This window comes from Acomys russatus, chromosome 28, assembly GCF_903995435.1.
Source record: "Acomys russatus chromosome 28, mAcoRus1.1, whole genome shotgun sequence".
NCBI classification, from domain to species: Eukaryota; Metazoa; Chordata; class Mammalia; order Rodentia; family Muridae; genus Acomys; species Acomys russatus.
In genome coordinates, this window is record NC_067164.1 from 41,431,638 (window position 1) to 41,575,816 (window position 144,179).

The 144,179-nt window shown below is 43.7% G+C and overlaps 2 protein-coding genes across 4 annotated transcripts; one reads left to right on the top strand and one right to left on the bottom strand.

Annotated features, from left to right (window-relative positions):
• Nucleotides 1-10,479: 10,479 nt before the first annotated feature.
• Nucleotides 10,480-91,389, bottom strand: Hfm1 (helicase for meiosis 1). Of its 3 annotated transcripts, none has more exons than XM_051170520.1 (38): nucleotides 91,319-91,389; nucleotides 90,084-90,196; nucleotides 88,488-88,788; nucleotides 79,546-79,733; nucleotides 79,252-79,299; nucleotides 73,101-73,171; nucleotides 72,466-72,598; nucleotides 71,536-71,687; nucleotides 70,730-70,807; nucleotides 70,365-70,520; nucleotides 66,073-66,273; nucleotides 65,903-65,991; nucleotides 63,537-63,580; nucleotides 63,241-63,342; nucleotides 62,726-62,871; nucleotides 60,871-60,965; nucleotides 60,095-60,228; nucleotides 56,756-56,803; nucleotides 52,288-52,368; nucleotides 45,817-45,908; nucleotides 42,476-42,582; nucleotides 42,345-42,392; nucleotides 40,617-40,714; nucleotides 40,404-40,535; nucleotides 35,402-35,487; nucleotides 34,802-34,885; nucleotides 34,558-34,715; nucleotides 32,973-33,076; nucleotides 32,300-32,446; nucleotides 26,322-26,402; nucleotides 25,505-25,620; nucleotides 23,666-23,745; nucleotides 22,540-22,646; nucleotides 17,135-17,368; nucleotides 15,821-15,911; nucleotides 12,319-12,430; nucleotides 12,062-12,213; nucleotides 10,480-10,549 (listed from the first exon to the last, which is right to left on the bottom strand). In XM_051170520.1, exons 1-38 carry the CDS (start codon nucleotides 91,387-91,389, stop codon nucleotides 10,480-10,482), a joined length of 4,350 nt encoding a protein of 1,449 aa, XP_051026477.1. The 3 variants fall into 3 exon arrangements, with proteins under 3 accessions (XP_051026477.1, XP_051026478.1, XP_051026475.1); XM_051170521.1 differs by having other exon boundaries at nucleotides 17,135-17,245; nucleotides 79,546-79,802; XM_051170518.1 differs by having other exon boundaries at nucleotides 79,546-79,802.
• A 33,198-nt stretch (nucleotides 91,390-124,587) lies between these two features.
• Cdc7 (cell division cycle 7) lies at nucleotides 124,588-139,879 on the top strand. The gene is made up of 11 exons (XM_051170483.1): nucleotides 124,588-124,705; nucleotides 128,809-128,892; nucleotides 129,129-129,264; nucleotides 130,198-130,291; nucleotides 130,375-130,517; nucleotides 131,281-131,530; nucleotides 131,994-132,089; nucleotides 132,860-133,035; nucleotides 134,411-134,493; nucleotides 136,593-136,742; nucleotides 139,491-139,879. The coding sequence occupies exons 1-11, from the start codon at nucleotides 124,609-124,611 to the stop codon at nucleotides 139,877-139,879; spliced, it is 1,698 nt and encodes a 565-aa protein (XP_051026440.1). The 5' UTR covers nucleotides 124,588-124,608.
• The last annotated feature ends 4,300 nt before the right edge of the window (nucleotides 139,880-144,179 follow it).

Sequence of the window (144,179 nt, forward strand, 5' to 3'; positions counted from 1 at the left end):
CCTGCGACTCTGAAGTCTTTGCTGGATCCTAAGAAGCAAAATTTTCAAAAGACAAAGTTAATTTGAAAATCAAAGGTGGTGACATGAGCTCCTGATAGTGTCCTTGCTATATGTGAAAAATGAAATGAATATCACTTAAAATAATAAACGTGACATTATAATGCAAACAAAAAAAATAAAGAAACTTCCCAAAGAATAGAAAATGGTTGATAGACAGTGTAGGAAAATGAACAGAGGAAGTAATAAAACCAATAGGGAAAACCTCAAAGTTTATATACTGAAAGTTCATAATTTTAAATATAAGAATCTAATAACAACTGCTAATCCTTTTCTTTTTAAAGTTTAATTTAAGGATAAGGTAGAGGTTCAGGAGTAACTTTATCCAGTCATACTTTTATAACATAGCTGTCAGACAGTAAAGATTTGTCTTTAATCTTGAAACTTTTCTTCAAGACAGTATCATATGCCTAGATGGTGGAAACTGGCCTGAGAGTGGGGCGGATGGTGAGGGAGGCTTCCATACCACTAAGTAGTGTGAGTGCCCACGTCCACGGGCATCCAGAATGACAGAAAAAGAGGATCCTAGCAAACTAGTAGAGTCTCCGAATGGGCAGGGAACAGGGCAGTGGCTGCTTTCCCCATCTTCATGGAAGCCCCCGTGGGTGACGGCAGGACCGGCACCTCCCACTAGTGACAGTGGGATGATGGGTTGTCCAGAGCTCATGTTGATTGTCTGTTGGTCCAAAGGCTGTATAAAAAAGCTTGCTGCTGCTCAATAAAGATAGATCTGCGCCTCAGTGCTGGTCTCTGGAGTCTGTTCTGGATTGGTGACTCCATCGCCCTCACCCCCTGTTGGATCCTGGTTCCCACACTAGATAAGAGGTCTAAAAGTAGGAGGTGACTATATATTGTGAGGAAAAGGTGGTATAGGAGTTCTATGTGAAAGCACATGTTACTGAAGTCATGTGATGGCAGAAAACGTCAGAAAGACACTTTCCTTTTTTTCCTGCTTAGACAGCAGGCATGGCATAGGTCTTGGTAGATGACCCCACCTTGCCCTGCTAAGGAACGTTTTGCTCATCTCACTTGCAAGGTGACAAGATGCCTCCATGGGTAAATGCACTTGCCACACAAGGCTGGCGACCTCCGTTGAGCCTGGCACCCCCGTGGTGGGAGGGGAGAACTGACTCCTGCACGGTGTTTTCTGGCCTGCACAGGTGCTACAGCTTCCCCACACCAATGACGCCATCAATACTACTAACATACGAGGTTCATTATACTTTAAATGCCATTTCAAGTCCACATCCCACTAGATGCTGGGAAACAATCTCAGCCAACCCAAGGCTCCCCAGCCCGTGCCGGTTACGCCCTCCAAGACATAATCCAGGTAGTTAGAATGTTGAAATTCTAACATGGGGAATCCTGAAGACCAAAATTCCTCTGGAAAAAAAAATGGACATGAGGGTAGAAAGCTGAATCCCAGGGGTGAGACTGACCATCTCTATAACGAGAAAAACGTCATCGCTGCTGTTCTATCAGCTGAGAAAACTCCACGACTTTAGGGAAACCCCAGAGAAGGGTGTTATTGTGTGGCCCCAAGTACGCCACATCTGCGGTCTGTGTTTCAGTACATACAGAACGAGTTCTTCCCAGCCAGACACAGCCATATGTAGATGTGTGGCACGGATGAGACGCGCAGGAAGGAAGTCCCATTTGGCGCCTATGGAATCTTTACAGGATTTCAAAGCAGAGAGGCACAGAGGAAGAGAATGTGAGTCCTGCAGGAGGTCACACTCTGATGAAGGAAAGCAGAAACGTTAAAGCCCCAAAGAACGGCTGAACCTTAAAGTTGACCAGCTCTTAACAGCTCCATAGCCTGTTCTTGTAAGATGCTTTTTGTTTGCTTTGAGACAAGGTCTCTCTATGTAGCTCTGGCTGTGCTGGACTCACTCTGTAGCCCAGGTTGGCTTCAAACCCACCTGCCTCTGCCTCCTAAGTGCTGGGATTAAAGATGTGCAACACCACACCCAGCTACACACTTTTTCATATATCAGATTTTCTTTCTTTCTTTCTTTCTTTCTTTCTCTTTTCTAAAATCTGTTCCCACTATTTTGTCAGCATTCATTTTTATAATTTGCTGTGCTGTGTACTTCACTTTTACCTCATTTCTTATCCTGGAGGGATACTGTGAAAATACTTTTGGAGTTTTAATTCACTTTCTTTCTAAGTTTGAAACCACAAAAACATGTTATCCCAACAATGATGGTTTTGTGTGTAAACACTGTATGCATACATAAAAATGTAAAAAAACTTAATAAATTATGGCATGATTTTTATTATTTATTTATTTATTTATTTATTTTTGGTGCACTTGTGAGAGAGAAAATTTCCCCAGACTTTGGCTCATGTGCAATCGAGACCCATCAGTTTGATAAATTTTATTGGGTACTTAAGCTGCCAGTTATGGTATTTCAGAAGGTCACATACATTTTTTTCCAAGACAGGCTTCCTCTGTGTATTCTTGGCTGTCCTGGACTTGCTTTGTAGACCAGGCTGGCCTGGAACTCAGAGCGATCCACTTGTCTCTGCCTCCTGAGTGCTGGGATCACAAGTGTGCACCACAGTGCCCAGACATAAAAGCTTTTTATAAAAGCTGAGTACACACAATTACCAAATGTATTGACATGCATATGTATTTCACTTTTTGTCCAATTTCTTTATGAATACAATGAATGTGCTCCTAACGGTTACATTTGTATAGTTATCACAAATGCATCAGAGTATTTATACTTGGAAAAACCAAAACTACTGCTATTTCATTGTGTAAAGTTGTATCTTGTCATGTCTCTCAGACGAGTCCTCTTCAAAATGTCAGTCCTTAAATATGTCACTTATATAACTTCAAATTATTTTCTCCACAATTTCATTTTGAGGACTTTGATATTTCTGGATTTTAGACTTTTGAGATTTTGGTCTTTGGGTTTCAATATGCAGGACTGTGGCATTTAGGTATCATTTTGGAATTATGGCTTGAACTGCGCCCCACACTGAGATTTCTGAAATACTCCAGAGCTACCACCTGTTATCGCCTGGCTGTGTCCACTGAACACCTAAGGGACCAGAGACAAGGATGCTCTTCCAAGGAAGGGAAATACAAAGTAGTTTGTTTTTAATGAAAAAAGGGTTACTATAACAGTAGGGTTAAATGGGGGAGGGGAGATTAAAAAAGAATATGGGGAGGGAAAACTAATGCCAAAAGACACTTGAAAACCATATGGAAACATTACCATAGAAGCTTCCTAAAATATATGCATATATAAAAAGAATCTATGTGGGTCACCATATAATGAGGGGGACAGTGCACTGACCGTGTATCTTTGTCATCGAGCAAAACTCTAGTGTCAGGAATGGGTTACATATTGTTGGCAAAAGGTTTTCCATGGATCCTTGTGAACACCACAGTGCCAAAGCTGTCAGCTTCTCTCTAAAACCTGACGCTAAGGCCCACTGCTGAACAAGACCGAACTAGAAGCTTCACCCCAGCTGCAAGTGTTCAAGGTCCTGTAAGGTGATCACGAATGTCACAATATCCTGCAAGCCACAGCAGTGACCTGCCTTGAGGTAAATAGGTGCAATGCTGGTGCACATTTTATGGGGGTAACCAGGCAGTGTCTGATTGGATTTAGGGCTCACTTCACGAGACGTCAGTGTCATGCCTGACACTGCTGAAGTGGCCAAGGACCTGAGACTTGACAGGTTACTCTGCTAAAGAAACAGCAACAAAATGACTCCTAATGATGTTCGGCTATGCTCACGCTGTCTCACTCAGCCATCATCAGAGGAACTTCTTGCAGTAGACTGGAACTAACACAGTAGACCCAGAACTGGATGGTGTACAGAGATGGAGAGATTTTGGAACACTCAGTCCTAAAATGGATTTTAAAAAAATCAGAACCCTCCACTCAAGGTACAGGGATTTGTGCAGGAGGCAGAAGTATTGTGAGAGTTAGAGGTAACGGTGGATGTTTCCAAGGAAACAGTGACTTCTAGATACATGACTGACTGCACATGCAAACTCACAGAGATGTGGCAGCATACACAAGACTGGACAGGCTCAAGGCAGACCGGATGTGAACACAGCACAGGGTTCCACTCCTAACCAAGCAGCTTTTGCAATAGGTGTCTGCCTACAAAGAGGAATCTCACAAAGAGTTTTCTCCCCGATTGTCACTGGGAACACCAACTACACTCCAGGGCAGGGCCATGTCCAGGATTGGTTGGCCAACACAAAAAGAACTCCGTGTTTTGGGTTTTATTCTGTTTTCTAAGACTTCTGTTCTGTTTTGTTTCAGCTTTTTTTGTCTTACTTGTCTTTTGCTTGTTTATTTTGTTTTTGTGGGATTGTACTTTAAAAAGAGAAAGTAGGGGAGACATGGAAAATATAAAGTTGGGTGGGGAGGAAGAAGATGAGGTTCTGCGAGTAGTTGAGGGAGCAGGGAAAACATGATAAAATATATGGTATAAAATTTTAAAATAAAAGAGTTCTAATTTCTTTATATACTATTGAAAAGTGGTTGATTAAAAAAAATTTTTTTTAAAGTGGTTGATTCACATAATTTTAGCTCAAACAACTATTACTAATAAATGTATTTCCATGATGTAATGCAAGCCTGCCAATGAGGGCGCCTCACTTGTCTGTGGTCCGCCTGTTTACTGCATGCTAATGCTCCTCCTTTATAATCCATTGCTCAAGGACCACACAGCTTTACTATTTGTAAAAGACAGGCCATGTCTGTGTGGGACCTTCTTAAAAAGTCTGGAAATTATAACTCTTATACAGAATCTAGAACAAAAACCTTCAATCAAAGAAATTTGGTAACAGAATTTGATGGGTATAATTATTGATTTTTTAAAAAATCTCCTAATAACTTCACCTATATATCTTTATACATTTGATCTATTGCCTGTATTATGTATGAGCACTGTAAAATATGACCAGGTCACACGCATCTTTCTAGGACTTTGCAGGAATTCAGCTTGGCAAAACTACAGCCATCTTGGTTATAAATGCCATTTGACCTGCCAGGTGACCCTGGCACCCACTCCAAACCCTGAAACACAAACTAAGTAAGTCATTAAGATCATCGGCCCAGTATGGACTGTTTCTTAACTGATGTTTGACACATTAATGGTTTTTGAGAAAGCCAAACCAAACCAAACTAAAAACAAAAAAACCCAAAGTTTCCAAATTGATCAGTACAGAAGATCATAGAACGAAGGAAACAAAACCCGATGACTTTATTGTATGTGCAGTTTCTAAGGAATCAAAGCCATTTACTGTCATAAAGTGGTAACATCAACTCAGTTATAATTCCTTTTTATTATTAAAACTTATCATTTTGTGTGTTTTGCCAGCACATATGTCTGTGTACCTCTTGAGGCCAGAGAGGCTGTTGGATCCTCTGAAATTGGAGTTACAGATGGCTGTTTGCCACCATGTGAGTGCTGGGCACCACATAGATCCTCTGGAAAAGAAATCAGTGCATTATGGATAAGCCATCTCTCCAGCTCACTAGTTTCTTTTATTAACTTTATTATTATTATTTTTTTAAAAAGATTTATTTATTTATTATTATGTATACAGTGCTCTGCTTGCACGTACTCCTGCAAGCCAGAAGAGGGCGCCATATCACATTACAGATGGTTATGAGCCACCATGTGGTTGCTGGGAATTGAACTCAGGACCTTTGGAAGAGCAGGCGGTGCTCTTAACCACTGAGCCATCTCTCCAGCCCTTATTATTATTATTTTATTTTGTTTTTTGTTTTTGTTTTTCGAGGCTGGCCTAGAACTCACAGCAATCCACCTGCCTCTGCCTCCTGAGTGTTGGGATTAAAGGTGTGCACCACCATGCCCGGCTTAACTTCATATTTTTATACCTGTAACATATGTGTAAATGCAAGCTATGTACATTTTTCTAGATCATTTGTAATGAACAGTATAAGGTTTTTGTTTGTTTGTGTGGTTTTTGTTGAAGTCTGAAATAATCTTTAAGGGATGTATTATGCTAGGGGAAGGTTTTCAGACTGAAACAAAGATGATTCCTCTGGATCATATGCTTTTATTACTCCAGAGCAATCCAGAACCCCTTATTACTCTAGAGCGATCTAGAACCCCTCAAGTTACAAGCGGATGCATGAGAACCACAGCTACAGCAGCGGTGAAGAGTACCAACTCACACAGCAATTAAACAAGAGCTGCACCATTGTAAGTAGGGAAACACGCAGGGCGTGTATAAGTAGGGAACACGCAGGGCGTGTATAAGTAGGGAACACGCAGGGCGTGTAGCCGCACGCTTTAATCCCAGCACGAGAGAGTAGAGGCAGCTGGGTCTTTGAGTCATGCCAGTTTGGTCCACAGAGTGAGTTCTGATACTGCCTTCTTTCCTTTCTTTTGTATATGGGACTTTCTCACACTTTACTATGCATAAAATCTCCAAGAACCTTATTAACACAGAGATTCTGACTCTGACTAAGGCCTGGCCTTCCCATCTCATGGGCCCCTACCTGCAGGAGAGGCGAAGCTCCTGTGACTTGTGCTTGTCCTACTAACTGACCACAGCCTAGGTTCCTAGCTTGATTGTTTTTTTGATGCTGATCCTCACTCTAATTTGCTCTAACTTCTTGACTGGAACTTTTTATATTCCCACAAAAGTAAATGTTCTCAAGTGCAGATGCGACTTAGTGTCTATAGTTCCACAGTGCACACGGCCCCTACAACCTCAGACTAGGGGTCTCAAGGAGTCATTGCTAGTAAGCCTGATGAGGAGGTTTCCTAGAAACAGGCTCATGACAAAGAAGTGATTCTACGAAGGAGTAAATCCTGTCAAAATTTAGAACAGTGAACAATTCAACAGTCATTTGTTTGGTTCTAGAGTAAAAATTCCAGAATTATTTTGTAATTACACTTGATTTATGGTAACAATAACACTTTATATGTTGTGATCATACACCAACTGTTAGTGAGGAACAGATGTAGGTAGTGCCGTGTGTCTGAAAGGACTAGAAAGTATAGGAGGGAGGTCTAGGCACAGCATTTTTAAAGGATAATATCTATCAAAAGAGCTTGTTTCTGAAGTCCTTAAGTAATTCAAAGGAATGTTCCATGATCTCCTCCTACCCCACTGCTTAATAGGCCACCTAAAGTGTTCTTTCAGAAGCAGTGTGTGTGTGTGTGTGTGTGTGTGTGTGTGTGTGTGTGTGAGAGAGAGAGAGAGAGAGAGAGAGAGAGAGAGAGAGAGAGAGAGAGAGAGAGAGAGAGAGAGAGAACATATAGCTGCCACTACCACTTACTGGCACAATCTAGGAATCTATCCTTGAACTGAAAGCCTTTATGCAATGGCTTATTAAGTTCTCAATACACACACCTGTTAGGTGTATACAATTGTGCTAACAATGTAAAAAAAGCAGCTGAGTAACATTTCATATGAGAAAACTTCTGAAAGCATTCAACCCTCAAAAGAGATTTTTTACATTAATTAGTGAATTATGTTTTATAAATATGGGTGTGGGTGTTTCCTCTGCAATGTGTATGTGTGCAGCACATGTGCACAACGCCTGTGGAGGCAGAAGATGGTGTCAGAGTCCCTGGAACAAGAGTTGGAGGCAGCTGTGAGCTGCTGTGTGAGTGCTGGTAGCCAAACCTGGGTCCTCTGGAAGAGCAGCCAGGGCTACTAACCACTGAGCTGCCTCCAGCCCAGAAAAGAGAGTTTATGAAAAGCTCCACCATATGTTCATTCAATAAATAAACAAACCTAATTTGTAAATAGGAGTATTTCAAGATGATTATTCATTTTACAGAAAGAACAGCAGTAGTTGATCTCCTATGAGAGGTCAGTATATGTGGCTGTTTCCTGTTGAAGTTGCATACACTGAACATACAAACAGGTGCACACATGATGAATAGCTATAGCATTGTGAACTTGACTCTGTATGTATTTCTTAAGATGAGAATTTAATGTGTGGGACTTCTCAAATTGACCTGATTATGAGAATCATTGCAGTGCTGATTTAACCTACAGGATTTCGTGATTTCTCCACTGGGGGCACTCACTAGATCTGAGGTAAGGGCCAGGGACTTGGATATTTAATATACTATTCATATTTTATGATAATGCAAATTTGAGAAACACTAGTCTGCTGACTAAAGCTTGACTTTCATTTCAAGACCTTCACAGTTTGGCATTAAGTTACCTTGTAAACCCACACAGCATTTGCCTATGTTAAAAATGTCTGTTAGTTCACAAATCCATACTTTCCTCCTTGGATCTCTGCTCAGATGTGGCCTCTGTCTAGAATGTCATTTCTTACATCCCTCAACAAAGGCTTATTCATTGTTTAAGGGTCAAGTTTTAACTTCTCTCTGAAGGCCACCTTAACTCTGTAGCCAAGACCATATGCCCTGGTTTTTAAACTTTGATTGCAGTGTGGTCCCTGGATCTAGAGCACAGTGTATTTTCGGAATTTGTTGAAAAAGTAAATCACTTTGGAACTCTTCAGACTAAGTGAGAAACTCAGAGTCTGGCACAGAGCAAGCAGTTCTCTATGGACAAGCTGTCTGACTCAGTGCGCTGCTGCAGTGAGGCCCTCCCAGTGACTTGTGCACTGCTGCAGTCAGGCCCTCCCAGTGACTCGTGCACTGCTGCAGTCAGGCCCTCCCAGTGACTCGGTGTGCTGCTGCAGTCAGGCCCTCCCAGTGACTCAGTGCACTGCTGCAGTCAGGCCCTCCCAATGACTCAGTGCACTGCTGCAGTCAGGCCCTCCCAGTGACTTGTGCACTGCTGCAGTCAGGCCCTCCCAGTGACTCAGTGCACTGCTGCAGTCAGGCCCTCCCAGTGACTTGTGCACTGCTGCAGTGAGGCCCTCCCAGTGACTTGTGCACTGCTGCAGTCAGGCCCTCCCAGTGACTTATGCACTGCTGCAGTCAGGCCCTCCCAGTGACTCAGTGCGCTGCTGCAGTGAGGCCCTCCCAGTGACTCGGTGTGCTGCTGCAGTGAGGCCCTCCCAGTGACTTGTGCACTGCTGCAGTGAGGCCCTCCCAGTGACTTGTGCACTGCTGCAGTCAGGCCCTCCCAGTGACTTATGCACTGCTGCAGTCAGGCCCTCCCAGTGACTGGTGCACTGCTGCAGTGAGGCCCTCCCAGTGATTTATGCACTGCTGCAGTCAGGCCCTCCCAGTGACTCGGTGCACTGCTGCAGTCAGGCCCTCCCAGTGACTCAGTGCACTGCTGCAGTGAGCTCTGTATGCTTTGCGTTATTTACTTTGTTGTCCTTTGCAGGTGCTGCATGGCTTACAACCTGGCAGTCTCCCAGACCCATAGCAGCAGCTATTTTCCAACAGTTCACATGACTGTCAGCATTTCTTAGCACAGACAATGTTTAAATTAAGATGGGCATGTTTCTTTTTAAAGATACTGATGCTACTGTGTAGGTAAGAGGCTACAGCATAACACAAACGTAACTTTTATATTCACCAAGAAATCAAAAAGTTAGCAAAGCTTGCTTCACTGTGGACTCACTGTGGTGTGAGGCATGCCTGCACTTACTACAGTTAACACTTCTCATTGTCTCGTCAAGCATGCAGGCTCTGCAAGAGCAGAACGGCAGTCTCCTCCTCTGCAGGACCAGACACTGGACTTTTCACTTCTTGACAGACCACACTGAGCTAAACTGTTACTTCTTTGGTGCCAAAGTCAAAGATAAGCAGATTTTAGAGTCAAGTTCTCACTTACTGGACCTGAAGAACCTGTAAAGGCTGTGCTGTGATGAGCGGAGACACAGGGACACATGCAGGCTGTCCTTGTAGGACACAGACGTTTTAGTTCTGTTCTAAGCTTTTGATGGAAGTGCAGTGCATATTCCTAATAATGTTCACTAGCAAACACATATGATCATTTCACCTGCAAGTTCTTTTCTTCTCTACATTTTTATCTTAGAGACCAACTTTGCCTATTAATATACAGTAAATTAGAAATGAACCTACCCGGGCGTGGTGGCGCACACCTTTAATCTCAGCACTCAGGAGGCAGAGGCAGGCGGATCGCTGTGAGTTTGAGGCCAGCCTGGTCTACAAAGTGAGTCCAGGACAGACAAGGCTACACAGAGAAACCCTGTCTTGAAAAACAACACAAAATATAAAAATGAAATATTAGTTTCTATTAAAATTGGTTTAATAGCAACCTATTTATAATGATAATTTAACTAACAGTTTACTGAAACTAAACCATTCCTCTAGACATTACAATAGAAATAAGAATTTATCAGCCCATATATTTTGTTATAAGAAAGTTGAGAAATGAATCAAATTTAAGGGAAAAATTCTGAACAATTATTATCTTCAAAAATAAAATATTTTAGTTACTATACATATTTATACTTTGCCTATTAACAATATATATGTATATGTTATACATATATATATTTAGAAAATGCCATTAAATATTCCTAGAAGGGCCTTCATTTCTTCAGCTGCATCATCAGGATAATACTTACTGGAGGGAAAAAGCAAACAGGAATTAATTTTTTGTAAACCAGCTTATTTTCAAATACAGAGTAAATAATGTAACATTACAGTACAGTTAAACTTGAGCTTTGCTGTGAGGTTAATATAGCAAACACACTGAGTATAGTAATCTGTCTGTGGGTAAAAACAATAGACTGTAACCTGTAAAGGGTGAGGAACAAATCTCTGAATTATTTCTCTAAATATACTTGGATGTAATGCTGTTTAATAAAGCATGAGCAAGTGTCTAAGCTGGGACTCTCTAAGGAGAGAGAAACTGCTGCAGAGGTTCCTCTTAAGAAGGGCCACCGCTGAGTGGAGAGTGAGATCTGGCTCTCACACGAACTCTGGTGCCCCTTTTCTGACCACGTCCCCTGGACGGGGAGGCCTGGCGGCACTCAGAGGAAGGATAGCAAGTTACCAAGAAGAGACTCGATATTCTAAGAGCATATATAGGGGGAGGAGGTCTCCCTCAATCACAGACATAGGAGAGAGGAGAAGGGGGGAAGCGGGAGGGAGGGAGGGAGGAATGGGAGGAAAGAGGGGATGGGCTAACAATTTAGATGTAATATGAATAAATTAATAAAAAAATTTTTTAAAGAAAGAAAGGAAAAAAAAAAAAAAAAAAAAAAAGAACGGCCAGCAGGGAAGGGGCTAGTTAGTTTATCATGACTGTGACACTGAGCCTGCTGCAGTGTGAATCAGCCGACGGGCTAGACCACAACATGAACTTCTAACAGTTAGCTGATTTCACTTGTATTTCTCCAGAGACATTACAGTTTATACTGTCAATACAACATGCTGCACTCAAATCAGTAAAAGCACCTTTATCAACACAATGTTTCATAATTAATAGCAATAAATGTAAGTGTAAAATTAGTATGCCTAAAGTTATTGGCTTTAACGATCCTTGGTTCTCAGGAGATCTAAAATTTCTGTGCTTTTAGTAAATAAAAGGTTTTGTTCCTGATCTTTAAAACGAACAAAGGAGGCTCTGGAGGAATAGCTCAGTGCTTATGCGCATGTACTGCTCTTCCAGAAGACCTGAGTGCAGTGCCAGCGCCACAGTAGACGGTTCACAACTGCCTGTAAGCCCAGCTCCAGAAGGTCCTGACTCCTGCACTCACATGCAAATACCTATGTAGGCTTTGAATTTTTTCACACCTACTATATTTGGGGTTCTTTAATATTTGTACTTCCCTACCTCCATTCCAGTCCATGTACTCTAGATAGGATGCCTACACACATAGAGAACAGACAGACAGATAGACACACACACACACACACACACAGACAGGCAGACACACACAGAGAGATACACACAGAGACAGACAGACAGACACACACACACAGATACAGAGACACACAGACATACATAGATACATACACCCACAAAGACACAATTAAAAATAAATCTTTCAAATGAACCAAAAATTATGCTGAATTTTCTTGTAAAATTTTTTGTTAGTTAAGTCTTGAAATGTATTTAAAGAGTTCTTACCTAAGATCAATGTCCTTTTTAGAGCCACTGTTTCCAATAAAAATATCAACTTCCTTAAACTTGGGAGACTGTGGTGTTTTCTTAGCACCAGTAAAACACACCCTCTCAATCACGGGAGAGAGAGACAGCTGTCTTCGCTCTTGTAAACTGACCTATATTTAATGTAAAAACGAAACAAAACAAAACAAAACCAGCAATCACTGCGAGTTAAGTATTCAAGCAAAATTTAAAATAAAAACAAAAAGTACATGGCTTACAAGACTTGCATTTGCAGCTTGTTGAGGTAATTCTACCACAGAGGATGGCTCACACTTGGACATGGCACAGTCTGATATATAAACATCTTGCTTCTTGTGTGATGAAACAAAACTAAAAATTAAATCAATTATTTATGAAATATGACAAACAAGAAAGACAAACATCTACATTAATAATTGTTCTGTTAAGAATATTATATTTATTACAAAAGTTGATATTGCTTACTGCACTCATAGAAGAATATGGAAGATTTGAGATAGGTCACTATGTAACTGGCTGCCTTGGAAGTCACTGTATATACAGGTCAGGGTGGCCTCAACTCAGAGATCTCCCTGCCTCTGCCTCCCAAGTGCTGAGACCACATCTGGCTATTTTCTTTCCTTAAGAACAAACCCAATTCACATATTCCAGATTAGAGTCTTTTTTTTTTTTTTTTTTTTTCTGAGACAAGGTTTCACTGTGTAGCCTTGGCTGTCCTGGACTCACTTTGTGGATCAGGTTGGCCTTGAACTCACAGAGATCCGCCTGCCTCTACCTCCTGAGTGCTGGGATTAAAGGCGTGCGCCACTACCACCTGGCCTAGAGTCTTACTTAAGAAATAATCATTCAACAATTTTCTTTAAGATTTCCTATAACCCACAAATCTGTAGATCTTTTCTAAACTCTCACTGCTTAACCGTTAGCCTGTGTGTATTCTGGATTCACAGTTACCACCTTCCTTTACACAACTACATACACGTCTTCATAACTTTTTATTAAATTCATACATTAGAACACAGTTATTATTTGCTACTATGTGCCATATGCTGTGCTAGGAGCTTGATATAAAGTGGCCAACAAGCCATCAGTGAGCTATCATCTAACACAGGGACAGGCCACCTGGCTGATAAAGTGCTTGCCTTGAAGGCACTTGGGGCTGAAGCTTGTGAGAAAATGCTCTGAGTAATGTCATGGAAAATAACAGTGCGGAGACTTATGCCTGTTTTTAAAGATGGCCATCAATCCTTTCTGAGTGAATGACAATTGAGATGCCATTTAAAGGCGGAAATTGATAGCTGTGTAAAGAGGACTGAGCAGTGATAGAGCAGGAAAGTCAGGTACACCGACCAGATCTTCTAAGTTTTGATTAGGAAAGACAGTGCAGGGGGCAGTAGAGCACAGGCAGCTCCCTGCATGCCGTGGCTGCCTCCATGGACCAACTGCTGACAGGGTTTTTCATGGGCTTCTTGTGAGCAGACATTTTAAAAAACATTTAACTTCTAAACTATTCTAATTATTTATAGTTTTTAAAACTCATGGTGCAGAAAACTTTTTTTCTTGTCCTACCTACAGCTTTGTTTCCTTTTGCTGCGTACATCTGTTTATTCTACTTGACTCAGACTTAGAATCAATAAATGAAAAGGGATAAAAGCTGTGGGAGCCAGGTGTGGCCACACATGCCTTTAATCCCAGCACTCGGGAGGCTGAGGCAGGCGGATTGCTGTGAATTCAAGGCCAGCCTGGTCTACAAAGGGAGTCCAGGACAGCCAAGGCTACACAGAGAAACCCTGTCTCGCAAAAAAAAAAAAAAAAAAATCTGTTAATGGCCTAGGCGATCATAGCCCAAAGCATCTTGGGGTGGATGAGCCCCCGCTCAGTGGAGCTGCCCTGACAGGTCTGTGTAAGGGACTTGCTAGTGATGAGAACAGTGGTCTAAGGCCTGACGGCAGGACAATGGAGCCACACGTGAACAATCTGCCTGTGTCTGCAGTTCTGTGGGATCTGTGGTTCTGCCCTACTGATGCTCACACTGATAAGTGATTACCTATGTAAAACCCTGACCACCAAGGAAAGGGCTGTCAGCATTTCTTGTCTTTTGGCCAAAATTCTTCCCCCGTTTTGACTTCTAATCAAGTCCACTTCGGTAAAATCTGTTTGAAATGGAATATTTCTAGGATAATTTTTTTCTTTTCCAAATCTTTGGTTCCTGTACTCTCCATATACCACAAAACAGCAGTGCAGGGCAGAGGGACACTGCCTCTGAAACACTACACTTGTTCTCTGCAGCAATACGTGTTAGTTGATATGAAGGAAGAGTAAAGATATGAAGAACTGAAAAATCACAATGCCTTGATTAAATATCTTAAGGAAAAAAAATCTCCATATATCTAGCTGTTATGAATTCTCTCTCTTCCTCTACTGTCAGACTTCATTATCAAATTGAAAAGATGATCTCTGAGATTGTGTGTGTGTGTGTGTCTGTGTGTGTGTGTGTGGGTGGGTGGGTGTATGTGAGCATGTGTGTGCATGAATGTAGGTTGAAGGACAAATTGTGGAAGTTTTCTCCCTCCTTCCAATGTGTGGAGTCTCAAGGCCACACTCAGGTCATCTGGCTTGGTGGCCTTTACGCAGTCAGCCATCTCACAGGCACATCTCTGAGACAGGTGAAAAATCCAACTCTAACCTTTTCCCCATCACCTCTGCCCACATTAGTGCTTACCTTGTTCTGCCTTTCCTTTTAAATTTTATTGTATGTGCATTGGTGTTTTGCCTGCATGGATGTCTGTGTGAGGGTGTCCGATCTTGGAGTTACAGACAGTTGTGAGCTGCCATGTGGATGCTGGGAATTGAACCTGGGTCCTTTGGAAAAGTAGTCAGTGCTCTTAATCGCTGAGCCGTCCCTCCAGCCCCTGTTCTGTCTGTCTTACTGGTCACAAGACCTCTCATGTGCCTTATGAGTCACTCTATTATTGCTGCAGTAGTTCTCTTATGATTAGATTGAATGTCTGCACCGTCTTTGTGGAGGTGAACCACTGCAGACCCCTAAGCTAATTGTGCTCTACAGAGAGGGCTGTTGCTGTTCTTTGATGGAGGCCAAGTATATTAATTTCTTTGAACTAGATGTCAAAATTTAAAAATTATGAAATACCACACTCCTAAGTCACAATATCTGCCACCACTGAACTTGTATTTCATAGGCAGCAGTAGCTACTGGGCTGAGCAGTGGTTTCCCCCTGCTGACATAGTTCATACTCAGCCTTTGCTCCCTAAATTCTGGAGGCTGTTGAATTTGTGAATCTTGCCCTACTAGATGTAGTACTCATTATGGCATTTAAGGCCCTTACACTCAGATTCAGCAATTTCATCCTTACTTCGATGGCCAGCTGTTTAAAGCCTTATGTCCTTTTGTTTAAAAAAAAAAAAAAAAGACATTTAACTTAGAATGCCTATTCTCCTCTTTCTACTTGTTTGGAAAACCTGAAGTTCCTGGCTTCCACCCCAGACACCATGACTCTGTAGGGCTGGTGTGGGGATAGAACACAGACCCTTAATAAGCACAGCTGGGTGCCTCTGGCATGGTTTGACAGCAGCCCCTCCTGAAAGAGCTGTCTAATGTCAACAAGTCTAAGGTGGCCAACACAGTAACAATTCTCTGACATCTAGTGCCCTGAGCAAATCTCCAACTACAGTCCAAGAGGATAAAAGGTCCCAGGAATTGTAGACTGAAGTTCTGAAGCTTGCCTGTTTGAGATTTCTCTGTGGAATTTGCTGCTTGACTTTTGGAAGGGCAGCTTACTTCTGCTGCGACTTGAACCACAAGTGTCTCCAAGTCCTACGAGAAGAGAGAACATCTGAGGTGAAGGGCTGGTGGCAGCTAATGGAAGCGGTGTATGGGTTCTATGAGGCGTCTCTAAGCAGGGCTGGGTAGGAAGTGGAAGGCAAGGAGGTGGTCGGTGGACAAAGGGCTTTCTGTAAGAGAGAGGGGACTGTGATCAGCTTCCCAAATGCTCACAGAAAGGCTGGGCATGACTTCACTGGCCAGTTGGTAAAGCCATAACAAAAACATAAAATTTAAAAAGTTAAAGGAATGGATGTCCTAATTTGTTTTGATTGCTGTGATAAAACACCATAACCAAGAGTAACTTGGGAGGAAAGGGTGTATTTCAACTTACAGCTTAGCACTGTGAAGGGCAGCCAGGGCAGGGACCTGGGGCTGGGAAGCACAGACCATGGGGAACACTGCTTACTTGGTTGCTTCCCGTGACCAATTCATTTTACTTTTTTTGTTTTGTTTTGTTTTGTTTTCAAGACAGAGTTTCTCTGTGTAGCCTTGGCTGTCCTGGACTCGCTTTGTAGACCAGGTTGGCCTCGAACTCACAGCGATCCGCCTGCCTCTGCCTCCCCAGTGCTGGGATTAAAGGCGTGTGACACCACATCTGGCTTCAGATGCTTATTTTTAAGAACATGGTGTGTGTGTCCTTCACAGAGTGGAGCCTAGTGACTCAGGATGGAGACCAGGACAGTCTGTTTAATGAGGAACAATTTAACAAGCAGTCTGCGTTTAAACAAGACCTTTAACAAGAGATAGGAGGGCTACAGAGATGGCCTAATGACTGAGAGCACTTGCTGCTCCTCCAGAGGACCCTGGTTTGATTCCAAGAACCCACAGGCAGCCATTCCAGAGGATCACACGCCCTCTTCTGGCCTCTATGCATGCATGTGTTACACAGCATATAGGCAAAACACTCATATTGTAAGGTTAAAATAATTAAAAAACAAATTTTAAAAGAGAGATGGAAATGGGATAGGAAAAAATCACCTTATTTCTCATATCATCACCAGGAAACAACCTTGGCTTTTGCCCTCAGAGGGAAAGATGTTCTTTATGGAGGAGGCACTTCTTTTTTTTTTTTTTTTTTTTTTTAGCTTTGTGAAAACTTATAATCTTACTTAAATAAACACATATGAAAAAGTAAAAAATAAAGGTCTCAGGGACCAAAATAAATGTTCAAAGAATTTCTAATGAAATTGCTTTATGCAAACATACAGTTTTACCTGGTACAGCTGTCTGCTCTGCATCAGCTGAAAAGCTCATCACGTCTATTAAGCTTTCATCATCAAAGTCATCCCAAACTTCATCTCCCAGCTCAAAGTTCACATTCAGAACTCCTGAAGACTTGCTTTCATCTGCAGCACTGCGGTTTCCAGGAGCATTAGCATGCCTGCTGAGCGTCACTGTTTCAGGGGTCTTTCCATTTGACGTTGTACAATAGTCCCATCCAGGAAAATCTGTGATGTGTGCACAAGCGTGTAGGTTGCTGAAGCATAAACATTGTTCTGAGCTGTGACAGACATCCTTCCTCTGGTGTGCGGATATATTTGAGCAGCAATTTTCAACAGTGCACATTGAGTGTTGAGCACTGACGGGTATCTTGTTCAGACAATTCTATTTACTGGGTCACATGTCCTAATAGGCTCAATAAATTTAATTTTTATCATCCTTATCATTGAATGTGCGTGTTGTGCATGAGGGTGCATATACCCCAAAGCACTGGTGGAAGGCAGAGCACAACTCTGTGGAGTCAGTTTTCTCCTACTTCCATGTGTATCCTAAGGACTGAACTTAGGTCTCTAGACTTGCCACAAGCTTCTTCAACCACTAAACCATCTTGCCAGCCTCATTTTTTTTTTTTTTTTTTTTTTTTTTTTTCAAGACAAGGTCTCTCTGTGTAGCCTTGATTTTCCTGAACTTGCGTTGTAGACCAAGCTGGCCTCGAACTCAGAGACCCGCCTGCCTTTGCCTCCCAAGTGCTGCGATTAAAGGCGTGGACTGCCACGCCTGGTCAGCCCCATAATTTTAATGAATTTTAGGTCTCACTGTTAATAACTTTGTAGCATCCCACTCTACAATATTTTCCTATACTGAAAACATACAGTAGTTTAGGAAGTTTTTGTTTTTCAGCATTATCATCTTTGTTTTTAACATAGTTTATTTGACTGGAATTTATTTTAAATTATCATAAAATGTTTAGCATAAAATTTATTAGCTTTTTAGCAGTATTTGAAAGATTTCTGAAAAATTTAACAAGAACTTCTTGTAAGGCAGTGTGAGCCTGAAGCAGTATGCCGCTCAGTCCTCTTCACCTGAATAGGCCACCCTCTTCCTACTGCATGTGTCCCTTGTGCCTCCAGCTACAGTTTACATTTATACAGTAGGACTGAAAACAGAATAGTGTTAAATGCCATGGAAATACAGTGAAAAGGACAGCTAGGGTAGAAGAGACTCCTCTAAGATGGAAAACGTGTAAACAGCAGTCGCAGCGCTCCCAGCTTGCTAGAGCTGTGGCCGTGGGGCAGCCAGTTGCTCTATGAAGGAGCAGGGAGTGGCCACAGCAGCCAGGGGCCTTCAGGAGCTCTGGAGCACAGGGCACGAGAAAGACGACCCACTGGAGCTGCACAGCAGACACGTGTCAGACCACGCCAAATCCGTCACCTTAAGATCTTTCTCTTAGCCAGGCACGGTGACACACACCTGCAATCCTGGCACTCAGGAGGCAGAGGCAGGTGAATCTGTGAGTTCAAGGACAGCCTGGTCTACAGAGTGATCCAGGACAGCCAGAACTACAAAAAGAAACTTTTTCTTGAAACAAAACAAAACAAAACAAAAAACCCTTTGTCTTCTCATCAGCAAAAGCCAGGCACTGAAGATGTTCTCCCTGGAGGCTGCACAGTCAGGTGCTGTTGGTCACTGGGAACACTGATGGACTGGGGAGTGAGAGCGTGAAGCAGGGAGTGCAACAAAGCTGATGAGATAAGGAGAGGAAGTGGTGTCTGAGCCTAAGTATCAATATCAACAGGAGCTGAAATGACAAATGTGGGCGTGTTGCACGGTACAAACGCTCAGGGTTTTTAGAATCATCCTTCTTCTGCTCAGAAGACCCTCACACTGATCTGAGAGAGAGAAGGAAGGGAACGCAGCACCAAGAAGAGCAGAGTGCAGATGTGGGTGCTGCTAACCCTGTGGCAGCTACGTGCAGGACGGCGGCCATAGGAGTGGATCTGTACTTAGAAAAGACAGACTGAGACGTCATCAGGAGTTAGCTGGGTGTCTAAGATGTGGCTTAGGAGGCATTGCATACAAGTTCTGCAGGAAAAAGAATAAAGAGAGAGGAGCAGGAAGCGCCATGGAACTGAGCAGCTAAGCCACTAAAGCACCCAAGGAAGAGCAGCCTGAAAGCAGTGAAGAAGAACTGGACTCTGGAAGGAAGCGCGTGTGAACTGCCCTCTCACCACCTTTTAGCTGGATTTTCCAAAGCACGACACAGACATAGAGAGCACAGGGCTCTCTCGCCGTCTCTCTGGCATGCCGAGCTCCCTGTCAGCAGAAGCACCCTTCTTTCCTCTGTCCTGACGGCCACTGCCCATGGTCCCCTGCCTTCCCTGGGGCCACTGCCCATGGTGCCCTGCCTTCCCCGGGGCTACAGCCATAGAGATCTATCCAAGATGAACACGTTACTCAAAATAGACTACTTAGAATGAATTCAGGTCTGTATAGCTACAAGGGAAAACTATCTTTTTCTATTGAGCTTGTTAAACTGAAAAGATGAAAATTTGGGAGGACTTGTTATGTGAAGAAGCCTGTTTAACAAGTGAAGCAATTATCAATACACACAGCTAAAAGATTGAGAGGCCACCAGAGATGTGATGAGATCAGTTGCGTGCCTGGATTTAGCCAAGATTAAAGCCAGCTGCCTACGTGGATGTCCGGTTTATATGGAGACCAGCACTTACCGCTGTGTGCGTAGGCCCCTTTGTGTAGCATCTCAGGTCACCACAGAGCTCACGGGTAGCTAGATGGAAACTAGATGCGGCTGAAGAAGGCGACGGCTTAAGCATGTTTATGTGCTAAGAGGAAAAAGCCAACAGAAAGCAGAGAGCGACCTGGGTGTCAGAGGAAGGACAACAGGCTGGACGGCAGATGGACGGCACAGTGAATTCCAAGCAGACAGGAGCGTTACACAGAGAGACCTTGTCTCAAGAACAAACCAAAACCAAAAAAGTAGACAATGACAATACTGGATGGAGGAGAGGAATAGCTGTCCTTTTAAATTTCCAGAGAAGGCAAGATGAAATAGAATTCAAATTAAGCTTTGAATAAAAAATAATTCTTTGGAGACCAATTGAGGGTTAATGATAGATGCACAATCAGAGAGACACATCAGCTGACTGAGGGGATGAGATAGCAGGGGTCTGGGGAGCTCATGTGCTGTAAGTTCAACACTCAATTTTCTACTGATAACTAGAAGTCATTTCATTTTCTAGAAATGGCATTGGACCGGGAACCAGGAGATATGGAATCTATTTCTGGCTCGACCATTAATTAGGTATGTGATTTTGGGCAAGTCATTTAATCTCTTGGAATCTTGGCTTCCTTTACTGTAAAATGAGAAATTGCACAAAGGTCCCTTCCAAATTAAATTTTATGATTCAAAAATGCTTTCTCATATAATTTCTAATACTTTTTTCTTTCTCTTTTTGTGAAACTGGAACACAGATAATAAAATTGTTATGCTTTTCTTAGAACATTATCAATACTTAACATATGTTTTGACAATAAAGACTAAAATATGAAAATTATAGTAGGCATACTTAATTACCACCATTAATAACACTAGATTTTACTTTATGAGCTTTATAAGCATTATGTCATTCACTCTAAAATCTAAAGTCATCAGGTAAGAGAACTGTGATGAAGGGGTAAGTACACCCTGAGGGTTAAGAGAACGGCAGACCTGGAGAGGCTGTCTCTAGGCCCTGCCAGGGTCGCTGTCACACAAGGCTTAACATGAAGGGAGACAGGGAGGGAGAGGGAGGGAGAAAGACAGAGTGGCTCATTCAGCACAGCAAGAACGCAGATATCACTGAGGTCAAGGCTTTGGCCTCACTGTAGGCTGGAGTCTAGGTAACGACAGGAAGTGGCATGGGAACTGTGAGCGTACAAGGAAGCAGTCAGAGGGAAGCGTGGCTCGTACAGGAAGAGAAGAGGCAGCGCAGCAGCGTAAGGAAGAAACAAGCCAGGGCTGTGGGTTTAACAAACACAAAAAGTAAAAGGCTGAAAATGTTAAACTCCTGTTTTGTAATGATTAGTGGGTAAATTAGCTGACTGCCCAGTAGCATTAGAAACGTGTCTGCTCTCACACTGGGCCTAGTGGTCTCCTGAGGGTGGCACACGCTCCTGTCCAGGATTATCCGTCTAGTTAGTTATGCATCTGTTTGTTTACTTTGACATGCTGGGATCAAGTCTCGGATGCTGCTAGACACGCACTGTACCACTGAGCTGCATATCCGGCTACCTAGGGTCTCAGACTGTGACCACAGGAAGCAGAGCAACAAGAGGATGCCAACGGCAAATGCAAACTGTTTTCAGGCAACTCCAAATCTCGCCATTTCATTTACATTTACAAACAGGCACGTGAGCCAACAGCGCACAGAGCAGGGCTATTTCCCATGTTAGCAGCATGAGCCGTGGCAACAGCACTAATAACACAAGGCTGCAGAGCAGCGCTGAGGAATGTGTGTGTTCTGCTACAGGCTCAGGGACTGGAAGGGCTCTGTGCCTCTCACACTGGCTTACATCCTCGTGCTATCTAGAGACTGTAGGAACGGGAGAGGCACTAATGGTGAATTATTTTGGTACTTCATTTTAATTTTCTTTATACTTATCTATTTACCTGTGCCTAAGTGTGTGTCATGTGCCACGGTGTGTGTGTGGAGGTCAAAGGACACACGCAGAAGTGAAGCCTCTCCTCCCACCAAGTGGGCTCTGGACCTAAGTCACCAGGCTTGGCAATATGCACCAGTGCCCATGAGGCCATCTCACTGGGCCTGAATACTTTCATTCTAAAGATTAGACTAAGACCAAAAGAAGTTAAACAATATCCCAGTGTCACACAAGTGTATCAAACTGCACTCCTTTTAGAGCCCTACAATTACTTACATCCCTGAAGATAGTCATCATTTAATACTTTGTTCATGGAAGAATGTCTAGTTTTTCCAGTTCCTCCTCACATTTAGAGATAGTTCTTTAAATAAAATAGTCAACACTTTGTAGGGAAGATACCTAAAAAAAATCTTTGGCACATAGACAGGCCTGTAACCCCAGCAGCCAGGGCACAGGCAGATCGCTGTGAGTTTGAGGCCAGCCTGGTCTACAAAGCAAGTCCAGGACAGCCAAGGCTACACAGAGGAACCCTGTCTTGAAAAACAAACAAACAAACACCTTGCCACAGAGCAAGACAACTTGAAATAACCTAAGAATTTGAAATTGGTTCTATAACCCAAGAGAAAGCTGTGGCCAGTTAATATTAGTAATCCTTTTAGATGCTGGGTTTTCAATTAAATGGTTTGTTAACCTTCGTAATATCAAACTCCCTGGCAAGTCAGTAGCAATAGCAATTTACCTTTGCCACGACGATATTCATATGGTGCTGGCTGAACTTTTCCATAGGTTTCATGCTGATCCCACTGTTCCAATATTGGCAATCCAGAGGTGCTTAAATATTCTGACCTTTATGAAGATAAAGAAAATAATAAAAAGGAGGATTAATAAATGGCCTCAGAAACTACTTATTCATATAAATAAGAAAGATGGCTTATTTACTTGGTAATTCTGTGGTAAACTGTAATCAGTTTGGGCAGCAAAGGGTAAAGACAAGTGTTTGATGGAAGAGACCAACGTTGAGTCATCTTTACATGCCTCAGTAGACACCCGGCATCATCACACAGTCTTTAAACCTACTGCCAGGCAGGGAACAGAGTGGAGCTCTCTTCAGGTCTGTGAGCTGGGCTTCTGACTGGTCAGCTCCTAGCAGACAGAGCTGACAGCTGAGGGGGATGGAGGGAGGAGCATCACTTTCTCCAGTGAGGCAGCACTGGTAAGCTGTTCATGCTCCAGTAAATAGTCTCCCACCTGTGCTTCTTATTAACTGTCTCCTGCTTATCAACGGGGAACATGAGGTCAAGTTTTAGTAATAAAATTACATAAGCACCATACATTGAGGCACACGTTACAATCTCAGCACTGAGAAGTTAAGACAACAGGGTTATGAGTGTGAGGCAGTCTGGACTAGATGATGAATTCAAGGCCAGCCTGGGCTACGTACCAAGATACTGTCTCAAAACACCAACCAGTGAATAAATGATATAAAATAGCGTAAGATAAAATTATTTTATGAGCCAGGTTGTTATGAAGATCAAAAGATATACTGCACAAGCAAAGTTTCACATTATAAAGTGTCTTTCACATCTAAGGTATTGTTAGCACGGGATGCACAGCTGTAAGAGGGGAGGTTAGACTGTGTAGCCAGCATGGGCTCCGTGTAAAGCACAGGACTTCCTTCCCTTAGAAAGCTGAGAACCAGGGAGAATATAAGGGAAAGAGGAGATCCACGCAAATACTCAAACCCTTGTGACAGTGTTGTGATTTTCATTGAGTGGTCAGTGACTAGCCCTCTTGGATTGGTGGCTCTCTGGAGGACCAGCATTTAAATTAGCACTTTACCTTAGACATTAACATTGCACTTATACCTTGATACACTGGAAAGGGAAGGCCTTGGAGTAAAACCAAATACTTTAAGGTCCACATTTTGATATTTGTTCATCTGTATCTGTTAATTAAAAAAAATGTCATTCCAAGTTCAACTATCACTTTCACAAATAAACCAAATAATAAAATTACTGCTGGTAAATAAAGCCCAAAAATCAATGAATTAAAGGAGTCTTGGACAAGTTCTCAACTCAAGTATTCTTCTCAGGCCCTTCTTAAATATAGACAGTTTTCATGGTGTTTTTTTGTTTGTTTGTTTTAACTTATCCGTCTCTTTTTGGTCTAAAAAGATCTTTTGCCTTCCATGGCTTACACGATCATCTTTCTATGGGTGACTCTCAAGTTTATATTTCTCTTTCAGCTCGCTTTCTCCTCTGGTTTTCAGTTATAGCTAACTGCCTGTAGGACAGCTTTATGTCGATATCTTGCTTTTTGTGGTATTGGAAAAGGAACCCAGAATATAAATAAGAATGCCCCCTTAGGCTCATGCACTTGAAGGCTTGGTCCCCAGCTGGTGGCCAGTGTAGCCTTGCTCTCTCCGTTTCATATTTGCAGTTCAAGATGTGAGCCCTCAGCTTCTGCTCCAGCTGCTATGCCCACTGCCTGCTGCCACACCTCCCACCACCTCTCTGCTGCCACACCTCCCACCACCTCTCTGCTGCCACACCTCCCACCACCTCTGCTGCCACACCTCCCACCACCCTCTCTGCTGCCACACCTCCCACCACCTCTCTGCTGCCACACCTCCCACCACCTCTCTGCCACCACCAAATCCTCCAGACCTTTAAAATTTAGTCCATCGATCTTCACCACTATTTGCAGATTTGTACTCTTTACTCAACTATAAATTCAATGAGGATTGAGACTAAATCTGTCTTACTTGTCAGTATATTTTGGCACACAGACATATCTTAATTCTAATAGGGCAGAAGACGGAGGGGAGGGAGGATGGGAATGGGAGGATACAAATGAGGGGATAACATTCGGGATGTAGTCTGAATAAATTATAATAAATTAAAATTTTAAATTATAAAAAGATGGAAAGAAATAAGAATATGGAAGAAAAGTAGGAATGAAGAACAAAGGGAAAGAAAAAAGAAGGGAAGGAAGGAAAACATAAACTATCACATTTTTAAAAAATATTATTTTGAGACAGGGTCTCTCTCTAGCCCTGGCTGTCCTAGAACTTGCTCTGTAGACCAGGCTGGCCTCAGACTCAGATCCTCCGGCCTCTGCCGCCAGAGTGCTGGGATTAAAGGCGTGTGCCATTATGCCTGGCCTACAAAAATAATTTCTCAGATGCGGTGATCACTTTAAATCTCATGACTCTATTTCCCAGTGTTCCCTTTATTTAGCCTCACTACAATCTTTCATTGTATAAAAGCCCTACCAAGAGGCTTTTCAGGGTATGAGAACTGGGTCTTAAGGAAAGTCTATTTGCGACTAGCCTACCAAGCAAGAGACGCTCACTTCTTCATCACGTGGAAGGACAGCTCTTGTTCATTTACATACTTAAGGGCAAGAACCCAAATGAACTTCAGAACTTCCCACCCAGCTCAAAGCCGAAACAGGGCAAGACTGTCCAGTTCCAACTGATGCTGAGCGAAGCCACGCTCAGACTCTCCTTCTAGTTCCCTGACTTAAATAGTCACCAGACTCAGGGGGGAAGAGCTAGACAGTCACGTTCCAAAAATAGATTTACGGATGGATTATAAATAATTTTGAAAACACTGGATACCTACGTCCCTAAGTCACGCACAGGACAGGTGACCTTTGCACTCCATCAGCTGCAGAACAAGGACAAACACTGTTAAACTAACCTTGAGTCGTTTAGCTGGAGGAAGGGAAGAAACAGCATTTCTGCTTTTTAAGTCAGACAAATATGAAGACATTGCCAACTCCTTAACTTCCGGCTTCTGTGCAACTCCAATCTTACCTATTAAAAGAAATTATATTTTCTTTTCTTGTTGCTTTCTTCACTTCACAATCCCCCTGCCTCAGCCTCCCAAGTACTGTATGACAAGACTTGACCAGGTGGCCAGTGGGATCTTAGATTTTTTTGTAGTATTCTTGTTTATTTTTGTTTTTATTATACTTTATTTACATTACAACCTGACTGTAATCTCCTCACTCTAATCTTCCTGTTCCCTCCCCCCTCCTTCACCCTGTTCCCCTCCCCTAGGTCTCTGCAGGCTTATCCAGAGGAGACCTGATTTTTGATTAAACAAAACAAAAGAAACCTAAATGTTTTCAAAGTGTCATATCTCACGTTTACTTTTTTTCATGTTTTTTTTTCCTCTACCACATAGGAAAACTATTTGGGTAGTTTTAAGTTGAATGATATAAATATTATATGCAGAAAATTAACATATAATTATTATTGACTAAAGATGTTTTTAAAACTCATTTTTTACTTTTAGTTATGCGTGTGTGCACGTGTTCACATGAGTGCAGGCATCCTTGAAGGCCAGAAGAGGGCGTTATGACCCCTGGAACTGAAGTTGTTGTTAACCGTGGGTGCTGGGGACTAAACTCTGGTCCTCTGCAAGAGCGAGCAGTGCATAACCCCTGAGCCACCTCTCCAGCCCACATTCCCCAAAGGCATTTCTAGTTTTAAATAATCTTAACAGCACTCACAGCAGTCATGTCCACATGTATGTTTATTTTTACAATGATGATTGCATTCTCGGTTCCCAGGCTTTTTGCAGGTAGCCATTCCTAAATTAACGTGAAAATGAAATACATGTGTTATTACATCTACTATGATAAGTTTAATACAAACACTTCGAAGCCACTCTTTTTCTTAGGTAGCAGCAAGAACATGACTTTCGTGCTTCCTCCACTGTTAAGCTACACAGCTAAAGGGTGTCCCTAGTGACCGCGGCTGCCCGCTGCTAGCCCTTCCTGCTTCCACGTGGAGCATCTCTGTCTACCCTCCTAAAAGCGCTTTCAGCTTCTCTAATATAAGTTGAACCACACACAGCAGAATATCAATAACAAATTTTATCCTTTCGGAAGCAAGAGTTAAGATAGGGATTTAAGACCTTGTTCTGTACTTAAGGCTGACCATTTTCAAACAAGCAAATCTCACAGCATTTTGATGACATCCTGACTGGTTAGTAGATAGGACATCATACATACTTAGTGACATCATACATACTTAGTGACATCATACATACTTAGTGACATCATACATACTTAGTGACATCATACATACTTAGTGACATCATACATACTTATGAACTACAAACAAATGCTTTAGGAACATAAAATTTGCTTCAAGAATTTAAAGAAAGGAAAGAATACTTCCAGCTTAGTGTCCTAAGCTATAACAATATCCACGTGTATAATTTATTTATCATGTATATATAATGTCTACTATATGTAGGCTTTGTGTTGTTTTTTCTGCAGTACAAGGGATTGAGCCTAGGATTCTGTGCATGCTAAGTAAGCGCTCTAACCACCGAGCTGTGCATTTCCTCAGCCGGCTTTTCCTACAATTTGTTTTGAAAAAGCATCTCACTAAGTCACCTGTGCTGGTCTTGAAGCCATGAGCCTCCTGCCTCAGTTCCCCAAGTAGAACTGCCACCAGGCATGCCAGAGATTTCTTGCTCTTAGTTCTGACTAGCAGCATTGAAGAGGGGAAACTATTTTAATTGGTCTTATAGGATAGTCAGGGTCTGGACAGGGACAAGGTGAAGATACTATAGATAGAGGTCGCTATAGTCCACGAGAGCAAACCACACACTGTGGAAACCTACACTTCTTTGCTTTTGCTAGAACACAAATTTTAAGTGACCTGGAAATATTAAAGAGCTTTGAAGTCTGTTACAAGCTTCCTTGGTCGTTTTATTTTTCAGTGTCACTGTTCAATTTTTCTCAAGCCACAGCCCAGCTAGATGCTTACATTATGTCTGTAGCCACCTGGAATATATGGATGAGGCTTCTCACTGCAAAGGCAGGTATCTGGTCTCTTTGAGGACTGAGCTGGTCAGGATGTTGGGTATAAAATGTCCTCCAAAAGGCTCAGGTGTTGGTCTCTGACTGGTGAGTCAGTCATTGCAGTGCGACTGATGTGTGCAGTTCCTGCCATCCTCAGCGGGCTAATCCATCCATGATGCCATCATGGGTGTGTGTGTTAAGAAGTGGGGTCTAGCTCCATAACTTTGTTGGAGGAACGGCTTTGAAGGACCTATCTTGTTCCTGGCCCCTAGTTGTTTTTCTTTTTAAAAAATGATTTATTTATTTATTATGTATACAGTGTTCTGCCTGTATGTATATGTGCCAAGAGGGCATGAGATCACATTATAGATGGTTGTGAGCCACCATGTGGTTGCTGGGAATTGAACTCAGGACCTCTGGAAGAGCAGCCAGTGCTCTGAACCTCTGAGCCACCTCTCCAGACCCCGTACTTGTTTCTTTCAGTTCCTAGATGCCATCAAGTAAGCAGCTCTATTTGACCACACCGTTACCCCATGGTGTGCTACCTCACTACAGGCCAGACTCTTTGTAGCCAGCCAGCATGGGCTGAAAATACTAAGCGGAAAGAAATCCTTCCTCTGTTGATTCAGGTGTCACAGTAACAAAACGTGTCTAATGTTACTTATCTTGTTGCTGTGACAAAACACCTGACAACTGGAGAGAGAGCTGCACTGCCTTTCAGAGGCCCACGCTCTTCAGTCTACAGAAGCCACGCTGAGTGGCTCACAACTACCTGTAATTCTCACCCCAAGGAGATTCAGAGCCTCTACCTCTGTGAGTACCTGTATTCACATGCACATGCTCACACACGAACACCTACACAAGGGATGGAACTCAGGTCCTCAGACTTGGCAGCAAGCCGTCCTCCCCAGTGAGCTCTCTCCTGACCCTTCTGATTTCCTGAAGCACTGCAATCACGCCTTGCTGGTGCCTTTTCTTCCTAACAGTGTTCTTTTCTGATGGGCAGAGTTAGACCTCATGGGAGGCCTAGACATTTTTTTTCTATTTTTTCTTCTGATTGTTGGTGTTGTTTTCTCATTTTGGAAGTCAGATTCCAGGCTCTGTCTCTTTGTCTATGTTTCCTTGGTTTCTGTTTTGCTTTCATTTAAATTGTACTTTGTCTCCAGGGTGTGCATGCATCAAATCACAGTTCTCTTAGTCTATTCCTGTTCTTTTCGTTTATGGCCTATTATTACATTTTATAGTAGCAATTTGATACTTAATTCCTAGGAGGCTGCTAATAAATTTATTACATGTAGTGGGACTATCTCACTGCATGACTCACATCTTCCTCCTGTATATCCACTGTGCATGGGAGAACTCTAACTCACAGCCCATGCTCAAACTATGGGCTTCATGCACAGGAAACCGGGAGAGCCTGTCTCTGCAGCCAGCTTCCAGAGCCACGCCTTGCAAGCATCCCGCCTCTTGAGCCAGGGTAGCTGTGCTGACTCTCCCCAGAGGGCTCATTTAACTCACGCAGAGAAACAGCCTATTATGGGGAGATGAAAAGAGTAGGAGAAAATGCCTTGTAAACTGTTCTTTCCTCATAAAGCCTCTTAATCCTAGACTTCTCAAAGTTGCATTTTTAAACGCAGCCACAAGATGGCGCACCAAGGCGGTGCATGCACCTGTGCTCTCCTCTGGGCCTGGAAGCTTGACAGGGATTCTGGGGGCTCTCCTGGTATTTCAAGGCAGGTTTCCAAGGTCTTGCCAGGAGTGAGACATGTATGTTCTATCTATTAACAAAGTATTTTAAAAGACATGTTAATCCCTGTTGGCCGGTGGTATAGTCTGTTCTAACGTCCCTGTGCTGTTGCAGTTTGAACGGCCTCTCTGGATGTTAGATACTGAAGCCTCCTGCGTCACCGTGTCAGGACCTATGTGGCCTTTGGTGTTGCTCAGTGCGTAAATGTTTTTACAATGCTTATGCCCTCTTGATGAATAGCTCCCTTTATTAATATGTGGCTAATGTTTTTCTGAGTGGTTTTGACTTGAAGTCAGTATGGAAATCGCTATGCCAGCCTGTTTGTGGCGTCTATTTGCTTGGTAAACAATAGATTCTAAATTTTAGTTGCCTGTTCAGTTATATGAGTTTCTTGGGGACAAGGGATAATTAGATCTTAGGTTTTTTGTTTGTTTTGTTTTGAATTAGCTAGTCCTTATGATGGCTTGGTTATCAATTTGACATACCTGGGAAGAGAAAAATCTCAGTTGAGGAACTGTCTCCATCTGAGTGGGCTGTGGGCGTGTCAGCAGGGACATTTTCTTGACTGACATATAATAGGGCCAGCCCACTGTGGGTCTGGGTATGTAAAAAAAGACATCTGGGTGGGAGTCTGGAAAGGGAGCCAGTAACCAGAGCTCCTCCAAGGCCTGGCTTTAGTTCCTGGTAACCCTCTTCCCTAGAGGATGGCCCGCAACCTGAAAGCCAGCCAGGCTGGTCCTTGCCCCAGCTGCTTTTGGCTGGTGTTCCGTCACAGCAACAGCAGCAAACTAGGGCTGCTGTCTTCCCGTGGGTAAGCAGAGGCTGCTGTCATCCACGGTGCTGATGATGTTTGTTTCTGCTGCGCTTGTTTTGTTTTTGATTCTCTCATTTCTACATTTTTAAAGCATTTCAGATAGTGGAGGGTTTGCTATTACTAACGATTCTATTGATTGCTGTTCTGGTTGGCTGGTTTATTGGTAATTATTTTCTTCCTCTCCTGGGCGTATTGGATGCTTGCTGGTTTGCTGTACTGAATGTGGTCACTCCCTTCCCAGGTCCCTGGGGCTCATCTGTGTTCATATGAAGTGTATTCTTTCCTGTGTTCTAGTGGGTGAAACTGTCTTTCTTATTCCTCTGTATATACTATTCTTTTAAGAATTTGTCTGTATTTCTGGCTTAGTCAGCATGAATTGCCTTAGCTGTGTTTGTCTTGAAATACTCCCAACCCCCGCCCCCCCGGGGCTTTAATAGAGTACTTTGCTGACAATCTTGATGGTTGTTAGCTATTTACTTTCAGACTTGAAATATATTGTTTTATGCTTTCCTGGATCGATGTTTAAGGTTGCCGATGACAGATCTAAATATTATTCTAATTTTTTGCCTGTTTTTCCCCCTACAGCTTTTAGTATTGTTTTTTATTTTTGACAAGATATCTTGACTATGATAAATCATAAGAAGTTTCTTTTCTGGTCAAATATATTTGGGGTTCCAAGTGCTTTCTTTGTTTAAATCTCCACTTCATTCTGTAGTTTTAAATTCTCAGCTATAATTTCAGTAATAGATGTCTTATCTACTTGACATTATTTATCCTGTAGATTCGTAGGTTTGGTCATGTTCATCAATGCCTGCTCCTCGTCCTCTGGCCTGGAGCTTATTCTTCTGCTTGTTCTTGTCTGCAGCAGATGGGTTCTGCTGGGATTTTGTTTGCTTGTTTGGTTTTTTTCCCCTAGATTTTTATTTTTTAGCATCTCAATCTCCTTGCTGATTTTTCCCCTATATTTTAAAAATTTCCTCCATATTATTGATTTTTTCATCTACTTTGGTAACTTTGTTGTCTAAGTGTTAAATTGATTTTAACATTCTTAGTTAGGTCCTGAATTAAATTCTTTGTCTGCTAATTTGAGGCTTTAGTCACTGATTTTTAGCCCCTCTCTCTTTCCTTTCTGGTACTGAGAAGCCACCAGTCTGCAGGGGTATTACAGTGGAACACTATCTCATATTTTAAAGTTTCTTTGTTGTGCTTGGCGTATCTTCTGGAGTTTATGTGTCCTCTTGTTTGCAGAGCCTTGTCCTTGTCTTTTCTATTTTCCTAATGTGACTGTTCCTGGTTGGGTTGTCCTCACTTGGACTTACGTTCCGTGGAACCCTTGACTTGCAGTCCTCCTGTTAGCTCAGTTCTGTCTACCAGGATGTGGCAACAAGCGCCACCAGCTTCCTGTAACTCACTAGCTCCTCCTATTGTGGCACTGTACGAGGACTGCTGAAATGACTAGAGCAAGCCACAAGGACTCAGGAGTGCACTGGTCCACTGAGGTAGCATCCAGACGTACGTAAGTGTGTACCTCGTGGCTGTGAGACAGTAATGGGAACATCACGTCGGCCCAATAACAGGTGGCCTTAATTTTTGTGTGTAAAGTAAAGCTTTAAACATCTTTACCATTTACAAACTTACACTTCTGTTTCAGAATATAAAAGGAGAAAACTGAAACAAGGCATTGGGTACAGAGTAAAAGCTATGAGTTGGCTCCTTAAGGCGGCTAACCAGTACCTGGGAGTTCATTACCCACTTCAGTCTACATCAGTGTGTGCTTAAAGTTCCTCACAGCAAACCGTTGGCTTCCTTCCCTCTGGCCTGCCTTGTCAAGCCTGACTCCCACTACCACTGTTCTCCCAAGACACCGGTCCTACAAGTGCATTGCATCTGAACAGGGACAGTGCACATCAAAACAATCACATAACTTGCTGCCCAACTATCATCCTAACTTGAAAACTCTGAACCACAAGAGAGAACCCCTACTACATATCGTTAGTGCAGTGTGTTGTTATTATCCGAGTGCAGACAGCAACACTGTGAATGAAGCTATCTTGTAGTAACGCTCCTCCCTGGTCATATTAATGTAAAGCAAAAATTAATAGTGCTATTTACCTTCACTGAATCCTGCTGCAGTGGCTCCGTCTGCATATTTAAGACGAGAAACACCTGTTTCTGATTTTCTTTGCACAGCTGTTTGATTTACAAACTTCCTGGGTCCTAAATAAAAGACTGTAAATTTCTGCTGAATATCAAGACCAACTGGAAAGAGAAAAAGATGTATACAAATACTTATTAAAATCATATTAAGTCAGAGGCAGGCAGATCGCTGTGAGTTGGAGGCCAGCCTGGTCCACAAATCGAGTCCAGGACAGGCAAGGCTACACAGACAAACCCTGTCTCGAAAAACAAAAAAAACCAAAAACAAACAAACAAACAAAAAAATTAAGTCTTAACACAAGGATATTTCATATCTCTTATGATTGTAGCACTAGAGCTAAGAAGTACAAAAGATTAAAATATTTTTAAAAGAATAAAATATAATAAATAAAAATATACACATCTATCTTAATAAACATTTTTAACTACTATAATTAAAATTTAACTATCTTAGAAAACAAAGGATTATAATAAACAAACAATTGAATTATGTTATCTAAATATATGAAATTTCCCTCAACATTTATTCATAGTAAGTATATTTTTTGACTCCGCTAGCATAAAGAAAACAATTTTTAAATGCTATCACATTTTTGTATTGATATGTTCATTACTTCAACTAACTTACCATAATCAGAACTAATTAGATTTATGCTGAGATCTTCAGATGTAAGTGCTCTCTTCACATCAATTTTCTTAGCCCAATTTCCACTTTTTAACAAAACGGAATCCCTGAAAACCAGTAATGTGTGATTTAACATGATCCAAACACTAAGTGAAATAATATATTGATTTCAAGGACTAGTTTTTCTTAAGACAGGTTCCTCAATAGTAGTAAACAATTACTGAAAACTACTTTCACCAAATTATGAGGAGGAAGAATAACATGTCAGTGGACATTTTTGTTTGTTTGTCTCCTCACACTTGCCGTGTAACTAAGAACGACCCGGAACCTCACCCTCTTGCGTCCACCTCCCAAGTGCTGAGAGTGTAGGTGCGGACGATCACACATGACAACGGACCTAACTTGACCAAAATTATTTTAGCAACAGTTTATCCTAAGTTGCACAATATTCATTTGAGGCCAGATAGAAATAAATAGTTATTATCAATAAGACAAAAGTTGCTTCTGAATTAATACCACTTAAATGTGGCTGTGCACAAGTTATAATTATTTGTGAGAAACAACTTCAACAATCTTATATTAAATTTTAAATAGTTTGTGTCTACTACTGACATGGACCAACAAAGCCGTTTATTATGGAACTGAATCCATCCTCAGAGTCCCCAGGAACAAGGGTTGTACAATGGTGTGCTGACTGAAGGGGAGCAGTTACTGTGACAAGAACACCCTGTTGCTGCAGCTCCTGTGGCAACCTTGCATGCATCCTCCTGTACCTGACAAGGGAGATTCTGCTTTTAGGGTCTCTGCTGTTCCTACACTTAGCACTGCAGTGACAGTGAGTGCAGGCTCTGGTGTGAGAGTCTTAGGGTCAATCTAGACTTCATTCTCAACTAGGTACTAGCATATGTGACTAAAACCTCTGTCTCAATCCCCCCCACAAAACATGAATTATGACACACCTATCTCATACAAATATTACGTTGTTCAGTATTTGGAGCCTACTAAGCAGTAAAAAGGACCAGTAACCACTGGAACTGTTCTCTTTACAGTTTACTTATGACACTATGAAGGAAAAATAGTAACTAGAAAACCCTGCAGTGAAAACTATAAATAGCTTAGCGGAGAACTAGGCACATGGAGGAGTCTTCCTCACGGCTGACCTGGTTGTCTGTAATGCAGCAATGTGGTAATGCTGGAATGGAGTTACAGTTGCTGTTTATGCATTAATTTGGAGAGAGGGGTTATATTCTGAGTGGAGTAGGTGACTGCATTCACAGAGAAGTAAAGCTATAAATAAAGAAAATCAGCACAACCAGCACAGCCCAGAGCTGTCTGTCCTCCTGTTACACACTCCTCCATGCTGACAGATTTTATAATTTCTTCTTCTAATTCCAAATAGAATGACCTAAAGCAACACACCCTGAGTTAGTATTATCCTTTAACAGACAAAGGAAAAACCTGCCCCACTGTTACATCATGTTACTGTAATTTAATTTGTTATGTGCTGATCTAATTACTGTATCATAGTAAAAATTGCATGTACGATATATTTAAAAATAAAACAAGTAGCTATTTTATAATTACTCACAGAATTTTGTGCTTAAAAACGACTTGATTATCTGCATCACCTATGATTAAGGTAGTATAGTGAGAGTCTGGTGCTGTTCTTTTAGTTTGCAGCTGTTCAAAGTTCCTCAATATAACGGTCACGAGTATTTCTGCCTTGGTATCACTATATCTTGCAATCTTCAAAAAAAGAGTAAGTATAAAATGCTTTAACGTCGTCTTGCTTTACTGTAAAAGTCAAACCACTGCAGAAGGAGAGTTCTCACCTGCTCCACTTCAAGTTCATATTTCGGTAGATGCATCACAGCTTCTTTTATCTGGGTTCCGAACGGCGGGTGTCTGCTTAAAACCTAACGCATTTATACCATTACACTCTTGCCACAAACACTGAAAACTCTTATTGAAATATTTCTCAGAAGTCACAAATGTAATAGGTTTCTCACCCCAAATCTCTGTAATTGAAATACTTACGGCTACAAGAAGAAAATGTGTTTGTGTGTGATGCATATGATCATATGTGTACATTTCTAGTGTCTGTGCACATGTAAGGAGACAGTGTCCTCACGCACGTGGCACCCCCTGGCTCCACTAAAACACATGACCAGCAAGCCCAGACCCTCCTGCTCACCCCTGAGTGCTGGGGTCATGGGTGTGGCTCTGGGTCTAGTTTTTGACATGGGTGCTGAGCTGTGTCCTTGGATCCTCTGGCTGTGACCATGCTTTACTGACTGAGCCCTCAGCCATCTCCACTCCAACGGTTTTAATAGAAGTGAACACACACACACACACACACACACACACACACACACACACACACACTGGGCAAATAGAACCCAGTAGTGTTAGGAACAAGAAATACTACATACCAGCTCAAGTTCTCTTGCGTTTACTTCTTCTATTTTTTTAAAAGAAGTCAGACCTGCATTTACCATGGTATTTGACAATGATATGCCTGTGGAAAGTTAACCAAGGAACAGTTCTTAAGCCGTTTTAAAGACATCTAAACAAGCATTTAACAACTACATTATAAAGCATTTGTAGCTGAGGATGTGGCCTGGTGGCAGAGCACTTACCTATCATAGGTAAGACTAGGACCAATCCCCGGGGCTGCAAACATCGGTTAACAACCCCTTTAAACAGCTCTGTCAAATGTGCAGCAGCTGTGGTCTGCACGCTGCTGTGTGCTGCAGTCACTGTCCCTCACTGTGGCCTGCTAAGACTTGAAAGCAACTGGCAGCACTCTACCTCCCCGGCAGGTGAATGCATGAATGTGGGCTGCCTGGGTGCCCACACAGAGAGCAATCCAGGCGCCTCCCAGCCCTATGCTTCTTGTCTCTCCATGCGCTCTGCCTCACATGAGCGTCCCATCCTTTTGATGCCACCCCACAAGACCCTCCCCAGCGAGAAGCAGATGACTGCCATCCTCTTGAACACCCAGAAAAGCACGATAAACTACTTCTTTCCTTTGAAAGTTCCCAGCTTCCAATGTCTTGTTATAGCAACATAAAACTAGCGAATTAACTTACTTTTAAAATTCAGACTTTTAAAAGAATTTATATGTTTTATAAAAGAAAATCTTCTGGTCTACATAATGACTCAACCAGTAATTTTATTAAATGTGAAGTGTGACACCCCATTTTCCTACATTTTCACCCACTCATGGGAAATTGTCATACTCCTTCTCAAGACACAACCGTCTGAGTGGAGAAGGATGCCTGCAAGCCTGATAACCTCCGTTTGATCCATGGTACCCACGTGGTAGGAGGCAACCAACTCCACCAAGTTGCCCTCTGACTTCCACAAATGCACAGTGGCATGTTGTAAGCACTCACACTCACATGCACACTTAAATAAATGTACTCATTTTTAAAAGACTGCCTCTAGTAGTTACAACTCCTTAATGCTCATTTCTACATATGGAAAACATCAAGAGACAAATCTATTCATACCTGAACTTTTAGCAACGGTGACATGAGACAAGATAGGATAGTCACGCAGCTGTGGCTCTCTGAGCATGTCTGCCTCAATAGTACTGCTTTGTGATTCCCTAGCACTTCTGATGCAGTTAGAATCAAGTGGCAACTTTCTTTCTGTAGTGAATTCTCTTACCCACATTCCTTGACCCGCATAACTGCGTCCATCTAACACCCTGCCCCTCTCTTACTGAGTGCTCTTCGGGCACATTTACCTTTATTTATTTAATTTTGTTCATCTTACTTTTTTGTTTGTGTTCAGAAGCTATACTCTGCAGCGCATGCTCTAGTATGCAAATCCACTTAGGGCACTCTGAGAATTATGTGTGTGGCCCCACACGGGCCGCTCATCCACAGCATGCAGCGCTGACCTGTGACGCCTGGTTCACCACTCTATCCCTTCTTGGGAATCTCTCTTACTTCCTAGCATAAACACCTCCTGAGTCTTCCTTTCTTCCCCTTTATTTTATTTTACTTTATTTTACTTTAAATCACTAGTGAAGTCCGTTTGTATTCCTTTGTGTTTCTCGTGGTCTTGGTATAAACTTGGAGTTTACCTTCTGCTTAGATCCTCCAAGTTTGGTTTTAGACCCACTTGCTCTTTTGTGTTCAGTGGTGCTGAGTGCTGAGTGAACGACTCATAAATCTGGGAAAGGCAGATACAACAGGCACCCAGGCTAACAGTGCTCTAGAAAGGCAAACGGTGGGGCCTCAGCAGAATAAACTTAGGTCACTTAACTGATCTCGAATCTTTCTGCAAGATGTTAATTTCCTATGTGGATTGCAAAGTTAGAATGCTTGTCATTATAGATGACGGAGATGTTGAGCGTGCTAGGCCCTCAGTGTGACAGTTAACCTTCACTGTTTATCTGACTAGATCAAGAATCACCTATGAACAGCTGAGCAACATCCCAGTGGTTGAGAGCAGAGCACTGGGTCTCAATCCCCAGCACCCACCTGGCTGCTCACAGTCCCAGGGGAGCAACACCATCTCCTGCCTCCAGCAGCACTGGATGCATGTGGCACACAGACACACACACAGCCAAACCACCCAAACACACAAAATAAAGAACAAAACAAACACCTAGTAAATGCAGCAGTGAGTGTAATCCAGCGAGGCTCAACTGAAGAGGGAAGATGCTCTCCGAATGCAGGGCTACTGTCACATAGACCAGGGGCCTGCACTGAATGCAAAGGACAAAGCAAGCGAGCCAGACCCCAGCATTCATCTTCCTTGTTTCCTGGCTGCAGACGCTGTGCCTCGCCTGCTGTGATGATGTTTATCCATCCAGCCTGACCACAGTAAAGTCTTCCTTAAGATGCTCTTGTCAGTTATCTGACACAGCAATGGGATAAGTAGCTAAGATACCGAACCTTTCCAATAGGAGTCTCTACTCTATTGTGATCTTACTGTCACCTGCTAATCCCATCATTATCCTGGATCCCAGAACCCTTTGGCCAGCTCTGTTACCCCCACTGACTTTGAATTTCACAGAAATTAAAAAGTAGGATTTGCAGAGCTTGGTGGCTCACACTTTTAAACCCAGCACTGAAGAGGCAGGAGGATCTTTGAGTTTGAGGGCAGCCTGGTCTATGTTATAAGGAACAAGCAAGCCAGATCTTTATAGTAAGACCCTGGAGAGAGAGAGACAGAGACAGACAGAGAGGGGGATGGGTGGGGAGGGGGAGAGGTCAGTTGGAGATCTCTGTGCCTCTGTGTACGCACATGCTGACTGCGGAGCGGGCAGACAGCTGTGTGCATCATCACCTGACTGGTACTTTGTAAACACTCTTCCTCCCTCACCTTTTAGTTAACTTAATAAAGAGCTGATGGCCAACAGCTGGGCATAGAGGAAAGGTGGGACTTCCAGCTAAGAGAGGGTCTCTGTGAGGAACTGGATGTGGGAGGACTCCCCAGTGTGACAGGTGCTGGGACTGAGTGAGAGAGAGGTAAGGGGCCATGTGGCCACGTGGCAGGACATAGGCCAGGATTCATGGGGCTAGAATGGCTGACAACCTGCCCAGCTACAGCACCTAAGTGTTTATAAATGATAAAGGTCTTCATGTCTTTATCCATTGCCGGAGGGTCCAAGAAAGGCTGGCTGCATTGTGGTTAGAGGGACAGCCCAGTGGCTAAGAGCATGCACCTGAGCTTGGTTTCCAGCACCCATGTTGGGCAGCTCGTAACTGCCTCTAACTCCAGCTCCAGGGGATCTGGCATTCTCTTCTGTAATCCGTGGGTACTTGCACCCATTAAAAATATATAAGAACATATTATTTTTAAAAGATTTATTTATTTATTTAATGTATTTGAATGCTCTATTTGCATGTACACCTGCACACCAGAAGAGGGCATCAGATCACATTATAGATGGTTGTGAGGCACCATGTGGGTGCTGGGAATTGAACTCAGGACCTCTGGAAGAGCAGCTAGTGCTCTTAATCTCTGAGCCATCTCTCCAGACCCAGGAAAAATATTATTTTTAAAAAGCCTTCTGACAGTGAATGCTTGCAATCCCAACCCCCAGGAGCCTGAGCCAGGAGGATCACCAGTTCCCCAAACAGCTAGGTCCTGTAGCAGGAGCAGAGCAGGACTCAGGGTTGGGGCTGCCGTCCAGGGGTGAAATACTCAAGAAGCTTGTCTAAGGACCTGGTCTGCGCTTTAGCACAAACAATAAACAAAAACAAACACCCAAACCAACCAACCAAATGGTAATCCCTAAAGATCCATCACATAATTTTCTGTTTGGTTAAGTGTTTTTTGGAGGCGGGGAGGAGGGTTAAAATAAGGTTACTCTGTGTCGCTCTGGCTGTCATGTAACTCACTGTAAAAATCAAGATGGCCTCAAGCTTAGAGATCTGCCTGCCTCTGCCTCCAGGCTAGGATTAGAGGCTTGTGCCACCACGCCCAGCTGCTTGGCTGGTTTTGAGACAAGGTCTCCTGTATCCGTAGTCCATGCTCTCCTCAACTTACTGTATGAGAAAGCTTGCCTTGAGCTTCTGGTCCTTAGGCCTCTGCATCCTGGGTGCCAGGATTATAGGAGTGTACTGCCACACCCAGATTCTATTATACACTTTTTAGTGTTCCCAAGACATACGAAACCACAAAACTAATGAGGCTGTCAACCTTTGGATAATAACTCTTCTTATAACATTACTTATTCAGGAAGAAAGGTCACAGTCTGGTCCAGTTTCTGTGACTGGCAAACTACAGTGTTTTAGGGTGGACCCTTCACTGGGTCCTAACAGAAAGTAATCAGGAACGGCCTTCTGCCTGCAGAGCGCTAAGATGGGTACTAACATCCTGCTATTATTGAAAACAGATATAGTTAAGATACAAATAAATGACACAATTTCCTAGTGTACACAAGGCCTAGGGTCTGATCTTGGTAGTTTTAAATCTTGTCATTAAGGACACAGTAAATTCCAAGTCACAGAAGTAAGAGATAATATCACATAGACATCTAATTATTAAAACAAAGTTCACTGTCAATATGAGAACAAGTTTCAAAATGTAATTTTTAAAATTAGTTTTCTCATCTATTTTTTCATTTGGTTTAATTTTTCAGTCGATCTATAAAAATTGATACTTTTTGCATTTATTTATTCATGTGGAAAACACATGTGAGGCCAGAGGAGTAGGTTTTCTCTTTGCACCATGTGGGTCTGAAGGGCTGAGCCCAGGCCACCGGGCTTGACAGCAAGCACCTCCGCCCACAGTCACCCACCAGCTCTTGTTGGCGGTCATCTAAGCAAGAGCAAACAGAACTCTGGCTTTCAAGTATAAGCACAGTACTTTAAAAAGGTGTAGTTTCTTTAAAAGTCTACAATCATCATAAAATAATATTAATAGTAAAATATAAAAAAATTGCAGCCTGATATCTTGAATACCTACCAATTTTATCCAGCTGTTTAGATATATGTCTAGAGTTTTCCCAGAGTTTACACTTAAAGCATTTAGCTAAAATCACACTGTTTAAAAGCACAGCAAACTTCTTTTCCTGAGCAGCCACAAAATCTGACAACCCTGAAAAAAAAGTTTTCAATATGAAATATAGTATATTAATTTACTGGAAAATGTTGAAAATCCATTAATGACTTAACATACATCTTGCAATTCTTGAGGCATTTCTGAAAATCTTCGTGGTATCTTGTGTCAAAGCAAAGTCTTGTACAGGAATGCATCCTAGCTGAGCCTGAATCAGACTGGGGAAAACACAGCCATTATTTCCCTTTCCAGAGCGCAGCCACACAGGACCTGGCACGATGGCCTCAGCAGTCCTTAGGGTCTCTCTGCCTTCATGTGCACAGTGCTGCGAGAGCCTGTCGTTTCACTACTGTTGCAGGTCACTTCTGACTTCTGGTTCCCAACCGCAAAATACTCAGCTCTTGTTATGTCCTTACCCTTTAATCAAGTCAGTTTCTCTCTGTCTTAGAAATCTCAAAATCTTTAGCAAAGAATCAATGAAGCACTGGATGTGGTGCTTTTAATGCTGTATAAAGGTCCCTGTGAAGCTACCTAGGGACACACAGATGTGGGATATGTGTAAAATCACTGAAGCAAACCACTTTTTAAAAGTAATGTATACATTTAATAACAGCGCTCTATTAGTAAATAGAAAACGTTTGAAATCATGTTTTTCTGTTCGAAGCCATATCATAACCAGCAGCAATAAAGCAGGGTGGGAGAGAGGCAGAGGCAGGGGGATCTCTATGAGTTTGAGGCCAGCCTGGTCTACACAGCAAGTTCTAGGATATCCAAAGAGACTGTCTAAAAATAAAATTTAAACCATAATGCACTATGAGTTAACTTTCCTGTGTTGTCCTTCAGTGGAAAAAAAAAAAAAAAAGGAAATCTCACACCCTCAGGCTAGGTGGCACTTCTGCCATCAAGTAATGGAGGTGCATGGCAGCTAAGTACTGGCTAATTCAGGGTGACTGTATGGACTCATCGGGATGAAGTATTGATTCAGTGAGGGCTAGTTTCAGTATGGCAAACCACATGGTTAATTCTATAGACAATACAAATGGTTATAGAGTTAGTCAGTGTATGGTTCCATGCCATACCCTACAAGTCCAGTGAAGAAAACGCCCAAGTTAAAGAGAGTAACTAGCACCGAAGAGGGAAGACTTGGTAACTAAATGACACATATGTATGTATGTATATATATGTGTGTGTGTGTGTGTGTGTGTGTGTGTGTGTGTGTTAATATGTATGTATAAAACTGTAGTTAATTCTCAGAAATCATAAAGTGTAAACCTATTACACACATATCCACATTAGGGAACTAAAGCACGGAGGCTCAACTAGTACCCGGCCTGAGTGCTTTTCTTTCCTGCTGGCCTCTCCTAGCACTCCATTACTAGTGCATAACACTTATGACTTGTGCTTTAATGGCACCTGTTATTTTCATTCATGCTAACTTGAGAGATCCCAATTAGCATAAACACATTTTCTTCCTATAGCCTACTTTGCCTCAACAGAACATACTGCCGACAAGTGACTTCTTAAATTAAGGTTTTCTTTCTTTACTTCCCTGGCTTTCCCCCCTCTCCTTCCCTCCACAGCAGTGGGCTGCAGGTAGGGCCCTGCACACACTAGGCAAACCCCTCTGAGTTGCATCCCCAGACTCACAGCTTATTGTAAGCAAAGCCTGAAAATTCTTGGAAATTAACTTCAGATATAAATTATGATTCCTTATTTTTCTGAAAACACATTATTCTTAAAACTTAAATTAAAGAAAATCTATTTTAAAACTGAAGAAGCTGGGCATGGTAGCTCACATCAGCAATCCCAGCACACAGGAGACTATGCCAGAAAATAAATTTTCTTTACCAGTTTACTTTCATTTCTCTTGTTTTAATTTTCCCTTCCATTGGAAATCTGTAAATAAAAACACACGGAAAGCTTTTATTATTTAACTACATAAGACGTTAAGTTCGATAAAGTATATGTAATTTCTGTACCTGATAGTTATTCGGTTCGGGTCTTTATTTAGAGTATTCAACGCTCTCTTCTCATTTACCCTGAGCTGCACGTCTAGGAACTCACTGCAGCTGGACATCATTGAAATCTATGAAATTTAAGCATTTGTCAGTTTAACAAATTACATTTTAAATCTTTGAAAGCCTCTTTCTTTGAACCCTGGCTTTATGCATTAGCAGAATGTAAAGCGGCTTCGTCCCTTTACTTCTTTAGGGATTCCTGCACAAACAAACGCTTAGAAATAGCTTCAACACGTGGACACCGTGACACACAGTGTGACCCGCCATCAGAATGAATCACTGACACGGAAACAGTGACCGAGAGAAGTGCATTCTGCCCAGTGCTGAGAGGCACTCAGGCTGCTGCGGCCGCTGCTCATCCTTCTGCCACTTGCAGGTCACCATCCCAGTGACTCAGCAATGGAAAGATGCTTAAATACTAGGAACTGTGAATCTGTAGACTACCTCTGGGAGATGGACCTAAGTATTCTAAATCCTTCACACAATAGACACAGTTATTTGGTGCTGACAATGATGTTTGTTAGTCTTGGTTTCTTCTTAGAGAATAATATTATTTACATGGAAATACAAATCTTTTACTTTAGCAAAGTTTGCACACAACATTCTTTAACAATAACCAGAATTTCACTATAAAGTCTTTAACATAATATTATTGTGGTAACTGATATTTAAAATCAAAGTGTATGGTTTCAAATTGAGACTACGTATCTTCTTTTTATTTTATTTTTGTTTCTGTTTTTTTAATTTTATTTTATTAATTTATTCATATTACATCTCAATGGTTATCCCCTCCCTTGTATCCTCCCATTTAGACTAAGTATCTTCTACCAATCTCGTCTCACTGCAGCTTGGGTCCCTGAAGCTGCTGTGGTCTGTTCACTGCAGAAGCTGCAAAACTGCCCCACAGCTGACTCTTTAGTACAACATATTTATTGGTCCCTTTTTCTCCAGAATCAGTTTTTTTTTTCTCGGCTACCATACTATTATTTTTTATTCACTGTTCTTGTTATGCTTAGGCAGATTTCTTAGAAAAAGAAGGGATGTAGGCACAGGGCACCACATACCACGCTGTCACACAGCTCACTGTCACACAGCTCACTGTCACACAGCTCACTGTCCTACAGCTCACTGTCCTACAGCTCACTGTCCTACAGCTCACTGTCCTACAGCTCACTGTCCTATAGCTCACTGTCACACAGCTCACTGTCACACAGCTCACTGTCCTACAGCTCACTGTCACACAGCTCACTGTCACACAGCTCACTGTCACACAGCTCACTGTCACACAGCTCACTGTCCTATAGCTCACTGTCTTACAGCTCACTGTCCTCTAGCTCACTGTCACACAGCTCACTGTCCTACAGCTCACTGTCCTACAGCTCACTGTCCTACAGCTCACTGTCACACAGCTCACTGTCACACAGCTCACTGTCCTATAGCTCACTGTCCTCTAGCTCACTGTCACACAGCTCACTGTCCTACAGCTCACTGTCCTACAGCTCACTGTCCTACAGCTCACTGTCCTACAGCTCACTGTCCTACAGCTCACTGTCACACAGCTCACTGTCCTATAGCTCACTGTCCTATAGCTCACTGTCCTATAGCTCACTGTCCTACAGCTCACTGTCCTCTAGCTCACTGTCACACAGCTCACTGTCCTATAGCTCACTGTCCTACAGCTCACTGTCCTACAGCTCACTGTCCTATAGCTCACTGTCACACAGCTCACTGTCACACAGCTCACTGTCACACAGCTCACTGTCCTATAGCTCACTGTCCTACAGCTCACTGTCCTATAGCTCACTGTCACACAGCTCACTGTCCTACAGCTCACTGTCACACAGCTCACTGTCCTACAGCTCACTGTCACACAGCTCACTGTCCTACAGCTCACTGTCCTATAGCTCACTGTCCTACAGCTCACTGTCACACAGCTCACTGTCCTACAGCTCACTGTCACACAGCTCACTGTCCTACAGCTCACTGTCACACAGCTCACTGTCCTATAGCTCACTGTCCTACAGCTCACTGTCCTACAGCTCACTGTCCTCTAGCTCACTGTCACACAGCTCACTGTCCTATAGCTCACTGTCCTACAGCTCACTGTCCTACAGCTCACTGTCCTCTAGCTCACTGTCCTCTAGCTCACTGTCACACAGCTCACTGTCCTATAGCTCACTGTCCTCTAGCTCACTGTCCTCTAGCTCACTGTCACACAGCTCACTGTCCTACAGCTCACTGTCACACAGCTCACTGTCCTATAGCTCACTGTCCTACAGCTCACTGTCCTATAGCTCACTGTCACACAGCTCACTGTCACACAGCTCACTGTCACACAGCTCACTGTCCTATAGCTCACTGTCCTACAGCTCACTGTCCTATAGCTCACTGTCACACAGCTCACTGTCCTACAGCTCACTGTCACACAGCTCACTGTCCTACAGCTCACTGTCCTATAGCTCACTGTCACACAGCTCACTGTCCTACAGCTCACTGTCACACAGCTCACTGTCCTATAGCTCACTGTCCTACAGCTCACTGTCCTACAGCTCACTGTCACACAGCTCACTGTCCTACAGCTCACTGTCCTCTAGCTCACTGTCACACAGCTCACTGTCACACAGCTCACTGTCCTACAGCTCACTGTCCTACAGCTCACTGTCCTCTAGCTCACTGTCACACAGCTCACTGTCCTACAGCTCACTGTCCTATAGCTCACTGTCACACAGCTCACTGTCACACAGCTCACTGTCACACAGCTCACTGTCCTACAGCTCACTGTCACACAGCTCACTGTCCTACAGCTCACTGTCCTATAGCTCACTGTCACACAGCTCACTGTCACACAGCTCACTGTCCTACAGCTCACTGTCCTACAGCTCACTGTCCTACAGCTCACTGTCCTCTAGCTCATTGTCCTCTAGCTCACTGTCACAGAGCTCACTGTCCTACAGCTCACTGTCCTATAGCTCACTGTCATTCATTCCTGTCAGGTTTTTTGCTAATATATCATGCTATACTCTCTTGGAATCTTACTCACATATTACATTTACATATTTCTCCTGAAGGAATTGTTATTATCAAGTAAGTTGTAAGATAGTAGCTCTGATAAGAAACACAAACAAAAATATAATGTATTTTTAGAAGTTATATTTTCTATCTCATGATCAGAGGGAGACATGACCACTAAAATAATTTTTGCTTTCTGTTCATTCAATTTTAAGTTATAGGGAATATATAAGCTAGTTGTCTCTCCAATGTCACTTTTATTCTGTAATCATTAACTTCTAATGAAAACTTACTAAATCTGATAAAGTTTCTTTTCCACTGGTTGCATAAAATTTCTTCACTGTCTCAAATGTAATATAATACCAAGCCATTAGTCTCCCGGCCTCTGTTAGAAAAGACAAAAATAAGCACTTTCAACATTAGTGGTGCAACTTGCTTTTTAAGAACTAAGTTTACATGCACACAAGCCCATGTCTCTATTCCACACAGTGCATGCATCTACACAACTATGTAATTACTGTGCCAAATGGGAAAGTAAAAACAAAAATGTCACAAGGCAGCAACTTCTGACAGAATCTATAAACAATAACAATTGCAAAAAAAAAAAAAAAAAGTAAGTTTAATAGCATCTTCTTAACATCTACTTAATGTGCACTGTGTGCTTGTAATGACCCCCAAGCAGAAGACACTCTCCAAGTATAGAACAAACAACCTATGGAGCTTATAGTTGGCTGAAGGTGTAACGCCGGGCAACCCATAAACAAAACCCACTGGCTGGTAGTACTTACCACAAGCTTAAGTAGAGAAGAAATTAATCCTAAGAGAATGGTCAGGGTAGGATGACCGAATAGGAAAAAATGAGTTTAAGGCAAGATTTTATTTTTTGAGACAGGGTTTCTCTGTGCGGCCCTGGCTGTCCTGGACTCCCTTTGTAGACCAGGTTGTCCTCAAACTCACAGCGATCCACCTGCCTCTGCGTTCCCCCCCTCCGCCCCCGCTCCTGCCCCGAGTGCTGGGATTAAAGGTGTGTGCCACCATTCCTGGCTAAGGCAAGATTTTAAAAGTGACAAATGTGACCAAAGGAAACAAAGCCATTATGACCGTGGAGAGAATCGAGATTTACTTACCAGAACAGAAGAGTTAAGAAGACTATCTTCACTTTGGGAAGGATGTGGCTTGATGGCCATTATGAACCCCAGTCTAAAGCTCCACTTACTTCACAGAGGATCATGTGACATTCTTAGTGTACTGGGGCAGTAAGAGTGCTAACCTCAAAATATGATTACGGTGCATAATACTTAGTAAATGTTGCCTAATCTTAAAAATTAACAGATGACAAATAATAAACTAAAGAGGCCTCAAGGAGCCTTTAAGTTCACTCAAAGGAGTTCAGAATCTGGATCTGAGTTGTAAAATAACAGGTCCATTTATTATTCTGGAGCAATATTTTTAGCTAAATTGGAGTTTCAAAATAAATTGTTTTGAAAATAGAATAGCGCGGTGGTTTGGAGGGGGAGGTGAGCAAAGAGGGATGAGGGAGTGATGGGATAAGTCCACAGTAGAGGCTGTGGCATTGTTGCGGGATATCTGATCCCATGTGAACCCTGGGATTGTGGGCTATGAAAACTTGCCTTTTGTTTGGCATGGTTGAGCCCTAGCACACACCTTTAATCCAAGAGCCTTCTGTACACAGGATTTATTAAAGTTAGCCCTAGGTCAAGAGGTGGAGCAAGAAACCAGTTGACAGGGATTCAAGAGGAGGAGGGACTTTGAGTTGAGGGGTATTTAAGACAGCGTGGACAGGGTAAGCAAGTCCTCAGTAGCTCCTGCCTCACAAGTATGTCTGTCAGATGTGCTGGGCCAGAAGGCTCAAATGATGCTCCAATGAGGTACACAGAGCTTTGGGTGACTGCTCGGGTAGCAAACTGTCTCTGTCATCTTCTCATTTGGGAAGCTGCTAACCTGTACCCCTTGTATACTCAGGTAATTAATTTTATTCCGTCTCAAGTCTCTGATGGGATTGAAGACCAGATAGTTTAGTTTTACAATTCAGCTTAGTTGTTTAGGGGTTAAGATGTTTTTCGGTCTAGATAGATGTTTTAAGTTGATAATGACAAGATGTGATGGAGGTTGATTTACATTCAGAATTTTAGATGCACCAAAATAGGAAAGATTTTTTTCTTCAAGGCTGTCAAATACAAACAGCCAAAACCCTAAGAATGTAACATTTATATAATTCCTGATTGTGTCATGGCTCTTCTTGCTGTGGGTGGTTGATTGTATATATGTGTAATAATATAAATGAATATGTGAAAATATTAAAACAAAAGACAGCGTGGATAATAAGAAGAAGGAGCTTTGAGGTTTCAGCTAGCAAGCTCTTCAGCTTTTAGGTTTCTTGCCTTTTCCTCCTGGGCTATCAGCTGAGCTAGTGAGTTTCTTGGGCTTTTTCCTCTGAGACATGAGCTGAGTAGGAAGAAGGTCAGCCGGGTGCTTTCTATGTCCCTCTTGACCTAGCAGGTTTTCACCCCAGCACCTGGCTCCTGGGTCTTCTTTGTTAAAAGCAAACAGTTGGGATTTTCAGTTTTAAAGACAATGTTGGTTCTAATTAGTAGTTGTCCAAAAGCATCCCAAAGAATTCTAGTTCTTACAAACATACATAGAAAACAGCCAGGAAAACAAAATGGCATGCTGGGTCTCAGGAGCAGTTAGTACTTACGTATGAACCACAGGTGTTCACAGACGATCTACATCCTAATTTAATGACTGCCAAGCTTCTTACAGATACCAGCTGTTTCTAAATGACTAATCTTTCTTAAACTAGGGAAAACATCGATAAGCTAACAGATAAAACTGTCCAAATACTTGAGTGTTGTGAGCACAAATTTAAAAACAAAAACTATATGAAGCAGAGTTATTAGAATATACAGATAGAATTTATAAACAAACAATAAACTCAAGAAGATAAAAACAAGACATTAGTAACTGAAAGAACAAGAAGGTCACACAAAGCATCAATTGAGAAGCGGTGGTACACGTCTGTGACCCCAGCACTCTGAAGGCCAAGGCAGGAGGGTCATCTCTAGCTTGAGGCTAGTATGGGGTACATAATCTCAAAACAAAAAACAAAATAACTTAAAAATCCAAAGAATTAGAAATAGCAGTTAGGAACTGCTATGTACATTAATTACATTCTAAATAATTATGGAATAGCATTCTGCTCAAGTGAACTAAAACAGCTAACAGAAATACATCTATCATTTGTAAAGCCTCAAAGAGCAGAGTGGCACACACCTTTAATCCCAGCACTGGGGAAGCAGAGGCAGACAGATCTCTGGGAGTTTGGGGCCACCCTGGTCTACAAAGTGAGTCCAGGCCAGCCAAGGATACGTAGAGAAACCCTATCCTGAAAAATAAATAAACACCACCAAAGAACTCACAGAGTATTTTACCTGAATAGAGCTGAACTCTGAAGGGTTCCTTTGACTCCTGTGACCCTGTGAAACTACCCTATCAATCTAGCTTGCCAGGAAGAAAGAAAAATGGGAGGAAAAAGTTCCTTAGAAATCTTTTGAACAAGGTGGCTTCAGAAGCCATGAGAATCATACATATGACTACCAAAAAGACACTTAAGGGGCTGGAGAGATGGCTCAGCAGTTAAGAGCAAGGTCTACTCTTCCAGAGGTCCTGAGTTCAGTTCCCAGCAACCACATGGTGGCTTATGGGTACCTATAATGAGATCTGGTGATGCAGGTATACATGCAGGCAGAAGAGTGTATATGTAATAAATAAATAAATCTTTATTTTTAAAAAGGCACTTAAATGTGACTGTCTCTTAAGAAACATGTGCCCACATATGCATATTATCCTACCTACCTTTCTCTTCCCTTAACACGCATGCCCAACCTATATGAAACTGCTTCTTAATAAACTCTGTTTCATCCTGCCTCATCCTGATACTCTTTTCTGCAGAAGTCAGCAATACTGCTTCACCTGAGCAGAGGTTTCTGGGAGAACGTGAGCTGCTACATCTGGAAGCACACAGGCTCCTATTCCAGCTCTGCTGTTGCCTGCAGAGGAATTTACATTCAGAACACGGCTGCTCTGGCAAGATATCACATCAAAAAACCTTGTAGGTCTGTGTGGTCTGGCTTGAATATAAACACACTTTTAATCCAGCAGACAGAGGCAAACAGATCTGAGTTCAAGGCCAGCCTGGTATAGAGCAGCTTCAGGTAAAGAAAAGCTTAGGTACAGGCATGGTGGTGCATGTCTTTAATCCTAAACAATGAGGGTAAAGTTAGTTTGTAGAAGGAAGCACACATGTTTGAAGTGATGTCTAATTGAGTGACAGAAGAAGAAAGTGACAAATCAGAGAAACATCTGACAGAATAGGATATTCCCAACTCTCATGAGAGAGGAAAGGGAAGCTACTTCAGGGGCAATGCAGAGAGAGGAGGTGGCTTTAACCAGGGGAGTTTTACAGAGAGAGATTGAATGTGAGAACAAGTGAGACACAGGCGAAGAAAGAATAAGCCAGAGAATGAAAAGGAGACAGAAAATTAGAGAAGATCACTGAGTTAGTTTGAGGCCAAGCAGAGCAATTAAGGGGCAGAGAGAAGCCAGATTGAATCAGTCAGCTGGGAGAGGAGTTTGAGCCAGAACAGCTGAGTTGAACCAGGCAGCCCAGAGCTCAGAAAGAACAAGTAAGGGTGAGCTTGTTCAGCAGTAAGTCTCAGAGGCTGAACCATCCTAGGCCTAGGTTAGAGACAGAGGCAACGAGCCTCTTAGACAATTACCTCAGGAGAATAAAAGTTCCTGTTACAGCTGCCAACACACAAAACTGCAATTCTTTTTTTTTTTTTTTTTTTTTTTTTTTTTTTGTTAATGTTGTTGTTTTTCAAGACAGGGTTTCTCTGTGTAACCTTAGCTGTCCTGGACTCACTTTGTAGACCAGGCTGGCCTCGAACTCACAGCGATCCACCTGCCTCTGCCTCCAAAGTGCTGGGATTAAAGGTGTGCGCCACCACACCTGGAAAAACTGCAATTCTTAATGAATTTACATAATGTCATAGCTGCAACTGTGATGGTAAATTGTATTTTCCAAGAAGCAAAGCTAGAAACAGAGATCCAAAGTCTGAGGCCTCCGTTAAGTCTATAGTAAGAAGGAAGGTCCAGGAAGCACCAGCTTGAAAGCAGGAGAACTGGCCCAGCAGGGCCAGACGAGGAAACCAGCGAGCACCCACTGATAATGGAGAAAACAACATGCTGCATGATCATTTACTACATGTGTTTCATAACAAAAGGAACGGTTTCCGTGGGACCCAGGGCTACTATAGGAGCTAAGCATGCAATCCCAGCACTCAGGAGGCAGAGGCTGGAGGACTGCATCAAGCTCTAGGCTGGCCTGGTCAATACAGCGAGTTCCTGTTCCTGTCTCAAAAATAAAAGAACCCAGAATAATGATAACAATAACACAGAAAAGTGACAGTGAGAATATTGTTGTTTTATGATAGTAGATTACCTAAGAGTAGATGGGGAAGTTACATTAGGAATATGCATGGCCCCTCTCAGAAGACACCCCAGAATACATAGAAGCCAAAAAGTAGGGAATCTTACAACACAGGGCTGAGACTCAGCAGACACTGAATATAAATGAAGCATAACACAAACCTCCACATTCCTACAAGTTCATTAACGGTAGAATAAATGCCAAGTCAGTACATTCTGCATGTTATTTAAAAATTCCATATATTTTTCCTTAAAATGATGAATTTGAATCATGAAGTCAGTATTTTCCTCCAAAAATCAACTCTAATCCTAAAGACTATGAAACACTTACCCTCTTTAATTCTTTGATTTAATTCTAAACAAAACTAAATTGAGAGAAAAAGAGCAAGGGTGAGAGAAGGAAACTGGGAAACAGAGGCAGGGAGGGAGCCAGTGAGTAAGGGAGCCCAGGACACATTCCCGGCGTGCCAACTGCCTTCAACTGAGAAACAGTGTGTGTAACAATGACTTGTAACTTTCACATAAAATAAGTCATGACACCCTGGTGGCCCTACCTTTAAGATGTTAAAAGTATTTACTTTCTATAATTAGACAGTATTTTATAAGAGCACAATATTTTGTACGTACAGTAGAATCACTGTGTAACACACAACAGTCTCAGATCTGAGGATTTCTAAGGCTGTGTAGTGTTGCACAGGGTGACATCACGGGCTGTGCAAAGTGCATGTGTATCGTGAGAACCAGGGCTGCGGTGATTCAGGCAGCGTGCCACAGGCATGCACTGCCAGAAACAGAGTGCTGTAGGCAAGGACAACGGCAACAGAGAGGGACAGAACGGACGGACCGACCTTACTGTTTCTCCCAGCTCATAACACACAGCTCAGAGCCCCTTTGTCAATGAACCTAAGAGGGGCAGGAGGCAATACTACTTTCTTGCATGTAGCAACCTAAGCAGCCACTCAGACAGCCCATGCGTGTGTATTCAAGTGGCAAAGGCCGTTATACTGGTTACAACTGGCCTACAATGAGTGCACACACAGACTTCAAGTCCTCTGCCGAGAGCCACCAGAAGCAGTGAAAGTAAGTGTTCTGTTTCATGAACCGTGTGATTTATGACTTAGAGCTAAAAAGGATGATACTCCATTGAAAATGAAACCACAATTTAGTTTTACCATTGTTTAAATTTTAGTAAAACAAAACTTAAATCTACCTGAAGCAAGCATTAGACCCAGTGACATCATAAGTAAAAATACCTGTTGGTTTGAAATAAACATCTTCATCCATCTTAATCAAGTCTAGTGATGACAAATCTTTCAGATTCCTCAAACATAATTCTGTTCAATTATAGAAAACACATTATTAAGTTTAGTAAAATAAGAAAGAAATGAAAACAGAAATTTACTATTAAATATGTTCAAGATGTCTGCTATAATGTAATTGTTCTGGAAGAACTGGAGTCTTTTAAAAAGCAAGGGAAAAAAAAAGCCTCGAAATATAACATCCAATTAATGTTAAGTACCATTCAGCACTGGGAACATCTGATACATATGTATTAATTTACTTAGTTCTCAAAAATAATAAAATAAAGTATGCAAAAATATTGCATACATATCCACATTAGGAAACTAAAGAATTGAGACTGAATTACTTGTTCCAGGTCTAAGGAACTGGCACCCAATGATGCCAGCTGAGGCCAGGATTCAGAGGGCACCTCCCGAGGGGCGGCAGGTCCCTGTGTTCCAGATGCACAGAAGCATGTAGACAGCACCAGGACGAGTGACGGAGACACTTGCCAGGAGGAAGCAGGCTGGAGCAGGGGGCGGAAACAGTTCTGTTGCCTGGCTTCACAGAGGGGTGGGGCCTCTGCCTCCATTGCACAGTGCAGCCAGGGCATGCTCGACCCGCCGCATGCAGCTCTACATACATACAGCCTCACGCGTGTCAGCAGCACGGCAACTCTCCGCCAGAGGTGTGTGTTTGGTCTTCTCTATGCTGCTGGCGTGCCTCTGAGGCAGCGACAACGGTTTGAGGTGACTGCAGAAGGCGCCATCACTGCTCTCCTCTCTGCCGCCCTCCTAAGGTTCTGCACAGGACGTTTAGGCCCCAGTCAGTGCCCGTTCTCTTGCTTCCAATGTGTAGAATCAAAGTGTCTTATGAAGTTTGTTCTCAGACTCACAATCTGTTCCCTCTTCCTGTTTGCCACTTTATTCAAATAATCGCTTAATTTCTTCTAGCTGCAGCTTTTGGTTTTTTGCTTCCATTTCTCTGACAAGGCTGCCATGTGTACCGTGGAAACCTCTGAATAGTACCAACCGTGCAGCCAACAGACAGGAGCCAGTCAACTTCCAACAACGGCTGCTGCTTACTGTTCTCACCGTCCCCTGCAGCAGCCCACAAGGGACACAGTGGAGAGCAACTCGTAAAAGGCCCTCACATCCCTACAAGGATTAGTGTCACGTAGGCATCTTGACACAGCTTAATGCATTTGATAGTTAGGGTTTTTGAAGTATTTTCTAATTGCCTTAGTTAGCCACTGTCCAGTTAAAGTTAGCTCACTGCCCACTATCGATCACTCGGTCAGGGAGGAGTCTCACTCCTGTACGCTGAGCATCACTCTAAGGGTGACGCACAGACATGGAAAGTACATTTTCCCTCATATATGTAGAACTTGCATTTTAATGAAAAAAAAAAAAACCCAATAAACAAATAAATAATACAGCTTTGGTACTGAAAACTACTATGAAAAAAAACTAAAGCTGAGAAATGTTTTTTTAAAAATGCTTTTAAGCTCTTAACTAAAGTTTGTGTGCATTTCTAATTCAGCCACATAATTCTGTATAAAATAAGGAAACCCCTAATTGTCACAATAAAGGCATCTTTTCCAAGAACAAAACAATAGTGATAACCACAGCATGAAAGTCAATTCATCGTTATCTCTGACAGCTTGATATTTGAACCGAGACTTAAATAAAGGTGCAAGCCAGTGAAGCACTTGACAATGTTCCAAGAGCAAGCAACAACTAGTGAAGGAGCCCCAGTGAGAACTAGCAAGAGCTGCTGTAATTAACGCAGCGCTGTGAGCTGTGCAGTCTGTTCTAACTCAGGGTCACTGCAAAGCTCTTAGAGGTTCTTGAGGTAGAAGCACAATCAAGTTTAGGAAAGCACGTCCTGTGCTACTGTCCTTCCTGAGAGTTAGGGAAATGTCAGGGCTCACAAAACACTAAGCCCAGGGTATTATGACCTGAAAGAGACCAAGAGGCCTCAGAACGCTTACACTGACCTTGTGCTGCCTTTCTGTGAAAGCCAATCACAGAGCAGCCGCTGTCCTAACTAACTTTCATTGCAGAGGGGAGTCTAGGCACACAGAGAGAGGCCTGGGGGAGTCTAAGCACACACAGAGAGAGGCCTGGGGGAGTCTAGGCACACAGAGAGAGGCCTGGGGGAGTCTAGGCACACAGAGAGAGGCCTGGGGGAGTCTAAGCACACAGAGAGAGAGGTCTGGGGGAGTCTAGGCACACAGAGAGGACTGGGGGAGTCTAGGCACACAGAGAGAGGCCTGGGGGAGTCTAAGCACACAGAGAGAGGCCTGGGGGAGTCTAAGCACACAGAGAGAGAGGTCTGGGGGAGTCTAGGCACACAGAGAGGACTGGGGGAGTCTAGGCACACACAGAGAGAGGTCTGGGGGAATCTAGGCACACACAGAGAGAGGGGGGGCCTGGGGGAGTCTAGGCACAGAGAGAGGTCTAGGGGAGTCTAGGCACACAGAGAGAGAGGTGTGGGGGAGTCGAGGCACACAGAGAGAGGCCTGGGGGAGTCTAGGCACACAGAGAGGTGTGGGGGAGTCGAGGCACACAGAGAGAGGTCTGGGGGAGTCTAGGCACACAGAGAGGTGTGGGGGAGTCTAGGCACAGAGAGAGAGGTCTGGGGGAGTCTAGGCACACAGAGAGGTCTGGGGGAGTCTAGGCACAGAGAAAGAGGCCTGGGGGAGTCTAGGCACAGAGAGAGAGAGAGGTCTGGGGGAGTCTAGGCACACAGAGAGGTCTGGGGGAGTCTAGGCACACAGAGAGGTCTGGGGGAGTCTAGGCACAGAGAGAGAGAGGCCTGGGGGAGTCTAGGCACAGAGAAAGAGGCCTGGGGGAGTCTAGGCACAGAGAGAGAGAGAGGTCTGGGGGAGTCTAGGCACACAGAGAGGTGTGGGGGAGTCTAGGCACAGAGAGAGAGAGGCCTGGGGGAGTCTAGGCACACAGAGAGGTGTGGGGGAGTCTAGGCACAGAGAGAGAGAGGCCTGGGGGAGTCTAGGCACAGAGAGAGAGAGGCCTGGGGGAGTCTAGGCACAGAGAAAGAGGCCTGGGGGAGTCTAGGCACAGAGAGAGAGAGAGGTCTGGGGGAGTCTAGGCACACAGAGAGGTGTGGGGGAGTCTAGGCACAGAGAGAGAGAGGTCTGGGGGAGTCTAGGCACACAGAGAGGTCTGGGGGAGTCTAGGCACAGAGAGAGAGGTCTGGGGGAGTCTAGGCACACAGAGAGAGGTCTGGGGGAGTCTAGGATACTTCTCCCCTCTTATTAGTCACATAACAGCACAACTATTCACTTCTTTCACAAACTGCAAAAAAGAACAGTTTCCAGCTAGTTCTTCAGGTCTTCATTTTCAAAGGCTCCTATCACATGTAAAACTTTGATTTAAAAATTTACTACGCTAATCAATCTCTTGTTGTAGCAGTATTGGCCCTGGGCCTTGTAATGAGTGAGAAACAGAGGAACAAAAGTTTACTCTCCTACAACCGTAACTTTTTATCCATGTATGTAATAAACAGATGTTCTTCTATATATAGAAAACTTGCTGTATCAATTAATAATGAAAAATAAAGCGAATATGAATAGTGATTATGCTAAAAGAATTAACCATTAAAGTTATCATAATACACAAGGCTACACTTTAATCTATCTGAATCCTTATGTGCAACTTATCATTATAGTAATGTATTATTTAACTAAATTTTTAACTATAAAATTGTTCCAGAGAATAATATAACTAATTTATAGTTTACACTTTAACAACAGTATGATAATATATGTGACTCCTTAGCACTATGCCTAAATAATGAATTTACTTTTTGGGTAAGATCACTTATTACTTTATATATACTTATATATGTATTTTTATTTGCCACATATAAATATTCATAGAAAAAAATTAAAGTTAATATTTTTAGTGGATCCAAAATTCTTTATTTTTACTGAACGTCTCAACACAATGAAGACACAGCAATGTTTAATTCTAATAAGTGCTTATTTAACTGTTATACTTTAAAAGACAGGTAGTGAAATAATAAAGTTAAATATCTAAAGTTGAAGTTTGAAAGGAAAATACTGCATGACTGCGATGAGAACCCACAATAAATCTAGGATTATATTTTCAACTAAAATTAGGCTTTAAAAGGCAAATGTTTACTCCATTGGCAATGTTTTCAAAGATCCGGGTCATTTAAAAAGCAGAACCCAAATAAGCCAACTTAGCATTTTGTGTAGGAGCAGATACTCTAACAGATTAAAAAGTACAGAAAGACTACATGTGCCCAGCTTTATGCATGAAAACTATAACTCAACTTTCCAGACAAGCTTATTTTTAAAAATAATTTACAAAAGCATATTCTTATTCATCTAGTAACTGACATTTTCATAAAAATTTATACAATATATATTTAGAAATAAATACATCTAACCTTGTAATTTTGCTTCAATTCCATCCTTGTTCAATCCAGATACAAAACCTGTGTAAGCCATGAAACTTTATTTTAAAAAAATTAGAGTGTATTTAATTAGTCTTTATATGGTCAATTTAAACTTCACATGCAGAATAGCATCTATATTTCATGTAGAGTAATAACAGTTTGATGAGCTCAAAAAGGCTGAACTATTTATAGAATACATCCACTTCTGAAATCTTTCCAATATCAACTGGCTGAATTTTGTTTTCTTAAACTGCATTAAGTAACCAGAAACAATATTTCAGCAAGAACTATGTAGAACCAGGTTAAAGATCTATCTCTATTATACTTAGTTGTGTGTCTTTGTGGAAGTGAGTGCACGTGAGGCAGGTGTACATGGTCAGAATTTGGAAATGATCTATATGTCCATCCACAAAATAAATGATTGAAACATTGTATATTAGTACAACTGGATTTATAACTGTAATAACAAAAGGAATTATTACTGAAACACTCAGTTATATGAAGAAATATCATGAATAATATGAATTAAAAGAAACAAAAAACAAAAAAGCAAAGACTCTCGTTTACCTCAAGTTCAAAATATTTACTAGAACATGTGGTACTTAGGAAACTATTCTGTATGCTGAGCTAGACTCTGATTATATGTGGGTATTTGTGTCTATGTGATATATTTAGCTTTTATACCTAAGGTTTGTGCCATTTACTGTGATAATGAAATATAAAAACTCACTATAAAAATACAGTCTTACACGGAAAAAGAAGTGCAAATTGAGACGTAAAGGAATTTCTCACAACACTGATAAAAGGCACAAGTATACACCCTGCAGGGTGTATGTGAATCCGGTACCCTCAAGCACTGATGACAACTGTGTAAGCCACCAAGGACAGCAACTTAGCAACAGCTATTACATTTTAAAGGAAATGTACCCTCTGATCCAGAAACTCCGTTTCTAAGAATTTAGCATGCGGATAAATTTACACATGTGAAAATACATTGTTGATGACAGCAGATAACTTTTTTAATGAGCATATTCATCAACCGGAACTGCTTAGAAGACACATGGGGCTGGTAAGAGTTTATCTGCTCTTGCAGAGGGTCAGCAGCTCTCAGCTGCCTGTAACTCTTGCTCCAGGAGGATGACTGGGGCTTCCTACCTTCCAGCCTAGCTGAGAACACACGCGCTGCGGATCCATTTAGGGACCCTAAGTCAGAGGTGAGCACAGGGTGACAGGACACCTGGTGCGCTCTGCACTCAGGAGTACAGGTTCACTCTCCCTACTACCCACACGTACGTGTGCACTCACACAGACATATACACACAACAGCATATTAAGCAGAATGAACAAATCTTTTAAGTATTTATTTTAAAAACAAGTAAAGCAGGATTATGTTATGACCTAATATAAACACTCCTAGGTAAGTACTCAAAGGATGCTTAGTCAACATACTACACAAGAGATCTGTGCCCACCCAGGTGCAGTGCTGCACTCATTACAACAGAAATGGAGCCAGCCTAAACATGGGTACAGCCTAAATATATGGGTACAAAGGGTTGTTTCCAGCCATAAAGAAAAATCATGACATTTGCAGGAAAACAAATGGTACTGACAATCATTATATTAAGAGAAATGGGGCTGGAGAGATGGCTGAAAGGTTAAGAGCACTGTGTGTTCTTCCAAAGGTCCTGAGTTCAATTCCCAGCAACCACATGGTGGCCCACAACCATCTGTAATGAGATCTGGTGCCCTCTTCTGGCATTCATGTACACATGGGGGCACAGTGCTGTATAAATAATAAATAAATAAAAATTTTAAAAAAGAGAGAGAGAGAGAAATAAGGTAGACTTAGAAGGACAAGGACCACATTTTGTGTCATTCACGTAATGCAGATTTAAGTGTGATGAAAGTAGAGCAAGAGAGAGAGAGAGAGAGAGAGAGAGAGAGAGGGAGAGATTGAGAGCGCTGGAGGAAGGCGGTGAGTCGGGTACCAAGGTGCAGAAGGGAGGACTATTTGTGGCACCTAAAGGTCTGGGCATAGGGGATGTTGGTAGGGAAAAGCAGTGGGAGGGAAGAAAAAGAAGACAGCACGCCGGGCGCAGTGGCGCATGCCTTTAATCCCAGCACCCAGGAGGCAGAGGCAGGCAGGTTGCTGTGAGTTTGAGACCAGCCTGGTCTACAACGCGAGTCCAGGACAGCACAATGACAGACGTGCATGAAAATGTCACTGTGACACCTATCACCTTATACACTAGCCTCAAATAGAATTAAACAGAAAGCTTCCGAGATACACTAGGGGAAACAACACAGAAAGGCGCAGACCAGTGGAGTGGTAGCAGTTTACAGCACTCTCAGACAATGACTGTGGCATCTTGCTCTAAATGGTGAGACGCTGAGGCAGAAGACTCCTGCCACTCATGGCATGCCAAGGCTACAGAGCAAGACCTCATCTTTTAAAAATATGTCCATAACGAAGACTATTCCCTTCAAAAACTGAGCTTAACTCCTCTCCCCTTCATAGGACCAGGAGTAGTAACTTGTTTTTAAAATAAGTGATAACATGTTACTGGTTACAAATAAGGAAATGCAGGATTTTAAATTTAGCTAATCTGTCTTGTATTATTCTTCCTACAGGGAGAGGGATGTAGGAAAAGTCCAAATTGAAAAAATTAATCCTCTAGTCAAGGGCTCTATGAGATAGCATTCTTGGATGAGTCACAAGCCCCGCTGTAGCCTTCAGATAACTGCAGCCTTGACTGACATGCTGATGACACCTCAGAAGAGACCCAGCTCCAGGGCTACTAGCTGAGGCCCCTGCCTCTGCAAACTGCATGAGATAATAAATGCTGGTTGTTGCAACATGTTGTATTTTAAGTAGTTTGTTAGAAAACTAATACAATGGGACATTGTTTGCACCAAAAATGAAAAATAAAATTACACCTCATCTGTTTTCATTTTACTATTTGTTTTATGTCCTTATAAACTGGAAAATGAGCAGCCACAAATTTAGAACAAGAGAGCAGCTGAGTGATAAATATGAGAAAGATTCAAGACTTGAAAGCTTTAACTTATTTTAAATTAGTTTAGGCACTTAATTTTTTTCTTACATTGCATCTATTTTTAACAGTATTGACTTTAAAACTTATTAAAGGACCAGGAGGAAAGCAGACAGTGTGTTCTCATGTTTGTCAACTCTTATCTCTGAATACGGTGGTGACTGATACTATTTTTTCTGTTGCTTATTAGTTTCTTTAATCTACTCTGTAAAAGTATGAATAGAAATCCCACTGGTTTGAAAAACAACCATTGTATTTCCAGCTCAAAGAAACAAACCATAATGAGACGGGTTTTTCAGAGCTCTGATATACAGCAGGGTTGACCGGATCCAGTCCAGAGCAATGCTCACATCCGTGATGGTGTGCATCACTACCTCTGCATTCAAATGTTCAATAAGATGTCTGTGCAAACTAATGGGGAAAAAACCTCTGCATTATTAATGTGAATTTCAAGAACATAAGTCCTACTTTTTAAGCTTTAAAAATATATTATTTGCTACTTTAATAATTTATGAAAAGTAATTTTCAAAAATATAAGAGAAAATCTTTAAAAGCCAGTTCAACATTTTAAGAATTGAAATTTCTCCTCCCTTTATAGTTCCAGCATAAGAAAGTCAGTATGGCGTTAGCAGTGTGGGTTACATCCGAATTCCTCAGAGAGGATGAATGGCACACCGAAAACAACCCAGATGCTCATGTCCACTCTTATTATAAACTAAAGTTTAAGGCATGAAAATATTTCTCTTACTAAAAGATACAAATTTAATACTATAGAAGAATATGAGTAAGATAATATATAATATGATATGATACATGACATAAGAATATGAATAAGAACTTTGACCTCAGGATTTTATAGCAAAGATGATATGTACTATTTATGCTAATAAGCAACCACTAGATAACTTTGTTTTCTTTAAATTTATGTATTTAACTTCCAAACTAACAAGTTTTATAGTTAAATTGTTAGACTATCCCAGACAAAATCTCCTTCCCATGCATTGGAGGAAACCACCCATAATAGTTTGGTTTTCTTTGGGAACTGTTTGTTACCTGCTTTCTACAGTGTCGTTACAAGCTAACATCTGAACGTACTTTTCTCTTGTACTTAACCGAGTCATAATAACTGCAGTCGCTGTGGTGTCAAACTGCAACAGTAACAGAAGGACAGAGATTAGCCAAGATCAGAGCACAGCACGGAGTAGAGCCTTTTCCTCACACAACTTTCCTTTCACACTGAGTGGTTCCTCATAACAGTAGGCCAAAAGGACTAAAACCTGCTTCTGAAATTTGATATTAACAAAAGTATAATTTTAAATATCTCCTAAGTATAACTATAAATACCACTTTTGTTTCAATATAACTTAATTTTGACTATGTTAGAGTAAAAAAAAAAAAAAAAACACCCTGTAAACTGAGTTAAAATTTAAGATTTAATGTAGCTTCCATATATGCTAACTAGTTTTTTGTTGCTGTTGTTTGGTTGGTTTTTTTGTTTTTGTTTTCTGAGACAGGGTTTCTCTGTATGACCACCCGGACAGTCCTGAAACTTGCTTTGTAGACCAGGCTGGCCTCGAACTCACAGAGAGTGCTGGGTTAAAGGTGTGCATCACATGCCAGGCTTATGCTGATTAGTTTTATGTCCACTTGAAAGCTAACGTCATCTGGGAAGAGGGAACCTCAATTAAGAAAATACTGTAAGACTGGACTGTACGCAGCTGGGCACAATGGCGCTCGCTTGTGATCCCAGAACTCAGGATGCAGAGGCAGGTGGATCTTTGTGAGTTGGAGGTCTACAAAGTGAGTCTAGGACAGACAAGGCTATACAGAGAAACCCTGTCTCAAAAAACAAAAACAAACAAACAAACAAAAGGACTGGACTGTAGGCAAGCCAGTAAGGAATTTCTTAATTAGTGATTGATGTGGGAGGGCCCAGCCAGCCCACTGGGGGTGGGTCCATCACTGGGCCCTGGGTTCTATAAGAAAGCAGGCTGAGCAAGCCATGTCTAGTAAGCCAGTAAGGAACGCCCTCCATGGCCTCTGCATCAGCTCTTGCCTCCAGGTTCCTACTCGGTGTGAGTTCCTGTCCTGAGTCCTTCAGGGATGGACGGCGATGTGGGCATGTAAAGCAATGTAACTCTCTTCCTACCCAAACTGCTTTTGATCATGGTGTTTCATTCCAGTAACAGTAACACCACATAATTTGGTATATTTAATTTATCCTCTAAAATTAAAAACTTGTGTCATATAACACTTTGATACTTTGAATATGATTTTCTTCCAGAAGGTTCTCTTAGAATCTACAAGAATGACTTACTCATTCAAGCACTTATCAGACATTTTTTGAAGTAAATGTAGGAATATGGGATGACTTTTAATTATAGCCTTTAGCGCTACAAGCCTGGGATGTTACATGATCTGTAATGCACAACAGTCCTTCACAATGAAAAGCTGCCAAGACTACCAGACACGTGGCATGTGCTGTAAGCTTAGAAGTAATTAGGAGGCAGAAACAGAAAGATGGCACGTTTGAGTTCAGCCTCAGCTACATACAGAGATCCAGTTTCTAAAATAAGCAAACATAACTAACAAGCCATCTTCAAGAATAAAAGGTGGAAAGCCCTTTTCTTTCTTTATGGGTCCTGCATCAGCACGCGCACTCACACCCCTCTTTCACAGGGCAGTTTAGACAGAGCTGGGTGTGAAGAGTGCACTACACCCTAGTTAGTGCGTCGTGTCTGTTTATTTCTCCATTAAACTTGGAGAAATTACACCACTTCCAATCTTACCTAACTATGAAATGCAAATTAAAACCACTCCCTTCTTTGCTATATTTAGAATATTGAGAGAAAGGAAGGAAGGAAGGAAGAAAGAAAGGCAGACAGACAGGCAGGCTGCTGCCCCTTACCTGAGGCCTGCCTGCTCTCCCGATCATCTGCAGGATGTCTGTCTCACTGTACTCCTCAAACATGCCTCCAGCGTAGTGCATTGTAGACTTTATAACCACCAGGTGAGCTGGCAAGTTCACCCCCATAGCTAGAGTGCTGGTGGTAACTATCAGATTGAAAGATAATCAAACCTTATAACTTTATTGCCCTGGGGAGATACTTTCTTATAAAAGATATAGTGATATAAATGGAATAAAAACTGTAAGAAATTTAGGAAAAGGAATAGAGGATTTTATAATCTAAAATAATAATGTACCCTAAAAACAAAACAGCTAATAAGTTCTTTTTAAATTGCACTGTTTAATAAAATGATAAAGAATTAAACCCTGCCAAAGAATTCTCTCTGTCTGTGTCTGTCTGTCTCTCTCTCTTTCTCTCTCACACACACACACACAATTCTTTTTAAGTTCTAGGGAGAAATGAATCAGAGTATGTACACTTTTTCCTCTATCCACAAGAAGTATGCTTTACGTACAAAGCACTGGTAGATCTCCAGCAGTGAACAATCCTTCCACCAATTTTCGATCTGATAGCTCCATTCCAGCATGATGGTAGGCAACACCACGCACCAAAATATCTGCAGTAGGAACACACCACCTGCTAGCCACTGCTGCCATGGCATCAGCACTGACCCTCCCCGCTGTGTGAGAGATGCTTGTCAGAAGTCATCTCTAGGCTAGGGGCTTGGTAGAAGGCTTGGATTGCCATGCCTGAGGCTCCAGGTTAGTTTCCAGAAAAAAAGAAAGAAAAGAAAATTGTCTTTAAACCTACCTTTTAACTTTGAATCCCTTATAGAATATGCAGACTTCTGTAACCTATCAAAATATAAAACTATTGTTATTCCCTGTAACATCAGGAAATTCTGAAATAATTTATTATTTTAAAGAGATTTTCACAACACCATCATCTGAAACCTAACTTTTAAAAAACAAAACAAACAAAACTTCACAAGCTCGGACAAGTTTTATTAAAGGAAAACTTTCCCCATATACTTTTTGCGAGTGTGTCTTGGCCTGCTTCCAGTAGTATGGGAACGCCCCAGGCAGTGGAAGCCGGGGTGCGCTCTAGCAGTGGCGAGTACTGAAAGCTATCTGTAAATGGCAGGGGCATCTCAGGGAAAGTGTGGGAAGAGGAAGAGAAACACAGCACACTGTATGAAATGCCTCATGAATATATGCCAATAGGGGCAGCAGAGAATATTTAGCCTTCCTGTTCAGAATGCATTATCTATAACATTAAACTCACTTCTAAACCAAAAATTTAGAGAAAAACAATGCAAATGGTTATTATGTGCAAGGGGTCAGAACAAGAAAGCTGCTCCATAATTTGCCCAGGAATGTTTGTAAGAAATAAGAAGGTGGGTGTGGAAGGCCTGTGAGGGCATGCAAGGGCTGTGCTGGGAGAAAGCAAAGACAGGACTGGGGAGAAGGTCAGCAATAAAGCAGGGAGCTTCCATGCACAGGGCCCCACTCCAATTCCTAGTGTTACAGGAACAGAAAGAAAGACAACTTTTAAAACCCCCCACATCATTAGTAAGCAACAAAACAAAACAAACAACAACAACAACAAAAAAAACAAAACATAACTTATTTTTGCATTCTATGCTTCTCTCTGTCAATGGCATATGTTCATAAACACATTATTTATGTAAAGAAAATTAAGCTAAAGGAGAGGAGGAGTTTTTTTTAAAGAGTTTTGATAATTTAAAAGGAACTCTGAGTACCCCATGATGGTGCTTTCTATTTCCTTACTGCAGATATGAAACTGTGAGGTATAATTTTCTCAGTCACAATTTTTTTAAAGGATTTACAACAAAATGAAGAGTAAGATGTGGTGGCGCACGCCTTTAATCCCAGCACTCGGGAGGCAGAGGCAGGAGGATCGCTGTGAGTTTGAGGCCAGCCTGGTCTACAAAGCGAGTCCAGGACAGCCAGGGCTACATAGAGAGACTCCATCTCAAAAAACCCATCAAAAAGAAAAAAGGAAGAAAAAAAAACTTGAATGAAATGAAGAGTAGGTGAAAAGACGTGTCCTGTTACTAATAACACACTGTGGGACACACAGGAACTTTAGAAATGCTGCCTTATGTGAGTATCTAAGTTAGTTTATTCTCCTATCCTGAGGCCTGGTTAAGACAGGGAAGCTAACTGATGCTGGGTATGGTGGTACACACTCATAACTCCAGCACTCGGGAGACTGAGGTAAAATTGCAAACTTGAGGTCAGATGCAGCCACAGAGTCAGACTCTGTTTCAAAAATAAAATAAAACAAACCCTTGAGGCTGGAAGGCTGGTCATGTAACTCCTGACAGCCTGCGAATAAGGCCCCAGGTTTCATCTCCAGTGCTGGAAAAAAATTAATACAAAAAAGAAAGTTACATAAGTTGAAGTTGAGAGAGATACTATGCCTGATGGCACAGAGCTGGTGAAAGTGAAGTGCTGTGATTTAAATCTGTGTGTTTAATGTCTCATTCCTTCCAATGCTGGCGTTTCACTGCTGAAAAACTTCAAAGCTATAAAAAGATATAGATTTTTAAAAAGTGGTGGGAAGAGCACAGAATTAAACTTCCCTTGAGTTACGAAGAAGAGGACATAAGAGAAAGTAAAATACTGCACATGCTTCTGTTCAGAGAGTGATTGCCTGAAACAAACAACCACACTATGTGCACCACACAGAGAGAGGGGTGACCTGGTGCGAAGGCAGCCTGCAGCCTGGTGCTTCAGTCTCCACAGGAAGACTGGGCTAAAAGCATAGTGGGATTTGCTTTAGAAGTAACAGTGTCTATGCAAAGGGCCGCCCAGAGAATTCCACACATCTTCCACGACTGCTTCCAGGGCTGGTCTGCGGTGACAAGGTTCTGGGCGATGACGTCTTATCCCTGACTAAAGGATCATTGCGTTCACTGCCAACTAGTAGAAGGCTCCAAGCTATTTACAATTCCTTTGGCCTCTTTTCCCTGCACCTACAATTTTGTTTTTAATTCCACTTTCACATTTTCCCATTCAATCCACAAAGACACTGTTATTCCATTGTATAGGTAAGAAACCCATCCCAGGTTAAGGATGAGCCACTTTCTCATTTCTCCTAAGTGACCCCAAAAGTCCTCTTAACTCCCACAAGAAATTAAAACCACACACCTTAGTTTCTGTTCCACAGTGACCATAAATTTGGCGTCATTTACAAGAACAGAAGCAGCCTGCTGCACACCTTTCCTTGTTGCACAAAACTAAAAATAAATCGGTATATTGTGTATCAATCAGGTTAAAAACTAAACACCACACCCCAAACAGCAACTAAGAATCCATACCACAAGTGTGGGCTTCTGGTCGGAGTATGTCCGTATAACACTGTAAACTTTATAGTTGAGAGCTAAATCAAACTTGAACTCAGTTTGGTTACTACCACAGGGGAAACCCAGGACCACTTTCTGAAGTTTCACAGGTCTGTGGCTCTCATCCATTTTCAGACACACAGCAGGTCTCTCGCCGTCTGACAGCCACTCTGCGACCTGGGAACACAGAAGCAGGTGCATTACATTTTTTTTCTGGTGAGGCTCTATAGCTAAAAACAACACGATTATAGACACTTTAAAGTCAAGGTCTAAAAGTATTCAATGAATTCATCTTTTTCAGCATTACCTATTCCACCAATACTCCTCTACAAATACAGATACAGTCAGTGCTACCAACAGCAGTGCTTCAGGACTATAAGGACACTTGTATGGTAGAGCTCTGACTTGTCATTAGTACGAGCCCAAACTAGAATTAAAATAGATTTGGTCATAAAAATCAAAGTATCTGTGGCACTGTGCGTCCTGGGTATTGTTAGAACTGTTCCTGAAATGACCGAAACCTCTGCACTTCCCTAAACATGAGCAACACAGTAGCAAAGCCGTGACTGTCTTATGCTGGTCTTCTCATCAAAGAGCAAACAAGCTTTTTAAGAATACTTATTCGTGTGTGTGTGTGTGTGTGTGTGTGTGTGTGTGTGTGTGTGCGTGCATGTGTGCATGTGCCCGCGTGCGCACACAGGGGCAGAAAAGGGCATCAGATCCCTTGGACCTGGTGCTACAGACAGTTGTGAGGTTCTGACTGAACTGTGACCCTCTGGAATATCAGGAAGTGCTCTTAATCTTTGACCCCCTTCTCCAGACCCATATAAACTCTCAAGAGATGGCAGTGCCAAAAGCACACTTTAGGCCCAGCATTTGAATTACTGATAAGCTCCTGATTCTGTGGTAAGCGTCCTCATCCCCATGCTCCAGTTAGTAACTGGGCTCTATGCCTCGCCATAAAAGTGGCCAGGGAACAGTTTCTTCTTGCACAGGCAGGAACACAGACATAGTTGCAAGGTTATTATGGAAAAGAATAAGAACACACAAGAATGTGCAGTTCTATAGCAATGGATGGCCAAGGATAAACATTTTTATTTTGTGAGTATATTGAGGAAAAGGACAAGAAAAGAAGCCAGTGTTCACAGAACCAGTGACTACTGTAATGAAGACACTTTCAAGAATGTGATGGTATTTTTATAATTGCTACAAATCAATAAAAAAATAGTATATCAGTGTGAAAAAAGGTAAAGGACATCACTACTTGGTTAAAAAAACTTAATGTTGATTAATTATTAAAAATAATTCACTCAACAAAAAATCAATGAAGTAAAGATCTTAAAAATAAATATGTACATTTCAGAAATGTTTACTATCACAAAATAATTTCATTATTATGTTATCTAATGTTAGGATATTAAAAATGGCTGCTAACAGAAAATAGAGAAATGACTTCTTAAATAATCAAGTGTAACATTTACTAAAGGCAGTGCCTCCTGAAAGTGTAACTAGCCTTTGGCATTGTTTATTCCATATCGTACTAAGAAAATAAGTAAGTATACCTTCAAAGATATATTAACTTCAGTAGTTTAGAACAGAAAATGGAAATAATACTATATTATAAGGTTAGATAAGTATATTAAAAATAAAGCCACACGGGGCTGGAGAGATGGCTCACAGGTTAAGAGCACTGACTGCTCCTCCAAAGGTCCTGAATTCAATTCCCAGCAGCCACATGGTGGCTCACAGCCATCTGTAATGTGATCTGATGCCCTCTTCTGGCCTGCAGGTGTACATGCAGGCAGAGCACTGTATACATAATAAATAAATAAATAAGTCTTTATAAAAAAGCCACAAAAAGTAAAGAATATTTGATGTGATGGAAATGTTTTATAGGTAAAAACAACAAAAATATGTATAATGAGTCTATGGTGCTCTGGTTAAGATGTACTTTATGAGCTGGGCGTGGTGGCTCACGCCTTTAATGCCAGCACTCAGGAGATAGAGGCAGGTGGATCTCTGTGAGTTCCAGGCAAGCTAGGGCTACACAATGAGACTTGTTGTGGGAGGTCTCTGTGTGCTTTACAGCCAGCAGGGACATGGTCCAGGTGAGTTAAGAATGAAACTTGGTTTAGTGTGACTTAGGAATTGGGTGCTGGATCAAACTTCAAGAGTCTGACACCAGCTGCTTTATTTTTAGCAGTATCTAAGCACGGCATATTTTTTGGAAAAAAAAGTTTTCTGGTAACAATTAACTCAGTCTCAAATGAACACCTGTTGGGGGGCACAAAGGTCTTTTTGCCCACAGATCACTAGGAAAACCAGGAATGTTAAACATGGGGCCACTACTCAATGGAGGAGATATCTGTTTTTCCACCCAAAAACTTGGGAGTGGATACTGTTAAAGACCTGGTGTCCATTTTGCTATCTGTGGCAGCAGACCTCACCAAATCCCCCAGAATGTTTATCCCAGCCTCTCCTTCCCTAGCTCCCAGTTAACTGAACCCATGCTTAGGGGGGATGTCACATGGACTTTACAGCCTGCTGACCTCTGTGCTGTCTCAGAGGCTACACCAGATCTGGACCCTTTAGCGTCGAGCCCGCCCTCACGGTCACCTGCACTTTGTAGAGGGGTTTCTAAGTAGTCCCACCTTCAGCTTTACTGTGCACCTGGAATTGGAATGACTGTTGCCTGGAAACTCTTTTCCAGATAGTATTGTGTTTAAATATGCTGACAACGAGCCTCGTGGAGCCAGACTCCCCAAGTCTGATCCAGATTGATGACGTCAATCTGAACTGAGTTTTCATTCTCACCTCTTTGTAGATTCCTGCCCACACCGACACCTACAGGGTCCCCTCAGACCACAAATAAGACGTGCTCACACTGCGATTCTTTACAAAGTACTACCTCTGGCTTCTTTCACAGGAATGAGCACTGTTGACTCAGAGACGATGCCCAAGGTTTAGGGTCCAGGGAGAACGACTGAGGTAAACATAATGCCTGTGGGTGTCAGGCTTGGCCTGGCTCTAAGATAACAGAAGTCACTTAGGCTGCTGTACGAACATGTGTCTGTAAAGTACAGACACACTAGGGATAAGCAGAACATAGACTCTTGGGGACACAGGAGGATCCTGACTCAGCAGCTGGCACAGGGTCACAGGCTGCAAACCACATTCTTCCCACGCATCCCAGACAGCAGCTAAGCACGCGGTCCTTTGAAGAGATGGCTCTGTGTTTAACTTTTCCTTGCTTATTGTGTGCACAAGGGCTTTTTGCCCTCTATAACCTGTCTACTCATTTAAAAGAACAAAAGTTCTATATTGTTCTTGAACATGAATAAAACCACTTGTAATTTTGAGAGTAAGAAAGTTAAAGATAAACAAATTTGCCATTGGAAGAGACAATATATCAACTACTTACAAAAATAATTTCTAGGTAGTGCCAAACCATCATAGGCTGGGGAGTAAATAGGAGTGAGAAAAAGTAAACTGTATACTAGCTTTTTAGAAGTTTTCTTAGGGGCTGGAGAGATGGCTCACAGGTTATAAGCACTGGTTGCTCTTGCAGAGGACCTGGGTTCAACTCCCAGCACCTACCTGGCAGCTCACAAGCATCTGTAATTCCAGTTCCAGGGGATCCAATGCCCTTTTCTGGCCTCCAAGAGCACAAAGCATGCACAAACATACATGCAGGCAAAACACCCATAAACATATCATAAAATAAAAAGTTTGCTTAGGACTTAAATTAAAAGTCTTTTGTGGTGATACAAAGTATAACACTACAAACAACTGTCTGACTATGACCTCATGACCCAGCGCACATGGAATCACCCTCATGGACACCAAGGGCAGGTCCACACAACTGCACTTGTGCAACGATCACTAGTGCTTACCACACACAGGCATGTGGAGCTGAGGGAAAGTGCATGGTCACCTCAGCCACTGTTTTTATTCTCTGTCACACAATTAGTCAGCTCTTCCATCACACATGACTAGCCAATTTATATGGTGTCTGAAATAAGTGAAACCATGAATTTTAGATAAAAGCTAATAACAGATTTGCACTGAAAATATTCTATGACATTTTTATCAACTTTTATAGCTGTGACTTCGTTACACCAATGAAGCCTGGCACTAACTTCCTATGTACACTTTTCTACTAAATTTATTAAGTGATTGACAGGAAATATCATCATATTTCCCTGAGATCAAAATGACTACACATCCTGTAAATAATAAAAGTCAAGCAAGTGAGGCTTTTGACTTACATCCTCGGCGTTGGGAATGGTAGCAGATACGGCTACAAATCTTACGGGCGCAGGGACGGCCCTTCTCACGGCCCTAGATGACGAGTGCACAGTCTTCATTCTGCTAACCACAACCTCAAGCGTTGGGCCACGGTGCTCATCTTTTATAACGTGCACCTAAGCAAGAAGTCAAGAGAATCATTAGTTACAAAACTAAAAATTTGTTTACTCAATTAAAATATGCAGTAACGATACTTTCCCTTGAAAAAATAAGTATTTTCCATTTAAAAGGGTTAAATCCATTAGTTTACTAAAAATGTCATTTCTTTCTATGCATTTGCAAATATTATTTTATGTTTATCTCTAAAAATTAACATTTTCACTACCTCATCAATGAGAAACAGGCGAACCAGTTGGATGAAAGAGTTGTCTCTCAACCTCCTAGTCAGGCTGTCCCACTTCTCCTATAGGAAAAGCACAGTTCCTTATTAAGAAACTACAGGTATTATTTAAGATACTGAGACATTTTATCAGGCATGCTACAAAGAAAGGGCAGTATTTTAGTTGATTCTTTAAAATCTCTGCAACGAGATAAGGATCAAAAGTCACTTAAGTGATTTTAAAAGCTTTAAAACACTACGCCTTCAGTCTTAAAAAAATTTATTTAATCACGTTACAGATTAATTACATACTTCATATTTACATGTGTAGATGTTTTGCTTGCATATATGTCTATGCCACACATGTATGCAGTGCCTGTGAAGACCAGAAAAGGCTATCCGATCTCCCGAGACTGTCCGCCATCATGTGGGCGCTGGGGATGACACTCAGCTCCCTAGCAGAGCTCCAGTGCTCTTGACCACGGAGCCAGCTCTCTAGCTGCTAACTACACATGTTTAGGCCCTATCAAGGCACCACTTCTATAATCACACTTGGACAACGAATGGAGGAATAAACATGACTATAGACTATCCACAATTACACACTGGATTTGCTTTACTCATTGTTCATGTATGTGGTCTTTTCTCTTCCACGTTTATTTATGCGTGGTCTCTCCATGTCCTGAACACTAGTACCTTTTATGGTAATTTGCTTATGTTGAAAATATGTGCTTATACTTTGTATTTTAACAAATTTTCTTAACAAAGATAAATATTTTCAAGTAAATAATGAAACAAAAAATAATACTCACTGGAGTTGTCATAATTATATTGGCATGTTGAATCTCAAATAGGTCATCCATTACGGTGTCTCCAGTAAGTTCTTTACAATTCAAGCCTAGTGGTCCAAATTTTTCTTTCCAGTCATCAAACCGCTGACTACAAAGGGCTTTTATTGGCGCCACTGAAATAACATTTATTTTGAATACCAGTGTAATTTTAAAATTGTTTTCTCAAAGTCTAGCTAATAAAATTAGGCTAAAAACACATCTATTGCTGTGTCCTACTGATAAAGTAAAAGCTGACAATACAAACATAGTAAATTATAAAAGTAATCACCAGGGAAAAATGACACACAAGTGACTCCTCAGGCAACCCAAACACGGGAGAAATCGAGCAAGTGAGTAAGGCATCTTCATGAAGAGCCTTTGTGACCAGCAACTCTTCAGTTGTGTGCATGTACTACTGTGGGGGCCTAACGAGGTGTACACCCACAGAGGAGAGCAGATGCGTCCATGTGAACATCTAAGATTGTAAGACATGATTACTTGTTGTTTTGACTGTCCTCTTTTAAAAATATAAAGTTCAAATCCTTACTCAAGTATTATTTTTATGTACAACTCTGGAAAAATATGTTGCAAATATAATGTAAGAAATGAACCAACTGTGGCACGTCTTTACTAAAATGTACAGAGGGCTGGAGTCACACTAAGTGGCAGGCTCACCTAACACGGGCAAGGCCTGAGCTCAGTGTGCAGAGCCACGCTCACATGTGAGCAACAAAGAGGGGGTGTGTGGCTGGGAGTGTTGTGTGAAGGGTTTGTCACGGCTCCGCCACAGCACCACAGCTAAGTACATTAACGACGTATGAGCTACCAAATAATTTCTACGTCCTGAATTGACTTCATTTCTGCTTCAATCTTTGATTATAATTAATCATAAATTTCACATCATATACTTACTATAAACAATTTTCATGTTGGACCATGGCAATGGTACTTCCATTAACAGCCTTGTTATTGCTAGCTCAAACACCACAGTTTTCCCAGAACCAGTGGGGGCACAAATCACAAAATTCCTATCTGTGTACAGAAGCTGAGATAAAATTGAATTAATTATTATTATATAGAACTTTTTTTATATATCCTCAACTGTCTAGAAAACACACTGTAAGAAAATAAGGACTGCTGCTTCCAATGCGTCCACCTCTACAGCTCCTCACTGCAGCCCTGCTCTACAGCTCCTCACTGCAGCCCTGCTCTACAGCTCCTCACTGCAGCCCTGCTCTACAGCTCCTCACTGCAGCCCTGCTCTACAGCTCCTCACTGCAGCCCTGCTCTAGGCATTTCAAATTCGAGCACAGCACATCTTGTCACATCTCACTATTTTGTCAAAATGATATGCTGGACCTAAGAGGAAATCATTCCTTTACACTTCAGTAAAATTATTACAAATTTAATAAGCACAAGCCAACCCACCTCTGTGACTCTCATGCTCGCATTTACAAGTATTTCCTAATCTAAAATATACTAGCATGCAGACTATGCGCCCACCCCACCCGCAGAGGAGGACAAGTAACTAAAGGTGAGATACTTACATCATCAAAGGCTTTGGACTGTATGTAGTTGAAGTAAGGGAATTCTTTGAATATACTTCTAAATTTTGATGCTTTGAATAACATTAAGAAATTAAATATTTCAGAATTTTAAAGTCTTTACTTTTAATTTAGAAATTCTGTTACAATGCCATTGAATCCCATAGTATTTAATGATAAGGCTTTAACAGTTGCTATTTTAGCATCTCAAGAATTAATGGAAGGGAGCTAGAGAAATGGTTAGGCAGTTAACCAAGGCAGAGATCCTGGGTTAGATTCCTAGCCCCCACATGGTGGTTCATAACCATAATTCAAGTTACATGGGATCTGATGCCTTCTCATGACCCCTTTAGGCACAAAGTAACAATGAGGTACAATACATGCAGACAAAACACACATGCAAACAAGATTGTTTAAAAATAAAAGAAATGATAATTATTCTACTCTGCTTCCACATTCCTTATTCTAAAAAGAACTTGTAAAAACCCCAATGGGAAAACAAAAGCTTATATAAGGGATATAACTTAAGAGGTAAATATGATGGAGATTTGAATATGTGGAGACATGCCTATCACAACTATTATTTTAGTTTGTTTTTTCTTACTTGTCTTGACTAAGACACTGATTTTCATATTTTCTTTCATGTTTAACTGTTCACTTGTTAAATGCTGATTTTGACTGGGTTTCATTTGTTGAGATGTGTTTCTGGTCATTTAATCTTGAATCTCTTCTTTTTTTATATTATTTGTGTCGTTTAATAATTATCAGCATATTTGATCAATAAGATGAACTTGGATCACACTTCCCCTATTAGAAAGTTTTAAAATATTAATAGAATATAAAGAGTAAATAATCATCCCAGTCTCTAAGGCAGTGGTTCTCAATGGGAATCAAATGACGCTTTCATAGAGGCCACTAAGACCATCAGAAAACATAGACATTTACATCACAATTCATAATAGTAGCAAAATTACAGTTATTAAGTGGAAACAAAACAGTTTTATGGTTGGGTGTCACCACAAAAGGAGGAACTGTATTGAAGGGTCACAGCTTTAGGGAGGGTTGTGAGCCACTGCTCTGAGGCCAGCCGATGCTGCCCCCTCGGGGATTTTTAATGGCACTCTTGTTGTGAAGTTGCAATTGGTCAACTATATTTATTACCACTATATGCAAAATGCATTACCATATCTAGGGCTACAAAAGAGAATGAGCTCCTACAGTTGAGGCCTTTATAATTTATTAGGGTACTGGAAAGATGGTTCAGTAGTTTAGAGTGCTTGCTGCTCTTGTAGAGAATCCAAATTCTGTCCTAGCACCAACGTCAGGTAGCTCACCAACACCTGTGATGGAGCTCCAGCCACCCACTGCCCTCAGCTCACCAACACCTGTGGTGAAGCTCCAGCCACCCACTGCCTTCAGCTCACCAACACCTGTGACGGAGCTCCAGCCATCCACTGCCCTCAGCTCACCAACACCTGTGATGGAGCTCCAGCCACCCACTGCCCTCAGCTCACTGACACCTGTGATGGAGCTCCAGCCATCCACTGCCCTCAGCTCACTGACACCTGTGATGGAGCTCCAGCCATCCACTGCCCTCAGCTCACTGACACCTGTGATGGAGCTCCAGCCACCCACTGCCCTCAGCTCACTGACACCTGTGATGGAGCTCCAGCCACCCACTGCCCTCAGCTCACCAACACCTGTGATGGAGCTCCAGCCATCCACTGCCCTCAGCTCACTGACACCTGTGATGGAGCTCCAGCCACCCACTGCCCTCAGCTCACCAACACCTGTGATGGAGCTCCAGCCATCCACTGCCCTCAGCTCACCAACACCTGTGATGGAGCTCCAGCCATCCACTGCCCTCAGCTCACCGACACCTGTGATGGAGCTCCAGCCATCCACTGCCCTCAGCTCACCAACACCTGTGATGGAGCTCCAGCCACCCACTGCCCTCAGCTCACTGACACCTGTGATGGAGCTCCAGCCATCCACTGCCCTCAGCTCACTGACACCTGTGATGGAGCTCCAGCCACCCACTGCCCTCAGCTCACCAACACCTGTGGTGAAGCTCCAGCCACCCACTGCCCTCAGCTCACCAACACCTGTGATGGAGCTCCAGCCACCCACTGCCCTCAGCTCACTGACACCTGTGATGGAGCTCCAGCCATCCACTGCCCTCAGCTCACTGACACCTGTGATGGAGCTCCAGCCATCCACTGCCCTCAGCTCACCAACACCTGTGGTGAAGCTCCAGCGAGCCACTGCCCTCAGCTCACCAACACCTGTGATGGAGCTCCAGCCATCCACTGCCCTCTTTTGGCTTCTATGGACACCTGCATACAGGTAGTGCATATACAGACAGGCAGGAACATCCACATACACACAAATGAAAATAAATACATTTGAGAGCACAGTTGTCTAACAACTATTTTATAAGGTATTTGAGTACTCGTGGATTGTTACAGTGATGTCTTTAAATCCCCCTTCCCTCCAAGCAGATGCCTACAAGCCCTGAGTCCTGTCTCCCAGCTGCATGCCTCTAGCTCTCATTCTAGACCCTCTGATCCGTTAGCCTTACACGCGCCTCCTCTAGTTATGATGGCCTCTACTGTTCAAAGAATCGGCATGTACCTGCCCTGACATCTCTCATGTGGCTTTGTGCTTCATTCTTCCCTCGAGTTTCCTTGGCTCTTTCACCTTACTGCTTACACCTCGCCATCTTAAAAAGACTTGCCCTGTTTATCTTATTAAATTCTGTATCTTGATCCTTCAATTCCAGCAGTCCTGATTTAATTCTCCTTTACCTTACTCTACATTTTCTTTCTCTATAATCTCATCACTTTTGAAATATCATATAATATATTTACACACAGTTACAATTACTCAGATCTACCTCACCCTCACTTTCCATCACGAGAACAGTAACTCAAGGACAGAGATTCGCTCTTTTCTCCATTGGCATATTCACAGGCACAGAACAGAGCCTAAGTTAATTTAAGTTTACAACTATTAAACCATATAGTTAATTTCAAATCTTCATTTTACTTTCAGCATGTCACAATACTGTCATAATATATACAAACAAGCAGGCACACACACATGCACACAAATGAAAATAAAAACTTTAATATATATATATGTGTGTGTGACAAAATAAAAATAAATTTTAGAGTTTGTCAGTCTATCAGCATTTGAAAGAATCACATTTTCCCTCAAGGAATGTCTTTCCATATGAAATCTTTATTTATAACAAGCCTAGGAGTGGCCTATCATGCTGGCTTTTCTCTCATTAGATAGTTCTACAACAATTTATATTCACAAAAATGAATCTTTCATATAGAGTAGATGTAGATTCAGTCTCCCAGTGCACAATAAACCTCAGCCGGTAAATGCGTCATCTATCATCACTGTCAACACTCAAAATCAAATTTTCTTTTGTTCCATAAACTTTCAGCAGTATGCTACAATCATTTGTTACATGGGGTGTGCACAGCTGAAGATGGCAGGGCTGCAGCCGGAGCAGCCTGACTAGCTCTCCTGAGGACTCAATTACAGTAAAGTACTGAGCAGGAGTCTGCAAATATATGTGTCCAAGCAATCCAAAAACTCTTCTCTCTTTTACTCCAGACACATACTTCTAAATAACAAATTACACAAGATTAGTGAATTTGGCAATATATAAAATTTTAAAATAATAAGCCAGTGTGTTGGGCATGGTGGCACACGCCTTTAATCCCAGCACTCAGGAGGCAGAGGCAGGCAGATCGCTGTGAGTTCAAGGCCAGCCTGGTCTACAAAGCGAGTCCAGGATGGCCAAGGCTACACAGAGAAACCCTGTCTCAAAAAACCAAAAGTAAAGTAAAATAAACCAATGCAAATAAGTGTAGACAGTGGCCTCAATAATGACATCTAAACAACAGACCCAGCAGAACATGCTGCTGTAACATGGAAAGCCTTTGGCACCCTGCAAAGGACAGTGTTAAACATCCCATCATGCAGGGAACCAGACAGTATTTTAAATTACATGTTGATATAATTACATTTCTCCCTTTCTACCCCATCCAGCCCCTCTCATATACCCTTCCCTGTCCTCCTTCAAATTCATGACTCTTTTTCACTGTTTCTGCCTGCATATATTTACGAATATAATATGTATGCTGGTGTTTGTATGTATGTTTTTGGGGCTGACTGTTTGGAACTGTAGAGGACAACTCTCCACTCCCAGCTGTCCTCGGTTGCTATAGTTCTCTGTGTAGGGCTGAGGCCTCATGGACTTTCCCTTCCACCCTGACATGTGCATTGGTGTCATCCTTGTTCATCTCACATTTGGGTAGCCATGGTACCCAAACTTTATGAGTACAGTTTCTAATAGGAGACACTCTCACAGCAAATGCCCCCATGTCTGCAATGTTCCCTGAGTGGGATGGGGGAGTGTTTTGTAGTTGTATCCACTGGGACTGGGCTCTACAAGTCTGCATTTTAATTGGTTGTGATTTTCTGTAATGGACTCTGTCTATTGCAAAGGGAGGTTTTCTTGTTAGAGGTAAAGATCACCCTTTTCTGTAGGTAAAAGGACACATGTTTAGACTGTTGTTAGGGTCAAGCTGGAGTAGCAAAGTGGCCGCTGTAGGTCCTCCTCAGGTCCACGACTGACGGCTGAGCTGGTCTCCAGTACCAGCATGGCTCCCTTCCCCCGAGTGGGCCTTATGTCCGGTTAGAGAGCTGTTGTGGCTCTAGGGTACATGGGCCACCACTGCACCTTATGAATATCATGCCATGCTGGTCATTAACATGTTCATAGCATCATGGCTGATCAATCGGCTGGTTGTCTCCCTCCTTTGGAGGCTCACATGGTATTTCTGATACTACAGAAGCTAGTCCTTACGAATAGGCCGTCTAGGTCTAAGCAGACAGTAGTTAACTCCCTATTACCAAACTACTTCTTAAGTTCCCCTTCTACTGGTACAAATGCATATTATGCATGTGTATGTGGCACCCCAGATGTTGGCCTCAAGTGTCTCCCCTTAGCTTTCTGTTCATATATTAAGTCAGGCTCTAAAACTGGAGCTGGCTGTTTCAGGCTATGGCTAGTCACTGGCTCTGCCAATCCAGCTTTTATTGGAGTCTACCATTGGTTCCCGGTTTGTAGACCGATTTGGGAAGGATTAGGAGGTGTGGCCTTGTTGGACAAGGGTGTCACTGCGGGTGGGCTGTGAGGTTTCAAACCACTGCTTCTCTTCTCAGGCTTCTCTGGCTTCCACCTGCAGATCACAGCTGCTCTCAGCCAACATGCTTGCTATGGACTGCCACTCTGCTCTTCCATCATAGATTCTTTTTTCTTAAAGATTTATTTTATTTATTTATTATGTATACAATGTTATGCCTGCTTGTACACCTGCACACCAGGAGAGGGCACCAGATCTCATTATAGATGGTTGTGAGCCACCATGTGGTTGCTGGGAATTGAACTCAGGACCTCTGGAAGAACAGTCAGTGTTCTTAGCATCTGAGCCATCTCTCCAGCCTCTAAAACTGTAAGCCCAATTAAACGCTTTCTTCTATAAATTACTTTGGTCATGGTATTTTATCACAGCAATAGAAAAATAACAAAGACACTGCTCAATACCTGAAATTCACTGCCTGCTTTGCAGATGTAAAAGGGATATTACTACCAGAATATTCTGAACACACTCGAGTATCCACATTAGAAATGCCCAGGCATGCAACCTTGAATTCATAAACTTCAAATGAGGTTCCTTCTAAGACAACAGTCAGTAAAAATGCCCTCAATTTCACAAAATGTCCTGTTTTCTTGTAGTTAACCAATCGTGTTTATATTTATTTTAACCCCACCAAAAGACGTGGTCTGTACCTATATGTAAGTAAGTACAACAAAGTTCTTCCAAGGCTACAAATCTGATTTCTGTGTTGTACTGTCACAGACTGACACAGTTTCCAAGCTGGACCAGCCTGCAGACCACACTGGAGTAGCTCTGACTGTTAACACAGTGTATCTCTTACATGACCCAAAAGATGAGGTTCCCATCCTTTTCTATGCTATCCAAAACAAATCCACAAGAGTACAATGAAACAAAAAAATTAAATTTATGATTTCATTAATATAAAGTAGCTATTGTAAAATAAAGGATACGGATTTCTGTGACAGCCTTCAAGGAACCTAAGCCATTTGGTGTTGTGCCTAAAAACATTATATGGATATTTTTAACCATTTCCATAAAACAGCACCAATAAAATTTGTATAACATTTTACTGAGAGGCAAGTTAAACATATTAAGATATAGCTAAAAAATAATGCAACATAATAAAGAAATGCATAAATTACACACAGAGAGAGAACTTATTTACTCTACTTTATATTTTCCTTCATGCTAAGAAATGCAAATTAGTTTGTCTTTTAATAAGAAGCAACTGAATAAGAAATTACCTTGAATGTCATGAGGCTGAGATGCAACAGAAAAGGGTGGTACTTTGAATATGTTTTCTCCAATTCCAGAGGCAGAAAAAGCATCATTTGCTTTGAATTTGTTTGCAGAATGTTGAAGTTTCTGTTTAGTACTGCTATAGTTCAATGAATTCTCTTTGCTTACATTTGTTTGGGCAAGTTCCACTGGGCTAATATGAGAATCCAAATTTAAACTTTCATTAGCACATTCATGAATATTGCCACATGTTCTAGATAATCTCAAGCAAACTAACCACCATGTTTTCTGCAGCTAACACAAATTTATCCTCTTAAAAATATCCTTAACAGCTGGGTATGGTGGCGCACACCTGTAATCCCAGCACTCGGGAGGCAAAGACTGGTAGATCTCTGTGAATTCAAGGGCAGCGTGGTCTACAAAGCAAGACCAGGACAACCAAGGCTACATAGAGAAACTCTGTTTTGAAAAAACAAAACAAAAAACAAACTAACAACAACAACAAATCCTTAACTACAGTTTATCTCTTTTTATTTTCCTAAAACTCATCTAAATTTTTGTGGCAGATTGTCTCCAAGATGGCTCCCGTGATCCTTGTCTCCTGGTTGTCACAGGCTTTGATGGTCTACAGTCTGAATCACTAAATCAGAAATGACCTGTGTAATTCGTAAAGCATTCTAGTAACTTCCAAGGCTAAGTCATAAAGACATACTCCCTACCACAAGGATTCTTAGCTCATGCTGGGGAGAGCTAGTCAGCATACCATGGGACACATTGTAAAAGCCTGGAGAGGTCCATGTGGAGAGGTACTGAAGACTCCTGTCAGCGGTCAAAACAGACTAGACAAGATAAAATGAGTAACTGACAAAAGTGGACCAAGAGTCCTTGGGAAATGTCAGGTAACCAAATACAATGTGACATTTTGACTGTGGCTCTTTGCAAAAGCCCAGTTATGCTTTTTTTTCATGGAAGACCCCAGGCTTAAACTACTAAATAACTTGTTCCTAACAAATAAAACTATGAAAACTAACAAAGTTTACTGTTGTTTTAAGCCACAAGCTTTGGAGTAATTTATTCATTGCAATAGATATCTAATTAAACCTATGAAAGTCAGCTAAGTGCTGAGGTGAGGAACCCACTAAATAAATTATAGTAACAGTTGTTTCTCTGATCAGGTCACTGTAGGATGCAGAGTCCCTTGTGTAGTGTCTGGCCTTGGAGACTTCAAAAGGAGCACAGAAGGGAATCTGAGGGAGAGACAATAGGCAGCCAAGCATGTGCTCTCCACAGGTGTGAGGAGGGAACTAGAAAGAAGAGGGAAAGGAAGTAGCACTTTCCGAGTTTGAAGTGAGAAAGCAGACAAGCTCTCTGTCAGTCTGAGAACAACTGCGTGGAAGGGATGGCTCTGGGTTGTGCTAGTGCATTTCCCTCCAGAGCAGTGGTTCCCAACCTTCCTAGTGCTGCAGCCCTTGAATACAGTTCCTCAGGCTGTGGTGACATCAACCACACAATTATTTTCATTGCTACTTCATGAACGTAATGCTGCTACTGTAATGAGTCTTTATGTAGACATCTGTGTTTCCCAGTGGCCTTAAGTGACCCCTGTGAAAGGGCTGCTCAACCCCAAAAGGGGTCATGACCCACAGGTTGAGAACTGTTGCTCTAAGAGGACAGTTTTCTTTCTATTTTCATATCGTGCCTTCAGCTAGCCATATTTTTTTTTCATTTTTCATTTTTAGGTTGTGAAACAGGATTTTCTCTTTCACACAATCATGTCTGTCTGTCTGTGCATTTTCTCTAGAGAGATCCCCAGCCATGACCAAACATGGAAGGTGCTTTCTGTAAAGGGTACTACTGACTAGCAAAACTCATCATTTCCAAAGCATGCTATTACTACTGAGCATGTCGTTCATGCCAGAAGATGCTGACATGTAATATTCATCATACATACAGGCCTGCTCATCTAAATCTGCATTCTATGCCCTGACTCCCCTTCCCTAAAAATGGAAAAGAAGTAAATTATTCATCCTAATGTTTTATTTAAAGCATTTTTGAGATTTAAAATTGTAATTATATGTACAGGTGTCTTGCCTCCATGTATAGTTGTGGGGTGTGTGTGTGTGTGTGTGTGTGTGTGTGTAGGTGCACACAGGCCTGAGTCCAGTGTCCTTAGAGGCAAAAAGAAATGCCCTGAACTAGAGTTACAGATGGTTGTTAGCTACCATGTAGTTGCTGAGAACTGAACCTGGGTCCTTTGGAAGATCAATCAGTGCTCCACCTCTCCAGCTCCATAAACTAAGTATATTAACAAATCAAAGAACCCTAATATTATTGTGGTGTTCTGAATGAGGCATCCCCATAGGCTGTGGATTTGAACACTGGGTTCCCAGTAGGTGGTGCCCTTTCAGGAGGTTTATGTGATGCAGCCTTGTTAGAGGAGGCATCAGGCCTCATGCCCCTTCCAGGCTTTTCTTTCTGATTTGTGCTTGCATTTGAAGATGTTAGCTTGATCTCACTCCTGCTGCTTGCTGTTATACCGTCCTGCCTGCCATGATGCACTCTTTTTGTCTGTTTTGGTTTTGTTTTTGAGACAGGGTTTCTCTGTGTAGCCCTGGCTGTCCTGGACTCACTTTGTAGACCAGGCTGGCCTCCAACTCACAGAGCTGTGCCTGCCTCTGCCTCCCAAGTGCTGGGATTACAGGCGGGCACCACCACTGCCCGGCTCATGATGCACTCTTATTCTTCTGGGACCAGAGGCCAAAACAGACTTTCTTATGTAAGTTGCCTTGGTCATAGTATTTTATCACAGCAACTGAAAAATAACTAATATACTCATCACAAAGGATCTGTAAAATTCTGCAAAACAAGGAGACACCATCTTTGTGACTGTTAGGGTCTGAGTGAGATACAAAAGAAAGGCCCCAGACTCAGGCAGTATGCAAAAGCAAAGAGCTTTTATTCTGCAGAAATTTCCAGCATGCAAAGGTCACCACCTTCACAAAATGGCGACCCTGAAATGAGCTCGCAGGCTTAATCTAAGGACAGTTAGGGGTGGTGAGATAACCTTTACAGTGATTGGTTAGCAAATGGTCTAGGGATACAGAGGGACTTTCCAGGGTAGTTACTAAGTCATTGTTTTTGTCTCAGGCCAGGTGTCAGCGCAGAAGCTGATTGGTTGCCTGAGATTTATTGTTTTTCCAGGAAGTGCAGTTTCATTTTCTGAGAAACTGAAACTCAGGCCTGGTCAGCCTGAGGCTGAATCTGAAGCCTGTCATGGCGTCAGGCTGGCTCATGAAAATTTGTCCTCCTCAGACTATTGTTATCTGAGTGATCAAAATGATGTGTTCAGGATAGCCGTAGATGAATAAGGTGGAGGCTCCTAGCACATTTCACAGAAACTGCCGAGGGTGAGGATTGAGAAAAGAATGAAACAATGTTGCTCCTATGTCGCCCAAAGTAAATTTAGCCAACATTATTTTGAAATATGTATTTGTAAATGTCAAAATTCCTTCTTGTTGTTTTTAAAGTCTTTTCACTAAGCATTTTTCATATAAAAAAGAAAAAGCCCTATAAGGAATAAATCTAAAGGAACACTTGGCAAAGATGGATTTTTTTTTAATTAAAAAATATTTTTGAAGGATACAAGGGATGGGATAACAATTGAGATATAATATGAATAAATTAATAAAATATATTTTGAAATATTTTTGATATATTTTTATGTAAGAAAAACTATTTTTCAAAAATCTAGACAAGAGTTTAGAATAAACTGTGAAATGTCATACTTAACTGCTGACAGTTCTGTCACTGAAGACAGAAAATTCAAATGTAAACAGGTGGTAAACAGAGTCCCAACAGATGACTCTGGGAATGGGAAATAACTTGTGCCATACAGTGACTCCACACAGTAGGCTGTGACACTAGTTACAATCATTGACTCTGGAACAAGACAAATGTGGATTTAACTCCAAAGTTCATCCCTAGCTGTATGATTTTAAAGTTAGTAAGAGCTTTAAATAATAACCTTTAAAGGTAGTTATTACTTAGATTCCAGTTACCAACATTATATGAAGCTTTCTAGGCCCTGTGCAAATCCCATTCCACGAAGTCTTCAACGTCTTCACTGATATTTTATTTCCTCCTTTGTCTTAAAAAATATATATGGCTCTGAGGCGGGTGGTAGTGGCGTACGTCTTTAGTCCCAGCACTCAGAGGTAGAGGCAGTGGGTCTCTGAGGTCAAGGGCAGCCTGGTCTACAGAGTGAGTGAGGTCCAGGCCAAGCAGGGCTGGAGAGAAACCCTGTCTCAAAAACAACAAACCCTTTGTGGAAACAGTTCTTTCCCGTCTCCAGTACTTGAAAGTTGGAACTTGCTAGATCATGAGTCCATTTTAACAACAGCGTCTTCAGCATCTCCCACATGTCAGTCTCCGTTATCTTTTTTCTAGATTTTGCCATCATTCTGTTACTTCAAAACTCATGCAGACAACACAGTCAAAATCCTATTTCTCATCTTATTAGCAATTCATTTCCAATCCATCCTCTTTCACATGGCTTCAGTGGCCTATTGTCACTTTAATTTGCTTAATTGGTTATCTCCAGTAGAATCCATTTTTCTTCAAATGAAATAACTTGTTCTTGCTGTGTCTTTGATTTTGGTATCAGAGAAATACTGCCTTTTTAAAGACTTGGTAGCATCCTTCTCTTTCTATTTCATGAACAGCTTGAGAAGCACTGCGGCTAGCTCTTTAAAGGTCTGGTAGGAGTCAGCAGTGACTCCATCTGGGCCTGGAATCTCTTTAACTGATTTTGTCTATTACTGTTTCTTTACCATTGTTTACTATAATAAATCTGCCGGTCTCATCTGCATCTAGAAATTCACCCATTTCCTTTATATTTTCCAACGTATTAGAATATAAGTTTTTAAGGTATATTCTAATTATTTTCTGAATTCTGTTGTATCTGTGGTAACGTTCCTTTTTCAGCTTTGTTTGGGCTTCTCTTTTTCTTTTGGCTAGTTTGATTAGAGATTTTTTTTTTCCCCCTAAAGAACTCTCTAATTGATTCTAAAGAATCAATGTTGCTGTCTGCTCCCACTGCCTTGATTTATGCACACACATTATCTCTTTCCACTTCCTGATTTTGACTTTGGATTGCTTTTTCGAGGCCCCAAGGACCATTTACTTGAAATCTGGTTTTCATTTTGTTTTTGAGATGCTCTCATTCTGTAGCCCTGGTTAGTCTAGCACTTTCCATGTAGACCAGCCTGGCCTTGAACATGTGATCCTCTTGCCTTGCCTCTGAGTGCTGAGATTACAGATGTCTCTGGTTTTGTTTGTCTTGGGTTTTCATTTCACCTGATTTTAGGAATGTTTTATTTTTACTTGATTCAGAAATGTTTTGTATCTTCTTCAGTCTTTGTTCATGTATGCTCTTTAGTTTCTCTTGCTGTTGATTTCTAGTTTTCTTCTATTGTGGTCACATAGAATATAATTGTTTTAATTTTTATACATTTGTTAAGATATGCTTTGTGTCCTGCTATGGAAAATGTTCCATTGGCTGCTGACAATGGACATTCTGTGGTGTTTGCATGGAGTTTCTGTAGATGTTTGTGAGTTCTTTGATCTTTGATTCCATTTAAATCAGATTATTCTTTGTTCATATTCTGTTAGAAGGACATATTTATTTGTGAGAGAATGCTGAAGTCACCCACCTACCATTTTGTTGGAGTTAAGCTGTTTCTTTGTATCCAGTAGTGTTTTATGAAACTGGAGACAGATTTTCAGTGTTTAAAATCATATCTTCTTGATATACTGCTTCCTTAATTGGTATGAAGTGTCCTTTTATCTCTTCTGATTTTGGCTTGACATCTGTTTTGTCTGATTTTAGAACGGCAATGTCTGTTAGCTTCCTAGTTCCATTTGCTTGGAAAGCCTTTCCCTATCCTTTCACAGTAAGGCTGCACTTGTCTCTGATGGTGAAGTGCGTTTCTTGAAGGTATCAAACAGATCCCGCTTTTGTCTTTCCTTTATTGGTATTAGTATTAGTACTGCTACTGCTACGATGATGATGGTGTTTATTTTTTTGTGACAGGGTCATGCCATGTAGCTCTGGCTGCCCTGAAACTTACAATGCAGACCACGCTAGCCTTGAACCTATAGAGATCCGCCTGCCTCAACCTCCCAAGTGTTGGGATTAAAGGCATGTACCACTACACCCATCTCTATCTCTGGAACTTTTTAAACAAAATCTAGTCTATTTGTCTTTTTATTAGGAAATTAATATTCTTAATATTTAATTACTGAAATATGTGCATTATTAATTACTTTCATTTTGCTGTTTTGTGGTGTTTGGTGTTTTCTTATTCTTCATTTACTTAACTATTGTTGCTGTGTGGGTTTTTCTTCCTATAACCTTATGGATATAGTTATGTTTCTCTGTATCTAGAATTCCTTCCAGTATCTTATATAATGCTGACTTAGTAGCATGCATTCTTTTACTTTGTTTTCATTGTGGAACGTCTCTTTCTGGATATAGTAATCTGTATTGGTAGTCAGTGACTTTGAGAGATTGAAACACTTCATTCCATGGCCTCTTGCTTTTAAAATTCTATTGATAAATGTGCTATTGTTCTGGTGGACTTATTTTATGTCTTTGTTATTATAGTTAGTGTTATAAATAGCAAATGCTCAGAGGGTCAAAGCACAAGCTAAATATGAAATGCGGTGAACAATGAATAATAATCTCAACTCTAGCGATTTTAGGAAATAGAGAAGCACCGGCCGTGCTGTGCGTGTTAAGGCAGAAGCTGCTGGGTGTGACAGTGAACGAGGGAAAGAAGGGACCAGACAAAGACAGAGGAGGCAAAAGGAAACAGAAACAGGTAACGAAAGAGACAGGGCGTAGCCCTGAGTAAAGAGAGGCGGGGAAAAGGCATAAGGAAACACACAAGCCGGATCTGACCTGACATCTTCCTCCCCCAGCACCAGCCTCTGTGTTACCAGAAGGTGCCATGCAAACTCCCAAAAAGAGGGGCAGCCAACAGTCTTACCAGCATGACACCTCCGACCAGAGTGACCAGCAAACGCGATAACCCCAAGGGTGCAAGCAGCGCCTCACACCTGTTGGCGGCCTCACTTCTCTCATTGGTTATGAGACCCACTGACCAGAAAAGAAATCATGCTGCTACAGGAAACCTCACCAACTGCCCTGGGCTAGTGACGCTACGGATCTTGATGGAGAACCTAAAACCACTTTACTAAACCAGCATGATTCCTAACATCCTTCGAGACACTCGTCAGTCCTTATGCCCACAGGCAAGTGTAGCCCCCACTCGTCATCAAGGTAACTTCTCTTCAACAGACTGACACCATCAATGAAAAATACAAGTAATAAAATGCAGAGTTGTGGAGCCCAGTTCCAAAGGCTGCATCTGCCACACAGTCCCAAACCTCAGTCTCAGGGAACACTGTGGAAGAGAGAGTGGAAAGACTGTGAGAGGCAGAGGATCCGGGAGTTTGTTCTGAGAATATGCTACCTAGGAATGTGAGAAGCTGCACACATAAAGTCTCAGCAACACAACTGACACACATATGGGGGTGGAAAAGTCCAGGCCAGGGGGCCTCAATCCTCCACAGCGGTAAGGAATCCCAAGAACGGGACAGTCTTCCCCAGGCAAGAGCACATCAGCTAGTTACCCAGTACCAAGTGGTCAGCCCCGAAAACACACATGCAAGTAACATAATCAGACTCAACAGGTTATACTTATGTATTTAGGAATACATGTGTGTGTGTGTGTGTGCGTGTGTGTGCGTGTGTGTGTGTGTGTGTGTGCGTGCGCACGCATGTATAACAACACATAATGAAAACAGAGACTAAGCTTTTGGAAAAGAGCAAGGAGGGGTATACTGGAAGGGTTAGAGGGAGGAAAAGAAGGGAGAAATAATATAATTTATTATAATCTCAAAAAATAGAGGAAATAATATTTTAAACAAGAAATACAGTCACAAATGTAAGCTAAAATAATCCCAGCTCCAGGAGGCTAAGGCATAGAAACTCCCCAAACCAAGAGAGAACAGGTGCAAAGTGGACAAAACTAGCCTGCTAAAGTACATCTTTTCTGTTTTCAAGTTATTTTTCTTGAGATATAGCAGCAGTAGGAAGCTAACACATGTGAGATCATATAATCTATATAGTTAAGTCTCTGTCCCTGGCTTGTCTCGTTATTATTAATCTAATCATCCACTGACTGATGGAAAGGGTCTTTCTGGAGTATAACATAAAATATATCATTTGGAACCACGCACAGCAGCACACGTCCTCAACGCCAGACCTCAGGAGGTGAAGGCAAGATTTCTGCACTTTTGAGCTCAGCCTAGTCTACATAGTGAGTCCCAGTGTACAAGGGCTGCACAGTGAGATCCTGCTTAAAAATAAAACCACTGGCATATGTATGTCTATGTATAAGCACACACATACACGCACGCACACACGCACGGGCATACACACACAAATTAAGGTTAACTAGAAGTAGGTTTAGCACTGTTTTAAAATGAAGCAATAACATTTTTGCTTTCAGTTTTAACTTTCAGTATGGCTAAGTATTAATGGACAAAGCCCACCTAAACAAAAACTGAGATTCCTCAGTACACTTTAAACACTAAAGGGTACTGATGAGAAGTTTGAGTCTTTGCTGTAACAATAACTGTCACACTACAAAGCATGTGATGAGTTAGTTTTGTTACTCACTACCCATGCCTCCACAGTAACTCTTAAGCTCTGGAAAGGCAAGAAGCTAAGATTCCTTTGGGCGGATCCCAGGTCTGTAATGTGGAGCATGTGAGTATGCGCTGCTTCTGTTTCCTCGCCCACTGCTATTGCACTTAGTGCTTTTCAGTGTGCACTTACACTCAGCTGTGCTCAGGGAGTAGGGTGTAGCTAGTCACTTACCTTGCTTTGAATGCTGATGTCCCCTTTCCTGTGTGTCCTGCAGCATTAGGTAATTTTGTGTCACCAAGACCATTCTTCGCAGGTGGACTCTCAGTGCCCATGAGGTTCTTATGGTTCTGAGAAGAACCATAGAGCAGCTTGCCAGCTGTGTGTGACCCGCCTTTGTTACTTGATCCTCCTAAAGTTAGGTAATCCTGTTTATGTACACTATAAGGAAAATGGAATTTCTGTGTTGGTAAATTCTTGTCTTCATTAATGATCTTCAAATTTGATGTTAACATTTTTGGACTCTTTCCTTGACCTAGGAGAAAAGAAGTATATTAATTACTAATTATTATATGCGCTTCAGGAAAATTTTTTTCTAAATAATAATAAAAAAATTCAATTAAAAGACTCTAAAGAGGCCTGTGACATGGTTCAGTGGGTAAAAGTCTCTGCTGTCAAGCCTCACAACCTGAACTCTATTCCCAGAACCACAACATGGAGAAAGAGAAGCAAATCCTACAAGTTGTTCTCTGGCCACACAAACACCATGGCAGACCTGCCCTCTACCCTGTGCACGCGTCCGCGCGTGCACACACACACACACACACACACACACACACACACACTTACTACATTAATATAAAATCAGCCCGTTAATAAGATAATCTGTACTTCTGTAGTGTGAAATACAGATGGCTATTTCTGGAGACAGAGGCAGGCTGACTTCTGTGAGTTTGAGACCAGCCTCCTCTACATGGTTAGTTTCAGGCTAGCCGAGGCTAAACAGCGAGGGCCTGCATTAAAAAAGAGGAAGCTTGTATAATTCATATGCAAACGTGTAAATTATCAGTCATAATAAAACATTAGCTTTGAATATTATCATATAAGAAACATACATTGTGCATGCGTGTTTGGGGGAGAATCTTTTAGGATTGGGAATGAGTGAGGCCCTCTTGTACGCTAAGCATGGGCTCTGCAGCATCACAAACCTGACAATGTTTAACATAATCCTGGCCTTCTGCACCTTGGATGCTTTTACTGACTACCCTTGGGAGGTCTGACTCTCAGAAAACCTGACCTTCCGTAAAGAACAAGGTGAAAGAGAACTGCAGCAGCGAGAGTTTAAGTAGAAACAGGAAAAACTATTCAGAAAGCAGCAGTACAGACAAGTGTGTGATGATTGTGCACTATGTGAATGTGTGCAGACAAGTGTGTAATAGTGATTGTGCCCTACGTAAATGTGCGTGTTTGTAGAAAAGGTTAATGGTTTAGATCTTGAGATTTGATGGGCATGTACAAATCTTTGACTTTAATCTACTAAAAAGGAAGTAGCACTTTACTATGTTAGCAGATATTTTTTTCCATTTGTTATTGAAAAATAAAATCATTCCTATTACATCTCAATTGCTATCCCATCCCGTGCATCCTCCCATTCCTCCCTCCCTCCCGCTTTCACCCCATTCTCGTCCCTATGGCTGTGACTGAGGGGGACCTCCTCCCCAGAATATGATGCTAGGGTATCAAGTCTCTTCTTGGTAGTCTGCTTAGCAGATATTTTTATGTTCACATAAACTGTATGAGCTTGGCTTCACAAGACACATGATACTTTACCTAATAGTTTATAACTTTCAATTTCTTCCTCTACCTCTTGAATATCTGGCATTTCTGAAATCCGTGGTGCTGGAGGGAGAAACCAATCTGGTGATTTTTCCTTAACTGGAAAGCTATGTAAGATACAAACGTGAGCATGTGTTAGCAAGGACAAGCTACCAAAAACATTTATTTCTTAAGCATTGCTCTTAGACAAACATCCCATAAACAAACTTTGTTGGCTTTGCTCTCAGTGTCCTTTTCCCGTGTGCCACTTTTGGGGCTGACGACACTGCTGTGTGTAGGATGCTACCTAAATGACAGCGGGAACTCCTCCTCCTCCTGCTCTCTGCACTCAGACGTCAGACTTTGAGCTCCTGCATACACTAATTCCTTGTGACATACCTCACCTGTAATCATGGGTCACCAACGTGTAAATGTCACCATTACTATGTTCTAGATTATCCCCATAACTTTTAAAAATTAATGCTCTAACAAATACTTTTTGGTCGAGAACTGTTCATAAATCACAGAAAAAGTAAGGCAGCAACAGAAACCGACAGTCTCTTAAAGGCTCTGGTAACCGATACAATTGTTGCCACATGTGGGGCCTTTACTCTCCTGGTCGTTTAGCTGTGACCCTGTTAACTGATAGTGCTTAAATTTTTCTTTTCCAACCAAAGTGTCCTTTCTTTTATTACTACGAAAAAGACGCAGGGCGACAGGAAATATAACTGAGAAGAGCAGCACACGTCATCCCGGCCTAGCCTCCACCCCAGTGCTCGCCCCTCTCCTTCAGATTTAGGGGCCTCAGCTTTCTGAAGTGGAGGTTTAAGGCAAGGTCTACGCCGCTGTATGATCCCACCAGGACTTCCTAAAGCAACAGCTTCCAGCTCTGAGCAAAAACATCTCTGTGAGTTTTACCAACTGCTTATCTCGGGTGTTTTCCAACAGCCGTGCTACCTGACTGAAGCGCAGTAAATAGTGACCATCATCTGCGCTCCTCATTCAGGTCGGGAGCTGTTTCCTTTCGTTTGCTCGGCCCCATCCTGCCTCACTCTCATAACCGCTCGGCCCCGTCCTGCCTCACTCTCATAACCACACACGCAAGGTCTCCATTACATCTGAATTCTGAAAAGTCAATCTGATGATCATTTATTTATTTATTTTTAGGTACCAGAGGAAATATCAAAAGTTCCTAAAATTATAAAATTTAAAATAATACATTAGATAAGCCTCCTTTAAGGCACACTTACATTTCAGTTTCATCTCGGCTACTGAAAAACGAGTTATCCATGGAAAAAAGACAATCATTTGATTTCAACATTGTTGAAAAACAGACTTTGTCTGAAATCTATAAGATAAGAAAAAGGTAGTTTATATTCATTTTCAAGAATGTAAAAAATGTTTTCTGGACAAGTAATAAGAATAATTAATTTCCTACAATGCTTTCTAAAATACAGTCACAGACAATTCTGTGAGCTTCGACTTTTGTAAATTCCTTGAAATGCCTCAGGAATGAAAAATATTACCCCCTGATCATCCATGGGTTTTCCTACATGTGTCCCATTCTTAAAGCTGTACCAATGCTTAGAATGTACCTCCACTCTTCACCTGGAACATCCTAATTCATCCGTCAGCGTGTAGCTCACCGTGGTTAAGGTGGACAGTGTTCCTTTTTATATGAATTACCCATCCCCACTACACACCAAGAGCATATGTCAACAATACAGAGACTTCTCTAACAAAGACATAAAACACACGTAGGAGCAACTAGGATGAAGGTACTTCCAGTGCACGGCTTAGTGAAACGCCACAGGAGACAGGCTAAATCCTGCACGCAGTTTAGGACAGCAGTTATCGCTGAACCAGAATACCATGGGTTTTTCACTGTTTTAGTTATCTGGTTCACTACCCCATGTTCATTTATTTATTTATTTACTTTTTACTCTTCTTGGTCACAAAAAAAAAAAAAAAAAAAGAACTAGCAAAAACTAAAACAAGTAAATATGATTCTACAAATGTCACAGCAACTTGACTGCACAATATGCAGAAGGCAAGAAACACGGCGCAGAAAGTACAAGGGAACCACTCAGAAATACCGTAGCAGGTCTTTACATCTATTATGTAACCAATTTCAGAACCTTAAACATTATCTGGAAAAACTATGCTAATCAGCATGGTCTTCATTGTCCATGAAGATGCAAAATGTCTGTTGTCCAGTTTCTTAATGATATTTTAATGAACGAAAGGTGAAACTCATCAAGCCATGTTCATACAGTTCTCCCACCTCAGACGTAAGTAGAAAACCTTGTTACAAACATGTATGCCCAAATCCTTTATTCTAAAAGACAGTAGGAATAAGACCACAAAACAATTAAAACCATTTAAAATGTTACATTATACAAAAAGATCTCCCATATACATAGCAAATATTGTCACAAGAATGTTTTTTTTTTCTGGATCGAGTACAAAAATCAGTGTAACTTATTTTAGTTCAGAATAAAAACATCACATACATTTTAGTTCTTATGTACTCTGAGTTTTAAAAAAAAAATTCATTTAAAAATTTCCATCTCTCAATCTTGTATTGCTACCTTTCTTTCTAAAGTTCATCTGTAATTGTAACTGTGTGTTTAGTTGTTTCTCCCTGGAAAGCACAGATGTTTTTTTTCTTTTTGATGTGTTTCAATAACCTAGAACAGTTCCTAGAACAGACATACAGAAGATGATCAATAAAAAAAAAACACGTTGTGGAGTGAATGCACTAGCAACCAATTTATACAAAATAACTGTAACTAAACCAATTTCAGTCAATTTTCCTCTGCCAGTTAAGTTTAAATTTTTGAAAACTTTTTTCTAGCTCAAGGATTCATGTTGTCAGTCCTACCATGAAGGCTCTAAACGACGATGAACTTAGAAATTTCACGATGTAAGTAAATCCTTAAAATCAGTCCTCATTACATTGTAGTGGAAGAGGACACATTTTTAAATAAATATTTTAGGTTTCGATTCAAATGTTGTAAACGTGTTCTTACTTCCGAGCCACGTGCGTGGCTGCGGCCTGTGTCCAGCTGGGGGAAGGTGGAGGCAGGAGATCAGTGTCAGGTGCTCCCGGCGTCGTTCCCCCGCGTGTGCGAACTCCTGTGTGTGCGTGTGCATGTGTGTGCTCCTGTGTGTGCGTGTGTGTGAACTCCTGTGCGTGCGCGCGGCTGTGCGTGTGTGAACTCCTGTGTGTGCGTGTGCATGTGTGTGCTCCTGTGTGTGCGTGTGTGTGTGAACTCCTGTGCGTGCGCGCGGCTGTGCGTGTGTGAACTCCTGTGTGTGCGTGTGCATGTGTGTGCTCCTGTGTGTGTGCGTGTGTGTGTGAACTCCTGTGCGTGCGCGCGGCTGTGCGTGTGTGAACTCCTGTGTGTGCGTGTGTGTGTGAACTCCTGTGCGTGCGCGCGGCTGTGTGTGTGTGAACTCCTGTGCGTGCGCGCGTGTGTGAACTCCTAGGCCGCGGCTCCCTACACCTCACACAGGAGTGGCTCACGCGGAGCCCCCCCACACCCCACACCCACTGCCGCGTGGAGGCCACGGCGACCGCTGGCGGCCTGCGTCCTCACCTGACTCGGCCGTGCACCTGCCCCGAGGCCCGCGCGCCCCTCACGCCCACCTCACCCGGGTCCGCGCCTCAGGCCTAGTGCGCGTCCCAGCGCGCATGCGCCTCACGGCCTCGGGCCCTAGCTGCTCACGTGGTCTTCACGCCCTTGGCCCCAGGGATCACATGGTCCTCATGTCCTCGGCCCCCAGTGATCACGTGGTCCTCATGCCCAGGACACCCAGTGATCACGTGGTACACACACACACACACACACACACACACACACACACACACACACCCCAGTGATCACGTGGTCCTCACGCAGGCGGCCCCAGTGATCACGCGGTCCTCACACCCCCCCCCCACGCCCCAGTGATCACGTGGTCCTCATGCCCACAGCTCCCAGTGATCACGTGGTCCTCATGCCCACAGCTCCCAGTGATCACGTGGTCCTCATGCCCACAGCTCCCAGTGATCACGTGGTCCTCATGCCCACAGCGCCCAGTGATCACGTGGTCCTCACGTGGCGCCCAAGCCCCTGGAAGGCGGCCGCTGGGATGATGAAGCGAACACCTTCCAGTGGAGCTTCCTTCCCCTGCGCCTCCTCCTCCCGCACCCGGCGGCTGCACAGCCAACCACGCTGGCCCGGCACAGCTCTCCGAGCAGCGGACGGCTGAGCTCGAACCTTCCACGCAGAGGCAGGTCAGCAAACCGGCACAGGCACGTGCTGCACATCACGGTGCTCCCCGGGCTTCCCCTGCGCCTGCCCGGCTCCTCTCCACCTTCTTCTGTTTCCCTTAACTGACAGCGACACTGCTTTTGTTGTTGTTATTTTTAATGATACAATTAGGAAAAAAAACTGTGCATTTAAACACTTCGAACAGATTTCCATTATATTTGAATATCTACTGTTATTTAGGGTAGATATAAGGTATACAAAGGGCGTTTTCTCTTTTGAGTGTACTCTTTTGCTTTTTGTTTTTTGTTGTTTGTTTGTTTGTTTGTTTTCTCGAGACAGGGTTTCTCTGTGTACCCTTGGCTGTCCTGGAGTGGCCGCGAACTCACAGCGATCCTCCTGCCGCTGCCTCCCGAGTGCTGTTGAGTCGACTCTTAAGTGGCAGCGTCGCCTCGCCACACAAGTCACACGCGCGGGTCACAGAAAACAGCGTATGTGGCACAGCGGCCTCGGGAGCAGCTGAGATTTGTGCATCCAAGGCGCCTGCACACTCTGAATTTCCAGACACAGCTGAATGACCCTTTCCAAACAAACTGCAAAACCTTTTTTTTTTTTAAAGGCCTCACAAACAGCGTATCTCTGGCGAAATTTCTCAGAACGTTCCTAATCTGTTTTTCATACCTGCATTCTAAAATAGAGTAAAAATCTTGAGCCAAATAAATATTTTAAACTCCTTAATTATGCTGCAGATTCTATAATAATTAGCTTCCTTAAGATTAAAAAAAACCAACAACAACAAAAACAAAAAAACAACAGGACCGGTGGCTGCTCTTCCAGGGGGGCTCAGGTTTGGTTCCCAGCTGCCGTGAGATTGTTGGAGGATGTTTTTTGTGCACTGGGCGTGCGAACTGCTGACTCCTGCACCCAGAGACCTCTCTGCAGTCCAGACTCTGGTATTGTCTTCACTGCGATGAGGAAGGCGCAGAGGGAAGCAGCCACGTCAGTATCCTCGGGTTAGAATATAGCTAAGTGTCTGCCCAGCTGTGGTGCCTGAAACTTTTATTAAATATTAAAGTCTCCGTGTCATTATTCAGAGCAAGGGCTGACCCAGAAAAACTGCACTTTTCCGTGGGATGGCTCCGGTTCTGAGAATCCTATGCCTTTCTCTGGTCTCTGTCTTGCACAGACATACATGTAGGCAAAACGCCCTCCCCGCCTCCCCCCAACTAATAATAAAATGAAGTTATTTTAAAGATTAAAAAGAATGGTCCTGGGCAGAGCCAGGGCGCTCACGTCGTTCATCCAGCCCCTGTGTCTCCTCCTTTTTTGCTCCTTACCTTGAGCAAAACGTAGTGAGTAAATCCTTCAATTTTGGGGTGGTCGGTCTATAAGGACAAGCTGCTGACAAACTGCCCTGGGAAAATAGGAAACCAGCTAGGAAGCTTAAGGCTTAAAGACTATCTAAAGACACAGGCCGGGGGAAGAACACCACGCTGTATATACCACACAGGAGAAAAAGACTCTGGAAATAGCTGGCTTCCTTCAAATCTTTAAGGGACTCTGGAAGCGGCATAAATATTCTTTGGCCTGACTTAAGAAAGCAGACCAATTGACGGGCAAGGAAGGACTGCAGCCAGGAAAAGTCATGAACAAGACGTAATTTTTTTTTAATCATAAAATTTATGGGTAAATAATTCATGTCGCTCAAACTGTATCCATTTACAATGCACAGCTCACGAGTTTTAACAGTTGCATATATTCAAGAAGTCACTGCCTTAATTGAAAACGCCACAGAACATTTCCAGGACCCCCAAGATTGACCTGCCCTGTCTGCCCTTGGCTCCGGGCAACCAGTGGTCCGCACTCCCCCCCCCCTTTTTTTCTTTTCTTTCTTTCTTTTTTTTGGGGGGGGGGGTTCCTAGACAGGGTTTCTCTGTGTAACCTTGGCTGTCCTGGACTCACTTTGTAGACCAGGCTGGCCTTGAACTCACAGCGATCCGCCTGCCTCTGCCTCCTGAGTGCTGGGATTAAAGGCGTTCTGTAAGGTACGCTTTGCATTCTGTGTCAACGCAATCGCCTTGGGTCTGGTTTCTTTCACTCAGCCTTGTCCCTATTGGTTTTTTTGTTTGAATGTTTGTTTTTTGTTTGCTTGTTTTTTGGTTTTTCGAAACAGGCCTCTTAGCCCTTTGGATAAGGGCTGTGTGTTCATTAGTACTGTGGACTAGCACAGCCCTGGTATGGGTACGCTGCAGTGTGTCTGTCCATTCAGTGTTAGAGGTGTTAGGTTTGCAATTTGGGTTTATTAGGAGTAAGGCTAGAGGAGGTTTTTGTTTGTTACATTTCTATTTATTTTGTGCATGCGCAGGTGGGGAGGGGTAAACCCTGAGCCACTGTGCCATGTGGCTGTGCGGGACTGAACCCAGACCGTCAGGCTGGGCGCCATCCCTCCAGCCCCTGTGTACACGTGTTTGTACGGCCGTAGGCTTCCGCTTTTCTTGTATTTTGGACTAGAATGACTGACTGTGCAGTTGTAAATGCTTCGCTTTTTAAGAAAGTTCTATGGTCTGGTTAATTTTCAGCTGGGCGGCAGTTTGAGCTGAGTGGGCCCTGTGGGCTCCTGTGCCGCCATGCTTGATTCCTCCTGAGAAATGATTTGGGAAGGATTAGGAGGAGGACGTTGGCCTTGTTGAATGAGGCGTTGCCCAGGGGTGTGGTGGGGGGAGTGGAGTGGGCTTTAAAAATTTCGAAAGCTCCCAGAAGGATCAGGGTCTCTCCTTCCCGTCCCTCCCCCTCCCTCCCTCCCTCCCTCCCTCCCTTCCTTCCCCCCTTCTCCCGCCCTCCCCCCCCTCCCTCCCTTCTTTCCCCCCTTCTCCCACCCCCTCTCCCTCCCTCCCCCCTCCTCTGCCTGCTGCCTGTGGATCAGGATGCAAAGCTCTCAGCTACTGCCCCGACACCCTGCCTTCCTGGCACAGTGAGGACGCACTAGCCCACTGAAGCAATAAGCACATCCTCAGTTAAGTGCTTTCTTTCATGAGAGCTGCCTTGGCCATGGTGTCTCTTCACAGCGGCGGTAACTAAGTCAAACTTCCCCTCTTTGCTAGTTCCAGTGGTTACAACGGCATCTTTTCATGTCTCACATAATTAAGAAAATTAAAGATCTTTCCATTTGCTCCACACAGCCTTACGAGCGGTGATCTTGTTGAGTCTTTGTTCTGAATACCAGTCCTTCGATAATGTTTTCACCTACACTGTGGCTTCTTCCTTTTCCTCTTTAAAAACAGGAAACATTTTATTTGGGGAAAAGTTGAGTTTAACGATTGTTTAACTTTGTGGGTTTTGCCAGCCACAAGTTGGCAAAGGTTTTCCTACATTGTTTTCTGGTAGGTTTGTATGTTCAGCTTTATCTTTAGGTCTTCCACACAGTTGAAAGACTTTTTTCATTTTTAAAAGAACTTTCTGCACCGTGTGAGGTAAAAGTAGACTGTCTTTGTTGTTTTCATACAAACACTTCATGTTTCTAGAAGTACTTATTTTCCTTTCCCTAATGAATTTTTGGGAAAACTTTGTTGAAAATAAAGAAGCTATTTATGATTCAGTTTGGAGACCTAATTCTATTAATGTATATTTATCTCATGCCTATATCCAAAGTATATCTTTGCAGTTAGTGTATGCTTACAGTCAGCAGATAGGTTTTTTTGTTGTTGTTGTTGTTTCGTTTTTGTTTGGTTTTTCGAGACAGGGTTTCTCTGTGTAGCCTTGGCTGTCCTAGACTCGCTTTATAGACCAGGCTGGCCTCGAACTCACAGGGATCCAGCAGATGGTTTTTAACCTCTTGTGATCATCTTCATTTCTCTGTTGAAATATTTAAGTCCATTTTCATTTAATGTGATTTTTGGTTTGTTATTTTCATGTTTACTACTTTGCTAATTTCTGTATGTCATCTCAATTGCTTGTTTCTCTGTTTTCCCTTCTTTCAGATTAATTAGTCTTAGATTTTGGTTTTTAGTTTATATCAGCTTTTTATAGATTATTTTAGCACTTTCTTTGGATATTTTTGTGCATTATTAAATTGTATACAGTTTGTTTAGTGGTAATATAGTAACTTGCGGCCATTACGCCCCTTTTCTTCCGTGTCCACCATTCGACATGCTGTAGTTACTGTATTACTCCTACATACGTCTTCATTTTCATTTTCAAGTATGTGTGTGGTATGCGTTATATATGGGTACACGTTCACTTGAGTGTAATGTGTGTGAAAGTCCAAGGTTGGTGCTGGATTCATCCCTGATTGCCCTTGCACAGATATGACTAGCCTCATGTTACAATGAACTGTATCTGTTCCATCTAGGAAGCCAATAACTGACACAAAGAGACCGAAAGGTCATTCAAAGCTGCAAGCACTACCCCGGGCAGAATCTAAACTGCTACTAATCTAACAATAAACTAAAATAAACCACTCTAATCCTCATATCCTACATAGATCCCAAGCACTTGCCGATCTGATCCTTCTGGGGCCTTCTCTCTTCCAACTCCCTCCCTCAACTGTCAACTGTCAACTCCCGGCTCCTCCCCCTCTCTCAGAAATCCCGCCTTCCACTTCCTGTCCTTCTGCCCAGCTGATTGGCTAAACAGCGCTTTATTGACAGTTGTTACACCCACTCAAGACATTCCTCCGCAGTCTCTCTGGCTACCTTACCTGGGAATTTCTTGTCTCTGACTTCCAAAGCTTTAATAACAGGTGAGACACCCAGCACTTACATGAGATTTGAAGACTATATGCTCACACTTGCAGAGCAAGCAAGCACTCTGACTACTAAGACATCTCTGTAGCCCTAGGCAGGGTCTCTCTGTGTAGCCTTAGCCGGCCTGTAGCTAGCTGTGTAGAACAGGCTAGCCTCTAACTAATACAGATCCACCTGCCTCTGCTTCTCAAGTGCTTTGATTAAAGGTGTGCGCTACCATCCCCCCTTTTAAAAATATATGTTTAAAACTATTTATACAATTTTATACAATAATTATACATTTTTGCTTGTCAGAAATCATGTATGTTTTAGAGAAACTCACCTACCTTAGTTTTCTACACTTCCCCACACAGTTAACATGTCTCTCGGTCAGTTCTTCCCCTTGGTCAGGTTTCAGGCTGATGGGGAAACTTTTCCTTAGGGGCTCCTCACCTGAAAATACATTTAATTTTGCCTTCTTTTCAAAGTATTATTATATTGTTGTTGTTTTGTTATCTGAGAAAGAGTTGGTCTGTAGGTAGCCTTGAATTCATTGGAATCCTCTCTCAGCCTCCAAAGTATTATTTTTTTATTATTTTTCTTTTTTGGGTATAGCTCTCAGTTAGGTTTTGTTCTTTTAGCACTTTGAAAATGTTTTTGTTGATTAGTTTTATGTCAACTTGACACAATCTAGAGTGATCTGACAGGCAGGATCCTCAATTGATAAAAGGCCTCGGTAAGATTGAACTATAGGCAAAACCTGTAGAACATTTTCGTAATTAGTGATTGATGAGGGCAGAGCCCAGTCCGTCGTGGGTCGAGCCACCCTGGGCTGATGGTCGTGGGTTCTTTCTATTAGAAAGCAGGCTGAGCAAGCCACAGGGAGCAAGCAAGGAAGCAGCACCCTCCATGGCCTGCAAATCAGCTCCTGCCTGCAGGTTCTACCCTGTCTGAGTTCCTACGCTGACTTCCTTTAGTGATACCCAAGTTGCTTTTGACTAAGGCAGTGTTAGTGCATTATGTTATGTTTATTATATTATATTTGCTATATTATACTGTACCACTGTGGTTTCGGACAAGAAGCCTTTGACGTCTAAGCCATGGCTGCCTCATCCTGAGTGTGTCAGTTTCCCCTGAGGTAAGCGTAGCTCCCTTTGGGTTTTAGCATTTTAGCTTAGGTTTCTCAAAGGTTTCCTGTTGGTGTCTACTGAACTCCCGGAGCCTAAAACTCCTCAGGTGTTTAAGACGCTCCTATCCTCGTTTCTTCTTATCCTTTGCTGCTCTGATTTCGCTATTAATGTTTTCCAGCTCTCCTTCACCCTTCTTCAGGTGTTGCTGTTTCTATCAGGCAGCATCTGTTTTATGACAGGTGCTCCGTTCTCTCCACTCTGACAGGGCATTGAATTTATAATCTCATAAGAATGATGTTCATCTGGGAGGAAATGTTTGTGTCTGGCAAGATACTGTTGGCTACTCACGCTGCTCAAGCGGCACAGGACTCCCCTTGTAAGCCCTCAAGGCTGGAAATGCCATTACGACAGAGAGGCCTCGGGGAGGGGCCTGGCTGCCGGAGCCCCTCAGGCAGGGGCCTGGCCACTTTCCTGCCTTGGGCTTAGGGGTTGGTGGGGATTTTTTTGTTCAGACTTTTCACCTAAAATTGACGTAATCTAGGAAGGGTCCTACTGAAGGGCAGTCACGGAGGCTGTGGCAGTTGTGGAGGCTGGCCACTTCTCTGCCTTGAGGATTTGCAAAGTATATGAAGTATACACAGCAGGCAAACCAGACTTACATTAAGTGTTACCTACTAGTAAACCATCAGAGGCAGCGGATGTGAGTGTCTTACATAATACTAGATTTATATGAAACTTTCTGGAAGCAGCGAAACCGCTGAGCAAAACCACTCCGTGGGTAGAAAACTGCTGGCTGCCTCATGAAAGCAGAGAGCAGTGGCTTTGTGGGAGAGCCACCATCTTACTATGGTAGTCAGCAGGGTGAGGCTTTGAGCTGATCCTGGCTGTGGGGCTTAGCGAGGAGTTAGATGCATTTTGCCTGAGGTAGTTGACCTTTTGGGGCCGAGAAAGTAGTGACTTTCTGACAGAGACCCACATTGTGAGATTTCTGAGGTACGTGGTTTAGGTTTCTATCTGGGGGCTGGAGAGCCGGCTCCGTGGCTAAGAGCACTGGCTGCCATGAAGTCTGCAGAAGATCCAGGTTTGATTCCCAGCTCCCTGTGGCAGGTCACACCTGGCTGTAAACCCAGGGAATCCAGTGCCCCCTGCTGCCCTCTGCAGGCATCTCACGCACATGGCACACAGATGTACATGCAGGCACGCCATTCAGAAAAATACATCAAGTTGTGTGTTTTTGGTGTTTTTCTTTTGTTTGGGTTTTGGGGGGGGAGGGGCATTATCTTAGGACACTGTCATCGGCACTGCTGTCTGGGGGCCTGCTTTGTGACCTAACAGTTTCTTAGCAGTCAGTGGGACACCTCAATATTCTCTTTTTCTTTTAAATTTTTTGATACAGAATCTTTCTGGATATCCCAGGCTGACATCAAACTCACCATGTAGCCAAGGCTGGATTTGAAGCTCACTGTGTAGCCAAGCCTGGCTCAAATTCATGACAATTCTCTGGCCTTAGCCCCCCAGACACTGGAATTACAGGCATGTGTCACCACACCCAACTTTTATTTTCTTAAATTATCTACATTATCTTAATGACTTTATTTATAAAAGGATACAAGGAACTCAAATACATAGGTTAATAAATCCTGACTATTTAAAGATAAATGGGAATTCGGAATAAAAACTTCCTAAATTTGTAGAGTACATTTCAGATAGTAATTTTCAAATTTTGAAATTGTTTTATAGCAAGCGATGTATACACCTTCAGTCTAAATAAAGTTCAGCTCATGTTATGTGTACGTGCATGCGTGTGTGTGTGTGTGTGTGTGTGTGTGTGTGTGTGTGTGTGTGTGTGTATGTGCGCATGCGCGCGCATGTGCAGACTTGAACCCAGGATGTTCTATTGGGGAACTGTACTACATTCCTAGTGGCTATATATTATTGCTTTAACAATATATATAAATTAATCTTAACAATTCTGTTTACCCCTCTACTCTCTGTAGGTGAATATTGCCAGTTATTCATTAAAATCCATCTTGTCATCTTCCATACAAATATGGTTGTGACTGGGCACACCATGCTAGGGGTGGGATGAATAACTTCACCCACAGCTGAGTGCAGCAGCCAAGGAGCTCCAATGCGCCTGAGCGCCTGCCAATAAAACCTGATGAAGGTGGAGGCGCTGTGTCTGACTCACACCCTAAGATGCGACTGGTCTCCACCAGCTAGATCCTGCAGTGGCCCTGCGTGCCTATGCAGAGGCAGCAATGCCTTTCAGAAAAGACATACAAGCAAACACTAGCAGTGCAACACATGGGTGGGCCAAGCTAGAAAGGACCACGTGCAGGCTCTACAGGGTCACAGAGGAGGGCAGCCTCGTCCATCTGAGAGGGAGACGGAACTCTTTCCAATCTACCTCGATATGCAGCGTGTAGTCTCCAGCACAGAGAAGAGTCACTGCTCAGCCAGGCATTTCTTCATTCACACACACACACACACACACACACACACACACACACACACACACACTTTTGTATAAGACAGTCATAATATAGCCAGGCACAGTGGTGCACGCCTGTGATCCCAGGACTTGGGGAGACAGAGGCAGGCGGATCTCTGTGAGCCTGGTCTACAAAGCAAGTCCAGGACAGCCAAGGCTACACAGAGAAACCCTGTCTCGAAAAAACCAAGAGTTGGGGAGGGAATTCATACAATAAACAAATGTGCATATGAAATGTAGCTAATACCAAACAGTGTACTTGTAACTTCGACCCTTGAACTTAGCCAAAGGGTCATGAGGTGGTAGTCATTCACACAGAAGATTCGTTTGCAAGCTCATTACTTTTTAAAACCTCAGCAAGTCTTTCTTTTATTCTAAAATGTATCTCCCACAACTCTGAGAGACATTTGAGGAGAATCAGCAAAGCTGGTTTTCTGTTGTTCAGGAGTCCTTTAATCATAGCGCTCTCGGAGCAGAAGGATGGGGTGGGAGCAAACCGCTTCAGGGAGCCAGCAGCTTTGGTGCGCTAAACCACAGTCCTGCAGCAAAGTCTCCTCACCACAGCTGCAGACCTTCTGAGTCGCGGCCTTAGCTTTAATGTTTTAAGCTCAGCACCTTAGGAGATGAGTGGGTCACTGGGCTCTCTCTGGATGATCCCTGCTTTGATGGCTGCCTTAGGTCCCGGGGTCTCAGCTCATCAGCTGCTGGGCTCACAGGAGCATTTCACGCCTGCCGCTGGGATGTGTGTAGGTTTCTGCCAAGCTCTCGGATTTAGTTTTCTCTCCGTGTGCTGCTTTGTTTCATCTCAGGGTTTAAAATAATTTTCTTATAAGTCCTCAAAACCATTTTTTTTTTGTTATTGGAGGTGGATAAAAAATGAGTAGAAATCGTATTATACTTAGCTTTTGACCTAAGCAGCACAATAGATCTTTTCAATTCTATAATCTTTACGGCTGAAAAGTTCATAGATTTTGATTTCTCACAAAAAAGAAAGTCAAGTTGTCTAAATTCTATTATGGAGAACTTACAGTCTGAAATAATGTCTTCCAAAATTTGCACATGGTAGGTGCTTAACAAGTTCATGTTGATAAATGTATAAGGAGCCTATGAAGTTCTTCTGTCTGTTCACAGAAGCATCACCATGCGAAAGTTACCCATGTACCTCTGCTAGACGCGGGGAGATTTCACTTAGTGAACAAATGATTTGCTTTTACCGTCTCACCGAGCTTGTCATTCGGAGAAAGGCAGTGAGGAGACACAGGCTGTGACTGGGCATGTGGGCGTTGGCAGCCCCTCGGCCTGTGTCTGTTCCTGTGTTGCGGCTTGTTGCTCCCAGACGCCATGGTGCTGCAGTTTCTTCACCTACAAAGCAGAAGCAGTGATACCCACCTGAAACGCTGTGGTGGGGGAACTGCGCTTACACAGTAGAGCCCAGCACAGTGACCACACGGCGAGCGCCGCTGGGTTATTAGTTGGCTTAACAGACTTCACCATAGAAAGGTGTGTCTCTTCACTCGTGTATTCTAAAGGAGTTGGCCCCTCCGTGTGCTATGAACACGAAAACACTCTTGTTCTCTCTTTCCATTTCCATGGAGTGTTGCGTGTATGTGAGTATGTGGGGGAGCACGTGTGTGTGCACCCATGCACGAGGAGGCCTGAGGCTGCTGCTGGTGGCCATCCACAGTCACCCGTGTACCCTTTCCATTGGCGCCTCTCTCCCCTCTCCCCACTTCTTCTCTCGCCATCTCTTTGTTGCCCCCGCCACGCCGTTCCTCCTTGAAGCTTAGCTTATGCTCTCACTTCTCAATGCAGAGATTCTTTCCGACCCCAACCTAAGCCTCCGCGCTGGGATCCAGAAACACCAATGCTGCACACACCACCGAGCCAGGACAAGAGAGTTCAAGGTGCTCATAACACACGTAAAGCGGATTCTCATCCTTCGGGTGGACGCTTTCCAAGGCAGTGGCCCCATTAGCCTGCTCTGCGACCTCCGAGCCAGTGGCTGGGGGCAGAGAGGTGACTACTCACATAGGCATTGCAAGAAGTCATGTTTGCAGATGAATTGCAGAGTCCAGAAGGCCTGCAGTGACGCCATGGGTGTCCTTGCTAGATGAAGGGATGCCAGCAGTAAGAGGCAGTGCGTTGTGACTCCGATGAGAGTCTCAAGGACGTAATTCTTTTACAGTACCCCACAGGGGTCCCCACAGACACCAGGCACTGGAAACCTACTACAGGGAGGGCACAGATGCCCAGGAAACACTTCTGAGAGAAGCAGTGATGCACAGGATTTTCAGCAATGGGTTCAACCAAGTAAAAGGAATAACACCTTTTCTGCTTCATTTCTCTTCTCTGTCCTCAAGCCGGGAAAGCCGGAGGAGGATGCGCAGGCGCAGGGCAGTAGGGAGGCTGCTGCTCCCCTGCCCTGATTCTTCCGTCACAGGAAAGTACAGGCTTTATAAGCAAAAAGGATGAGGCTGGCATTTAAGATAGCTAGGCTGATTGTCTGATGCCAGAAACTCATGCCTCTGCTGGAGATGCTGCTGAGAAAGCAAGGCAGGAGGGAAAGGAAAACCACCCCGTGTCTATTCCCCGGTGGGTTGAGATGCTCTGTAAGTGTTTATATTTCTGTCCCCAGCATAGAGTAACTGGTGTTTAACAGCTGCTTGATCAACAATCAATTGATAAATCTTGGTTATTTGGAATTATATTTTTCAGTTGGTATGTGTAAATCAAAATTTAAAAGTCAGTTACACTAGGGGCTGGTGAGATGTCCCGGCAATTAAGAGCACTGGCTGCTCTTCCAGAGGTCCTGAGTTCAATTCCCAGCAACCACATGGTATCTATAAAGGGATCTAATGCCCTCTTCTGGTATGTATGTGTGCATGCAGACAAAACACCTCTACATTAAAAAAAAAGTATGTAAATAAAAATTTTAAGAAAAAAATTTTTAAATGAGTTACACTAAAACTTAACCATTATAAGGCAAACTTACATGACTTACCATTAGTTTGATCAAAGAAACTCTAATACAGTCTAGTATGTATAAAGCACTCGTGCGTGCATGAGTGTGTGTGTGTGTTGTGAGATACGTAACCCAGGGTCTTGCCCATACCAACCAAGAGCTCTATTGTTGAGCAACAGTCCAGACACTCACCCTGTTGGTTTTATTTGTTTGTTTGTTTAGTTGGTTGGTTGGTTGGTTGGTCGGTCAGTCGGTTGACTGGTGGTGATGGTAGGGTCTTACTGAGCTAGACTTAGGCCAGCCCAGAACTTAATCTCTGTCCACTTTCTGTTACCTGTATATTTTTAAAAATATATTCTTTTTAATTAGAAGTGTGCATACATGTCTGTATGGGGGTGTGCATATCAGTGAAGATACCCATGGAGGCCAGAAAAAGGCACTGGATCCCTGCGGCTGGCGTTACAGGAGGGTGTGGGCCGCAAGATTTGGAAGCTATAAACTGAGCCAGGGCCAGGTTTGCTCTTAACAACGAGAGCCACCTCTCCAGCACTATGTATTTTTATTTAGATTCTAAACCGTAACTCCACACCCCCTTGTCCACGCCCCCTTGTCCACGCCCCCTGGTCCATGCCCGTGAAAGATATCTCTGATGTTGCCTCTTTCCATAGATAGCACCAACCTTAGCATCCTTCAAAACTCACCTTCTAGAATTGCAGGAGAAAAAAATAGTAAGCCCTCAAAGCCAGCACTACTTTTCTTCCAAAGCTTCCCTGTTTCTATATCCATGTGGACAACACAGCTTCTAAACTAGCAGCACCTATGTTCACGGCAAGATTTCAGGCATAACTAGGTGTCTCACTCAAATTCCAGATTTTCAAGATATGTGGGCTGGCTCAGTTTACGTAGAGATTCTACCTGGCCAGCTGGCTGTGGACAAGGCATAGACTTACGAATTACAAATACAGGGACATTCTCACGAGGAGCATCTCCTACGTGATCGCCTGCTCAGTCTGGACTTCTCTGTCCCACCCTAGCGCCCTCTCTCCTGCGGGCTGGGTCGGTGGCCCTGTTCCTGGCCTTGCAAGTTCCCCTGAGCATCTCTTCCTTAGGCGGTTCAGCTGTATGGTCCCACGGCAGGGGAGGGGTGGGGGGGGGGGGGGGGGGGGTGGAGGCAGACTGCATTGGGGGCCAATTTAGGATGGAATATGGTAGCTCAGCACACACGTGTTGTTGGTAACACTAAATGCATGATGACGTTTGGTTTACGCCTGAGCAGTTTTCACTGTGTGGTTGTATGGAATCTGTAAACAAAACACACTGAACCAGTCTGACCTCCTTCATGGCCTGATTTTTATTTTTAAACTAAAATACCAACAACTGTGTATTTTTAGGAGGGAAAAACATTCCAGTTATTTTTGCATGGGCTGAGTGAATTACAAAATACTCAGAAGTTTATTTACTGTATCCCTGAATCCAGCCTTTCTGAGGTGCGAGTAACCTGGGCTGAATTGCGAAGCCGGCTGTAATGTCTTGCCTCTAGGATCTGATGTCTTCTGGACAGTGCTGTTGCCGAGTACCGTGAGGTAACACATGTTTTGTGCGCTGTGGGAGCTCAGCGTAGTCTTCTGTCACAGACACAAAGTACTTTGGACCTTCGTTTTTCAGTTGTAAAAGCAACTTTATTCACCTGTTTCAGTTGCTGTCTGGGAGGCTGACTGCCTCCTCCTGCTAACCTCAGCCTGGCCCTGGAAGCTCCTGGCCTCCGTACAGTCTAACCCAGGCCTGGAACACGGTCAGCCTCTGAGACTCACTGCCTAACGAACTCACCCTTACTTGTTCTTTCTGAGCTCTGGGCTGCCTGGTTCAACTCAGCTGCTCTGGCTCAAACTCCTCTCCCAGCTGACTAATTCAATCTGGCTTCTCTCTCAGCTCTTGCATTGCTGTTTGTTCTCACACTAACCCAGCGGTCTGCTCTAATCTCCCGGCTCCTTCTCGCCCTCCTGCTCATTCAGTCTTCGCCCAAGTTCTCTCTCTCTGCAGCCTGTCTGTTACGGTCCTGGTAACACCGCCCCTTAGGTTGCTTCCTGTTCCGCCAACCCACCTCTGCGACTCAATTAGGCATCACTTTCAAATATGGGTGCTTCCTTCTACAAACTAACTTTACCTTGACTGTTTGGAACTAAAGGCATGTGCCACCATGCCTGGACCTAAGCTTTTCTTTTTTTTTTTTTTTTTTTTACCTGAAACTTGTGTTATCCCAGGCTGGCCTTGAACTTGCCTCTGCTTGCCTACGTCTCCTGGATTAAAGGTGTGTCTGTATTCCTGCCACATCACACAGACCTAGAAGGTCTTTGGATGTGATCTCTTGCCAGAGCAGCCATGTTCTGAATTAACATTCCTTTACATTCAGTATCTGCGTTTGGAAGGTCATAATAAACTGTAAACATTAAAAAACCACCTAAGCACAAATATTTCTGCCAGTGGGTAAAGTACACTACTGTCAAAGAAATACTGTTTGTGTGTGCAGTGTGGACACAAGAGCCAACACTGATGTCTTCTTCAATTGTTCTCACCTGTTTTTGGAGACAGGGTCCCCTGGGTCTGCTAACCGGGCTGGCCAGGGAGCCTTGAGGACATTCCTGTCCCCAAAGCTGGTTACAAACTCATCTGGGACCAGAACTCAGGTCCTCACGCCACGTAACAAGCAAGTAACTGAATGAGCCATCGTCCTAATATTTTTTTAAAAAGATTTAGTGTGTGTGTGTGTGGGTGTGGGTGTGTGTGTGTGTGTGTGTGTGTGTGTGTGTGTGTGTGTGTGTGTGTGTGTGTTATACCTGAGCAGCAATGCCCACAAAGGCCAGAAGAGGGCATCAGATCCTCAGGAGCTGGAGTTATTGGTGGCTGTGAGCCTCACATGGATCATCTTGTTTTTGTTTTGTTTTGTTTTTGTTTTTCAAGACAGCGTCTCACTGTGTAGCCCTGGCTGTCCTGGACTCGCTTTGTAGACCAGGCTGGCCTCGAACTCACAGCGATCTACCTGCTTCTGCCTCCCCAGTGCTGGGATTAAAGGTGTGTGCCACCACGCCCGGCCTCACATGGATCATCTTGAAGAGCAATGTATACTCTGAGCCACTTCTCTAGCCCCAAGAAATGTTAGCCAGACATTAGTGTTATTAATTAAATGTTAAATGCATGAATTAAAGTAGAAGGTAAGAGAATTACATATTTCTAGTCAGTGTCACCTAGATTAGAGCAGTAAATGAATTAATTCTATAGGTAATTAATAAAAATAAAATACCTAGTAGAGTTAATTAGTTGTATTTTGTTGTTCATTCTATTACTGTTTTTTATCTTCACTAAAAATCAAAACCTATTTAGAAATTTTTTATTTTAATAATTTCAGCATTTGTATTAATATATAACTTTAAAGCTTATTTACTTCCAGATTTTAAAATGTCTAATCATAGAATATTGATCATTAAGTTATTTTATAAAATTCTATAATCATCATGCATACAAAGTAGGGCTGGGTAGCATGTGGCACCAACCAAAATTCTGAAATTGATACCGTAACACCTGCCCGGCTTTGGAGTGGTGGACGCTGGAGTGTTGGGCGCTGGGGTGGTGGGCGCTGGAGTGGTGGGCGCTGGAGTACTGGGCTCTGGGGTGGTGGGCGCTGGAGTGGTGGGCGCTGGGGTGGTGGGCTCTGGGGTGGTGGGCTCTGGGGTGGGGGGCGCTGGGGTGGGGGGCGCTGGGGTGGTGGGCTCTGGGGTGGTGGGCGCTGGGGTGGGGGGCGCTGGGGTGGGGGGCGCTGGGGTGGTGGGCGCTGGGGTGGTGGGCGCTGGGGTGGTGGGCGCTGGGGTGGTGGGCTCTGGGGTGGGGGGCTCTGGGGTGGGGGGCTCTGGGGTGGGGGGCTCTGGAGTAGTGGGCTCTGGGGTGGTGGGCGCTGGAGTGGTGGGCGCTGGGGTGGTGGGCGCTGGGGTGGTGGGCTCTGGAGTGGTGGGCTCTGGGGTGGGGGGCTCTGGGGTGGGGGCTCTGGAGTAGTGGGCTCTGGGGTGGTGGGCGCTGGAGTGGTGGGCGCTGGAGTGTTGGGCGCTGGGGTGGTGGGCGCTGGGGTGGTGGGCTCTGGAGTAGTGGGCTCTGGGGTGGTGGGCGCTGGGGTGGTGGGCTCTGGGGTGGTGGGCGCTGGGGTGATGGGCGCTGGGGTGGTGGGCGCTGGAGTGGTGGGCGCTGGAGTAGTGGGCTCTGGGGTGATGGGCGCTGGGGTGGGGGGCTCTGGGGTGGGGGGCTCTGGAGTAGTGGGCTCTGGGGTGGTGGGCGCTGGAGTGGTGGGCGCTGGAGTGTTGGGCGCTGGGGTAGTGGGTGCTGGGGTGGTGGGCGCTGGGGTGGTGGGCGCTGGGGTGGTGGGCGCTGGAGTGGTGGGCGCTGGGGTGGTGGGCGCTGGGGTGGTGGGCGCTGGAGTAGTGGGCTCTGGGGTGGTGGGCGCTGGAGTGGTGGGCGCTGGGGTGATGGGCGCTGGGGTGGTGGGCGCTGGAGTAGTGGGCTCTGGGGTGGTGGGCGCTGGAGTGGTGGGCGCTGGGGTGATGGGCGCTGGGGTGGTAGGCTCTGGGGTGGGGGGCTCTGGGGTGGGGGGCTCTGGAGTAGTGGGCTCTGGAGTGGTGGGCGCTGGAGTGGTGGGCGCTGGGGTGATGGGCGCTGGGGTGATGGGCGCTGGGGTGGTGGGCGCTGGAGTGGTGGGCGCTGGAGTGGTGGGCGCTGGGGTGATGGGCGCTGGGGTGGTGGGCGCTGGGGTGGGGGGCTCTGGAGTAGTGAGGTCTGGGGTGGTGGGCGCTGGAGTGGTGGGCGCTGGTCTGGTGGGCTCTGGGGTGGTGGGCGCTGGGGTGGGGGGCGCTGCCTTCTAAACCTCCATCCTCACCTGTGCAGAGCTTGGAACCAAACTCTCAAAACAGCCTTCCAACTTTATATTTGAGGTTCACTGATGCTCTCTATGATTCCATCAAAACAACAAATGAAACAGAACAAAACAGGAAGGAAAGCATGCTAGGCAGGACTGGGTGCATCCAGGGCCATGCGGCCACAGACCACGAGAGTGTCTGAGGAAAGCCGCGATAGGCTGGTGAGTTAGTTGGCTCAGCAGGGAGGGGAGCTTGCCATCAAGCCTGAAGACTCTTTTCCTTAATTATTCTATTTTATTTTGATTTATGTATAGACTCATCTGTGTTTGTATGTGTGGGTGACTGCAGTGGTCAGAAAGAGCATATTAGGTTCTCTGGAGCAGAAGTTATGGCAGTTGTGAGATGCCCGACATGGGTGCTGGGAGCTGAGTTCAGGCCTCGCTAAGCTTCGCAGATGAACCATCTCTCCAGCCCCAGGACAACTTGATTTCTAGTCCCAGACTCATGTGGTAGAAAGAGAACATCAACTTCCACACGCTGTCCTCTGACCTCCACACGCCATCTCACACACGCTGTCCTCTGACCTCCACACGCCATCTCACACATGCCGCCCTCTGGTCTCCACACGCCATCTCACACACGCTGTCCTCTGACCTCCACACGCCATCTCACACACGCTGTCCTCTGACCTCCACACGCCATCTCACACATGCCGCCCTCTGGTCTCCACACGCCATCTCACACACGCTGTCCTCTGACCTCCACACGCCATCTCACACATGCCGCCCTCTGGTCTCCACACGCCATCTCACACACGCTGTCCTCTGACCTCCACACGCCATCTCACACATGCCGCCCTCTGGTCTCCACATGCCATCTCACACACGCTGTCCTCTGACCTCCACACACCATCTCACACACGCTGTCCTCTGACCTCCACATGCCATCTCACACACGCTGTCCTCTGACCTCCACACGCCATCTCACACATGCCGCCCTCTGGTCTCCACACGCCATCTCACACATGCCGCCCTCTGGTCTCCACACGCCATCTCACACACGCTGTCCTCTGACCTCCACACGCCATCTCACACATGCCGCCCTCTGGTCTCCACACGCCATCTCACACACGCTGTCCTCTGACCTCCACACGCCATCTCACACATGCCGCCCTCTGGTCTCCACATGCCATCTCACACACGCTGTCCTCTGACCTCCACACACCATCTCACACACGCTGTCCTCTGACCTCCACATGCCATCTCACACACGCTGTCCTCTGACCTCCACACGCCATCTCACACACGCTGTCCTCTGGTCTCCACACGCCATCTCACACATGCCGCTCTCTGGTCTCCACACACCACCTCACACATGCTCTCCTCTGGTCACCATTTGCTATCTTAAACATGCTACGAAAACACAATAAATAAAAATTTTAACTGTGATTAATTATGGCAAATTTCACAATGGAGATGATGACAGACCATGTGACTCAAGGCACGCCTTTAATCCCAGCACGTGGGAGGCAGAGGCAGGCACAAGTCTGTAAGCTCCAGACCAGGCAGAGCTACTCACCCAGGGCCTGCCTTACGGGAGAAGGGCACTGAGACTGTGGCATCCACAGAGTCTCTTTAGGCTGTGCTGAGAGCATGGGTGTTGATTACTGTCCTCTCTACTCCAAGAGGAGAAAATGCTACACTGCTGTTCCTAAAGGCATCTGGCTTTTCCTCTTTACCTGGTCCTCACTGAATAGCACATCTCTGGGGGGAATTTTCCAGTTAACACACAAACACAGGTCTGCGCTTCTTTCTCTCAGGCCAGCCGTGGGCTTCTCAGCTTACTCTCATTTCGCCCACACTAGCCCGTCAGTCGCCACCGCCACCTCTGTTGCTGCTGGTTCTGTGGGCTCCTCATCTTATTTATGTAGCGAATAAACGAAGTGGCCTCTCACCACAGAGAGGACGCGCATCGGGGTTCAGAGGACTCTCCAGGTCTCCTGGAAGCCCCGAACGGGAGGGTTGTGAGTTCAGAGGCAGCACTGCTCAGCTGATACATCCAAGACAGTTTGCTCTTGTCACTTTGTTCTCAGAACTCACTTCCCACCTAAGGAACACCTAAACACTCGGCGTGAAAGGTCTCGGCCCCTGGTTTCCATGTAAGCCGATTTGTCGGCTACTCTTTCCTCTTTCTTACGTCTGCTTCTTGTTTTCGACCCAACAGTTAAACTTTGGTGAGCTCGGGATTCTGCGCCAGGCTGTCTCCTCTTTCTTCTCCGGGTGTTCCCCTGAGGATGGCATCAGGGACTCCTAGACCAATTCCTAGATCAATATAGATGCTGGCCAATCCTGAATTGATGTCTCTGGCACAGAGCCCACCTCTGAGTAACAGGTCTGCGCAGAGCACCGCTGACAGTGCCGTTCTATGTCCAAGCCTGAGCCCTCATCTTTTTTGTTTGTTTGTTTTTGTTTTTTAAGACAGGGTTTCTCTGTGTTGCCTTGGCTGTCCTGGACTCACTTTGTAGACCAGGCTGGCCTTGGACTCACAGTGATCCGCCTGCCTCTGCCTCCTGAGTGCTGAGATTAAAGGCATGTGCCACCACCGCCCGGCTCTGAGCCCACATCTTATCTGAATGTAAAATAACATGGCTCTATTATGCATCCAAGTACTCCAGTCATCAAGTGCCTGGAGGGAGCATCTTTAATTCCTTCTTCTACCTCAACCCCCACCCCTAGACCCAGTTATTGAGCCAACTCTTAGATAGGACTTATTAGTGTCTTCATCCCCTGGACACAGGTGAAAGAGCCTTGTCCCTGGAATGGGAAAAAAAATATCTCCATTACAGATGATCATTTCAAATACTGCACTGAAGAGAGACCAGCGCTTCCGGCACAGGCCACCAGAGATGGCAGTGTGCCGCCGGCTTCCCCAGCAGGAAAACCAGTGGAAGGAAGGCTATATGCAGTTCCTAGATTTAACTGTCCTCACCCCCACCCCCGTGATGTTATGATGCACAGAGTCTCCTTGCTCTAATCTTTGCTGAATATGACACTCTATCAAGCAGTCCAGTCTTTAGGACAGCTACTAATGGATGGATACACTGGCCTTTTTTAACTCTTTGGGAGTTGATTAATGTGTACCAATAATGACAAATAGATCTGCGTTGTATGGATAAAATCCAGTTTCTAAATCTGTAGGCTGAGAACCAGAGCGCAGGCTGTGATAAACCACCAAGATAATTCATCTTGTGGACTCTCTTGAAAGGCAGCCAGCTGATGATCTTGCCTGGAGTGCCTGTGCCTCCCGTTTGAAGTATTTCTGAGGGGAAGAAAGTTCTTGACTTAAATAGGAGACATACACAGACGTACGGAGATTAGTAACAAAATTTGCAGGAATTTGGAGTAGCAAAGGGAATTGTTTCTCAGGCCGTTCAGAGCACCTGGAATTTGGAGCACTTCCTGTACTGGTGGACGTAGTGGCTGCACAGACAATCAGGAAAGTTGTATTTGTCATGATAAGCCATTTTCCTAATGTTGGCCACGGTGGGTGAGGAGGCTTTAGCCGAACGCATCTGGCCCAGCCAGCTATGGCTGCGACATTGACTTGGGCTCATGGTATTCCTGGCACACATTAAAAAGAGAAAAGGAATCATATTTTCTAATAATATGGCTAAAATGAAAATTATCTACACAAAATTAAAGATTTTTAAGGAGGTCAACCAGCAGAATCTTCCAAAACTCATGTAATAACACGCAAAGGCAACGCCCTTAGACTGGGCCGAACAGGCCGAGGCACATGTCCGCATCATCCCCTCCACCTTCCCAGTCCTTCACTGGATGAGGATGCAGCATTAAGATTCTCCCAAAAGATACAGCAAGAAAGTTCTGTTTTGGAATCTCGGAGTCACCCCTGGCCGGACACAGAGCCTGCAGGTGCACTTAAATACACAAGTCTAAACGTGACGTATGTAAACCCCGTCAACTTGCTGGAAACTGTTATCAGAAGAGCACGTCAGTGCTGGAAAGGGACAAGTGCATTTAAGGTGGGTATGGTAGCTTACTTTTGTATAGGTGAGACTGTTAAAACAAAAAACAACCAGGCGGCGGCGGCGGTGGCGGCGGCGGCGGTGGTGGTGGCAGTGGCAGCAGCAGTGGTGGCCACAACAGTGACACCTTTAATTCCAGCACTTAGTAGGCAGAGGCAAGCGAATCTCTGAATTCAAGGCCAGCCTGATCTACAGAATGAGTCCAGGACAGCCAGAGCTATGCAGAGAAACCCTGTCTTAAAAAAAAAACAAAAGCAAAACAAAGAAAGCAAACAAATTATAGAAGGCCCATTCTGGTTGTAGAAGTACCCTTTATAAGAAGTATCATGTCCTAAAATATGTAACATTAAATTCTAGTTTAAAATAATCTGATTAATTTTTTGGTTTTTTTTAATATATTTTATTAATTTATTCATATTACATCTAAGTTGTTTGGTTTTTGTTTTGGTAAGCCATTTCTCTGTGCTGTGAGCACCCTAGCATTGTGCTTTTAGGGACAGAACTTCTAAATGCCGTGCCTGCCAGCATATACTTTCAAATTCACTTCTGCCAGCAATACTATAAGTCAACATGATCGCTCCAGTTTAAAGATGAGGGAAACTTCAGCTGAAGTAGCACAGGTAGAATGGAGCAACATGAGAATTAAAGATAAAATAATGCCGGCATGGTGGCACAGGCTGAGGCCGGAGAATCACCACGAGTTCATAGTGAGAACCTAACCTAAAACGTAAATAAATAAAAACAAAAAACAACTGCTAAGTCCCAAGCATCTGGTCCTGAACCCGGGAGAAACTAAGTAACTGGAGCTCCTTACTGCTTGGTGTTACCTGCTGAGGTCCCTGGTGTCTCCGAGACAGACATCTTTGCTGGCCTAGATAAACGGCAGCTGCTCTGAATTTTAAATGAACATTCTTTTCCCCTACAAGTTTGTCTTTGGTGTTCTTTTTCTAATCCTTAGAGCGACCCCTTGGTTCCCACATGGCCAGGCTTCTAACTTGCAGAGGTCATTTCACACAACTTTGAGACGTAGCACTTTCCTCTGGGGGCTCCTGACCCTTTTTCGGGGAATACACAGTCTACATTTTCCCAGCGTGTAAGAGGAATTTCCTTCTGGCCTTCGGGCCTCAGAGCTGCCCCACTGCCTGTCACTTGGGAGTTGATGGGATGCTGTCTTGTAAGCTGGCACAGCCCTTGGGGACTGTGGAAGACCAGGTGGCTCTCTTCACTCGAGCCAAGCGAGACTTCCCCAGCTCCGTGTCAGATTCTAGCAGACGTGAATAAACCAAGAAGTTTAAGATGAGGACATTAGCATAGATTATCTAGTCTAGAATCAAATGAAAGTGGGAAAGTCAAGTAAGAGAGAGCTGTGTGTGGAAGCATGGATGAGCGTTAGAATGCAGTGTGCTTTTGGATGCAGACAAAGAGCTCCTACGGAATGCAGGGGGGGGGGGCTCTAGAAAAGAAAAAGGCGTCGTTTCTTGGCCCCTTGGCTAAGAGTGAGTGTAAAATATGAAACAAAACAAAACAAAACAAAACAAAAACCCATACTTGATCATCCTCTCAGGACTTCCAACTTTTAGAGCCTAGTTTGTTTAAATCACTATATTTGTGATAAATTAATATCACAGCAACAGAAAGCTAGTGGGGGTGTTCATAATGTTATTTTTTTATAAAGTAAAGCTGGAGCAGAAGTGACATGTACCTTTCCTGAGGTCAGGTAGCTAGTTATATAAATAGGGGACAGATACATGCAGTTCCAGACTCTGGGTGCTTGTCCACTGTGCTGCACACTGCTGGTCACGAAAGGAAGCAGGCTGAGTAGGTAGAAAGACCACCCTGGGATCAGGAAGAGGAAAGAATACCAAACAGTTATAAGTGCAAAGGAAGACTGGAAATGGGGCGGGTGTGTGTGTGGGGGGGGTATGTCCAACAATCCTTTCCCTAAAACCAAGAAAGAGGAAGGGGAGGCAACAAGAAAAACTCAGTGTGGACTGATTCGTGGACCGGCAACAAGGCATGCTTATGGCTTCCTTTGCCAAAAGACACCTCTGGGGCATAGGAGGAGCAGAGTGAGCTGTGCAGTGTTTAAACCAACAACCTTACTGGGCTTGCCTGCTCTCTGTGGTGTCATGAACCACACAGGTAGAGTCCCTGGTCACAGCTTATCCCTTCCCAGAATGCATGGGGTGGACCCCCCTGGGCCTGACCTGAGTCACAAAGGGCTGCCCTGTGTTCACTGCCGGCCAAGGAGGCTTGTGGAGCACAAAGAGCTGTGAACCAAAGAACTCTGCTCCATTCAACATTCTGATGAGTTACTGACGGCAGCCATGCTGGGACTAAGGGGTCTAGTCAAAGAGTCTCAGACTCTGGATTCTTACAGAGTGCCACAAGCTTGCCAGGACTTACAGCTGAACTCTCCTCTTGTTCAAAGGATTTCCTAATCTCGTAGTGTAGAAGAGCAGATACAAAGTGTTTACCACGGAAGAGGGCAGATCACACAAACACATTCATTCCCGTAACTGCCTACTCAAGGTTTGCTTCAAAAAGAACAGTCTAGAATGCTGATTGTTAAGAGCTGCTTTTATGGCGACTTTATCATCTTTCCCACTTTTTTTCCTCCCAAGCACAACCTGAGGTTTAAGGGAACTTTCCCCTCACTTTTGTATTCATAGTGACTATTCAAGAGGAAACAACAGCGGAAATGTGACAGAAGGCGTGCCCTGGCCAGGGGTGTTGCTACTAGGAGCTAGCTTGTAAAGTTAACTGGCTTTGACAAGTTCCAGATGTGACTCACATGACCAGAGGTCTGATTACTGAAGCCTAACACCATTCCAGAGACATGGCTTCCGCCAGGCAGAGCAGTGTTTAGACGATGGTTGTCTCTTTCTAGGATCGAAAACCAGAATGTATTTTGGCTTCCAATTTTAAATTTCAGGCTGATATTTGAGATGTTGGTTTACGCTGCATCTAAGGAGGTGCTCTGCTACTTCCTTGGGTGTGTAATGGCGACACAAGATGGAGCTCCACGCTCTTGAAGCTGGAGAGAGGGCTCAACTGGTAAAGCCCTTGTCCCACAAGACTGAGAGTCTGAATTGGATCCCAAGAACCATATTAAGAAAGTGGCACTTGTGTGGCGAACTTGTGGTCCCACTAGTAAGAAAGCAGAAATGGGCAGAACTGCACAGATTGGTGGGCAGCCAGCCTAGCCTAGTTGGAGAGTTAGAGGTCAGTGAAAGACCCTGTCTCATCAAAACAAAATGTAAGCGATGATGAAACCTGAGGATGTCCTCTGGACTCCACTCACACACACATACAAACACATGTCTGCTCCCACACACATACGTGCACACACTCACATACAATGAATACAACTCAAGATCTTTGAGGAGACCTTGATCCCCCCCTGGCTCCCTGTATATGTCTGAGATCAAAGTCCTTGTTTCAGAGCAACAGTCGTATGGAGGTGTTTTCAGTATGGAAGGTCTAATCATAGCGTTGTAGTACTCAGAGCAACGTCTGGTGTTGTAAAGGTCTATCCTAACTTAGCTCTAGTTTTCAAATTGTGTGACATTCTAATTTCCACTTGACCAGAGGGATAAGACTGTATTGGATAATATCAGCCACAGAGCTAGAGAGAAAGCTCAGTGGTTAACTTGTTCTCACCAATGACCCGAGTGTGATTCCTAGCACCCACGTGGCCACTCACGACCATCTGTAACTCAGTTCCAGGGAATCTGACTCCCTCTTCTGACCCTCATGGGCACTGCACTGCTGCATGTGGCACACAGACACACATACATGCATATTCACGTGCATAAGGTAAAAAATCCAAGAAAGAGAGGAAGGTATTAGTATCAATGTAGGGTTTGCACTGTTAAGGCTTAGAATCACTGCCACTGAATGAGCCATTGGCTAGTCATTTTGTTTGCTTTACCACAGTTTATCACCAGCTACACAAGCAGCAGCAAGAGCAGCTCCGCATGCCTTCGCCTTGCCTTCAGAGAGCCCTGAATCCAGGCACAGTGCCATTGTGATCCCAACACCTGGGGCTGGAGCCAGGAGGGTCAGGAGTTCAAGGTCATCCTCAGCTATGTGGTGAGTTTCGGGCAAGCCTGAGTTCCATGAGGCCGCTATATTAGTTTCCATTGCTGTGATAGACCATCCAGAAGGGAGGGTCTCTCTAGGTGGCCAGGCCCGGGAGGATGTGAGTCTATCGCCCTCACGGTGCATGGCAGCAAGCACTAGGCATGGCCTCAGGAACAGTTAAGAACTCACTTCTGGAGTCACAAGCAGGAAGAAGAGAGTAAGCTAGGACTGGCAGGTGGCTTTGGGCCTCCAGCGCCCCAGAGACTGCTTTCCTTAGCAAGGCAACTCCTCCTGAATCTACCCAAGCAGTGCTACCAACTGGGCATGGAGTACTCAAATTCCAAGTATTCCGAGCCTGTGGAGGCGGCTCACTCAAATCACCATACCCTGTCTCAAAATAAAACAAATACAGGAAGAAAGGAAGAAAGGAAGGGAGGAGAAGAGGGAGGGACAAGGGAAGAGGAAGGAGGGAGGGAAGGAATGAAGGAGGGAAGGAAGAAAGAGAGTTGAGGCACTGGGTTGGTTTCCTTCTTATGGTTTTGTTTTGGTTATTGGTTTTGTTTTGTTTTGTTGTTTTTGAGAGGAGGTTTCTCTGTGTAACAACCTTGGCTGTCCTGGAACTCTCTCTGGTGAATACCAGAGGCTCAGTGGCCAACTGGTCTTGCCTAATTGTCAAGCCCCAGGCCAGTGGGAAACCCTGTGCCCAGAACAGGGCAAATGGTACTGAGGACACCCAAGATGTCCTCGGTCTTCCACAAGCACCGAGCATACATGTACCCACAGACATGTGCACCCCACAAAAAAGCCCAAATATCCGCTATGAATTTTATCTTGAAGACCACACAACTCTGATAACAACCACTCGACTACTGCGGTGGGGGCGGGAGGGGGAAGTAGTCAAGGGAAGCATGTACAACAAATGAGTATGGCTGTGTCCTAATAAAACTTTATTTATGGACATTAAAAGTTAGATTTTGAACCATTTTAATGCAACACAAAGTATTCTTTAAAAATTCAATACTTTACAAAACAATTAAAAATGTCCATTCTTACCTGCAGTGAGTGCAAAAACAGGTAGCACCCTGGAAATGTCCTGGTGGAATTTGGTCTCTAATTCTCAGAGATTTGTAATTGTCCAACACCAAACTAAAGAGAATTGTTTACTCTGTTTAAAGCTTCAGAAAGAGTTAGACCTCTGTCTTCATTTCATGTGCAACATTATTGCTTTGGAGGCAGGGGTTTACAGACTAACTTTACATTTTTTTCCCCTTTGAGAATTTTTTTCATTTTTAAAAGCTAAAACCAAGAAGGTAATTGTTCTACTCCTGGAAAATGCTAGCATTATTGTATAAATTTGTTTTACTGTATAAATCCATGTTTCAAATAAGTTGCCTTCATGAATAGGTAACAATTTATTAAATAAATTTTATTATAATAAATAAGCAATTTATTAAATAAATTCACACATTAAAATTTTGTAAGTTAAAGTAAGCTGAAATTTAAAAACACAAGAATATTAAAAGTTTAAATCAAGATTTGATATGCTTTCTTTTTTTAAAATGTGACTTGTAAGCATATTTTTTTTTTCTACAAAAGGGCACCAACCGGAAAACCTTGACCTTGGAATTTCTAGGAATATTTCAAAACTTAAAACAATCCCTTCTAAAGACAACGAGTGCTTTGAAGCAAAGCCATCTGGCCTCATTATTCGTTTTCCCACAGCAATGGCTGAACTGACGCTGCCAGCGGAAGAACTGGCAGCCGCTGCGAGTGAAGCCCGCCATCCTGGCTCTCCGTGCCTGACCTCTCAGCCCTAGGGATGCTCTGGAGTTTTCAAATGTGAATGAAACATATTTCCAGGGTTTGACATATTTATGTTGGGGTAGGGGAGGCATGCAAACTTTTCTTTGTGAACTGTCGTCACCTTCAATGCAGTCACGGCATTGGGTTTTTGTTTTCGTTTTCTTTTTCACATGGTCAGATTTCAAGATATTTCTTCCAGAACTTCCCACTCTTCATGTTTTTAATTCTTGAAACTGGGTCATATTTACCCACAGATGCTGCATAAAAGGATGGATAAACAAACCAGATGACAGATAATTTTTATAATAAGCGGACTTTCTTTTATGAAATTGTTTCAAACTTAATCCCGAGATTTGTATCTCTTTCAACTATGTCACAAAATAATAAGACAAAAATGAATGTCAAAAAAATTGAATGTCTTCTAACTGTAGAGAATAATGTTATTTGTATGTTTAAAATGGATTTAAGCTAAGCATTTTCTTTGTTGCCTCCATGCACAAAAATAACACTTTAAAAGAAGAACAAGCTTAGACCTTTATAGAAGCTTGGATTTCCTACACCTGCTTTATTTAAGGTTCTTACACACTTCAACCTCACTTCTAACCCACTGACCAGAGGAAAGGGAGAAAGAACGTTAATAAGAAAAAGGGGGGTTGGACCTGTTTAGACATAGTTCCTTGAGCTAATACCACTACATTGTCAAGATAGCAGCAGTCCAGTCCAATAGCCAACACCAAACAGTCACATGAATCTGTAGCGGTGGAACAATCCAGAAGAAACCACAAGGTTCTGCTGAATTGACCCAAGTCAGTGGAAGGGGCCAGAGTCAGCCAGAGTACCACAAGAAGTTATCTGGACCGTTCTCTCTATGAAGTGAAGATCAGCAAAGACCAGTGGAGTGTTGCAGGGCAGGATAGCAATGCAAAGTCCTTCTCTGACTGCCTGTGGGGTTCTATTTACACCCTTCCAAACTTCACACACCCTCTCATGTGTCTGCTCCCAGAAAAACATCATGCCTTCTCACATGAAAACATCATCCAGAAAAAACATCACTGGTATAACTGAGTCTTCAAAGAAACCAGAAACTTCCATCCACTTCACCTTTATCTAACACCATATACAAAAACTTACTCAGGAGTATAGGCATAAGGTTATTGTGAATTCAAATGCTGATTTCTATACCCTCCCCCCCTTATCTGTTTGCAGTTCTTGTTCAGAGAATCTCTTTTCTCAATGTTGTGTAAATAGTGCTCCTCAGTTGCCCCCTGTTGTGCCAATAAAGTAGCTAAACTGCAAGGCATAGTGGTGCACACCTGGCATCCCATCACTTGGTGAGGCAGAGGCAGAGGCAGAGGCAGAGGCAGGCGAATCTCTGTGGTTTCAGGCGAGCCTGGTCTACAAAATAACAGGCAAGGCTGCGGGACTTCCTGCCAGACATGGGAGGAGGAGGAGTTAGAGGAGGAAGTAGGGGATTCAGCCAGGGGTGAGATCCCAGATGACAGCAAAAGAAGAGCTGGAACAGGAAAAGCTACAAAGTGCAAGTGTCTCTGGGGTGTACTCTGGGGTGTGGGGTGGGGGTGGGGGTGGGGAGGAACCAGACTAGCTTAGAGGGTTAAGAATAATGACTGCTCAGGATTGTGCTGTGAAACTTATTATTAACCAAATATAAGAGAGGCTCAACTATTTGTGTGATAGCCGTGTTAAGAGAGAAGCTGGGAGACAGTTTTGTAAGGATAACTAGAGCTATAGAACAGCTCAGGAGGTGAGAACACTTGGTGCTCTTATGAAGGAGCAGGACTCAGTTCTCAGCACACAACCACTTGTGACTCCAGCTCTAGGCGATCAGATGCCATCTTCTGGCCTCCGTGGGCACTGTGCTTGTACGCGTGAAGTAAACCTTGTACGCGTGAAGTAAATCTTTTTGCTGTTAGATGACTTTTTATTGAGCTAGTTTCTGGCTTCTTCATACCTGGATGGACATCCCACGGCAGCACTGTTGCTGTCATCTGGGGTGTCACTAGGGCGGTGGTCATGCACACGACCACCTACAGATGGTGCGGTAGTACCTAGTGTCTCCTTATTAATTCTAGAAACCTCTCTGGCTAAAGACCAGTGCTGTATCTGCTGGGCAATGCTCAAATCTCGTCAGTGGTGATGCTTCCACTGTGTTTAATGTTTTCCTGGTTCTTTGTGTCTCTTGCTGGCTCTGTGAGGATTTGTTGTTGTTGGTCGAGTCAGGATTTCTCTGGGTAGCCTTGGCTGTCCTGGACTCACACAGGCTGGGTAAACTTCCTCAGCGTTCTCTATATAACCCAGATTCCAAATGCATATACAAGGGGTTCTGTCCTTACCAAAGCGGAGTAACCCACAACCGAGAAAGACGGATTTTTAACAAGTAGATAAACGTAGGAGAGCTTGGTACTGCGTGGCACAGCCCAGAGCAAAGGAGAGCTAGTTGTCCCACTGGCTCACTCCCTCCTTCAGTGCACAGGCTTTGGGACATAGGACCAGGGATGCAGCACAGGGCTGCAGATAAGGACAAGAGATGTGACAGAGAATCTGCCTTGAGTGCCTGGAGCCCTGGGTTCAGCCTTCAGTACTGCAGAAACGCTGAAAACGAACAACCAACAGCAATAACAACAAGCCCCACTGAATTAAGCCCAAGCCAATTTACTGTCCCTTGAACTTTCAGGCAGTTTTAGTTTTTTTCAAGAGGACACATTTCTTCATTTATTTTAATCAAATTTAAATTACCTGGGTCACTATTCTACTACTATATTGAAAATCCATGACTGCACCTCTGACCTTTCCTAGGGTCATAGAAAGGTTGAGGGAGTTCCTCCTCCTCCTCCTCCTGCTCCTCCTCCTCTTCTTTGAGACAGGGTTTCTCTTGTTGGCTCTGTGAGGATAGGTAGCTTTGGCTGTCCTGGACTCACTTTGTAGACCAGGCTGGCCTCGAACTCACAGCGATACGCCTGCCTCTGCCTCCCGAGTGCTGGGATTAAAGGCGTGCGCCACCACGCCCGGCTGATCTTTTCTTCTTAAACCATGCTTTAACATACAACCTTTCCGCCCCACTTTCTGTCAGAGATCTAAATCCGTGTCCTCAACTTCCATGTGGCCGCTGGTACTGTTGATCACTCCCTTGTAACTGTAAACCGCTCCTCCTTGATTCCTATGGCTCTACTCTCCCAGGGTGACTTTTTTCTCAGTCTCCCGTTGGCCCTTTCCCCTTCTCCGCTCAGACTGCAAACACAAAGCGGCCAGAGCTCAGGTATGTGTCTATGATCTATCCTTGGATAGTGTCTGGTCCTATGGCTGCCGTTGGAGATGCAGAACTGGTCCAGGCCCCACTCCTTACTGAGCTCCTGGCAACGAGTAGTTGCCAGGCCAAGAGGAATCCTTTGTTTTTGCAGAATGCAACCAGTGGTAGGAGTCCCATGCATGACCCAGTGCATCACCCAACACCCATACAATATGGACTTAGTGGATCATTAAAAAAAAAAAAAAAAAGATGCACAATATGCACAGTTGGGATGGGCTTTTGTCTGCCGGGTTCATCACTGTTACTAGCTCGGCCAGTGAAAACTAGTTTACATCACAGCTAAGTGATCAACACACACTGACCAACACTGCTCATCTCTACGATTAAAGACACAAATGGACCAGCAGTTAGTCAGATTTTTTTTTGTTTGTTTGTTTGTTTTGGTGGAGAGAGTGCCTTTTTCCCTGGGAAGAGTCCAGCGTTTCGGGTGGCCATGGTGTGCAGGGCTGCATCTCCCGGTCTCCCTTCCGAGGTCTCCCGAGCCACCCCGCGCGGCCGAGCAGAGTGCGCATGTGCAGGTGACAGCGGCGCGAGAAGAGTCGCGCAGGCGCGTCGGGCGCGCAGCTTTCCGGAAGCGTGAGGGGCGCGCATGCGTACTGAGCTTCCCGTGGGCGCCGGTTTGGGGAGTTGCGTGGGCCGGCTCCGGGCGAGCCTTCCCCGTCCCCGCTGGGTGTGTGTCGGTGCTAACCGCCGTCCCTCCCTCACAGTCGCGGCCTGGGTCTGTGGCGAGCCTGCCTCACGCTGTTCCGGAGCTCACAGCTGCTGCTCGACCCCCGAGGACCTGACTCCCCGGCCCGCACGCACTAGGTCTCTGGGGACTCAGATGGAGGAGCCAACGGCGTTTTCTCCCTCGCGTGGCTGTGACAGGTGTCCGGCTGGTGACTCTTTAAAACAGCGTGAGCAGGATGATAAACTTCCAGGTACGGTGTTGAGTCCCCGGCTGTACGGTTCTGAAGTTGTGCGGGCAGCCATTCTAACTATATTATTATTATTATTATTATTATTATTATTATTATTATTATTATTATTATTATTATTATTATTTTAAAGTAGGAGGAAAGGGAAAGGAGAGATGTAATTAATTTACAGTCTCATAAAACACACACACGCCTGACTCATAAACTGTGCCCACGTGCATGAGTTCCACTTGACTGTATTGTTTCCTAAAAGCCATCGTCTGGGTCCTGAAATACTGATTTTGACTTAATGTATAGTGTGCACACTGTATACTCCCAGAAGCTTTAACTGCATTTTAAAGAGCCTAGCATCACATGTTTTGTTTTTTCATTTTTTTTTTTTTAACTTCTGGCTAAAACTAAACTGTTCTTTAATTGTCACAGTGAGTGTCCTTTTCCACGCCCCTCTTTATGGTATGCTGTTTCAGAACTTAAAAACTTGAGGATCCTCTTCCATTCACGCTCTGTTTGTCCCCTGCGCGCAGCCCTCCACTCTTCTCTGCTGTTAGATGGGTATGTGTGGTGGTGTTTCTTTTCCCTTTCCCTGCCTGCCTCGTTCACTCAGTTCTTTCGTTCACTCACTGTTATTGAAGTACCATTAACTTCCCTACCCTCAGCTGTCTCCTCCCTTTTCGGAGTTCCAATCTGTCTTATATAAGCTGTTAGATCAATCTTAAAGTACTACTGTTACCTAGTGTGTCCCCCCCCTTTTGTTACAATAACTCCTTTTTCAGTTTGGCTTTTTGAAAAATAAATACACACACAGTGCAGCAGCTGAGTCATATTCATGTCGCATTTAGTACTCGATATGGAGTCTGGCTCCTTTGCGCATTGTTCCTTGTGTGGATGCATGAGTCCAGTCTGGTCCTACAATTCTTTTCAGAGGAGTACGCCTTTTCTGATAATCTTGAAAACCTGGTGAATTAATTAGGGTGGTCTTTATTTCCTGTTTAAAAAGTTGTGTGGCTTTTCTGTGACCCAATGTAGGACACTACAGATAGTGGCGATAGTGATTTTCAAAGCGCCCTGGGACTTTATCCACAGGGTTCTTTGCTGTGACTTAATAAAAAGCGAAAGCTGTATTAGAAACATAATTTTAGTGAAGACTGAAAGTGATGAGGCCTGGGTGCAGTGCACATCAGGTTAGCTAGTGGAGCTGTTGTGTGCCGGGCCTTATCTTAACTCCTTATTGAAGTTTTGTTGGGGACTTGGGACGTTTTGTGTATCTTTGCATGTGTAGAACCAGAGAGGATTCAGCACACAGTAAGGGCTTGATAGTATTAAATAAATGCATAAAATAAATACTTGGCATAGCAGATGAATACCAAAGCCCTTTGTTCAGTAGTGTTGAGGTTTTGAAATACAACCAATTATTCATGCTTATTGAAGAAAATTTGAAAACCAAAGTAAAATGTGTTACACTATTTAGTTTTCTGTGTGTCTCTGTCTATGTCTCTATAAATAGAACACATATATAAACATGCATGTAGAGGCCAGAGGACAGTCTTGTGAATCATTCCTCCCTCAAGTACTGCCCACCTTTCTGTTAGTTTAGACAGGGTCTTTGGCTGAGAGCTCACCAGTTTGGCTAAACTTGCTGGCAAGTGTGCCCCAAAGACCTGCCTGGCTCTGCTGCTCGAGCTCTGGGGTTGCGTGTGTGTGCTGCCATGCCTGGCTTTTTGACATGGGTTTTGGGATCAGCCTCAGGACCTCATGCTTTCATGGCCAGCATTTACCAACTGAGCCATCTTCCCAGCCCTAGATACACACTTTAAAAATTAAGTTGGGATCATAATCAACTTATTTCTAATGTTGCTCCCCCTCAGTGTCAGGCATTAGTTTTGTGTTGTTAGGCTAGTGCCCCACCACCGAGCAGCACTCCCAGCTCCTCTGCTCTGTGTTTTGCTTGGTACATGCCTTGAAAACTTCTTATGTACTTAACTATTCTGCAGCTCAATTTAAGTTTCGTTGCTTAATATGTTGTTATTGCCTTTTATTGTTGAAGTTTTGAATCATTATCACTTTTCCCCTGTTAAGAAAAGTGTTACATTGCACAAGTCGCTGACATAGGATTGGATTAAATGTTTATTGTTGTCTCAACAAACTTGTGTTTTAAGTTATATGTTCCAAGTGAAATGACAAAAATCTATTTGATAAAAGAATGAAGTTTAAATTATATACTGAGTGTCTCCTTCATAGTGGTAAATTATCCTAGAGAGTCCTAATACCCAAGTGCATGCTTTCACAATGGGCTACAGGTACCATCTTGTATGAGACAGATTCAGTTTACATCTCCTGTCACAAAATCTTCAACGTATTCCAGCTTGTATGAAATTATATGATCCCCTAAGTGTAGGAAATTTGAGTTAGTATACAAAGTCCCCCAAAAACGTGACATACACTTAAACTATTACTATCCCTCCAGGTGAGACTGAAAACACCCTTATGATGGGCACTTATTAAACATACCCATGGTGCAGGCAGTTTCCTACATGTTAGAGGTGAGTCAGTGGTTGAAGCATTGAATTAATGTTACCAAGCTAGCCACAGGCAGAACTAGTGGCACACAGAGCTAGCCACAGGCAGAACTAGTGGCACACAGAGCTAGCCACAGGCAGAACTAGTGGCACACAGAGCTAGCCACAGGCAGAACTAGTGGCACACACCTCTCACGCACTTGGGATGCAGAGGCAGGAGGAGCTCCCAAGTTTGAGGCCAGTCTTGTCTACACAGCAAACTGCACTAGCTACATCAACAGCTGTTGTTTTATCATCTACAGAAGAAAATAAAACTTGAGATAAAAGGTTATAGTTGTGCCTGTGCCATTTGGGTATTTCAGGGTTAGGATAAATTTACACAACACGCTTTACATGAAGCTTGTCATACGGGAAATGCTAAATGTGTGACTGTGATAATTCTTACTCTTATGTTTTGTTGGGGGGAACGGTTGAGATTGGGTCTCCCTGTGTTTCCTGGCTGTCCTGGAGTTTGCAAGGAAACAACCGTGTGAGAAAATAATGCATGTGAAATTGAAGTCACTTTGAAAATGCCCTAAACTTTTGAGTATAATTATGAGACAGTAGCTCATGCTTGGCCTCGGTTCTGCAGTAGAGTCTGAAGACGGTCACATGGTCCTTCTTTGTAGTCCTGGTTTAATAGGTTTTACATTACTGCCTCCACTTACTTAGCTATGGATACTTTTATATTTACTTGAAAGTAACAGTTTTTCTGGGGGACTGCGATAGAGGATGACATTACCTTTGGGGATTCACTAAGTGAGTTTTCCCCACACACTGAGAACCGTAGAAGACTGTTTGTGAGGATAGACTGTCCTTCTCTGCACAACACCTTCCCAGCCTGTAAGATTTTGTCTTTGTTATCAAGAGTCCCGAAGTATGCCCTTGTTATGCCATCTAGTGATCACAGCACACATCGTGTGCCCAGTTTTTCTTTTTTATATTTTGGGTATTTGTTTTGAGTCAGGCTGGCCTCAAAGTCAGTATTGGAAGTACCAGCATGCACCACCACACCCTGCTTGCAGAGTTTTAAACACTTTTCCAATGTTCTGTTTCCTTCGCTGGCCTTAAGCTCCTGCCTTAGGCTGCTGAGGAGCTGGGACTACTGCGCTACCCTGCCCAGCTTTAGCTCTTCTTCGCTTTACGCTCAGCGCTTTCTTGTTAGCGGCCCGCTATGCACAAACAGTATCTCTTAGTGCGCACCTCCAATACGATAGAGAGTTGCTGTGTTTAATTTGGGGGCTTTTTTTCCCCTGCAAGTTAAAATTTTCTAATTTGCAACTTCTTAACTCTTATAGGACTTTAATGTTTATCATTTTGTAGTTAATTTTTTAAAATATCTGTCATTGCTTTATCTTTTTAACCTGACAAAGTGTGAGCTGGGTGATGGTTGCAAATTTGTGTAGCAGTACTTGGGAGGCAGAGGTGGGGGAGTCACAAGCGCTAGCCAGCGTGAGCTGTAAAAACACCTGTCCCAAGCCAACATGAGCAACAACAAAAATCAGAGTGTCTCTCATTGATCCTAACTGTAGATTCTTACTTTTGTCATAGGCGTTGAAAGAGATATTGAGGAACTTTGTAAAGCTGTACCACAGCTTGTCAATGTATTCAAAATTAAGGACAAAATCGGAGAAGGTAAGGTAGGGGTATATTTCACTAATGTTAAACTGTTGAAAAACCATAATGATGTTAGTAACTATGGTAACAGATTTTCTCCGCCTTGGTAAGAATGAAAGTAATAAATATTTAGAATAAGACAAAGTCATAACTTAATCTAGTAGCCATTAGGACTTGTTAAAATCTCTTACAGCATTGTTTTCCTTAACATTTTCAAGGTCTAATGTTGGGAAATGTCCGTCATTGCTTCGTAGGCACCTTCAGCTCTGTTTATTTGGCCACGGCACAGTCGCAAGCAGGACATGAAGAGAAAATTGCGCTGAAACACTTAATCCCGACCAGTCACCCTGTAAGGGCTGCGGCAGAGCTTCAGTGTCTGACCATTGCGGGGTAAGCAGCTTAAAGGCGTGTCAGGGGAGTGGGTGTGTCTGGTTTATAATGCTTAGGGTAGACAGCAGTGGCGATAAACTTGTCCCTAAAGTTTTCAGTTAATTGTTGCTCTTGGTTAGTGCTTTGCTCTGTACCATGCACTGGTTAGAATAAGAAAGAAAAACCACGAGAAACATACACATACCAAAACAAAACCCACTGAAACACAAGGTCAGAAAACACAATGCATGGGCTACAGAAAAACATCCACGCACAACATGAGACCAGAGTCTACAGAGCTGCCCTGAGCTGTGTGTGTGCTGGCATCTGCTGGGCACCGCTGCCTTTAAGGGTGGTCAGCACACCCGTGAGACACCATTGGAGACAACTAGTCTTCTCTGGGCAAGCAGGTGTCAGCTGGCTTCTTGGTCAGGGTTAGGGTTAGGTCAATGGTGGGAGCTCACATCTTACCCCTGCTGCCCACGGTGCTGGGACCCCTGAGGCTTGAACTGGAGCGTGCTGCCGCAGTCCCTGAGCTTGTGCGCGCGTCAGTCCTGCTGTATCTGGGAGATGTCACGCATGCCTTCTAGCTCCTGCATCTCTGGGTCCCTCTTCTGTGTAGCTCCCTGGGCCCTGACAGGAGAGGTTTGCTGAGACGTCCCATTTAGGACTGAGCGTTGCAGAATTTCTCAAGACTGAGTTTATTAATAGGTATGAAATGCTCGAGTCAGACCTTGACTGGTTATAGGGCTGTTCACTTCCTCAGTTAAGGCTGTAGATAGCTCAGGTTTGGATTATTGCAGTAACCTCATAACTGCTATTTTTATTTGAAAATTCTATCTTTTATAATGTCAGTTAAATGCTTATATTCAGTGATGTGATTTTGCAGTTTGTAATGGAAGTACATATGCCTGCTAAAATAATTGGTTTTTAAGACAGTGCATTTTCCACTAGGGGGCAAGACAACGTCATGGGAGTTAAGTACTGCTTCAGGAGGGATGACCACGTGGTGATTGCCATGCCGTATCTGGGGCATGACTCTTTTTTGGTAAGTTTTAATAGTTTTTAACTTTAATCAGCTAAATATCCAGTTGAAACCATTTTGTGACTTTGTTCATAACTCTATTTTAGGACATTTTGAATTCTCTCTCCTTTCAAGAAGTCCGGGAATACATGTTTAATCTCTTCATAGCTTTGAGGCGGATTCATCAGTTTGGTATTGTTCACCGCGATGTGAAGCCCAGCAATTTCCTGTATAACAGACGCCTGAGAAAGTAAGTACGGAGAATCCCAGGAGACGTGAACAGTTAGCCGTGAACAGCTATGGAGTCCGTCTCTTAGACTGCGGTGTTGGCGTTGTTTCTGTTTACTTTGTTACTGTGTGAGGGAGAGAAAATGAAATGAGGAAAATACAAGTGTTGTAACACAGCGCACATCGTGCGACATGCGGTTACATGGGAGGGACTTAGAGCTGAGCCCGCCTCACGCGAGAGCCTTTGTTTCTAGGCTTCATGTCCTTGTTGTAGCAGATGAGAACGTTGGACAACATAATCTGTTTTTTGTTTGAGCACCAAAGTTGATACACGGATATTTTTGTTGATTACATGTGGAAGAGACCTTATAAACTGAACGTAGCATTTATGTTGTGTAAGTATCACACTTACGTTAAGGAAGTTAACACTAATTCCTTAGCCCTTGTTTTCTGTAACTTCTAGGCTTGTTCAGCTAGGATTGTCCACTGTAACGCCACCTTCCCCACTGCTGAGCGACCAAGGGCTTTGCTTTGTGTCTTTGCTGTGCACTCCTTCTGCCTCGTCTCAGCACAGGCCTGAGAGAGATAGAGTGCTCAGCCGGTCGGCTTAAGGATACATCTTTCTTTATTTTTCATTTTTTTACTTTCAGTCTTTGCTTTTAAGTCCTTTGGAATTTTTTTCTTTTTTTTTTTTTAAGGAATGTTATACATTCTTAATTGTTCATACAATTTTATTAAGATTTAATCTCCACAGGAAGTTTATAATACTTGATTTTGCTTCTTAGGTATGCCTTGGTGGACTTTGGTTTGGCCCAAGGAACTCATGACACAAAAATAGAGCTGCTCAGGTTTGTCCAGTCTGAAGCTCAGCAGGAAGGTTGTTCAAGAAACAAGTATCATGGCGTCACTGGGCACAAGGGCTCACTGAGTCGCCCAGCACCTAAGAATCTGGACCAGCAGTGTGCCACAAAAACTTCTGTCAAAAGACCCTACACAAACGTGCAGATTGACATCAAACAAGGAAGAGATGCAAAGGTCCTGCCTCTTATGTGTCAGGCACAAACGTTCAGGAGAGTTCCCCTCAGTGTGCAGCCACAGATCGAATTATGTGATAAAAGAAGTTCCCTGTGTTACAAAAGTTTAGATTATTTGTCTACTCTCTCTCTGTGTCTGTCTGTCTGTCTGTCCCTCCCTCTCAAAAGCATTATTATAGAGGAGGTTCTGAAGTACGTGTCTCCATTTTGGCTGCACAGGGAAAAGAAGCACCGTGAGGGTGGCCTCAGCATTTTAATGGTATGGGGGGCGGTGGGTGGGAGGGTGGGTCTGTGCGAGTTTATCCTGTAAGAGTTTTGCCTAGACTCTTCTCCTTTCCCAGAGTGGTTTGGTGCCTGTAGCTGTTTCTGTCTATGTCACTTAAATCTTAAAGCTAAGGCAGAGTGAGCTGGCAGAAAGTGTCACAGATGTAACCCTTACTCTCCTTGTTCTGTTGGCATTGTAGGAGGGATCTGTAGGCCTTTCTGTCCAGCGCTCTGTTTTTGGAGAAAGAAATTTCAATATACACAGCTCCATTTCACATGAGAGCCCTGCAGAGAAAGTAAGTAATGTAGCTTCCTAGCTCACCTGCCAGTCAGCCACCCACCCACTGCCGAGTTCAGGGAGCCAGTCGTAGGGGCAGCATGTGGTAGTTGGTGAAGGTTTTACTACTTTGAGCAGGTACTCAAAAATTCGACCTTTAATTTTTTCCTGAACTTTTTGTGGTGGAATTTTTTGTTTTGATCATCTACTTCTGTTCTTTCTCTATAGGAGTATTTAGAACAGGGCTAGACTCCACCTTGTGAGCTCCCAGCACTTCACAGTTATAACACACAGCAGTTTAAAGAGACCTGTAAAGTGCTTCGAGGTTGGATGGTTTCAGGTTGGCTTAGGTGCCCTGTGACAGCAGGACAGCAGGTTGGCTGCGGCAGGGCAGCGGCAGGCTGCACTGAGTGATCAGTAGCTGTGAGGACAGTGGAATTCTCTTCTACTGCATCGGGAAATGTTCTAGTAAAGAGTCAAATGTTTGCCCAGCTAACTAGGAAAATGTAATGTTATTTGACAGAAAACGCCAAGAGAGTCTAAATTTTCTTGAGACAAAGGATTTTACTACGTAGACTAGGCTGTCATCAAACTTGGAATCCTCCTGCCTCAACCTTCCCTAGTTCTGCTATTACTAACATACAGCCATATCCAGGGGCCTTGGAGCGTTTAATAGACAACAGTGTGGTTGGCCGTCCACTTTTGAAGGGTTAGGGTTATGCTCTGTTCCTGCTTTTGCCGTGCTAGCAGTTGAGGACGTCTTGTCAAGTGTCACAGCTTCTTTTGTAGCTCATGAAGCAATCAAAGACTGTGGACATAATATCCAGAAAGGAAGCAACAAAAAAGACACCCACTTCTACGAAGGCTGTGACTGGTGTGATGAGGAAGACTGCCAGTTCTTGCATGGCTGCCATGACGTGCGACTGCTATGGAACAGACAAAGTCTGCAGCATTTGTCTGTCCAGGTAATGTGTTTCCCTGGTGCTGCAGAGTCAGCGTGCTGCCAGAAAGATGAGCGACTGACACCTGGGTGGGATATTGGTTTAGTGAGGGAGAGGGAGAAACATGGGTCCCTCCCCGCACACAGTGGTACACTGAGCAGTAACTGCTGTCACATACTCACTTGATGAAAACACATGTGCGCTTACATGCAGCTAGGGGTGGGTGGAGGAGGCTCCTGGATACATTTGTTTGCGTATGTCATTGTTTCTGCTGTGTTTATTCCTGCCTGTGCTGAATAACTAGGACCAAACAATGCTGCTTTTCTCTGCCGTGAAAGTTTTTCCTTTAGACTTGGTTTTTATAGATTCTTCCTGATTAACTCAAATGCACATGTGAATGAATATACCAATAACTAAGGATCCCCAAACAAGAGAATTTTTATATAAAATTCCTGTTGTGTTCTATTTTCCTATTATGGTTTTTATTATCTACCATCTGTTTGTATACTTGGAAATTGTGTTAAAATCTAACTGGGATAAGGCCAAGGTGTGAGGGCTAGGCCAGGGCGTGGGGGTTGGGCCAGGGCGAAGGGATTGGGCCAGGGCGTAGGGGTTGGGCCAGGGCGTGGGGGCTGGGCCAGGGCGTAGGGGTTGGGCCAGGCCGTAGGGGTTGGGCCAGGCCGTAGGGGTTGGGCCAGGGCATGGGGGTTAGGCCAAGGTGTGGGGGTTGGAGGAATAAATATAACATCCAGAATGCTTATTGCATTCAGTTTTCAGTGCTTAAGAATTTTATTTGGGGCTGGAAAGATGGCTCAGAGGTTAAGAGCACTGTCTGCTCTTTCAGAGGTCCTGAGTTCAATTCCCAGCAACCACATGGTGGCTCACAACCATCTGTACCCTCTAATGGCCTCTTCTGACATGCAGGCGTACATGCACTCATATATATAAAATAAATAAATAAATTAAAAAAAAAAAAAAAGAATTTTATTTGGGCCGAGCCTGGTGTCGCACGCCATTAGTCCCAGCACTCAGGAGGCAGAAGCAGGTGGATCGTTGTGAGTTGAAGGCCAGCCTGGTCTACAAAGTGAGTCCAGGACAGCTAAAGTTGCACAGAGAAACCCTTTCTCCAAAAACAAAACAAAACTAAAGTAAAAATTATTTATATTGACACCAGGACAGGATTTTGTAGGAACTTAGTTTTTGGACTTAGATAGTTCAACTAAATTTCTTTCTTTTTTGAGACAGGGTAGTCTCTCTATGTACCTCGCTGTCCTGGAGCTCTGTCTATGCAGGCTAGGCTCTCCTCTGTCTGCCAAGTGCTGAGTCAAAGGCGTGTGCCACCATGCCCCGCGAACAGACCACTTTATCCTAACGAGGCGTCTTCTTTATTCCTCACAAGGCAGCAGCAGGTGGCCCCAAGAGCAGGCACACCAGGATTCAGAGCACCAGAGGTCCTGACAAAGTGTCCTAACCAGACTACAGGTATGGTACAGAGGTCAGGAAACGCAGCACCATTGAGATTGCTTGTTGTCACCACTGATGCCTGACACTGAGCCTCAGGTAGTCCCAGCAGTGCAGCCTCCCACTTGTAAGATAGTGTGCTTCTTTACAGAACTTTCTGATCTTGATGCTGCTTGTTTTAAGTGACCCCTGCCCTGCCTCGTAGGTTTTGTTTGCTCATCCTATTTGCAAGGTGATTTTACAGAGAATTGTAGCTGTCACCTGTGTCAGGGAGGCTGTGTTGAGCAGTTTTTGTCAGTGTTAGGATTGACCGCTTACTGTTTACTTAGTACCTATGGTACAGGTAAACTGTTTCATTAACTTTGTTGGTTACCATGAAAGTAATACAGTGGCAGTTAACATACTGGAAAAAAAAAAAAGTTTCTAGAATCCAAAAAATGGTAGCGCTTAGAAGACACCTGTTAAATGTGCAGTGAGTCCTGCCGTTCCCTTGGATCTTGGGCGTTGAGGACATTGTTGTGCACCTGTCCTGTGCTTGCCAGTGACAGAAAAATGAGCCTTGACTGTTATGTCCTAGTTAGGACACACATGCTCACAATTACAAAATGACTTCCTGAAATGGTGACAGAACTGTCTAGGGTATTGAGGGGCATCTATTCGTATCCAGAGGGCTTATGAAAGGAAGTTCATAGGAAAAAAGCACCTCTGAGGAAATACTGTAGAGTTGGGCTTGGCATTGAAGATGACCTGAGAAACTCAAAACCCCCATAGTCTAGCTGCAGGGAAACTAAGTGTAGTGTCGCTCAGTACAAGTGATGCAGGAGATGGTAGGAGTACACCAGAAAGGAACACACAGGCTGTGTGCCGTAGATGCTATTCAAGGACAGACAATAATGACTGTTCTAGAAGGTCACTGCAGATGGACAGGGAAAAGAGTCTGTAGGCTAGTATCCTACGTGCTCCAGGTGAGAGGTCAGGAGTTGACATCCTAGCTTAGAAGGTGTTGATTGTCAAAACTTACATGGAGTCCTGAAGGAAGAGGCGTTCTGGGTGTGTATAGTACTAGCGTGAGGGTCGTGGACATGTACCCAGACACTAGATGGAGAAGGAAGGAGGGAGGGAGGGAGGCCCTGGCTATAGGGAAGCTAACATTGGATTGTGCCGCGCCGGGCTGAGGTTTGTAGCACATCCACGTAGAGTGAAAGGTGGACTGACGCTCAGGGAAGGAGCTCAGCTGAGCATCAGTGTAGAAATGGTAGTTGCAGCTGTAAATGATGAAACTGTAAGAGAGACTATGCAGGGAGGAGATTACACCTCTGAGGAACCTCAGCACCGAGGGTGGAGGAGAACACAGTGACAGAACAGTGGCAAGTGCCCAGGGGCCAGGGCAGTAACTCAACACTAGGATGCTTAGGAGAAGATGCCACGTTGAGCTGGCTTTGCTTTGGTTGTGGTGCCGGGCGGGGCTCAGACCCAGGGCTGTGGCTGTGCTGGTGTTGACACTGAGTTCTCACTAGGAGGGAAACGCTTGCACTACCAACTCACATCCTGAAGCGCGTCCAGATGTCTTCCCGTGCAGCCATTGAACTTTCTTTGATCCTATACAATGAACGTTTATTTACAATTTTCTAATGACGAAATGTTTTCTAATTCACCAGTATGTTCAAGAGAGAAAACTACTGGGTGGTGGCGGCACACCCCTTTAATCCCAGCACTTGGGAGGCAGAGGCAGCCAGATCTCTGTGAGTTCGAGGCCAGCCTGGTCTACAGAGTGAGTCCAGAACAGCCAAGGCTACACAGAAACCCTGTCTCGGAGAGAGAGAGAAAGAGAGAGAGAGAGAGAGAGAGAGAGAGAGAGAGAGAGAGAGAGAGAGAGAGAGAGAGAGAGAATTACTTTGTAGGAAGAATGGTAAATAAGGGTTGTAATTATACCTTAAAATCTCCCAGGAGACTTAAATATCTAATCTAGAACCATCTGATGGGATCCATGCTGAGTCCGTCCTGTGTTCTTAACTTTTAAGGCTTCTAAGATGTCATCAGGAAAGGTCTGCAGCTGCTGAGTTAGATGACCATACATTCAGAATTTGAGGCTGGTTTCTAAACTCTGTTTTCTGTCACAGCGATTGACATGTGGTCTGCAGGTGTCATATTCCTTTCCTTGCTCAGTGGACGGTACCCATTTTACAAGGCCAGTGATGACTTAACTGCTTTGGCTCAAATCATGACAATTCGAGGATCCAGGGAAACTGTCCAGGCTGCTAAAGCTTTCGGTAAGTTTGGTATCCTAGAACAAGGCAGGTGCTTTGATTATCAACTGTAATTTGCTAAATAAATTGTTATAAAATTCCTCTTACAAGTAAACTTGTCTAGTAATCTTAAAGTCATCTACTCCTAGGAAATTATTCACTTGCTTGAAAACAGTGATTTTCCTTAGAGCGTGATCAATCATTTGACATCATCACACAGAGTAGTGAGCGTGACAGACATCGTCACATACAGTGTTAGGACTGTGTATGTGATGGTGTCAGTCACGCTTTACTGCTCTGTGTGTGATGGTGAGTGCTTGTATCGCAGGTATGTAATGCCATGTTCAGTTAATGTGCATAAATACTAGCAACACAGCTTAAGGCTGAGATACTGCATTCTGTGGTGTGCCTGAGAGATACGTCAGCCTTGCTCTGGTAGCCCAGCTCGATGCCTGTGGCGTGCCTGAGAGTTACGTCAGCCTTGCTCTGGTAGCCCAGCTCGATGCCTGTGGCGTGCCTGAGAGTTACGTCAGCCTTGCTCTGGTAGCCCAGCTCGATGCCTGTGGCGTGCCTGAGAGTTACGTCAGCCTTGCTCTGGTAGCCCAGCTCGATGCCTGCCGTGTGTTTATTCTCCAGGTAGTAGTAGAGTTGCTGCTTCCCAGAGGTTTGGGTCAGTCAGTGAATGGAATGGACAGCGTCATGGATGGCCTACCTCACGAGCGACTAAGCTGCCCTGTGCCTGTGTGGTCTTAGCAGTCTCACGGCAGGCTTGACGCATGTCAGCAGCACTGACTGCACTGTGTACTGTCCGCCTGTGTGAGAGCATTTTGTGTGAGGTTAACAGGATGAAGTGGTGCGTGTTACATTACAGAGAAATACATGCTTACTTTGTCCTCAACAACTTACAACTCTCCACCTCCCGCTAAACAGCTTTAAGAGAAGTAGAACTTTGTGTTGAAAAACTGAGCTCCCCTCTTTCCTAGCAGGAGTTAGAATGAGGCCTAGAAATGGAAGTAACATCCGACGCAACAGTGCTCTGGGGCAAGTCCACAGCAGCAAGCAAAGCCTCCTGGGAATTGGCTAGTATGGCGCTGTTATCTATCTTTTTTAGTGAGATAGCAGTACTGCCGTGGTTTTCTTTTTGTTTTGTTCCTTTTGAGACAGGGTTTCACTGTGTAGCCTTGGCTGCCCTGGATTTACTATGTAGACCAGACTGGCCTCGAACTCAGAGACCTGCCTGCCTCTGCCTCCCGAGTGCTGGGATTACAGGCGTGCACCACCACGCCTGCCTTGGGTGTCTAGTGTAGTGTCTGCAGTTACTTGACGCAGGTCTTACAGCCTTGAGCTGTTGCAAAAGGCAGGCGCAGTGCTCACAGACATGCCCTGCCATGACTGCGCTGACTCCCCGGTGCTGTGCAGAGGCTGCCCACTGCCGGTGATCCTTAAATGTGTACCCAGTTGTACCAAATAAATTCAAATGCCTGACACTATATCCTGGCCGAATTTATTCATTAGTTGTTTTCCCTCAATACTTTAAGTGTACTCTTGGTCCTATGCTAAAATTTATATGTCCATCTTGCCTGGGCTGTGCGAAACCCCATCTTATGATGTCAGAGCAAGGGATAAACTGCACAGCTATCCTTCTCTGGCTAGAGTTTCCTAGCAAAAGCAGAAGAGATGTTTTAGAAGTTAAAATGGATTGGCTTATATCCTCACAGGCTTAGTTTGAGTTCATTTGCTTCCTTTGCTTTCTCCGTTCCTGCCCGCCTCACTCTAGTAACTAACTTAGAACACCTGAAGGCAGCTGCTTACTGCCCAGATTGCTCTGTCGGCAAGCTGCGTGCGCCACCAAGGCGCCCGCCCACGTGTGCGTCTCGTTGCTGATACAGCTGGTCTTACTAGAGGTGTGCCTCCACTCACCAGGCGTTTGTGTGGGTGTGGGGACCAGAACTCTAGTCCTCACACGTGACACAGCAAGCGCTTTCTCTACTGAGTTACCAGTCTGACATTTATATTTTTGAAAAATCTGAGGCCTAGTTTGTAGATTGACTCATTCATGAACGTGCCTGGGGTGGGTACCAGGTACTGTTTATTATGAGCTGGCAGTCAGAGCTTAAATCTTAGTCGAGGGAAATGTTTCCTGTGAGAAATGAACAGCGTTGAGAAAGAAAGAAAGGAAGGGTATGAAGCTCTTACTTAGGAGAGGTCCTAAAACAGCATCTAGATTATTCAGGCGAATGCAGGGTTTTGGGGGCGTCTAGTACAGCACTCACTGAGCACCTGGTGCGCACCGGGACTGTGCAGGCTTAGTCTCCCGCGCGCGCAGCCTTGTAGATGGGACAGATGTAGAAGTAGGGGTTGAACTCTGCTGACTGTAACAGGAACTTGACCAGGACGTTTGGCATGTGCACCTCACCATTAGGGTTCTTGAGCTAGACAGAGTGTGCACAGGAGTATCTTAACATGCCAGGGGCATCCTACACAGGCAAGAGCTGTGCTAGAGGCATGCAGGTTAGGGAGGAGGAGAAAGCATGGGCTCCAGCTGGTTAAAGCTGCGCCCGTGGCAGTCAGGTAACACCTGGCATAGCTCAGTCAGCCCCTGCTTTCTGTCTTCTGTCCCTTGCTTTGTAGTCTGGCTTTCGGCTGTGAAGTTGAATACAATTTGAGCTTAGCGAATGGTACTCGGCCTCATTCTCAGATACAGAAGTACATCCATGAGGCACGTGACTAGACGTGAGGTGCTTCTGATATATTCAAATATTTTTCTTTTAGGCAAATCAGTTTTGTGTAGCAAAGAAGTTCCAGCACAAGATTTGAGGAAGCTGTGTGAGAGACTAAGGGGTCTAGACTCTGCCACTCCCAAGTTAGCAGCTGACCCGCCAGGGTGTACTTGCCGTGTCCCTGCTTCAGGGGACACTGGCCACAAAGCTTCCCGTGGACAGACTTCCGAAGCGCAACGCTCAGGTGGGTCCTCGTGTACAGGGGACAGTGGCGGCTGTCGGGGTCGTCACAGGAACTGTCCTGCCAGCGCGGAAGGCTGGGACGCGGTGCCCGATGAAGCCTACGACCTGCTTGATAAGCTTCTGGATCTAAACCCAGCTTCAAGAATCACCGCAGAGGCAGCCTTACGGCACCCGTTCTTTAGGGACACGAGCCCCTGAGTCGGCTCTGCATCTACTGCCACTGTCGTTGTGAGGTGGGTGGACAGTCACAGATTATTGGCACCCGAGTCCAGGGAAGGAGGAACATCTTATTTTGTTTGAAATGACAATATTTGCTCTGGTGTCGTGTAAACAGATGAAGAATAATTCTTAAAGATTCTGGCGGTTCCTTAACAGGATTTTTGAGTTACACCACCATGTGGACTCAGATTGTTCGTTTCCTGGTTTTGTCTGCCTCAGGAGCAGCTTTAGCCTGGTGCATGGGCTCAAGGTACAGGTCATAAAATTACCAAATAGGACAGGAAGTAGATGGGTGTGTGGTCTCCACTATGTGCATGGGGATTGGCTCTTGGTGCTGTACAGGAAAGAGTGATCTTCCTGTGGGTGGGAGTAAACGCTGCAGAGATGTCGGCCACCACCACGGTCGTTCTTGTAAAGGGCATGGTGCTTACCGCAGAGTTGCTGGGTGCTTTACTGAGTGTAGTGTGTATTTCACATTGGAGCCGGATGATGTGCATATTGTTGATAAGGCAGAAATGCTGCTTCTCTTGAGTTTTTTTTTTTTTTTTTTTTTTTCCTCACCATTTTATTTTATCTAGTTAGGCAACTGCCACAGGGAAACATGAGCAGCGCATTGGGGACGTCACTGGGGGTGTGTCTGCCGGGAACATGCTGATCTCGGTGTTTCTGTCCTAAGTTGGTCGTGATCAGAGAGGAACCAGTTCTGGGCAGATTGGGAAGAAGACAATGAAGTGGACAAAGCAGCAAAGGGCTTGACACATGAACCTGTGCACTGTTTACACCCTGCTGCTCAAGTCTGAGGTGGCACGGGAGGCTCCTAGGAGCCAGCAGCGGGGACTGGCTGAAGAGCCCTGCTTGAGCAGTCACAAGCCACAGGGACTGTGGTTACTAGATATTTACGTTCCCGCTTTGAGCACCGACAGACCAACGCGTCGACATAACCTGCTTGATGTGTGCGTGTAATATATATTTGTGTGGATACACACTTTGTCATGTGCGATACCTTTTTAAAACTTGAATATTCTGGGATATGTATTTAATAATAAACTTTGCTTTTTAGATTCTTGCGTCGGACCACTTATTTAAAGAACAGTAGCTGAAGCCAGGCACATTTGGTGTTTGATTTGCTCACTTGGGCCGTGGAGAGAGCCAAAGAACAACGGGGAAGAGAGAAGAGGAAAACAGCCTTTCATTTTTTCTTTCTAGCCAGACACAGTGGCGCACACCTTTAATCCCAGAACTCAGCAGACAAAGGCAGACAGATCTCTGCGTTCAAAGCCAGCTTGGTCTGGTTAGTGAATTCCAGTCCAGCGAGGGTTATATAGTGAGACCTTGTCTGTAAATAAAATCAGTTCTTCCGAGATTGATGAGCAGGCCCCCTCCACTTATGGAGGATCTAGGTATGCAAATAGTGACCCTGCTGAGGTAAGCTAGACACGGTGGAAATATCTAGAAATATGCTCCTTAGCCTAATTACCACGGTTCTCAAAATGTGAAGCACTGTCTGAGCATAGAAGGAGCCTGTTGTGTCGGTGTGGAAGTGTCACCTGCTAATGGCCTATAGCTGAGGCGGGACATCCGGCAGGCTGGAGGATTCTGGGATAAAGCCAGGCGCTGGAGATTTAGTTGGCAAAATGTAAGGAGGCCAGATGCATGGTACCTGAGCACAGGTAACCAGCCATGAGTCGGAACTAAGTAGCATAGATGGGTTACTTTAAGTTAAGACCTGGTGAGAGAAGAGCCTAGTTGTGTGGCTAGGTACCCCAGGAGCTTGGGGGTGGGAGGAAAAACTGCAGGGTCAGTAATTAAATGAAGTCTTAACCCGGCTTTAATTTTTGACTCACAAGTTGAATATAGGAGAGCAAGAGGACAAAAGAGTTTACCAAAAGAGAGGGCACAACAATCTCGAGAAATTTAGAATTTAGAGTTGTTTTACCTTCTTTTAGGTCAGGACGTGATTGACATGTAAGAATTGAAGATAAGGGGGCAGGAGAGATGGCTCAGTGGTTAAGTGCACTGTGTGCTCTTCCAAGGGACCTGGGTTCAATTCCCAGCACTCACATGGCAGCTCACACCTGTCTGTAACTCCAATCCTAAGGGATCTGACACATTCATACTAATGCACACAAAATTAAAATAAAAGAATTGGAAGATAAAAGTAATGTTAACAAAGTAAGCCAGTATTACAAGTTAATTTTCAGGGAATTTTAGCTATGCTATAGTCCAACTTAGTATGGAATCTGTTTGTGTATATGAGTGAGAGAGAGTGTGTGTGTGTGTGCATGTGAATGTGGGGTGTGTCTGGGGTGTGTATGAGAGTGTGAGTCTGGTTGTGTGTGTGTGTGTGTGTGTGTGGTGTATGAGAGTGAGTCTGGTGTGTGTGCATGCGTGTGTGTGCATGCGTGCGGGGTGTGTGTGAGTGAGTCTGGGGTGTGTGTGTGGGGTGTGTGTGTGAGAGTGAGTCTGTAGGGGGCGTGTGTGCGTGCGGGATGTGTATGAGTGAGTCTGGGGTGTGTGTGGGGTGCGTGTATGAGAGTGTGAGCCTGAGGTGTGTGTGAGAGAGAGTTTGTCCTCAGACGCCCTCAGAAGCTTCCCCTCAGGTTTTGAGGCAAGGCGTCTCACTGAACCTTCCGCTCACCACACAGCTAGGCTCATGGCTGCCTCCAAGCCCCAGGCATCTGCCTGTCTCTTCCTTCCCAGTGCTGGGGATACAGACCCCAGCTTTGTTGGTGGGTCCTGGCATCATGCTGAAGTGGCACATGCTTTACTGACTTAAGTCATTTCTCCAGCTTCTTTGTGGCTAACGCCGTTTATTAATACTGCCTTAAAATAACTAAAAGTAGACATTTCTAGAGAAAGATTAAGAAGGCTGGGCTTGGTGGCACCGGACTATGAGCTCAGGGTTAGCCTGGGCTTCATAGCAAGACTGTCTCAGAGTTACATGTTTTCCAATTATAAAACTTCCCAAAATATATGACTGTTCTTCATGGCCAGCTTTTTAAAAGATCTTGCTGCTTGAACTAGAGGTTATTAGCCTTGTTTTCATTTACTGGGCCTCTAGACATTTAGAAGTATTAAGATAAGCTACAAGTGCTGGTTTTGAAACAGGCTGTACCTCAGCCTTCTAATGAGACTTTCCCTAATAAGGAGAAGAATATGCTTTGCTTAATGACCCAAGTGAAAACCAGTGGCTCAAGGATTGTTGTTCTAAAGAATCCAAGTGAGTTTGTTTCAAAATCTGAATAAAACTCATCAAGTAATGTTGACCACTTAGTTTCTGGCATCAGTACTTTAGGAACAAATTTGTGTTACAGAAGTCAGACTATTGATTGCATAAGGTCCTGAAACCCACAAAGAAACATGTAGGCTTAGGCCTTAGTACTTTCTGTTTGTGATTGCAACCCGACACGTCATTGTAAAGTTATTTATCTTAAAAAAAAAAAGCCAAGTTTGGCGGGTAACACTGTCTGCCAGATGTGTTGTTTCCACCCACATTTGTGCATGTCATCCGTGTTCTTAACAGAACACTGTCTCCAGACAGTTGTGTCAAATCTTGCTTCAATTGTTTTCCATCTTCATAAAGTTAATGTGGCCCTTTGCTGATTTTTGTCAGTGTGTCTGAACGCCATCTTTCCTGGAAGGGTAGTCCATCACCCAGGTTCCAGATACACAGTCAGAAGTAGTGAGGATTTTGTCTGCATAACCAGAGTCGCTGGAAAGTCTTCCTCAAGCAGCGGTGTTCTGTGAAAAACTACAGTCTTAGCAACTGTTGAGAGCCTTACAAAAGCTAAGGTCAGGAAAGAAACTGCAAAACCTGCAGACCGGAACCTTGCCAACTCCATATGACCTTGTCTTCTCAGCAGAAGAAATTGGCCTTGAACTCTGTTTTTAGTGCTTTAGAAACTGACAGTGAGTAACGTTCGAACCTATTTGAGAAGTGTTTTCCTAGCCTTTCTGAGGCAAGGGTGACACGGATGGTTTTGCACTTCATTTTAAGCGTACCCTGCAAGCACCACCAATCCCAGCTGCTGAGCAGAGTCCAGGTGGGATCCCACTGAACCGGTGCTTGAAGAAAAGTGACGGCTGGAGATGTGGCTCCGTGGTCGTGAACATTTGTTGATCCTGCAGAGAACGCAGGATCACTTCCCAGCACCTACAGGGTTACAGCCATCCCTAACTCCAGTCCCAGGACATCCAGTGCCGTCGGCTGACTTAAGTGGCCACCAGAAACACATGTGCACACATACAGGCAGGCAAAACTCTCACACAGAAAGAAATC

Bases quoted from the DNA above. Each gene is read 5' to 3' on its own strand.
- Hfm1 (XM_051170518.1), bottom strand. From the start codon at position 91,389: ATGTTGAAATCAAATGATTGTCTTTTTTCCATGGATAACTCGTTTTTC. The intron at 70,521-70,729 runs GTAGTGAAAATG...CTTCTTGCTTAG, and splicing joins GCCTGTTTCTCATTGATGAG to GTGCACGTTATAAAAGATGA. The intron at 52,369-56,755 runs GTTAGATGTATT...ATAATTGAACAG, and splicing joins AATTGAAGCAAAATTACAAG to AATTATGTTTGAGGAATCTG.
- Cdc7 (XM_051170483.1), top strand. From the start codon at position 124,609: ATGGAGGAGCCAACGGCGTTTTCTCCCTCGCGTGGCTGTGACAGGTGT. The intron at 128,893-129,128 runs GTAAGGTAGGGG...ATTGCTTCGTAG, and splicing joins TAAGGACAAAATCGGAGAAG to GCACCTTCAGCTCTGTTTAT. The intron at 130,292-130,374 runs GTAAGTTTTAAT...ACTCTATTTTAG, and splicing joins TGGGGCATGACTCTTTTTTG to GACATTTTGAATTCTCTCTC.